Below are 144,179 nucleotides of genomic sequence, written 5' to 3'. Positions count from 1 at the left end.
CAGTTTCTTTATCCATTCATCAATTGAAGGGCATCTAGGTTGGTTCCACAATCTGGCTATTGTGAATTGAGCAGCAATGAACATTGATGTGGCTGCATCACTGTAGTATGCTGATTTTAAGTCCTTTGGGTATAGACCAAGGAGTGGGATAGCTGGGTCAAATGGTGGTTCCATTCCAAGTTTCCTAAGGAATCTCCACACTGCTTTCCAGAGTGGCTGCACTAATTTGCAACCCCACCAGCAATGTATGAGTGTACCTTTCTCCCCACATCCTCACCAACACCTATTGTTGCTTGTATTCTGATAATCGCCGTTCTAATTGGGGTTAGGTGAAATCTTAGGGTAGTTTTGATTTGCATTTCTCTTATTACTAGAGATGTTGAACATTTTTTCATATATCTGTTGATTGCTTATAGATCTTCTTCTGTGAAGTGTCTGCTCATTTCCTTAGCCCATTTGGTGATTGGGTTATTTGTATTCTTGGTGTAGAGTTTTTTGAGTTATTTATAAATTCTGGAGATTAGTGCTGTATCTGAAGTATGTGTGGCAAAGATTTTCTCCCACTCTTAGGCTCTCTCTTTACATTGCTGATAGTTTCCTTTGCTGAGAGAAAGCTATTTAGTTTTAATCTATACCAGTTATTGATTCTTGCTTTTATTTCTTGTGCTATGGGAGTCCTGTTAAGGAAGTCTGGTCCTAAGCTGACATGATGAAGATTTGGACCTACTTTTTCTTCTATAAGATGCAGAGTCTCTGTCTGATTCCAGGTCCTTGATCCATTTTGAGTTGAGTTTTGTGCAGGGTGAGAGATAGGGGTTTAATTTCATTCTGTTGCATATGGATTTCCAGTTTTCACAGCACCATTTGTTGAAGAGGCTACCTTTTCTCCGTTGTATGTTTTTGGCACCTTTGTCTAGTCTAAGAAAACTGTATTTATTCGGGTTTGTCTCTGTGTCTTCTATTCTGTACCATTGATCTACCTGTCTATTTTGGTGCTAATACCATGCCATTTTTGTTACTATTGCTCTGAAGTATAGTTTATGTTCTGGTATTGTGATACCCTCAGCTACACTCTTCCTGCTAAGGATTGCTTTAGCTATTCTGGGTTTCTTATTCTTCCAGATGAATTTCATAATTGCTTGCTCTATTTCTGTAAGGTACATCATTGGGATTTTAATTGGAATTGCATTGAGTCTGTATAGCACTTTAGGTAGTATGACCATTTTGACAATATTAATTCTGCCTATCCAAGAACATGGGAGATCTTTCCATCTTCTAAGGTTTTCTTTAATTTCTTTCTTTAGTGTTCTGTAGTTCTCATTGTAGAGGTCTTTCACCTCTTTTGTTAGATTGATTCCCAAGTATTATTTTTTTCGAGGCTATTGTGAATGGGGTAGTTTTCCTAAACTCTCTTTCAGAGGATTCATCACTTATGAATAAAAAAAAAAATAAGGAATGCTTCATGAATTTGCATGTCATCCTTGCACAGGGTCCATGCTGATTTTCTCTATATCATTCCAATTTCAGTATATGTGCTGCAGAAGCGAGTACCTTTTGAAATCTTTTAATGCACTTTACAAACAGGATGGAACCGTATTACTCTTCAGCATTACTGAGCCTGATGCTTTTCTTTTTTTTTTTGGAGGTGGGTGGCAGGGATTGAACTCAGGGGCACTTGGCCACTGAGCCACATCCCCAGCCCTATTTTTGCACTGTATTTGGAGACAGGGTCTCACTGAGTTTCTTAGCATCACACTTTGGCTGAGGCTGGCTTTGAACTTGTGATTCTCTTGCCTCAGCCTCCCGAGCCTCTGGGATTACAGGCGTGTGCCACGGCACCCAGCCTGATGCTTTTCCTAGATTGACAGTGATCTTCCATTCAAGAGTCTTTTCTTAAAAAGCTTCAGATAAATAGCATAGATCACTTTGGGTAGCTATGCCCAGTTTCCTTCTCCATCCTTTCTGCCTTGAACTGCATTGTTTGATGATGAACCTCACTGTTCCCCATAACTGCTGCTGCAGAAGAGACAGGTATTTGGTTTCCTAAGTAGAGGAGGTGAATAAATGGTGGGCGTGGCTTGAGAATCTGGCATGATTCCACCTCTGGGTGAGGCTCGGAGCTGAATAAATTGCTCAAACATTTATATGTGCTCAGAAAGGCCCCCAAATTCAGGAGCAAGCAGGTCCTGAGAGTCACCCGAGGTGACAAGCAAAAACTTTGACGAGCAGGTTAGAGGGACAGGTAAACCAGACTGCAAACACTTGGCATTGGCACGTCCAATCTAGGTTACTAGAGAAAATCTCAGCCTCAGTTTCCTCACTAATAAAATGGGGATTAATTTCATATACAGTACCTGTCACAGAGTAGGTGCTCTGTTAATGTTGGCTTCCAAGTATTAGGACAGAAAAATGGGGGGGGGGGCGCACTGGCTAAGAATTTAGGTCACTTGAGAGAATGGCTGTAGGATGGAGTATCAAAAAGAAAAATGATGTATTTCCCTTATCGATGTATTTTTTAATGAGAAGTTTGACATATTCGCTTTCAGTTTTAATAAAGAAAAGAAAGACAGATACTCAAACTGGCTGCCTGCATATTTAGCTCAGCTCAGTCCCTGAAAGACAGTACCATGCTCACTTAGAAATGTTGGAGATCTGTCTGTACAAGGAGCAGAGAAAGAATCACTGTACCATCCTAGGTGGGGTTTGGGGTAGTCTTGGAAGTCCTTGTTAGTGCTTTTTGCCAAGAGCTAGCTCTTTAGGTTTTTCCAGGGCACCCACCTTCCCGCTGTAATTTACCTTCCTTCACCCCACAAGCAATTATTAAAATTCCCAGGAAGCTCAGTGCTGGGTAGTATTAAATGATTTCCACAAAGAGAGCCAGGAATAGCCAAGAGCGTGTAAACTTGGACCTCTGCTGATCGTTGGGACATGCCTGCCCATCCGTTTTATACACCACAGCTAAAAGAACCATCCAGCAAAGCCCTGGAAGAGACATGCTTTGCACACTCTAGTACTGGATAGTTGATTGTGCAGAAGGTAACGCTGAAATTCATTCGATGTGTTTATGGCACCTGTTCTGTGTGATGATTTCAAAGCATGTGATGACCAAGCCCCACCAGGCTTCCTCAGAAATGCACTGTGGACCCAATAAACACATAAATAATTTGACATTTCTTTGACATTTATCAGCTTCCCAGAGGCTTATGGTATATGAAAGACAGGCCACTTGAATTTTAAACAGTACCTTACTGACATAGTTTGAGTTATTGTTTAAAAATAGTTTTATCTGCACACTATCCCCCTGCCCCCAATACAAGTGAAATGAAAGAAATGGCTATTGAGAAACTATACACATGAATTTTGGCAGGTGCTTGAGGGTAGATGGAGACAGACACCTATTGCTTCCCTGCAAGAAGGAGAAGCTTGGCTGCAGAGGGAATTCTTCCTTCAAGAGTATATCCATCTCGTAGGAAAGCCCCCACTGCTCTAAAAGTTTAATGGCAACCAGTTCATTCGGGGTGAATTTAACAAGCTGCCTCAGCTGGTCGATAAAGGCTGTCCTTTGACAGAGGTGATGACTGTGCTACGGATGACTCCCATCGGTTCAGGGCCCAGAGTCACATCAGGTCTTTCCATGGGAACCACCTGCACCAACAGCTAACACGAAGGCCTGAAGGAGAAGCCCAGGCTGAGGCACAGACCTGCTTCCTTTAAGCATCTTGCACCAATATGGACGAGCAATTGAGGAAGCTGTATCTCACTTCAAATGGCTGCACTTTCTACTGCAGCCCTTAAAAAAAATTGCTGTTTGTAATTGTAACCAGATTGTCCCCCCCGCCAAACACACCATAGAACCTGGTAATAAAGGTAATGTTCTTCCATAAAACAACAGTTTCATAAAATGATCAGAGCCCGGCCCGGTGTCCTAAACACTTACCTACCCCTTAAAGTGTTGAATTAGATTAAAGTGCCGTGGGGACATAACTGATGTCATGTTTCAAAATCATAAATGCAGGAGGAGGGTTTTTAAAGCTGGATAATGGAGAGAATGGAATAATGCAATAAGAGCTGGCGCAAATGCTGAGTCCGTGATGCTTGATTTATGGTTTTAATATAATGCTGTAAAGGCCGTGCTGGAACATGCAGCAGTGTTTTATTTATCTAATAGCCATGATCCTAACAACGGGTGTTTGACAATGGCTTTGGACCGAAGGTGGAGGCACACACATGTGAAGCTGCATTCAGGATCCACCCGAGAAAGGAAGAGAGCAAAAAGTGGAAGAGATCGTGAGACTGTTTCAGGGTACCTGAGAGCCCTCTGAAAATCTCATTTCTCACCTCTCTAGCGTGGCTCTGCAGTCTTCAGAACTGACCCCAGCCCTGTAACGGGCAGCAAACTGGGCACGGGTTGAAGGCCTTGGTGTATAATGAGTCTGAACCTGCAGCTCTGGACTTCTGAAGTTAGTGAGGCAGCTCATGCCAGCAGGGGAACACAGCCACAGGAAAGGGACAGGCCCCGCTCTGCCCTCTTGGGAGGCAATAGAGGCAATGCCAGGAGTCATGGGAGACCAAAGCTTCTCTTCCTGCTGAGGAGCTTTCCAGTTTGTCCTATATTCACAGATGGGGGATTAGGCTCGGTACATTGACCAACATTCTTGTTCCTTGAAAAATGAAAAAAAAAAAAAAAAAAAAGTAATCAGAACCCACCCACCCACGAGCCATCTCCACCAGTTCACCATCAGCCTATCCGATGGATCCTTTGTTGTTTCCGCGGCATGACATGGTAGCTAAGAGAAGCTCCAGGCTTCAACCTGTTCTACTCCTGACTAGTGTCCTAACTTCATGCTGATCAACAGAAACTCTTCAAGTCTTAGCTTCCTCGTTCCTACGACAGGATTAAGAATATCACCACCTCTTACAGGGTCAAATAAAGAACTACAGAACCAGTAACATTGGAGTGGTTCAGGGTTTCTAATCAAAACTCAATACTTCCCTTTAAAATGTCTTCCACGGGGGGAGCTCTGGCTTTGCCCTCAGCGGTGTCTGCCTGAAGCACAGCACCTGACACATGGTCTTCAGATAATAATACATCCTCCAATCACGTGTCAAATGAGTCTCAACCCAGAGATTGGAAAGTCCAGTTCCAGAAAATTTGACTTTACTTCAAATCTTCTTCCCTCCCCAAGACAGGATCCATTTCATAAAGAATATGATTCTTCTAGATGGTCCTCTTAGGCAGTCCCTTTAACATGGCCCCAGAACTAACAGTCCAACCACAGTGTGCATCTCTGGCCCACGTTCATGTACCCTCCCCTCCCTTGGTCTTGTCCCCCTCCCTTGGTCTTCTCCCCCTCCCTCCTTCTCACTTTCTCAACTTGGGCCAGTCTCAGTGTGCCCCCAAAATGCCAGAGCATGCAATCCACCCTCCAAGAGGTCCCACGAAGCTGTCCTTGGAGGAAAGAGAAAGAGAAATTTGGAAGCAGCTCTCTTCAAAGAAATCCTATTCTTTTTTTGTTTTTGTTTTAAATTTTTTTTTAGTTATAGGTGGACACCGTGCCTTTATTTTATTTATTTATTGTGGTGCTGAGGATTGAACCCAGTGCCTCACACAGGCTAGGCAAGTGCTCTACCACTGAGCCACAACTCCAGCCCAGAAATCCTATTCTTAATTTTATTCTTCATGTTCTTTTATGTCCCCCTGGTAGGTTTTCATGCCATGTAACCTTGTGAAAATCTGTATTTGGTCTGGTGTCTCCTTTGGAATTTCATACCTATCATAAATTTCTTCTCTTTGTTGAAATTTCCAGTTTAACTTCCTATCAAAGGTATATACAGGTGGTTAGTATATGCCTGGCATAAAGTAAATACTTTAGAAATGAATCTTTCCAGATCAGAAAGCACAGTAATGTTAAGTTTGAAACACCAACCAGGGCCCGTCTCCTGCTTGCTTAAAGTCCTCTAGTGGTCTCCCTCTGCACTTCAGATAAAAACTCCTTCTTTATCATTGTTATGGTTGGATATGAGGTGTATTTCAAAAGCTCCTGTGTTAATGCAGGAATAGTTAAAGGTAAAGGTGATTGGATTATGAGAGCTGTAACCCAATCAGTTCATCCTAGTTTGAACAGACTGACTAGGTGTAACCAGGTGGGTAGATGTGGCTAGAGGAGGTGGGTCCTTGGGAGCTGCCCTGGAAGGGTTCTTCTCCCCTGCAGCCCCTCCCCTCTCTCTACCTCCCAGTCAGGAACTGAGCGGTTTTCCTCTGTCATACCATTCTGCACCATACCTTGGGCCCAGAGAAAAGGACTCAGCCTACTACGGACTAAACTTCTGAAACTGTGAGCCTAAGATAAACTTTTCCTACTCTAACTTGTTCTTGGTAGATATTTTGATAAGAGCCAAGCAAAATTGACTAACAATTGTTGGGAGAAATCCTAGTTCTTGGCTGGCAGCAGTGAATGTCTCAAGTGTGTAAGGAAAACTTGCAGGGAAGAGCGTTTCACTTCTCCTACCTAGGAAAGTAAACAACTGCCCCAAGTTGACTCAGTTTTACCAAGGGAAGCCCTGTAGGAGCCTGGTGGTTTGATCCCCTGTGGCACATTGTGATTGGGCAAGAAACCTATAAAATGTATACCTGTTCCCACAATAAACGAGTTTGCAGGCTGCTCGCCACAAGCCTGCTTCCACCCAACTCCCAGAGTCTGGGGTCTTAACTCTGCGTCTTTACCTGCATTTGGGCTATCCTGGCACAATAGACAAACTACATTTTGGCGCCCATGTGCCTCATCTACTCACGCATCTCAGGATTGGTGAGTCCCCCCTGATTTGAACAATCATTCACACCCTAGCCCCTGTCCATTTTCCAAGCTTCAGCTCCTCCCCTCATCTCTTGGTACATGCTATGAAGACAAGTCCATTCCTACAAAACATTCTCTTCATAGAATTTAGCATAACACAAAACAATCCTCTTAATGTTTCTATTTACTAACATTATGGACCGAATGTATCTCCCTGGAATTAATATACTGAATTCCTAACTCCCCAGTTTGATGGTATTTGGAGGTAGAGCCTCTGGTAAGTAATTAGCTTTAGATGAGGTCATCAGAGTAAGGCCCTCAGCATGGGATTAGTGTTCTTGTAAGAAACACAATAACCCTATTAGGTAGGTACGACTTATTATGCCCATCTCGTCTGAGAATTTAAGACAAGAGTAGCTAAGTAAACTTGGCCAAAGTTAGATAACTAGAAGCTGTAGATTCAGAGTACGAACACAGACCACCAGGCCCCCAAACCAAATGTAGTGTACATCTTGAACTTTCCACCACCCACTGGGAACAGCCAAGGTTCTACCAGTGGAGAGGCCACTGTCCTTAATCACCTGGGCATGATCACTCCTGACCATTCACCCTCTCCCTTATTTTACAAATTCAGGGTAGAACTACAGATTTAAGATGGAATTTTTATATAAATGCACAGAATAACTGTAAATCTATAAACTTAAGACTCTAAGTTTTTTACCATTCAGATTCTTTTTAGTCTAATCATCATTTTATGATGTTTGTCTGAAATTTGTCAGCATCTGCTTGACACTGGCTTAAAGGCTGGACTACAAAATCCCATAATTGCTTGCATGTGGAGGCGCCCACACCCAGGATGTTCATCAGAGATGTGACCTCCATACCAAGTTCTAAAGAACTTCTCTTGCTTTCTTTATCTTTTCTTTCTGTCGCCGCCTGTGGCAACAATCCCGCGGATATTTGTCACCACCTGCAGCAACAATTGTGCGGGTATTTATTGGAGGTGGACTGGAAACTGGGCTTACTTCTATTATCTTTCTCTTTAGTGTGCTGCTTTCTTGCTTGTTCGTTAGTTTATAGAGGAAGAGAGGCTTATTTGCTTTTAGAGGAAGTTTTAGAGGAAGACAGGCTTTGCTTAGAGCTTAGAGGAAAAGAAACTTTGCTTATCAGGAAAAGAGACTTGCTACACTTTCAGAGAGGCTACTATTATCAGAGGAGCTATTTCTTAAAGGTCTGCTGCTTCTTCTTAGAGGTGCGTTCTGCATCCTGCGATCTTCATTCTGTGAGCTCCAACCTGCATTCTGCAATCTGCCATCATCAACCCGCAACCTAGAAGTGTCTGCTTAGTCCTCCGCCCAGCGATCTATCAGAGGTGCTGCTTATACTTGGTGCTTCCTATAGGTGTGCGTCTTATATACCTAAGGCAGCCAATCAGCTTAGAATTAGCACAATTGAAGCACGCCCCTCGGTACCAATCAAGAAAGAATGAGGAATATCTGTTGACCACTAGCGCAAAGGAGACATTAACTAAAGGCAAAAGTAGATCACACCATGTTAACATTAACTATGTGCCACCTCTCGGCTCAACGCCAGCCACCATCTTAGGGTTACCCAAACATGTCTTCTGCATCTTTCCTTCTTAGTTTTCTTTTCTTCTGAGAGAAACACAGGAGTGAAGAACAAAACTGAAGAATGTGGGTTTCCAAATATTTATTTCTGGATAACATTTAATAATAGTTGTTATTATTTATCTCTATAATGATAATAATAATTACCATGTGTAGGGAACATCTTGCAAAGATGCAGTATAGTATAGTGATTTTAAATGTGGACTTTGAAGCCTGATATACATTGAACATTCACTTGATACTTTGAGCAGGCTACTTCTCTCAACATCTCAGTTCCTTCATCTGCAAAATGGGGATGCATCCATAATAACACGATTTAAATATTAAATGAGTTAACATCTATAAAATGTTCAGGAACAGGGCTGCCATAAAAGTGCTATATAAATCTGAGCCACCTGCCAATTTAGAGCTAGAGTGCAAAAGAAGGGAAAAACAGAAGAATGGGAGAATCCCCACAGAGTGGGAGAAGGTCTCAATCAGCCTATGAATTAGTGAAAATTAATGAAACATAACCCCAAGAGACTGCATTTATAAATATAAGATTTGCCTAGTTGAAATGAAACATTTCAGTGCAGAGCAGAGAGACCAAGAGAAGTACTCTCATGCTAAGCCAAATAAGTCAAACCCAAAAAACCAAAGGCCAAATGTTTTCTCTGATATGCAGATGCTAATTCACAATAAGGGTTGGAGGGGAAAAAGCATGGGGGTAGAAATGATAGTAGAGGGTACACATATGACTGCATGACTGATGTGAACCTACAATATATATAATCAGAAAATTGAGAGATTATACTCCATTTATGTATGATCTATCAAAATGTATAAATGCATTCTACTGTCATGTACAAATAATTAGAACAAATAAAAAATATTTTTTTTTTAAAAAAAGAGAAGTACTCTCATTCTAGGGTGGCACAATTTTCCTATCATCTCCCACTCAAAATCAGATTCTTGTTGCTCACAGTTTCTTTCTAAAAAAGCTTCAAGTCAATACAGGAAGTACCCTCCACCACAACCCACGAGGCCTGGCCCTGACCTTTGCTTACTCTGTGCAAACAAAGGAAAGGATTCTATTTCCCAAAACAGATCATATGGTAGATTCAATGTCCTCCAAGAAGTCCACACCCTAATTCCCAGAACCTGTGACTGGGAATCTCATGCAGCAAAAGGGACTTTGTGGGTGTGATTAAAGTAAGAATTTTGAGAGGGGAATTATCTTGGATTATGCAGGTGGTCCTGAATGAAATCACAAGTGGCCCCATGAAAGGGAGAGAGAGAGAGACTCAACTACAGAACTAAGAGGAGTATTCTGGTGAAAGCAAAAAGTTGAAGAAATGGGAGGAAGGGTCACAAGCTAAGGAATGTGGACTCCAGAAGACGGCAAAGAAAGGATGGATTCACCCCTAGACCCTCCAGAAGGAACCAGCCCTGCCAACATCTTGAAATCAGTCAAGTAGGACCAATTTTAGGATTCTGGCCCTCTGGCACTCTAAGAGACTCAATCTGTATTGAGTCACTAAGTTTGTGGTAATGAGTTTCTTCAGCAAAAGGAAACTTATACAAACCAGAACACACTCGTGGTTACTGTTGACACAGTGGTTCTCCAAGTTTGCATCTAAGAAGTGCGCCTCATAAACCCAGGCAGTCAATAGCTGAAATTAGATAATGAATAGTTATAGGAAAAAATAGCTATGGGTTTTTGAAAAAAATATCACCATTAAGCTCTTCCATGTATAATTTCATTCAATTTAATCCTCATAATTCTCTCTTTATAGGTGAGCAAACAGGTTTAAAAAGGTTAAGTAATTTGTTCAAAGTCATAAAGCTAATGAAGCAGCCAAACGTGGATGCACACCCAACTTGAGTCAAAAAATAATTACATTGAATTTAACATATAAAAATATATCAAACTAAGTTTCCTCCCAGAGTTTTTCTTAGACAAGATCTACTACCGCGTCTGCCAGTGTGTGCTAGCAGAGAGCTTACATAAATGTACTAGAAAGAACCCATGTTAGCAGCAAAACTCAGAAGTGCCAATGCCTAAGATCAAATCCCTTCTCTAGAAAATCTAGGTATTTGAACTTGTAACTGGAACTGTATATTGTCTTATGGAATGTATGGTTTACTTGTATCCATATTTCTTAGCATAGTGAACTTTAAACAAATACTCAGTGCCTTTTGAGATTGCTTTTCTATATTTGTCTGTTGTTGTTATCATCAGGTGCCCAGTCATGACAACTAGCCCATAAGGCTGGTAATATTTAGTTTTGCATTGTGCAAATAGAAGAACTACAGTCCATAGAGTTTAAATTATTTGTCTAAGTCACCCAGCTTGTGAGTAGCCTGGCCAGGCTGCAAACAATGGCAGTCTCATCTACAGCCCACACTCTCTTCTGCACGCCACTAAGAGGAGAGAATAGCATCCAACTCCAATCTTGCCTCTCTAGAAAAGAGTGTCATCCAGAAGAGCATTCCACCCCATGTTCAACTCTCTGTGGCAGCAATGTAATGATTAGCTTTATGGACAGATGTAAAGGAAAGGCCACAGGCAGTAAGAGAACCATTTGCCAAATTTTGTCATGGCCTGCAATGTGCACAGTAGCTTCTAGGTATGAGACACCCTGAGCTAGAGAGCTGTCCATTTTAATGAGCACAAGAGTATTTGCATGCAGCCTCAACTCCCCTTGCCTGGCTCTGTCCTCAGGAGTCACAGAGAACAAGTTTTCTCTCCTTCCATCCAACAGTTCTTTCCTGGCTCCCTTGTTTGCTTCTGAACTAAACATTTCCTTTTCTTCATTCGCCCTTGATGTGACAAGGTTTCTGTTTTAGGATCTGCCAAAAACAGAGATGACTTCCTAATAGGCTGTGACCTTTATTTCAGTTTTGTTATTTCAGCAAGATGGAAGCCTCGGACATGGAGGGAGAGGAGGAGAGAGAGAGAAAGAGAAAGAGAGGGTTGGGGGGAGGGAGGGACAGACAGAGAGACCAGAGGTTTTGTTTTTATTTTTCTTTTAGTTGCTATCCAGACTGTGAAATGTAATATTCAGCTTTTTTCCAGTGACTGCTTCCAGCCCTTGGCCAAAGGAGTGACTACCTGAATGAAGGGAAGCAATGGCCTCTAAACTGGCACTACTTCTTCAGGGGTGCCAGTGAGGGCAGACCACCCCGTGGGCATGACCAGGAAACAGATTCAACATGAGGGGGAGAGTCTCCTTTCATTCCTTTCCTGGGGCAGAGACATTCCTAACTCATGTAAGGCATTAAGGGCACGTCCCCTCACATCCACATAAGCAAGCAGTATTTCTAGGTAAGGAGCTACCTGGCACAGGAATGTCACATGCATCCGATGGGAAAAGAAACCCAGAGCTCGTGGTGACAGTGCTGTGCACAGAGACGTAGCCACACTTGGTTAAGTCAATTTGTCTCTATGAAAAATGAAAGAGTTTCACTTCAGGTGAGCCTCAGTAGGGTCTGTAAGCCCCCACAGGGAATGTCTCCGACAACCTTCTGTGGCAGTTTTTATCTTCGCCATCTCAATTCTCCCTAAAAGTGGCCTGATCTCCAAAGCAATAAAATCAAGGTATTTGTTATAAAACAATAAACAGCCTATGGCATGCTCTTTTCCTAAGAAAAATAGTATAGCAGAAAGACTCTTCCCCAACTGAAGTCCCATTAATCATTTTTGTGCTAAAAGAAAGAGAATAGGCTTTGTGTGCTTCACCACAAAACCACCTGTGACAGTCAGTTTTCCATTGCTGTGACAAGATGTCTGAGATACATAAACTTAAAGCAATGAAAGGTTTGTTTTGTTTCATGTTTTCAGAGGTTTCAGTCTATGGTCACTTGGTCATATCACTTGGGGTCTGTGGTGGGGCAGAACATCATGTCAGGAGCACATAGTAGAAAAAGTGGCTTATCTCATGGCAGCTAGAAGCAAAAAGAAAGAGGAGGGCCAGAATCCCAATATCCCCTTCAAGGGAACACCTCCCAAAGTTTCCACCACCTCCATAACCCACAGGCCAGGACCAAGCCTTCCACACATGGCTTTTGGGGGACATTTCAGATCTAGGCAAAAACAACCTATTTCAATACATGTGGGTCCAGGAGCAATTCACAAGCTTCTGCAAGGCTCCTGACAAGAAATATGGAACTTTCTGAGAATGTGCTCTGGGTTCTGGGGCCCTCACATATTTTAGTTCCATTACAACTTCTGGCCATGCTACTGATGCTCTGTGTTTGGGTGGAGCAAGAAGAGTCAGGAATCTAAGGTTCAAGACTTGCTTCCACTGGCTTCAATCTGAGATTTTGCAAAGCCCTTTACCCTCCTGAGCCTGGATGACTTCATCTATGAAGAGGTCATTACTCCTCACAGTAACACCTAACCTTCTGGGCTTCTGTGAGAAATGGTGAGGCCATCGCTTCGACATGTCAGCGTTAACTCAAAGGTGACCAAGGAACCTTGTCAGGGCTCTCTGTCACAGACCTTTTCAGTTGGTTCCACAGGGCTGGCTTTTTCTTGTCCCCAGCTCAGACATAGGGCAATAAATAACCAAAGAAGACTGGGTTCAGTAATTCAAATCCCCTGTCCAAAGGAATAAATAGAACTGGTCTTCACTCTTACTACCTCTCCATAGACCTCCAGAGGAGGCTGGACATCTGCCCAGGAGAGAGTGCTGTCTGACTTCTTTCTTCCCCTTGCACAAACTTAATGACCATAGTTATGATCCTTCTGGATCAGAATGTGAGGGGAAAGAGAAGAAAAGAGGTCTTGTTTCACAGAGACCTACCACGTGGCCTCCTGGCTCTCTCTTTGGAGACTTCCCTGAATCTTTCACCCACCCCTCTCTTCTGGTTGACATGTGGAGCCTCCTCAGCCCCTGGAAATCCAGAACCCCACCCTCCCTGCAGTAGGTGCCTCCCCACCTGCTGCCAGCTATCTTGGTGAGGATCTAAGGTAGGCTTGATGTTTCTCTTGGGAGCATGGTCCCCAGATATCTGCTCCACAGGATGCACTTCTTCACCTAGAGAAACACTGGAGCGTGGCCCGCCCCAGCCAGCAGCAATCTCTCCTTCACTCCCTTCTCTCAGCAGCCATTGGCCTGGCTCTCACATTCTGGATCTGTGGAGGTGAGTCACGTACTGGTCTGTGACCTCCACCAAACAGCCAGAGTTAGATAGATAAGATAAATGGAAGGAAGGAAGGAAGGAAGGAAGGAAGGAAGGAAGGAAGGAAGGAAGGAAGGAAGGAAGGAAGGGGGAAATGAGGGAAGGAAGGAGGGAGGGAGGGAAGGAAAAAAGGAAGGGAGGGAGGGAGAGAGGGAGAGAAAGATCATGGATTCTGGGAAGATTCCTTACAACCGTCTCTACAGCTGAGGTGCTCCACCCTCCTCTATGCCTATGGGAGAGACTCACTATATGCCAGCAATTTCCTTCATTTCATCGTCTACTCTCAAGTCTGAAGATGCATGTCAAGGGGTGAGTCAGTACCCAAGTTTGTGCTCTCCAGCCTTGTAAGCCTTGCCTGTGGATCTATACTGCCAGGGTCCCGCCCTAGCAGCAATCAGGGGTCCTAGGTAGATGGGAGGCGTCAGCGCGGAGGAGAAACAGCACACAGAGACACCAAGTGTTCTGAGGCTGAGTCTGAATCTTTATTGTTCACAGAGTCTTTTTGTACGTTTTGTCTTTGGTATTGATTACATCATTTCATGGTTAATACAAGGAAATGTTAAGTAAAAAAATCTTCAAGAGTATAATTAATGATCTTATTCAAGAAACATGTTTACTGTATGATAGCTTAAATTAAAAAATTTAAAAAAAAAAAAACAGTTCCCAGCAAGGTAGAGGGTACCATGCTCCGATTAGTTTTAATTTCCCTAAAAGAATACATCATTAAATTTCTATAGAAGTTACCCCTTCCAAGAACTCTAATGTTAGTTATGAACAGTGGAATGTTTTTGTTATTACTAACAGAATAGAGGAATCAGCTTATAATTAATATTTATTTATTCTATTTCATGTTCTCAATGGCAGACTAAAACTAACTAGACATAGGAAGAATACAAATTGTACTTATGATTAACCTATTTATTTTTTATTAAGTGGGAAAAATATCCTTAAACTTAATCATAAACACTCAGAAAACAATGAAGACCAAACACCACATCAAAGCTCAGGGGCATAAACTCTCATATACCTATATATAACTTTCAGAGAATTTGTATACTAAAAGAAATCACGGGCTCCATATAAATTTGAGCAAATCATAATTGCGTATTTATAATTTCATCTAAGTATTAATATTAAACTTTATTGTATGTTATTTTGTGTCCCAGCACCATGTACTCTCCCCAGTATTCTCTATAATCTGAATCTAAGGATATATTGATTATTAGTATTAAAAGCAACTGCACATGGAGACATGCCACACCTATGGCCCCAAGAGGGAGGATGATCTTTCAACAGAACTGTGTGAAGTGTTGAATCCTCTGCTCCAACAGAACCATGTCAAGTATTGGAGTGGAAGGAAAAAGACACAGCACAATACCTTGCTTCTTTGAACTTGAATACACAGCTGGAATTGGGACTCAAACACCTTTGTTTTAGTATTTCTTTACAAGAATAGTAGCAATGGTAATACGGGCAACAATATTTCTGGGTCACTGAGAGGTGTCCAGTGCTACAGTGAGCGCTTTGTGGGCATTGAATCCAAACTACAACCCTTAAGGGAAATTGTGATATTGCCTCATTTAACACATGTGGAAACTGGGGATCAGGGAGGTTACTGACTTACCTTGGTTCATGGGGTTCAGAGGGACAATGGCAGAATTAGAACTCAGGTCAGTATGATTCCAATGCCAGTGTTAGAAGCTCTACACACTAGGATGCTTGTATAACCTTCAAATCAGTCATTTATTTGATAGTCTATGAGAAAGTCTTTTGGGAAACTATAAAGTATTCTTCAATTATTTATATTGTTATTGTAGTTATAAAAAAACAATAATTTTTATTATCTCATTCTATTGGTAAAGCTTTAGACTGCTCATATAAGATGCATTAAACACTCTGAAAAGATTTAAATTGAGACTGGGGATTGCAAGGTGATAGAGTAAGTGTTGCAGTAGCTATTAAAATGTCTTAAACATTAAGGTGCCTAAAAATGGAGTATTTAACTGTATGAAAACCTCCAAATTAAACTGGCTGTTTTCCCAAGCATGATTGCTAGTGAGAGCATTAGATCGAATATTGAAACAAATCAACCGAAACAGAGGCAATGCAAAGGACCTTCAAGCCACCCACCTCCCACGTGTCCAGTGGGCATGTGTGGTCCAACTGACCGCTCAGAAGGCAGCACATGTATGCTTTGCTTTGGGTTCATACAAACAGAAGAAATATTTGCATAGGTATCCTCACTACTTAAAAGAATTTCAGAAGAAACCTTTCCATTAAAACATGACATGTATGACACTGGTAATATTAACCCCTAACAGGAGTGAGCTATTGCTCTATACTAGGTGCTAGGCTGCGAGCTCTCCAAGAATGACTTCTTCTAAACTTCTTAACAGCACGATGAAGTAAAACCATATAGGTTCCTGATTCACCTCTCTAAAGGGGTTTAGGACAGTCACTAGTGTATGCAGAAAAATCCTCCCCACAGATGTCCATGTCCAAATCCCTGGAACCTGTTAATAAATTAACCTCTCTTGGCAAAAAGACTTTGCAGAATGTGATTAAGCTCAGGATTGACATGGGGAGATTTTACTGTATTAACCAGGTGAGTCCAATGTAATCACAGGGATCCTTAAAGGATGGAACAGTCAGGCAGAAGGTCAGAACTGAATTCAGAGAAAGCTCTGAAAATGTCACCCCACTGGCTCTGAAGGTGGAGAAAGGGGTCATGAGGCAAGGAATGCAGTTGGCCCCTGGAAGTGGGAAAAAGGAAGTCTCTCCCTTAGAATCTCGACAGGAGTACATCATTGCTGACACCTTGATTTCAGCCCATTGGATACAATTCAGACTCTGACCTCCAGAACTCTAAGATAATAAATTTGTGTTGTTTTAAGATACTAAATGCACCTCATTATAGCTGCAATAGGAAACTAAAACTTTGCATTAATAAACAGTCAGGCTGAATTTGAACTCTGGCTCCAAATTTAATCCTTAGGTTTGCCCACTGTGTGGGTGGAATTTTGCCACCCACCAGAATTGAAGTACTAATCCCCCAAATCTATAAAAATGATCTTATTTGGAAATAGGGTCTTTGCAGATGACCAAGTGGAGGCCATCATCTAGTATAAGTGGCATCTTTATCAAAGGGGGCAAATTGGAAGCTGACATGCATAGAGAGAAGACAATGTGAAGAGACACAAGGAGAAGCCAAGGAACACCTGAGCCTGCCAGAAGTCAGGGAAGAGATTGGGAACAGATGCTGGGCCTTCGGAGGGCGTGTGGCCCTACCAACACCTTGATTTGAAACTTTTGGTCTCTAGAACCAAGATAATAAAATTCACTTGTTCTAAAGCTCTCCACTTGTGCTCCTCTGTTACAGAAGCCCTAGAAATCTAACAGCCCACCCTCTGGAGCAGCCTCACAGCACTGGAGTCCACAGTCCTAGGTAGACACTCTCCATGGCCATCATTAAGGAGATGTCTTGGTCTGTGTCGCTACAATAAATATCAGAGACAGGCTAATTTGTAAGCAATAGATACTTACTTCTCGTGGTTCTGGAGGCTGGAAATCCAAGACCAGGGTGCAGGCAAACTCAGTGTCTGATGAAAGTCTGGTCTCTACTTCCAAGGTGGCTCTTTGAACACTGTGCACTCACATGGAAGAAGGCACAGAGGGGCCCAGAAGGTCCAAGCTCATTCCTGGCAACCCTTTCAAAAGACCCTAATTCACTCCGTGAGGGCTGAGCGCTCAACACTTGCCCAAAACAGGCCCCACCTCTTAAAACCACCAAGTAGGGATTATGGTTCAACATGAGTTTTGAAGAGCATACCATTATTCCAGGAAGCTGTTGGTATACTCTGAAAATAACATCACCTTACACTTGCACATGAGATTTTTACAGAATGATTTTCATAAATATTAACTGATCTGATTCACAGTGCAATCATTCAAGCAAACCAAGATTTCTCTCTCCAGGACGGTCTACATAAGTAATAGGTATGCAACATTTTCCTAGCCGTGGATGTCTGTGTCCAATTTCTACCCCTTTTAATGACTCAGGAAAGTTACCAACTTTCTATGTGCCTCCGTTTCTACCTCTGAGTAATAGGAATAATAGTAATACTAACATTTGCTGTATAAGGTTCTTGAAATGGTTAAGTTGTAACACATGTGAAGTTCTTAGCTTAGCACATTAGAAGGCTCCAGAAGACCCAATTTTACAGAGAGAAAAACTGAAGTTTGGAGAAGTTCAGTGATTTACATATGGCTTCTAAGCAAAACAAGGAACAAAATACAAACCTTGTAAATCCAATGGCAGAGTTATCTGTACTATAATCTCTTATTACCTTTCATTTCAGGACTCTTCCATGCATTGGGTTTAAATCAATCAGAACCATTTTGTCCTGTAAGCAATTATAAATTTAATTCCTCTTTCCATGCCCACCCCAGACATTCAATGAAGATTACAGTTTCTATAAACCAGAGTATTCTCACTCAAATTCTTTTATGAGAAGCTTTATCTCAAGAAGTAACTCATTTTATTACCCAACAGCAAAGCAGTTCTGTCAAGATAATGCTTTCACTAAACAAAACACCAAAGACGTAAAACGACAGAAGACACACAGCCCTTGTCACCAGCTACCCAAACACTGACTCCCTGGCACCTGCCATCTTTTGTTCCTGGGACATCTTTGGCTTCTGAGGCAGACCCTAAGAACTTAGGAGTTCTTACAGTGTTTGTAAATAAACTCAGCACCCTACAGATTGCAAAGCTCCTTTGGACCTTATGTACGCCTTATTTTTTTTTTTTTAATTTTCCATTTATCAAACCATCTCAGAAAGTGGTTCTCCTTAAAATCATGGGATGTAGAATGAAAAACCCATCAGGATTTAATGACTATATTTCAGCATCTTACTGCTTAAAAGGTACTTGGCTTTTTCAGCATGTTTGCAATTGTTCAAACTGGAAGGGAATCAAAAAGGTAGAGTGAGTTTTGAATTTTTTTTTAACTGCCACAAACCATCCATCAAAGTTAAACTATTAATAGAAGAGAAAAGGAATGAAGAGAGTGTGGAGGTTTGGAGAATATTAAAAAAGACAATCTCCCAGGCCAATAAAATACAATTAACTGAATTTCATCAAAACTTCTATAAAAAAAAATACACGAAGAATCAATATTAGGCAGCAAACCCAAAAGCAGGTTGTTATCTCTAAACCAGAAAAAACATTTCATTAGGCTGAGGGATTTTATACTCCCACTGGGAAAATGGCCTTTTCCTCACACCCCTCCTTTGCTCACTATAGAAACTCAATTGAAAAGTCAGTCATCAGAATCACTTAGCAAATGTCACAAGGTGCTGCGCTTTCTACATGCGTTTGCTTCTTAATGGGAAATTGGGGCCCTGGCGCCTTTGCTCCACCTTGACTCACATGTTCCCATCCTGCTGCTGTTTTTGCTCTTTTGCAGTTTTTCCTGTTTGTCTGGTTGCTTTTGTTGTCGTTGGAAACAGCGCATTGGCAGCTTTGCCCTTTAACATTTCAGTGTTCTAAAGCGGTCAGGGCACCATGAGAGGGTCGGTGTATAAATGAGCATCGCTCTCCAATCACGCTCATTGCAGCAAGAACCATCTTTTTCGGGTTGGTAGCATAAGGTGTAGCCTCTTGGCATTTCATCCTTGGAAATGCCTGTTGCTTCACGGACACTCTGCCCAGCAATGATGCTGGTTTGGTTTAAGATCCTGCCGGCCACAGATCCACACGGCACTTCCCTCCTCCCGCCGCTCACCAAAACACAAGTGGAGCAGAGACACACAGGTGGGAGTTTGAAGAAGTATCTGAAGACCTCGAGTCATAAACTAATGAACTGCAAAGAGCTTGGCGTAAGAGTACTATGTCGGGTTACCAGGGACAACAGTAGCCATAGTAACGCGGAAACTCACTGGGTACCTCCTGCGTGCCCTTGATACATGTTTTATCCTTCCACTCCTGCCTTCTCAGCTTACTGGACAGCTCTGTGAGTTGGGACTGGATGCTTCCTTTATTAAGCATAGGGTTGTGAAACTCACATGTGACATACTGAGCATGTTTTATCAACCATAAATGCTCTAAAGAGGAAAAAATTATTTTGCCAAATTTAGCAGTGACTTCTGCTATTAATTTGTGTGTGTGTGTGTGTGTGTGTGTGTGTGTGTGTAACTAACCAACTTAACCAGGCTGATTGTCAACATATTTCTAACTTACTCTGTCTTGGCTGCATGGATGTGTGCTAAACATGACAGATGGTGACAATAGCGGACATCTGCAGTGGGGCCCTGAATCCCACAAACACATCTGGCATAGATCTTCTAATAATCCTGAAACTGGGAATGTCACTACTGGTGCTCTTGGGTCCACACTTTTGGTTCTTTCCCCAATCACCTGTGTTTTCCAAAACAAAATAATCCATAAATTATCTTGATCTTAAAATAATTTGTTAAACCTAGAACCTGCTTCTAACTGAAGTATGTACTTTGAGCGATAGTGTGAATTCCACCACCGTGGAACCTCCATGAACATCTTGCTCTGTGTGGCTCACAGCACACATAAGACCTGGAAGTGAAAACGTAATTATTGAACATATCGCAGTCATGAAATGTCACAATTGGAGTCGTAGCTAATATAGTAGAAAAAGAAATCAGCCACATCTGACAACTAAGTAAAAATCATGATAGAGCAGTAATTAGTGGAATTACGGCTGTGTGGCTTGCTTTCCACCGTAGCCATTTAACAGGCAGTCCCTGCCTTTTGAAGAACAGAGCAAGCCAGGAAAGAGCAAAGATTGGCTGAACAAAGGTGGTGGCAGCCCAGAAAGGACTTTTAACCATAACATTAAACCTGCTTAAGTCACATATGATTTTTAAAATGGTAGTAAGAATTACAGATCCCTGTGTGCTACTCCACACAATAAGACTTCTCTGTTAGTTCTGTACCTCTCTCACTCTCTATATGTGTACACACACACACACACACACACACACACGCACAGACCTGACAGTTTAGAATACTTTAATAGTAGTTTCATATCCATAAAACCTTTTGAGTTCCAACTTATGTTCAATAAGATAAATTCCCTTTCCTGCAGCTGAGCCCATGATATTTTAACTGTGGTCATGCTGCCATCTAGTGGAGACCCTGTAATACTGAGGGTCTTCTCTCCAGAAATGTCTCACCTCTATTTTTCCTTAATTTAGGGGACTCATTTTTGAAACACCCTCTGTAGATTTTTTTTTAGCATAATTAAGAGTATTTTTCACACTAGTTGCCCCTCCTGTATTAGCCAAAAAGTATTTTCAAAAGTGTCAGTTACACTCAGCTAGAATAGAATTTTTGTTTTTCTGCTTTTGCATAAAAATGAGAAGATTCTCATAAGAGAGAATGTGTCCCCCTGGAAAGAGGTGCCACCACACCAGCCACAGCCTGCCCCCTTTTGTTTAGCTCCGTGGGGTGTCTTTGAGGAACTAGACCCTAACAGATGTTTAGCTCCGTGGGGTGTCTTTGAGGAACTAGACCCTAACAGAAGCACCAACAAATCACTTTCTTTTCTTTTTTCTTCTTCTTGTCCCTTGACAATCATGGACAATGAATGCTGTGTGACAAGCATGGTCTATTTGGAAAAGGACATTCCACTGTACCCCTCCACCTGCATTGGTGCAAAATCGAGGTTGCACCAAGCAGGGCAGAGACAGTGAAGGAGAGAGCAGAGTCTGCCTCCTTTCTCAGCTCGGGGGCTGCCTGGGCCATTTCTTATCTCTACGCCTCCATTTCTCCTCCTACTAAATGAGCACAGGCATCAGATGACACTTAGAATACCTTCTTCAGAAGCACATTAAGATATGCCTTGTGTTAGTTTGATCACCCTGTGAACAAGGAGAGTACTGTCAGGATGACAAACATAAAAGACTCTTGCATTTTACCCTCCACCATTGCTATCAGGCCTCTCTGCTATCTGGGCAGCCTTGGAAAGAAGGGTTGGAAAAAAGACGGGGAAGTTGACACATGGAGTTCACAATGTTTCTGAGCCTCTGCACACTATGGGGCATGGATCTTGGGGTGCACACTGAAATCATCACGAGAGGTTGGAAAATACCAAATCTGGAGAGCTGCTGGGACATTGGGGAGTGTCTTAAGCTGTCGAGGTGATTGTAATTTGCAATAAAGCTTGAGGACCACACTAGAGAAAATAAAATGCAAAGCCCTTGGATAATGAAATAGATCTTTCCAGAAAGGGCAGAAGAGCAAAGCACCTGTACCTAGTCACCTCATCCCTCACCATCTCTCACCTTGAGAACTGTGACCCTCTTCTAACTTCCTTTCGGCCCCTCTACTCCCACTTGGAAATTTCAAAAATGTCATTTGTTTCCTTAATGTGTGTGCATGTGCTACAATAACTCATTCTTTGCCAAAGGAGGAAAAATAAAAGCTAAAGGGAATATTAAATTCTCCTTGCTAAAGGCTTTTTAAGTATCATAGATGTTTTTAAAGAGAAAAGGGAATTTAGAGATCATCTATTCAGAGTCCTTGATTTGACAGGCAAAGACATAAACCAGGAAAGATCAATAGCTGGATATGGCTTATTACAGGCTCTATGTAAACAGGACTGCTTGCTACCACTTTTATATCATTATATCATTAACTTCACTATAACCTTACGAGGCAGTCATTTTACAACGATGTTGAGATTTCATTGGGTTAACTCAACATAGGTAACTTTGAACCTGAACTTGAACTTAGGCCCATGCTCCTCTATACCATGCACAGTCCTATTCCCAGAAACCACATGGCCAAGTCAGACCAGGAAATTAACAGTTCTTTCTTCACTATCTGTTGGTTGTCCTAGGTTATCCACTTGACCAACATGGACTGTAATTTGTAGAGCAATTCACCTGCCAGCTCTTGTTAGAAATCTACTATATTAGTCAGCTTTTTGTCACTCTAGTGAAAGAAACTAACATAGGCTACATATGAAGGAAACACAGGCTTATTTTTGCTTATGATTCTGAAGGTTCATGTCCAAGATTGAGCAGTCCCATTGGTTTGGTCTTCTGACACCACGGTGGGAGTGCCTGTTGGAGCAAATGCTCACCTCATGAGCCAGTAAGCAGAGAAAGACTGACAGACTGGGTCCCCCATCCCCTGTAAGGACATGTTCCAAAGACCCCAGGACCACCCACAAGGCCCCACCTCTTAAAGATTAATGGTACTTGCCAATATCACCACCCTGGGGACCCAGGCTTTACCTATTGTTTTAGTCAGAGTTCTCTAGAGGAACAGAATGAATGGGAAGTATGATTATAAAAAGGGGGTTTATTAGATTGGTTTACACCACCGGAAGCTAGATAGTCCAAAATGGCCGTCTGCAGCTGGAGAGCTAGAAGAATCAGCAGCTGCGCAGTCCAAGATGCAGAAGCCGCAGAACAAGAGGGGTCAACAGTGCTACCCTAGTCTGAGACCAAGGTTTCTGGAAACTACCTGGAGAATCACTGGCACTTTGGATAAGTGAAGAAGCTAGCATCCTATATCCTCAGAGGATCAAAGTAGCAATCCAGAATCCATTCAAGAAGAGTTGAGCTCATACCTGCATCTGCTTCCTTGTTCTTCCAGTTTTTATTCCATCCTTTTGGGCAGTGCTGCCCACGCTTAGGGCGGGGCTCCACTTCAGTTCACTATCCCACATTCCAACCATTCCTAGACACACCCTCAGTGACACTCCGAGAAGCCTCTTCATCATCGGCATCTCTTAATCCAATCAAGTTGACAGTTCAATTAACCATCACACCATGGACTTTTGGAGGATATTCAACATCTAAACTACAGCATCTAGTTCAGAAAACCCTTATCTTCTCCTCAAATTCCTACAGCACCTTATTTCCCAAGCCAAAATCAAACTACATAATCTGACAACAAGGCAGAATTTAGAAACTGGAATAATTTGGAGAAATCTAGATAGTGTGATTTTTCTCTAGTTGCTTCACATGCACAAATATTTTTCTATGTGTATTTGCCATTTTCATTGAAGAAACTGAATAAACTTTACATAAAGACTAAAAAAGACTGTAACCCCACAAATTAACCATCGTTTCCGTTTTTATATTTTGATGCATTTATTTCCAATGTTTTTATATTTTTATGTTTATTTTCTTCCTAAACATAATGCAAACACTAATTTACACGTTGCCTTAAAACCTTAGTATTATATTATGAGCATTTTCTGTTCTCATTAAATGTTCTTTGCAAGCATGATTTTTTTAAAAAGGATCAATTTCATGATATGGGTATGCATAATTTCTTTACATATCCCACGCTCATTAATATTTAATTTCTAATTTTTTACTAGTACAAAAAGCCCAGTAATGAATAGCTCATGCACATATGTGTACCCTTTTATAGTTTTAAATAGATAATAATAAATATAGGTGAACATATAACACACAAAAAAGTATAATTTTATATATTACCTGTTATATATAAATATTTTCATGTTTATGCATTTACCAAAGTGATAGGCCCCCAAATGCAGACTTCTCATTGCTTCAATTAACCTGTATGTTTTCATAACACTTCATACTAATTAGAACCACTCAGGTCCCAAACAGTTTTCATCAGAACAATCTGCTGGACTCAGTCATTGCTTGAGAACGGCTTCAAAGACAGAGTCCAGGAAACTGCTAAAAGTCCAGGTTTTTCAGGGTCCTGAAAGGTAGAACCATTTTATATGCACACTCTAGGCTGCTATGTTCTTAAAGGGGTCACACTTACTGGAAACACTGCTTGCAATAAAAGCAGCTTCACTGAGCCATGGGCACCCATCTTATCTGTTTCTCTGGGTACCCAGCAGAAAAGGCAGGCTTGGTTTTAACCTTAGTACAGACTACCCTTCCCTGACCCAAGACCAGCATGTCTCCCAGAGGCATCCAGATGAGCATCCCAGAAGGTTCCGCACCCCTCCACTGAGGAGAGTTCCAAGGAGCTGGTTGAGACCCCAGTGAGCTGTCAGCCATCGACCTGGGCCACTTTAAATAGGATGTGAATGACTTTATAGGGCTAATTGTACTTTATAGCATTAAATGAGCCCACAATTACAAAGTAGCAGAAGCACGGGTTGCAATCAAAAGTGTCTACTCCTCTTCTTCCCTTGCTAGGAGGGACTGCTGCCCACTTGTCCATATCTTTCCCTTCCCTGGGAACTAAGCAGGGCAATTCAGATGGGGACCTCAAAGTCCCCTCCACCTGACTGCATAAAGCCTGAGTCAGGTTTGTGTAGCTGTCTTGGCACCCTTTCCCTTGGAACCCCATCCACTGCTGTTGGTTCTTCAAGATACAAGCTCCAATCCTCCAACTCCAAACACCTCAGTTACAAAGCCCCACCCCAGCTCAAGGCAAAAGGAGCTCTCCAAATCTATAACCCCCTCACCCACTACAAAGATATTCACCTCTGCTAGAAGCCACCAAAATGTCTGAAAACAGAACTGTTAAACTGTGGTCCACAAACTCAACCAAATGTTAGATGCCCATCAGAAATTACAATTATGGAGACCATATAAAATTATTTACAGGGGCTGAGGATGTATTTTAGTGGTAGAGCATTTACCTAACGTGCAAGACCCTGTGTTCAATCCACAGTACCACACAAAAAAACTTAAAATAAGGTAAAATATCTATAGTACATTTTAGGAAAATGCAGAATATAGAATGATGCTATCTATGTACACAAATTACAGTGATATCAAAATGCACCTACATACTGGTCAAGGCCTGAAAGAGGAAAATAGAAGTTATAGTATTAGGTCATGAGGATTAGGATGAATTTATTTTTAAATTTCCTTTATGTTGTTACAATAGTTCTTATAACAAATAAAATCCAGCCTAACAAGCAGAAAGAGCATAACTTATCAATTCAAAATTTTTATCTTAAATGGTTAAAATAAAAGTAACTTTTGACCCTAAAAATAACAAATGCTGAGTTAAATCCTGCAAGCTTATAAATAACAGCTATCATTTACTGAGTACTTAGTACCTGCCAGAATTGAGCTAAGTACTTTGTATGCATTATCTTGTTTTACCTGAATAACAGTACTTATAGGATTAATTAACCTACATACTCTCACAAAAACTGGAGGTACCCACAGCCCAGGCAAGTTTAGCGATTTGTACAACATCAGAGAGCTAACAAGAGACAAAGCTGAGGGGGGTCTGTTTGGCCTTCAGTGCCCGTAGAAGAATTTTGACATAGACTATACAGCATGCATTCCTATCACAGTCAACCAGTAACATAAAAGTTTGGTACAATTCCAATCACAGTAGTACCAGTAACATAAAAGTTTGGTACAATTTTCTATATCATTTAATAGTGCAAACAGGCCCAAATACTTTATTTGGATGATTTATGTTAGTGGAAAAAAATTAAAACCAAATTCTGCTTTTCATTTTGCCTATCTAAAATGCATTTAATGGGCTACAGGTAAACTATGTGATATTTATTAAAATGGACTTTTACTGCATCCTAAATAGTTGTGACAGCTTCACTGTGAATTTTAAATTTACACTGCATTTATTTTACTCCAGAAATACAATTTATGTGACTCCTCCCTAATATATGTCTGATCCTATTAGTATTTGATGGCTCACCCTCAGCAGCAGACACATCCTAATGATGCTATCTTACCACAGTGGGCTAGGGAAGGGGCAGCAGGGGTGGGGTTGATTCCCCAAAGAGTATTTGGGGTGTTATAAGATTGATTCACTGCTCCAAAACCAGGAAGAACTAAGGAAAATGCTGTACTCATGTTTCGGACATTTTCCATTCAGAACTTTGCATGAAAATACAATTCATCTCATACAACTGGTATCCTAGCAGTTCTATGTAAAACAAGTTGTTTCATTGAATTTTTTCAATGTCCTGAGTGAAAAACCCATTGGAAGGGGCCAATATCCCAAGCCATTGCTGAAACTTACACTAACCTCACCTCTAACACATCTTTGCTAAAATTAAGCTAGACTGCCTTAAGGGGTGATGGAAAGTTGTCACATAGTGACAACCGGAGAGGAATATAAAGGTGAAGGAACAATCCAGATTATTTGCCTTGTTGAGAGGGGAGTCAGTTGTGGTTGGGTTATATTTATAGGCTTTGGGCATTTAAATTTTACCAAGAGTTAATTGAGCTTCCAGAAGTGTGGCTTCTATCACCATGTCCCTTACAAGGTAAGATTGGCTGTAACTCCCATTTCTCTCTCTCCCTCTCTCTTTTTTTTTCAACCAGGGGTAAGCCCAGGGGCACTTAACCCCCAATCCACATACCAGCCCTTTTTTTCATTTTTTGTTTTGAGACAGGGTCACACTAAGTTAAAAAGGGCCTCACTAAGTTGCTGAGGCTGGTCTTGAACTTGTGATCCTCCCACCTCAGGCTCCTGAGTCGCTGGGATTAAGGTGTGCGCCACCGTGTCCAGCTCCCATTTCTCTTCAGTCCTCCACAATATGTCTGTGGGCTCGCACGTTCCAGCACCTCTGATTCAGAATCCCGCTTCTGCTGAGTTTCCTGTTTCTGGATTACCTCATTGCAACCCTGTTTTGCACTGCGGCAACCCTCCTAAGGAGGAACTTGCTCAGGTTCTTCCACCTATGAGCCAGTCTCCATGTTTCTTTCTGTCTCTCTCTCTGTTTCTCTTTCTCACACACACCTTCACATGCCCATGCAAACACCCACACACGCATGTACTCGTACACACACACCACTTACAGGTGTGCATTTTTGTGCACAATACATTTGACTAAAGACTTTAGAAAACCAGAGCTACTTTAGTAAAATGCAGCCCCTTCAGATTGAGCATCTGTCCTCTCTGTGCCTGACATTCCTTTGACCTCCTTACCACCTACGGGGACACTGGCCACCACTCCAGCTCCTTTCTTTTCCTGTTCCTGAGCCTCCACGTCCTTTGCATAGCAATTTTGAAACTCCTTTGGTTGTCTTAACTCCTAAAAGTCCTCAGTGCTCCCTGCTCCACTCCCAAATGATTTGTTAAGGTACTTTCCTAAAATAGCTCCCTTCTTGGGAATGACTCTGGCAGCAGATGTTAAAATAATACCTTCTTCTACCACCTACTTCTTCGTGACTCGATACCTGGTAGCCAGGACAATAAAGTAATGCTGTATCCTGAATTTGATAAGTCCCAGGAACAAAAATAATCATTACATGATTTTAAGGCCATTCCATCTTTATGGGTTCCCCACTAGCATAAAGGACTTCGCTGGCCAGAGCTGTGTTAAACACAGGGGTCCTGTATATTCCTTGGCTTGAAACCCAAACCGTTGAGAGGCCCCATAGATTCTGTGGCTCTCAGTTCCATTCAGGGACAGCTGGTCGTCCACCAACCACAAGATCTGAAGCCTAGAGGACAGCTGTTCAAGAACACAAGAAGACTATTGGCAGGAGGTGCCAAGTGCATGATTCCGTGTCAAAACAGAGGCTTGCTGAAGACTCTGCTTAGCAGGAACTGAAGAAAGTCTTGCCAAGCAGGCTGGATTTCAGAATAATTCAGTAGGAGTGGGCACAGAGGGGACAGCTGGAGCGTCACTTTCAAACCTCAGGCTGCCATGCCAAATACCAAATTGAACAGAGTAGGAAAAAATAGAACAAAGTTGTCAGCTAAGCAAGCTCAGAATGCCAGGTGTCATCTTTACAGGGTCAAAACAGGGGAGAGGAAGAAGGGGACAAATTTCTTGGATCTATGACCTTAAACACTGGTTGATTCCGGTGTTTAAGATGATGCACAGGGAAGCCCTGCCATCGCCTGCTCTGGTCACTTTGCCTTGCCTCCACCCGCCCCCTGCTCACTCCACATTTGCCCACAAGCATATGCACTCGCTCACTCATGAAAGAGCAGCCCTCCCGCTTCTGTCTCCATGTGAAAGCCAGAATGCTTCCTGTAGCTCTCAGAGTAGCTGCACTTTTACCCCACAAGAGGGGAAATGCTAACTTGATGAGATTTTTCAAAACTCCATCCATCTTGCCCCAGGGAGCAGGAAAAAGGGGCAGTGGGTGGAGGAAGCCAGTGTGAAGGTCTATGATGTGCCTGTATTTTTATCAGGAGGTTTTCCTGTTGGTCCCAGAAATCATTCTCTGGCTCTGCTGGCTTCATTTTTACAGTACAAAGGGAGCAGCTTAGCCAAGGATCATGAGCAATTTGGAAGGTACCATTTCCCTGCCAAGTCATGAAGAAAATGTAACTTGTCTAGTGACTGCAGGATGTGGAAAGAGTGATGGCCTGGGAGATCTCTGACAGCAGCAGCAGGGAACAGCAGGGGAAGATGAAATGCACATTCCCAAAGGAAACTCTCAGGGCTCTCCCACTTAGCTCTCAGCCCCATCCGCTCATCACGGAAAGCCCAGAGTGCCGGGAGACGTAAGTATTCTCAGCCCTTGTCCTGGTCACCCCACCAGCAGCACTGGACACCACACACCCTCTGCCCTAACTGTTCTCTCTTGCCTGTGTCCAACAATGCTGGTCACTTGTCTCCATGGCTGCTGCCTCTTCTCATACCCTCCAAACACTGGAGCATCCCAGGGTTCGGTGCATGGAGTCAATTCTGACTCACTGGCTAATCTTGATGACTATCTATACCATACCTTGATGACTATCTATGCATCAATGACACTTGTATTTGTGGCACCAGATCTCTCACTTAATCTCAGATCAGTATATCCAATCACCTACTCATCATCTTCATCTGGATATCGGATTTCAAATTTAACAAGTCAAACAGAGCTCTTGGTCTTCTACCCTAAATCTGTTCCTCTCACTATTGATCATCTCAGTAGATGGGAAAGTCATTCCTCCAGCTGTAGCTAAAATCTGAGTCATCCTTGAACTCTGCTCTCTCTCATATGCCTGATATCTGGACCACCAGCTAAATTTGTTGGTTCTACCTTCTAAATCTACCTACAATGCAACCTCTTCTTCCTACCTCATGCATCACTACCACCCTGGCACTAGTCACCTTCCTTGATCGCTGCACCTCTGCAGTAACCTCCCAGCCTGTGAGTTATCATGTCTTCTGCTGTGTGCTCCACACTGCAGCCATGTCTTCTGTGGGTTGAATCAGATCATTTCTTTTTCTGACCTGCTAAGGATTCCTGTATCATTCAGCATAAATTCCTACACAATCTGGCCCTTGCTATTCATCATCCCTTTCTTTATTGTTCTAGGCTATCTACATAGTTCAAAATAGGAGATTTGCACAATGCAGCCCCCAGGCCAGCCACATGTTATAAAAATAAAGTTTTATTAGAACACACCCATCCCCATTAACAAAGACCCTCTGCTTTGCCAAACTTCACTCAGCCTCCTTTTCTCAACTGGGCCTCAACATTGGCCTGCCTCCTAGCCCGCTGATCCCAATTTTAGCAAGAATTCTGCTAAGCAGTTTAATAAGAATTCTCTCGCCTTTGATATCATTCAAATTTCCATCTCCATCCTTGATGTCTAAGTCTCTGACCTGCCTTTGGCAAGAATTCTGTTATGTTAGTTTAGCAAGAATCTCCCTTTCCTTGATGCCTAATTGAGTTCTGCTTAGTAATTGTTCCTTTCCTACACGCCTCGGGCTGCTCTATTCAGAGCAGTGGGTCTATGCTGAAGTCCCTCTTTCCTACATAAACAAGCGGGTTTTAACAAGTGTCCAATGCAAACTTTTTCTCTTACGCCATGCAGGTGCATAGGGTCCAAGGATGCTTCCACACTACAAGCACCCAGTGGAGTAGTTGCCACAGAGGCTGTATGGCCCACAAAGCCATTTACAGAGTTCACCAATCCCTTCCAGAATGTAAACTCCATGAAAACAGGAATTTTGCTTATGTCCAAAGGGGACACCTCATATCTAAACCATAACTGTGACCCGGTCTCCCAGCAGGCTTCCATGAGGATACAGCTCTGTGGACTGACGCACAGCCGTGGTCTCACTGGTGATGTAAACATAGACTGGTCTTATTTTCCTCAGTAACTCCACAGGGCCAAAGAATCTACTATGCACACTCTTCCCTGCTGGAGAGAAGGGTATTTCTGTAATATTACAGCCATTTCCATCATGTCTTGGTCACTTTCAATTATAAAAGTAGTGTCATTACAGTTCTTAAAGGCCTGTCTTCAGACCTTTAACTCTTCTTCATTTGAACTCTTCAGACAGTCATCAGTTTAAAGCTCTCCCTGTAAGGGAGATAAACGTGGACCCTGATACTCCTACATACCCTCCTTGCCTCTCTTTCTATTTCCTACTGCTGCCATATTGGGGCAGAAGGATAGAGAGAAGTGGTCCAGGTATCGACCTAGAAAGTTGCTGGTGGCCAAGCTTCCTGCCTTTTTCTACTGGTTGCCTGTTTCTCTGTCTGTCCTGCCTGGACATGAGTCCCCTCTATGTGATAGGGACTAAGAATGGATTCTTAGGAACACATTTGTGGATTCTTGTGACAGAGAGTGATCCTCAGAGACTCCAGATGCACAGTTTACATCACAGAAATTTTGCTTGGTTTGTCCGTTCTTACTTCCTCAGCACCCAGAGGAAACTTCAGGGATCCCTCTTCAAGAAGGCAACCCCAATTCCAGACAGTCACCCCTCCTGGGGAATCCACTAGAACCACAGGATGCTGTGTCCTTTCTAATCCCAGGGTGTAGTGCAGGCAGCCTCACTAGGGGGTCTTTGGTCTTCACCTTCTCTCTTTAGTTCCTGTCTCCATTCTTCAGAAGCAACAGAGCTCGGATAGAGGAGACAACAGATAACCAACTAGTTCCCAAACAGGTGGAGATGGGAATGATTCAGACACCCTTTATGGATTTGGGAACCTCCCCTTTCCCAATTGCTTCTCTCCATACCAGCCCTCTTCTATCCTTGGAGAGTTGAGTCAACAGAAACAGGGTGTGTCATGTAAAGCCATGCAGAGAGGGGTCAGGTCCCAAGTGCTAACAATTCTCTGAAATCAAGACACAGGGTGCTTTATACTTTGGGGTGTCAGATGTGGGACTTTGCCGGCAATTCTAGGATCAGATATCAGATGATCCCACTCCACCCCTCTTACACCTTTTTTTTTTTTTTTTTTTTTTTTTTTTTTTTTTTTTTTGTGGTGCTGGGGATCAAACCCAGGGCCTTGTGCTTGCAAGGCAAATACTCTACCGACTGAGCTATATCCCCAGCCCTTCTTACACCATTTTTTAACAGCTCAAAACTAAAATGGAAAAGTTCATCAAAATTTTAAGATTTTGCACTGAAAGGGTGGGTAAAGCCCACCCCAGTTCAGTGGCAATCTGCCTCTGGCTAAAGTTCTCAAAGTTCTGTGACATCTCAGTAAAAGAGGAGGACTACTTGGGTCTATCAATAGCTGAACTATAAACTCACTTCTGTGAACTAAATTCCCCTCACCCCAAAATTTCAGTGTCAAATCCCATGTGATAGCATTGGGAGGTGCATCCTCTGGGAAGGGCCCACATGGTGGAATTAGTGCTGTTTTAAGAGCAACACCAGACAGCTGGCTCTGTCCACCTTGTGAAGACATAACAAGAAGGTGGCAGTCCTGAGCCAGGAAGAGATCCCTCCCCAGACACAGGATCTGCGAGCACCTTGATCTTGGGCTTCCCACCTCCAGAACTGTGAGGTATAAATATCTGTTGTTTAAACTGCCTAGGCTATGGTAATTTGTGATAGCAACCCAAATTGACTAAGATACTAACAACCAACAAAGCAAGAAACTAATGTCATCTTAGACTGCACTAGCAGAGATACCAGACACAGGGGACCTTATCTTTCTGTCCTCTGTACCAGCCACGCCAGATATTCAATATTTATCAAGTCCCAAATTATAGCAGCATTTGGGATCAGGGATGGATAGCACCCTACGCCTCGTCACTAATGTGACTTAGTTTGAAGAGGAGATGGATCTGAAAACAAGCCTCACAGCACAGTGGAAGGAACAGCAACAGCAAGCAATTCTCAAGAGAACCAGGAAACTCAAAGCCTTAATACTTGCCCTGATTTTGAAGAGTAACTAGAGGGAGGTGAAAAGAAACTATATCAGTTTTTTAAACAACACTATCAAGCAGATAAGTATGATTTTTCTGGACACCCCAGCATCGAAGGTCATAAATCAGAGGTCATTTATCAGAGGTCATAAATAAGTGCCACTCCCAAAATGGTCCATGACAGTGGTTTTTATCTATTTGAAGGGCTTAGAAATAGTAAAAGGATTGGACGTTCTCAGAGTTTATTCTGATCTAGAACTAGACATAGCTGCTGAAGTTCATGAAAGGCAGATTTGTGCCAGGCATGTTGGTGCATGCCTGTGAGCCCAGTGACTTGGGAGGCTGAGGTGGGAAGATTACAAAAGTTCAAGGCCAGCCTAAGCAACCTAGTGAGACCCTTCCTCAAATTTTAAAAATTAAAAATAGGGCTAAGGATGCAGTTCAGTGGCAGAAGGCCTTTAGGTTCAATTCCCAGTATTGGAAAGGAAGAAAAAAAAAAATAAAGACAGATTCTTGGGCTTTGAAAAACGTCACTTCTAATTATCATAATTCTCCAACAGTGAAACATGTCTGTGTGGAAAGGGACACCTGTCCCTGGAGGAATCAGGTGGGAAATAAATCATCACCAGTGAGAGCTGCAAAAGTAGGGATCCCCCTTATCTAAGACCCAAAGCAGCTTCCTAATAACTCAAAGATGCACTAATTCTAATCTGAAGAAGGTACCACTCATTTGCATGCCTCATTCTTAAGGTGTTTAATAAACAATGATGTTGATAGAGTCCACAGATCATCAAAAGAAGATGTCTTTCAAAGAGGACCACTTCTGGAAAAAGTCAAATCAATGATTTGTTGTTTGAGTCTACAGTCAAAGGATTGGAATTCTTGCTCTGGAGCTTTGGTGATGGAGGAAAGAGGATTGCTTTCCAAAAAATTAGAATTAAAAGCTTCTTATTTTTTTTGTCGGAGAGAGAAGCATTTCTTCCTTCAGAACTCCTTACAATGTTCAGTTGTGGTTGCCATGGTGATCTAAGCTGGAGCCTGACTCCTGCTGGGAGCCCCAGCTCCCTGCTGATGCACAGCAAGTTTCCAAGCTTGGCTGACAGTCTCAGCTTTCCTTCAGAGACCTGGGAGCCAGTCTGCCAGTAGTGGGCTGAGGCTTACATTAGTCAGAATCATAAAAGGAGGGAACTTAAACCCTGCCCTTTTGTTTTTTAAGTAAATTTTCATTAGTTTTTTAAAACACTCCATGGAATAGTATAAACACACATTTATACATAAATATAGTATTTATACATATTGTATTTATACACAAACACAGTGCAAACAAAGTAAACACTCTGACAAACTGTTGTTCCCTTCACCATTGATGTATATAAGCTAAACAAGAGGTATTGTATTAATTTGTTTAACTAAAAAAAAAAAATTCCAGCCAAGTAAGTTATGTTATTATTCCTATTTTACTGTTTTATCTGTATTTTACAAATATCAAAAGGTACGCATTGAAAGATTAAGTCCCAAGATTTCACAGGAAGTGGTAGAATCAAGATTCAAATCTTGTTCCAAAGCCTGTCACTGCACTTGGTTCCACGTGATGCCGGTCTCTTTGAAAGGCAGCTGAAATGCCAGTCTTTCAAAGCTGGTATGGTGCTCTGTAGTATAAATGTACCCCCATTTATTTATTCAGTCCCTTTTTGATGGGCAGTTCAATTGCTTGCAATGCTTTGCAATTGCAAGCAACACTCTGATAGCCATGCTTGGAGATGCTACTCGTCAATCTCAAGAAGCTCTCCCCTTCCTTGCAGACACTCCTTGCAGTAGGATTGGTAAATCAGCCCTTTACAAAGGTTATCTGATTTCACACTGGTATGAAAGGGCCTCATCTCCCACATCCTTGACAATACCGCACTTGTTACTAGCAATTTCAGCTTTTCCCTTTTACAGACCTCTTGATTTTCTTCTTAGGAGTTGCTTTTTTTTCTTTGCCTGTTTTTTAAACTCAGGTGCTCATCCTTGGCTGGGTCACTCTTCACAGCTCTATGTACTTGACAATGTGCATCATTATGGGCCGTAGAATGGGCTTCTGTCAGCACCTGCCCTAACCTCTTCCTAATCTAAGAAAGTCAAACACCACATTTTCCAGACTCTCTTGCAGCTAAGTATCCAAATATGACTCTGTTCCACCACCTGGACATACTGGCAGGGAGCAGTGAAAAAGAATAGGAGTGATCCATGAAGCACAGGCACTGGTGTGGCTATGGAGTCAGTGGTCTCAGGAGGGCTCATGAGCCAACACTTCTGGTCACAGCTTCCTAATCCTTGGATTATAGCTGTGACCATGTGACACAATGGCCAACAAAGAGCAGCTTTCTCAGCAGCCTCCTGGACGAGAGTACCAGATACCTTGGCAGGCTAGCTCCAGAAGCTGGTCTCTTGACTCTTCCAACAATTTAGTAAGCACCTATATCTGTACATGAAATCCTTCCCTGATTCAAGAGCCAGAGTGGGTTCTACATCTGTAACTGAACTCTGGCCAGTACAGGTTAAACCATGCCAAGCACATTCTAGGAATACTTTTCCAAGTTTTGTCATTTGTCTTTCAATGCTGTTTTTGGTGTTCCCCTGACACTTTAATAAAATGTTATTTGTAGTTATATTTGAAAACTCTTTCTTTATAGTTCCTAGTTTATGGCATGCTTGAAAAAATGTATAAAAGCTATCTTTTGTCTTATGACTATTACTATTGCAATTTGTGTGTGTTGCAGATTAAGACAAGTGTCATCATCAGCCAATCCACTGATCTGTAAACGCCCTCTACGGCCTCTTGAATGTGGACTTTATTCTGTGCTAGGAATTGGCAAACTTTTTTTGAAAAGGACCAGAGTGTAAATATTTTTGGCTTTGCCAGCCAGATGGTCACGACTTTGACTATGGAGTTCTGCTGTGGTAGCATGAAAGAGGCCCCAGATAATACATAAATATTGCAGGTGGCTGTAATATTTGTCCTGCTCACCTAATTTTGCTGACCCCCTGCTCTATGCCCTCTGGTATGGTTTAGATATTAGGTGTCCCCCAAAAGCTCACGTGTGAGACAATGCAAGAAGGTTTAGAGGTGAAGTGATTGGGTTATGACAGCCTTAACCTAATCAAACAACAGAGGGTGGCAACTTTATTGAATAAGTATTACTACTCAGGCCAACCCCCTCCCAAAAATATTAGCACATATCGTTGGTTAAATTAACAGGTCATTTTTTTCTTCCATTTTTTTTTTTTTTTATAAGCCTAATTAACTTATCTTTTGTCCTGGACAGCTTGTCAACTAGTCAGGCTTTTAAAATTCCTCATACTTAATCCATGAGTAGTTTTATTCATTTCATATGATAATCAATGGCAAGTCCCCAACCCTCAGCTTCCCTAGTAACTCAGGAAGGAGTCAGGCAGACTAGTCCAGCTCTCGACACTCACTATTTGTATCTTTGGGCATGTTTTCAAATCTTACTTTCAAACATTATCTCATGGGGCTGTTACAAGGATGAAATTAGATAATTCATGACAAGTACTTAACACAATGTCTGCCACCTCATAAACACTACATTTACTCAACCAACAGCTATTTCTTTTTTGCATTATATATTAAGCATCGGGGGCTATGCTAAGCACTACAGATAGAGTGGTGCATGAAGTCAAATTTCATCCTGGCTTCCATGGAGCTTACAAACTAATTCTCAGTAAATGCTGCTGTTATTATTTCAAGATGCTAAGAATGGGAATGATTCATTTGTTGCTAAAAATAGTGTGAGGGATAGGCCAAGCGTTTGCGAAGTTTTACTTGACCATGCTGATTGCCAAGTGGCAGGTATTTGTACAGTTAAGTTTCAAGAAAAGAAGGCAGCACTGGAGAGCTAGACACACTTATCTGACTAAACTTGAAATAACAGGGTTATGGATGAGTAGAGAGCCTGAGCTGACCTCCCCAGCGCCTAGGAGGTCTTCCCAGTGCATCACCAAGAGCCATGCCCACCCTAACACTTCTGGGTAATTTTAAATATGATCTTGGTGGGTTTTGTTTAGGCTTGGGAGTGGGTGGGTTTTTGTTTTGTGTAGTGCTAGGGACTGAACACAGGGCCTTGTGCAAGCTAGTCAAGTCCTCTACCACAGAACTACATCCCCACCCCTAAATTTGTAATATTTGTTTATTTCCTAAAAACAATGATACTTCAGCTCAGCTTTAATTTAGTAGTATTTTTTAAAAAAAGAACTATGCAAAATGTCCTTCCACCAATTGAAATCTTAAATAATATTAACAAAAATAGGTACTCTGTGGCAAAGGTTGCAAGTCACCTACCCCAATGTCCATTTCCCCTTCCCACTTAGTAGCTGACCCCCAGGATGTCCCCTGGATGTCTATACATCAGCTGGAAGACTGGGTCCTAGCCTCCCCCATGACTTCCTGCCAAGAATTTTGCTATTTGTTGGTCAAATGACATAAAGTGGCCATTCCAGCCAGTTTACTTCAATGGGAAGGGTCAAGCCCTTTCTTCCCCTAATGCAAACCAATAAATGAAAGGAAGATATTGAAAGTAAAATGCTTTTGAAACATACCAAAGAATTTTAGAAAGCTAATATTTGTTTCATGATATTTTTTTGTTAAATATATATATATCACCATTACCCAAGGAGCCATAATATTTTAATGGTTCTTACACTTTTTAACCTTATAAGGAAAAAGTGCCATCATAGTTAGACTATAAGTAAGCTTTTCAGTGAACAAACATCTATGACCAGTGAAGATTTTCCATGTATCCTTCTATCTCATATAAAAAGTAATCAAAAATTCCTGTACTTTAAAAAAATTATATTTTATAAGAAAATGTAATGCAGTTCTCCAAATAGAAGATTTATCTACCTTCATCTAAGAATTCAAGATGCACTTCTTGGTTAAAGGGATATGTACTCATCAGGGTTATCCACACAGAAACAGAACCAATGGAGTATGTGTGTACAGGAAAGAGAGCGAGGGAGGGTGAATGAGGGGGGGGGAAGAGGCAGGAGAGGGTAAGAATAATTGATTTAATTTAAGGAATTGGCTTGGCAATTGTGGAGTCTTAGCAAGACCATGCTCTGCAGGGTAGGGCAACAGAAAGGGACTCCGTTGACCATCTGTTTTAGTCAGTTTCTTTGCCACTGTGACTAAAAGACCTAATAAGAACAGTTTTAGAGGAGGAAGCATTTATTTGGCACTCACAGTTTCAGAGGTCGCGGTCCAATGATGGCTCACTACATTGCTCTAAATCTGAGGTGAGGCAAAATATCAGGGTGGAAGGTCATGAAGGAAGAAAACAGCTCAGGACATAGCAATCAGGAAGCAGAGAGAAGTATTTACTCACCAGGGAAAAAATATAAACCTGAAAGTCACAACCCCAGTGACCTATCTCCTCCAACACACTCCACCTGCCTAGTTACCACCGAATCCATATCAGTGGATTAATGCACTGATTAGGTTAAGGCTCTCATAACCCAATCATTTCACCTCTGAACGTTCTTGCATTGTCTCACACAATGAGCTCTTGAGGATACCCCATATCTAAACCAAAGACTGGATGTAACATCATCCAAAGACTGAGAGCAGAATTCCTTTTTGCTTGGAGAGGTTGTTTTTTTCTATTAAAGTCTTCAACTGATTGGATGAGGCCAACCCTCATTTGCAAATATAATGTTAATCTCATCTTAAAAAAAAAAAAAAAAAAAAAAAACACCTTCAAAAGACATCTAGAATAATGTTGCGCCAGATATATGGGTAACATGACCTGGCCAAGTTGACATATAAAATTAACTATCACAGCCTCTTAGTTTTACTTGAAAACGTTAAGGTTTTGCAAAGATGATCACCATCTATACAAATTTGTCATAGAGTGAGTATAAAAAGATTTCTAGAAGGTGTGCGGCCTGGATCTAGAAGGAGGTTGGGTGGATGGCTACACCTGAGAAACGACCCTCAGCTCACTCAGTCTTGCAAAAATTCTCAAGATATTCTGGAATTGTTAGTAGTCACACCCAGGAAAGAGGTTTGCCTATAGATGGGAGTCTCCAGAGCAACTGGAAGGAGGCAGGATGGGACATATATCTGGAAGCTTCCCACTTGAAAGCTTCTGGCCATGTTCCCGCTCCCATCACACTGTAGCACAGGAAGCCCGTGAATCTACAGATCCAGAAACCATGCACCCCCACCTGGAAAATGGCCATGAGTGTCCCTCACTGAAGAGCTAACAATACACAGGTGAGTAATGGCACCATTTATATACAAAATAGGACTTACACTGTCTGCCTGTATCCAGGAGAGTCTCAGCTGAATGGCTGAAAGCCTGTTCAACAGAGTAGTAAATTCCCTGCAGCCAAGTAACTGATGCCAAAGTCCATGCTGATGCCCAAAGCACATGAGACCACATGCAGAATTTTTAACATGGCCTTAACACTACCCACATTGTGTTAAATACACACCACACAATTCAGAAGCATCAGTTAGTACAAACTGTTAAGCAGATGCAAAAAGGAATAAACTCTCTTCAATATAAATTTTCAAATCCTTAATTCTACAATGCCCACCCCACAGCAAAAGTGAACACTATAAATATCCCATTGAAAAAAATCACTTCAAATTTCTTGCCCGACAATCCTCCACAATCTCTCAAATTATTTGCATTTTCCTAAATGAATAGCAATTATCAATTCCAAGGACCATCAAGTTTGATTTTATTGAAGAAGGAAAAAAGGACAGAGGACAGAGGAGGAGGAAGAGAAGGAATAGGAGAAGGTAGAGATGATGGAGAAGGTGAAAAAGGAGGAGGAGTGGGGGAAGAGGGAGGAGGAGCGGGAAGGGGAGGGGGCAAAGCATTTTAGAACAATTTCAAATTATCCATGGACTTTAAATAGGCAGAAAAGCTGTTTTCAGAATAATGTGGTCAAATCAGACTACTTCTACCATACAATCAGGCTGTCTTTCAAGTGAATGCAAAATATTAACACAAGAAAAAAGAAAGCTTAAGTATTAGAAGAACCCACCTAGGATAAAAAACAAATCTATAGAACTCTATGATTTTTAATGCCTTCTTCCTCTTTTTTCTAAGTTTTAGTAAAACACATTTCACATCAAAACCTTCCATTTTAACCATTCTTAAGTATATAGGTTCAGTAGTGCTAAGTGTGTACTATCAACTCCAGAACATATTGGTCTTGGAAAACTGAACCTCTAGGTTCATTAAACACTAATTCCCCACTTCCACCTGAACCCAGTTCCTGACAACCTAGAAATAAGCCAAGTGTCCTTGGACAGATAAACGAAATGTTTAGCAGAATAATTCAGTCTAGGAAAGAAATTCTAACATGTTACAATACAAATGAAATCTTCTACCTTTTGATTCCAATCTACCCTATCCAATGCTTGGACTCCAAAATAGTTTAAAATATTACCAGTAGACCTTGGAGAGTGATAAAAGAGAGTTCTTATTAAGCAGGTTACATATCTAGAAGAATGGAATCTGCCATAGAGCATAACAATATTACCATAAAATGAAATAAAAATCATTTGCAAACTGATTTCATTTGCTGAAGTCATTGTGCCAGGATGGAGTAGTATAAGGCAATTTATGATCATCTGTTGGAAGGGGAAACAATAAGTGATAGACCTTACTGATTAAAAAAAGGTGAGGGGGTGAGGCTGGAGGCGTAGCTCAGTAGTAGAGCATTAGCCTAGCATGTGCAAGGCCCTGGGTTCATCATCAAGTACCCCCCCCCCAAAAAAAAATTAAATTTTAAAAAATTTCCTCTTCAGGTAAGCAACTCTGACCTAAAGATCTGGATGAAATGCAAGAAATGCAAATAAATGTCGCTGTATTTGCATATTGGCATTACCGAGTTAAGAGCTGGAAGGTATCTCAGTGATCATCCAGCATAGCTTCTTTGTTTTCTAGAAGGAGCAGCTTCATTCTGGAGCTTCAGTGATTCAACTGAACTCAGATAAATAAGTAGTAAGGCTGACATTCAATCCAGATCGTAGGACTCAAGTTCAAAATTTTCATCATAGTGTTTCTGCAGGTGTTAATGTCAGGTGATCCTCAAAAGAAGAGATATAGAAAAGGTGATCCCTTTCACCCTCAGTTTCAGTCTAGAGGAATTTATTAGATTCCAACACAGGAAGATGAAATTCAGAGTTTAAGGATATTATAGAACTGTGCAGATAAAAATCAGCATTCAAGAAGACTTCGGGCACTTGAAATTTGTAGTGCAAAGCACCTGAAAGCTATGCAGAAAAAGAGATCCAGAAATTTCCTCCTATTTGTATTTTGGGTTCTAAAGTAAGCTACTTATTCACAGTGTGAAACCCCATGGACCAAGCAAAGAATAACTAGGGAAAGAACAGGTAATGGGGACCTATTAGCTGAACTACCACATAAATTCTCACAGGGCTGAAAAGTGTTCAAGATCTAAAAAACTGTAGCAGAAAAAAACTCATTTAACTCCCAGGAAATTCCATGCCTTAAGAACAGGCTATAAAGCTAGACCAGCCCCCAAAGAATCAACCCATCAGACTAAAAGGAAAAATAGAAAACACACAATAGTTTTTGTAGACTTATATTTGTTTTGCTTTGTTTCTGTTTGTCTGTTGAGACAGGGTCTCACTAAGTTGCCCAGGCTGGCCTTGATCTTGAGAGCCTCCTGCCTCAGCCTCCCAAGTAGCTCAGATTATAGGTGTGTACTATAGGCCTGGCAACTTCAATAGCGTTTTATCAGTAATTGATAGAGCAAGTAGACAGAAAATCAGTAAGTACAGAGATGTGACCTACTTTCTATTTTAAAACTATAGCCAATCATGGAAGAAGGCTAACTATTTTAAAGGTATGATAACTAAGATAAATTGGGTCATTAAAGAGGTCTAACTACATGTAAAATAGCTTAAATGAAACAGCATATTCTCTGATCACAATAAAATTGACCTCTATAACAAAAAGATATCTGAAAAATCCTCAAATATTTGGAAATTCTCACTTCTACTTAACACAAAGTTCAAAAAATCATAAATTAGAAATCATTTTGAACTGAATAAAAATAAAACCTTAGTATAAAATATATAAGGTGGAACTAAATCAGTGCTTAGAAAAATTTTTGTTCAATGCTTATATTAAAAATTTTAAAAAGATCCAAAAATTGAAGGCCTAAGTTATATCTTAAGGAGCTAGAAGAAGAGTGAACTTAATCCAAAAGTAGAATAAGTGTAAAGGTATAAGCAACAATCAAAAATAGCAAACAAAGAAGCAACAGAAAAAAAAAATCTAAGAAATAAAAATCTGGTTCTTTGAAAGATGAATAAAATTGATAAAACACTAACTAGACCAATAACAATAAAAAGAAAGCAAGCACAAATTGGCTATATTAGGAATGTATTAGGTATTAAAATGACAATAAACAGCTTTAATACAATAAATCAAACAATTTAGATGAAATGGACAAACTCCTTGAAAGACACAAATTGTCAAAAGTAGCTTAACACTGACTTGAAAAAATGGAATCGCCCTGGTTTTAAGGATGCTCAACCACAATCCACTCTTTTTGACCTGCTTTCTGGTACTGGACCTGAGTCTAGAAACAGCACACTCGACCTCTGTCAATACAGGTCATGGGAGGGACATGCAGGAGAAGGCGCTGATCTTCCTTGCCCTTGTGTGCTTTTTCCTTCTTGCTCCTGTGGCCTAGTGTGGCTGCCAGCAGACATCCAGTGAGGCAGCCCTTCCAGGGTGAGCTGGGACAACCAGTGGCGCTTACCCACCAGGGGTCTTCGCCAACACTCTGCAGGAGTTTCCCAGAAACTTCCATCAGCACCTGAACAGTAGCTTCCTGGTGAGTTTCAACAATATCCCAGGAGATAACCTCTCAGTGTCTGGAACACACACCCCAGAAAGCAGTTTCCTGCTTGCCAGCCACAGCATGCAGCATCTCAGCGAACTTCTATGCCACCCCCGGGTCACGGATAACCCAGTGAAATGAACCTCAACCTTGACGTCTTCCAAATTTGTTCCTTTTTACTCCATCCCAACCAAGGAAGTAGCAGGTCTCTATAGGTACCATTCCTACCTTCTTTAGAGTTCTTTTTAATCCTCAGAAGTAAATCCCATTATTAATTCTTTATGTTGAGTCCTTCCTGGTGTGGTTTCTATCTCCTGACTAGATCCTTACTGATAAATGATGAAGTCCAAGATTTAAGAACCTCACAAATTCTTTCAAAAACTAAAGTAAGAAGGAATACTTCCAAACTGATTCCAGACAAAGACGTTACAAGAAAATATTCCACATGGGTGTAGACACAAACACTCTCAACCAAATATTGGCAAACAGAATTCAACCATCTGTAAAAGGAAACAAACCCCACTTGGTCAGGGACGTGAGGTTGCTTTAACATTTGAAAATCAAACAGTGTGACACAAAACATTAATAATAATATTAGAATAAAGGAGAAAAGTCATAATGATCTCATTAAATGTAGAAAAATGCTTTAACATATCCAATACCTATTCATAAAAAAAAAATCAGCAAACTAAAAACAGACAAAGAGATATCAAAACACAAAAAACTTAGAACATCACATTTAGTGGTGAAAGACAGGAACCAGGCAAGGACACAGACTCGCCCTTCTCGGCACTGTACAGACGTCCCAGCCAGTGCAAGAAGGAAACGACGTCAGAAACAGAGCAGCCATACCGGAAAGGAGAAGTAAAGCCGTCTGTGTTCACAGAAGATTTAATACCCTATGTGGAAAATCCCAAAGAATTTACAAAAAAATAAAAGCTAGAACTATTTGTAAACTTAGCAAGGCAGCAAGATTGTAGATCAATATATAAAAAATGGCTATATTTCTACAGATGAGCAAATAAAGGTCTGAAAAAGGAAATAAAAGCACACAATAGCATCAAAACCAAAATTTTAAAAAATAAATTTAATAAAATACATTTTAAGACCTGTACACTGGGAACTACCCAAACTGCTGAAGTTACAGAAGCCTTAATGCATGAAGAGATATAACTGCTCATGGATTACAAGGTGCATATTTTTTAGATATCCGCTTTCCCAAATTGATCAGTAATTTAAGTAGACTTAACAATCAAAGTTCTACCAGGCTCTTTGCAGAAATAGAGAAAATAATTTGCAATACATTGATTTTTAAAATTTGCATCTGGAATAAAGAAGAAGCTCTTAAATGAGAAAACTATTTAGACCAATGTTTTATTAAACAAAATATATGAATGGCCAATAAGCCTGTGAAGAGACACTCTAGACCTTTAGTCACCAGAATAATAAACCTACTATCCACCATTAAGTTTAATCAAGAAGATAGACAATGTGAAGCACTGAAGAGAATTATGGAATAATGAGAACTCTCCAACACTGAGAGGAATGCAAAACTGCACAATCATTTTGGAAAACAGTCTGATGGTTTCTTACAAAGTTAAGCATATTTAACATAAGACCTATCAATTTTACTCCTCAGTGTTCATCCAGAAGAAATAAAAAGATATCTCCACACAAAGGTTTGTATGTAAACACTGATGGAATTTTATCTTTAATACTGGAAAGTGGGAGGAGGACCAAATGGTAGTAATCCATACAACGGAATACCCTTCAGATGGAGTCGGTCACTGAAGTACCACACGGACAAGTCTCTAGATGCTGCCTGACCAATCACAAGAGCACACAGCACATGATTCCACTTTGAGGTTTGAGAGCAAAGAAATCTAATTAGCACTAATAGAAGTCATACCAATGGTTGTTTGAGATCAGGAGGGAGGGGAATTGAGAACATTCTGAGGTGCTGGCAATACTCAATAGCTTGGCTGGAGAGCTGGTTACGTGGGTGGCTCCATTTATCATGACTCATTGAACCAGACACTTAAAATGGGACCATTCTATTATGCATACATAAAGTACACCTATATATTAGGTTTTTATAATCTTAAGAAATCTGAACTAGAAGTCATTTAGACTTGGTTTTAATATTAAATTTTTCTCTAATCTGATTTATTCTAGTAATTAGTGTCTTATCTTCAAAAGTAATGCAAAATTTCATTATGGGTTGGCCTGTTAGACTATTAAAAATTCCTAAATAGTAGAATCAGTTCAATGAGTAATTCTTTTCTTAGAAAGAATTCCAGAACTTACTTTACCCTCATAATAACTCATTTGCTTCTAAGAGCTACACTAATGCTTAGATATAAATCATACTAATGAGAAACATGTTCAGCCATACCTAAATATAAACATATTGGGACTGTAAAAATAATAATAATAAGTGATAGCCATATACAACATTAGGAGATGACCCAATTCTGTGAGCCAGTAAAAGTCTCCTTCCACACAGAAGGAGATGAATCACTCAAGAGTTCTTCTGGTCTGTTCCCAGAGACTCACACGAGGGCAGACCACAAAAGGCACAATGAAATGACACAGGAAAACTGGGACCACTCGATCTCTAAGCCCTCTTACTCTAAGCCCAGAGCTGGCTACCTTGGGTCTTCTTTCTTCTTCCAGCCACCTGGGAAAGTGTTCACAGGGAGGCACAAAGGTTATAAGACTAGAAGTTAAAATCGGAAGAATGAAAGAAAGCAAACACCCCAATTAATCTAGTATTTATTACTGCAGAAATAGCTTTAGAGGTAGTTTATTAATGAGGCATTTTTCAAATCATCCTATTCATTACATCCTGCAATTCAGAAGCATCATTTTAAAAAAGAAGAAGGTAGAAAAAAGTACTTGTTAGAGTATAAGGATAACATGCTGAAGTGGTTTTCAAACAGCAGCTCTTCCACATTCTTAAACTTCCTCTTGCGGTAGCATCATTCACCATGAGGACATCAGCTCACTTAGACACACCACTGCACTCAAAAACACATCTCCGTGATGATCAATGCGTGGCCGTCTGCATCTTCACTTCCAAACAAGACACAGGCTTCGAGGTCTGAACCACCCTAACCACTCCTGAAGACAGGACCAACGGACAGTGTGAATTTTAAGAGACATGCCAGCTAATATTAAAGATTCATCTATATTCCCTCTGAGATTAGTTAGAAAATTTTTCACAGGATCAAGCAAAAAATATATCTTTCTTCCAGTTACTCTTCATTATCATCAGCCTCCAAAGGCTCTTATATTGGTCCATCAAAATAAGAATTGAGACTGAGCCGAAACCAAAATGAAAAAATCTAGGCAGAGTTCCATGATGTGCTGTGAGCTTCTATGAGCTTGTGGCTTCCACATGAAAGTTGTCAAACTGTGCAAATCCAAAGGAGTGAGTTCCAATTGCAGCCCAGCCATTCTTTGGGTAATTCACGCGGATGTTTGTCCACAGAGGCTTGCCATTCAACATGCCAGAGGAGAAAGAACCCTGAAGTGGAAAGAAATGCATCCCTTAAAAACATATAGAAATGATCCTCAGAACTTTGTTTCTTAATAAAGTATAGCCCACTTAGTGAAGCAAATGTTTTTCTCAAGACTTATCCACTGCAAAACACAATTCCTAGGGTCTGAACAAAAGTTTGACATATGGGAAAAAAATTCTGGAAGAATTAATAGGAACTACCTAAATAGTTACCAAGGCACAAGGAATATCCCAACATATCCTTGAGCTCCACCAAAGGGTAAAAACAAAAATGGAATACTTTTCATACCATTCTAATAAAGTTTTAGCCAAAACTTTTGTTATTTACAGTAGTTTCACACACAAGTGCCATGGTAAACAGGCCCCAGTTCTTCAGGTATGACTGTGCTGTACCCAAAACATCTGTCCCTACCTTATGTATTTAAGGACTTTGTTACAGACCCTTCACCCAACCAGAAGAGAATTAAATAATCTTAGTTTTACTGCTTTGTCCCCATGTTCAGCATATCACTAGAAGCCATAGGGAACTGGTACCCTTAAGGTAGAAAAACCATCAGTTAAACTGATTATGGGGTGGAGTGTGGGGTACAAGCAGGAAAGTGCCTGTAAGTGTGATTCACTGGTCACTGACAAAGAAAGAAAAAAACTGTGTCTTTCTTACGATGTTGCCTGTCCACTCAGTTCAGTGCTTGGAGCACCACAAACGATAAATATTATTAGGTTTCACCGTCATGACTGTAGCACGTTCTGAGCACACTTCACAACATACCAACTACAGTAAACATTTACAACGAGCTACTCTCAAAAGGTAATAAACTGAGTATCCAAAGAACTAGGCCCCAAACCAAAATAAATGCTTTTGTCTTTTTTTTTTTTTTCTTTTTCAGTGCTAAGAATTGAACCCAGGGCCTCACACAGACTTATTGGCAGAGCTGGGACTTGCATCCAAGTCATCCAACTCCGAATTCAGAGCCACAGTCCTATTACTACCTACCTGCAATAATCTTCAGCTCCAAAAGTGCTAACTAAACATCTTACTCCACTTACAGGGCAGTGAATACCGACACCCAGTCGAGGCACGCGCACACACACACACGTACAAAGACATTAGGCACAAAACCCGCCTAATGGTACCTTTCTCCTCCCCCAGCCACCCTGGCTTCCCAGCGGCTCCCTACACATGGCGGCCCTGCCTCCTTTTGCACCAGCTGTGCGGTCTGCCCGGATTCTTCTCCATAGTTCAAGCCCCACTCAGCATGGGAGCCCTGCTCTTCCGAGTTACAGAATCGGAGCAGGAGAGTTACTTTATCTCTCTATTTTTTTTTTCATTTTTTATTCATTTTTCTTCATAATTATTTATAAGTTTATTATCTTAGAATAAAGGTCAGCAAACAAAGTCCTCAGGTCAGTCATCTCTTTTTATACATAAAATTTCCCTGGAACCCAGGCATAACCACTCATTTATCTCCTGCTTTCTCACAACAGCAGAGCTCTGAGTAACTGTAACAGAGACCACTTGGCCCACAAAGGCTGAAATATTTACTATCTGGTCCTTTACAGAATGTCTGCCAACCCTTGTCCTAGAAGAAGATACAGGAAAGTAGGAGAGCCGGAATCTTGTCTGTCTTGTTCAAAGCCGAATCCCTAGCACTTAGAAAAGTGCACATAGTAGGTGCTTAATGAAAATGTGTTGGATAAAAGAATGAAACACATTTGACCCTCAAAACAACCTCACAGAAGTTATCTCCATTTTAAAGATACGGAAACAGAAATGCATAGAGGAACTCTCAGAAAGGAAGTTGGAATAACTGGTTCATCAGGAACACTATTTTTGTAAGGATATTAACTTCATTAGGTGCTTACCACATCAGATACTGAGCCAAACTTTCATTATATATAATCCCATTTAATCTTCATAAGAGGGATGTGTTGTTTTCCTAATGTCGTAGGTGGTAAAACTGAAGGTGACTGATACCAAATAGCTGGAAGCGAACCCAGCAGACTGCACAGTCTGTCATTCTACCTACCATGCAACAGTGCTGGGGGCAAAGCACCTGGCAGAAGCTGAGAAATCAACAGTCAAGATAAAAAGGATAAATTCCTCATGCTAGCAGAAATGTGGGATATGGACAATACAGATGATGTTTTGGTTTTATATTTATGCAGTGACTATTACATACCAAATACTATATAATGCATTGGGAATTTAGAAGGAACAGGAAAGACATGGTGCCTGCTTTCAAGGAGCTTATATTCTAGCAGTAGACACACAAATGCACATATGATAAAAAAGACATAAACACTAAGTAGCAAGAAAGCAATTGAAATAGGTTGATGTAAAGATGGGGGACTAAAAGGCTACCTTGGACTGGACAGCTGGAGAAAGACTCAGCATATGTGGCAAAAGTAAGGATTCAAGGGAGAAGCGGAATGTCCATGGTTGACAGACAAGAAATAATGGAGCTACAGTGTGTGCAAGCCAGCAAAATCCCTTCTACCCTAGTAAAAAGACAAGGGTTACTTTCTAAAAGTAGTAAATCAGAGGAAACAAGTGTACAGTTAGAAGTGTCTGTATCAGAGGTACAGAACACAGAACCCTACCTGTGTGATGTCACATGGGGATAAAAAGCCATGGGAAAATGCTGATTTGTTACAACAAAAAGTGGCCTTCAAAATATGTACAGAGGACAAGCTAAGTAATAAAAAAATGACAGCAATCCATTTGTTTAAAAAAAAAAAAAAAACGGCATATTGGACACCTCCCCTTATAACTCAAGAGTAAATTCCATGTGGACTAAATAATTAAACATTAAAATAAATCCTAAACTTTGGTTAGTTTGGGGAAAAAATGTTATTAGCCTTGAGAAAGGGAAAGGCTGCTTAAATAAAACACAAAACATAAAAAACATTTTAAAAGGTGAAATATTTGACAGTATCAAATTTTAAAACTTATATTCATCAAAAATACCATAAGCAAAATTCAAATACACATAACAAAAGAAAAGAAAATATCTGTGACCTACAGATAATAGGTTACTATCTAAAATTTATAATAAATTCATACAAATCCATCAAAAAAAAATCAAAATAAATGAGGAAAGGATATGGACAAACAACTTTAGAAAAAACGAAGCTACAATAGTAAACAAACATAATAAGATGTGCAACCTCCCTAATTATTGAAGAAATGCAGATGAGTTTGGAAAAATTTTTAAAGTCAATAATAATAAATATTATAATTGCTTCAAAATTGTAACTAGCAATATGGCAGTATCTATTAAAACTTAAAATTTAATTCTACTTCTATATATCTGCCTAAAAATACCACATGTGCACCCCAAGAAGCACATTTAGGATCCCCCCATAGAAGGTAAAAATTGAGAACAAAGTCATGCCCATCAAGCCATAAATAAATTATGCTGCATTCAAATCAGATATCCAACACATATTGTTAATGCTTGAAAAACTGTCATTTTCAGTGACTGGTGAGAAGAGAGAACAAATTTATTCAAAACTTATTTGAATCTCATAATTAATTTCTATCACAGTCTAAACAAAATTATGAGAGAACTACCTTGGGAGAGAATAGCATGTTATACAAAGGAATTTCTGTTCACCATTTCTCCTTGGAACACTGTCAGTCAGCAACTCATTATCAGCCAGTGATTTCTCTTTTTTTTTTTTAGCCAGTGATTTCTGATGACTATTTTTAGATTTCCTTTATACTACCATTACTCTGGAATCTTCTCTAACAAAAATATCCATGAAAACCAACTTCTACAAAACTGTGCTTATTATAGCTGAAAATCACATTCTAAACCATCAGAAATAAATTTATATGACTTTGCTTATACCTATAAGTTCCAATTCTAGTCTTGGTTCAAATAAACTGCAAAAATGATCCAGTTATTGACTAACAATTAGAAATTTAAGAGATAGAAACAAAATTAAAAAAAAAATAGTAGTCTGATAGAATCAATTGCTGGTTATTATATGGGTCACACTGACACACATTTTCATCCCAGAGATGAGTGATTTACTGGTTAAATGACTAATACTTAACATATTTTCTGCCACTTGTTTTATAACAGAAAATTCTAGAAAAGTATGAGGTCATTTTACCTACAGGCATTGAGGTCAACAATACTTACCTTAATTTTTAATGTGAGTGTATACCACATTTTTGCCGTAACTTCAACACTGCCTGCAGTATATGTGATCCATCCAGCTGTGACACAAAAAGATTATCTTAATTGATAGATTTTTAAAATCTACATCAGAATCATATAATTCAGTGGGGGCTCTCAGATGGCATCTATATGTACTAAAGTTAGCCTTAATAAAGAACTATGTCCCTTCATTTCTAGATCTAAAATAAAACATCTATCACTTTGCCATGTGTTCCATAAGCATGTATTGAGATCTGCTGCGGGCCATAAGCTACGTGTTTAAACTGCTCACAACCAAACCAGTGAGACAAACTTAGAAGCCAAAGCTTCTAGTTCAAGTGCACACTTATAACTGACTACTTTACCCTAAGATTCCTAGCTGGTGGAAGTGGTCACATGGTAACAGCATTCACTTAGAAAAGGACAAGCTAAGTTTGGGATTTATTGCATTTGAATGACTGAGAAAAAGCCAAGATGAGACATGAAGCAGAGAGTTTAAAGCACAGATCAGTGGGTACTGAAGATACAACTTTAAATTCCCAATTTCAGTTCTGCCACTATTTTTTGAGACTTCAGGAAAATCAGTTAAACTTTCTGGCTCTCTGTTCTAAAAAAATCAGTGAGATATTGTCTAGCTCACTCGTGTTGTGATTAAACAATCCTTACTGCACCCAGTCTGGGTTAAACACTGTGCTATGCAGGATAAGTGCTCTTAAAAAGAATGAGAAAAGCTGTTTCCAAGTATTAAGTAAATTAGGAAAGAGGATTTGTCCATTTGAAGCAGATCAATCCCCTTCCTTATAATTTCTACAAGCACAACAGCAACATTTCTATAGTCCTGCTTTTGGAGATGGGGGTGTCCTCAGCATTCTCTCCCTCCCCTCACTACCTCACCCCAGTCTACACAAATCCTACCCTCACAGCCCAGCTCACCCCACTATACCCTAAAAACCTTTGTATGCTTATTTTCTCATTTACTGAGCTGCTCATCTACCCCAATAAAATAATTCTCTACAGTTCTGAACTATTTGCTATTTTTATATGTGTGGTCGATCTCTTCCCAATCAGATATACAAGCACCTTGCAGTGGAACTCTTCATTGCTCCCACAAATAACAAGCAGATGCTCAAAGTAACATCACATAGCACATCATGTGCTATTAAAATAAATGCCACCTACCTAGATCACCAGTAACTCTATAAGATCCATTTGAAAAAATCCAAAAGAAAACTCCTCTGGCACTTCTAATCAAAATGCCACCTTTATTTATTCTTCCTGCAATGAAAACACCTCCCCTATCAAGGGTCTCTATGTAAACATCGCACTGTATCTTCATGTCACTCCTGAAAAATGAAAAAGTTGATTAGTCGGCTTAATCATGCCTTTCCTAATGCAGTACAAATACACTGTTTTTACAGCAAATGCTTCCAAACTTCTAACTGAAGCAAGAAAGTGATTTGCTAAGTCTGAGTTTATAATCTGGATGGGCTTCAAGAACCTTCACTGATCTTAGTTTTAGGTGTTATAAAAACTTAAGTCACTTCAATGCTTCTATTAATGGGTTAGTGGACAATAATATATATAATTCTTAAGTTCCTTAGGATCATATTTTTTATTATGTCATTTGCTTGTAAATGGATAGAACTGGAGAACACCATGCTGAGTGAAAAAAAGTCAGATTCGGAAAGTCAAGGGTCAAATGTTTTCTTTTATATGCAGAAGTTAGAGAGAAAGAAGGAAATATAAAAAGGGGTTGGGGGAATCTCATGAAAATGAAAGGGAAGATGGGAAGAAGGAGAAAGAACAGAAGGAACTGACCAGACTATGCCATGTGCAAGTACAAACGCATCCCCATGAATTCCACTTTTATGGGTAACTATACTGAGCAATTTAAAAATCAATTTAAAAGAACATATTTTTATCTATAATAAAACAACTTGCCATCCTTATAATATTGAAATAAGCTATGTTTTTCTATGAATACATAAAAAGTAACAGTTTCTACGCAAGTGAACAAAAGGTTTATTCAAATTTCCATCAGCAAAGAGAAATCATGAGAGCCAGGCTGGGAGCCTCTGGGAGAAGATGAGCTACTTTGAGGCCACTTTCTACATTCACACCTAAGAAGAATCAAAAGCTCCTGAAGAAAGGTCAGAAATTCTTTCTTTGAAAAGATGGAGTCAACTCTGTTGACTCTGTAGCAGGGCCTCTCAAACTTGGCAGTATTGGAAAACCTATTAAACTCGGCCCCTTGGCCATGGCATCTGATTCACTAAGTCTGAGGTAGGCCCTCTGAATATGCACGTCTAACTTCCCAGGTGAGGCTGATGTTGCTGTCCAGAAATCCCACTGCAATCCCACTACAATTTTTAACCCATACAGCCTCTGTTCATATAGAAGCAATTTTACCCTGATTCTAGGCTCCCTCATTACCAGGAGCATATCAAAGAAGGGGGAAGACACAGCCAACCAGGGACTACCTGAGTTTGACAACGAGCTCTCCTCCAGGTTTCTTTGTAAACACGTTCCTCAGGAACAACACAATGGCTCTAAACCAACAGAATCTCTGGAAACGATTACTTCCTACTCAATATCTAATTGCAAATGGGAAGGGAAAAAATTGCATACAACCAAGCACTAAAGGAACCATATGAAGTAAGACTAAGAACACCAAGAAATCCATTTTGGGAATGAGAGGGTGGATCTAGAATCATGTGGCTTTTATATTCCTCAGAGTTTCTGTTTAAGAGAATTTTACACTGTGAAGTTTTACTACATAAAGGAAAATATATTTAAAAATACATGCCTACAATGGGAACACAATCAGGAAGGCACACAGTTAATTATCTATCGGGAGCTGGACTGCTTTACAGAAAGACCTCTCGTGTATTCTGACATCAGAGGGAGCCCTTCTCACCACGGGCTGTCACCAGCACGAAACCTGAGGATGGGCACTCTGTGTACATCCCCAAATTCTTTCTTGACTCGTCAGAAGCTTGCAAGGGCAACAGATACTGCCAGTTTCATTCATTTATTCTATTTAGAGATCGAATGAGAGAAAATGAAACATTTTCCTTTTTTCTACCTCATATTCTAGGATGAGTGATTCTTGTATCAGAACTGGCCAGCCACTTTTGTAAAACAAAGTGAAATGGAACAAAGGTGCAGTTTACTCTTCCACTGCCACCATCTCTCAGTTGTGCTGAGGGGGGAAAGGCCAATATAGTAAGCAAATTTGATCAAAGGAATGAACAGTTTCCAAGAAAGGTCATTTTGCGATTATCTTCAGGTCCCAGTGACAGCTTACTCAAAAGACAGAACAGTGTTAAGTAGCTTTAGAAGAGCCTCCCCTTTGTCAAATTGTTGTGCTAGATTTAACAAAATCTGTGAGAAAGTTCTCCTGAAAAACACAATTTAAGAACTGTCAGCACTGAGCAGCCCTGAGAACTGAAACAGCAGTGCAGATAAGCAAGCTGAGGCTCCCTCCCGCTCTCAGGGAGAAGACACTGATTAAGGAGGCTGCGAGGTGCCAAACAGATTCCAGCCCAGGATCTGCCACTACAAGTCTGGGGTCCTGGTAAATCTCACTCCAACACCTCAGGTTCTCAGTTCATAAGGCGAGGAGGATGACACCTCTGCCGTAGTTGTGGGAAGTTCCCTAAAGTGCCTGGTATTTCAGTTTTCACTCCTTCCTTTCCTGAGTCAGCAGATACAGGACAGAAAGGGACACGGGACCAGTGTAGATCGCTAAGCACATCTGGCTGTCTCACACAGAGGCGGAGTATTGGGGAAAACAGAATAAATAGAAGAGACCAATCACACAGATCTGGGAAGTCAGGAGGAGAAGCGTGGAGCTGCTGGGAGAGCAGGAAGCGCCGCTGTGCGTTCCAAGCAGTGGAGCACCATGTCCAACAGTCCTTCCTCGACGCAGATAACCGCGATGCCCAGTTCTGTTCTCCCAGACTGTACGTTTCCCCATGGCCACTCTCCTCCACCTCTCTCTTCCCCACTGCTTTACCCACATAACAGATTACGGCAAAGACTGTTACCACTTAGTATTGAATCTTTAAAATGCTGTCTTTGGAGAGTGTAAACTCGTCTTTCTACCACAAGTGGCCTCTCAATTTCTCTGGAGTCTCATCCAGAAATAAGAGAGTTTGAGTTTAGAGAAAGCCCTCTATAGTGTTCAGGGGGCTGGGGGCAGGAATACAAAGAAAACTTAAAGGTTTCCTACAATGGCTTACTTCCAACCTGATGGTCAAAATAATGGGTCATGCCATGAACTCTTAAAACTCTTAAGAACCACCCAAAATGGGTATAATAATAAGTTAGAACATTGAAATTTCATAACTAAAGAGGAAGGGTAAGTTTGGATTAGGTAATTATATTTTAAGGGAAAAAGAAATATGACTTGTCCCTTCACCATGTATTTGAAGAAGAGAGTTGAATTCAATAGCCAAGTAAAGCTGATTTACTTTTCACTATCACCATATACTGACACCTGGTAATCAAAGTTTCACAAAGGCTAAGACAGTGTCATTCTACTATTGATCCAGCAGGTGGCAACACCAGATCAACAAATCAACTCTCCAGCAAAATAAAACCACAATCTACAAGTAAATATTCAATTACAACTGAGTCCAAAATTTTTCACTTTTTACATTAGGATCAATTTCTCCTGCAATAACTAGTACTAAATTGGGCCAATATTAAGGAAGAACATGGAGGCACTAAAGTAATTTGCTAAATAGTAGGTGCCATAGTACTAAAAAATGATGATGCATCTGTTGGGTTCTTGTACGAGGAGGACTACTGAACACTCTTTGACATCCTCAGTGTAGATCTGGCTGAAATGACCTTGTAACGCTGGGTATATTCTGAAGTGTCTTACGTACCACTGGTAATCTCCTATAATGCTGATCGTGTTGGAAGAATCAGCGGCCCACGTAATAGGTCGCTGATTGAGAACCTGGCGCAGCGTGTAGCGATGCTCTCCGGGGTCTTCAACATTCATATAGTACTCAAATACACCAGTCTGATCAGCAAAATTTGGAGCTTCACTAAAAAATGGGTAATCTGTTTAGAACACAATAGATTCTGTTTTAGTATCAAATCTTTACAGAATCTTATAGTATATTTTGAAACACTGTTGAAAATTTAAGTAAATAATACATATAACCAAAATTTAGGGTTTAGGTCTAATAAAGAGAGATTGATTTTTATATCATCCAACTTTTATCCATTTTTATATTATCCAAGTAGTTTAGCAGACTGCAATATAGTTCAAAGAGCTTTACGTCAATTGGCTAAAGATCATTTCCTGGGAAAGGACACAGACCCAGTAGCAGTGAGAGACAGTGGGTGGTAGAAGTCTTCAAATGGTGGAACAAGCAGACCTGAAGCCAAGAGGAAGTTCAAATCTCTTTAGCAATACTAATTCCCTCCCTCTTACTCTCCTACAGGTACAGAAATTTTGGAGCAGATTACAGAGCCACCTGACTGTCTATGAGGCCAATAATCCTACGCAACACCACTTATTAGTTAACAAATTTTGTTTCTTACTGAGTGATCTAGGAATATAATCACAATGACCATTTCTTCTCTTTTTCAAATGGTTCCCCTAAATTACCTACCATGCTAAACTTTTCTAATGGTTTTAAGGTGAATCTTTCTAAACACCAGCTATAATATACAACTCCCAGGCACAGCCAAAGGGTTTATGATGACGTGGATTACTCAAGAACAGTAATTCCCCCTCCGCCCCCCCACCCACAACACTCAGTTCACAAGCACCATGAAGACGGCATGAATATGGCTTAAATGCCACCCCAAGGAGAACTCCAGTAACAGTCGATGGGGCAGGGGCAGAGTTGTGAATGTTAAGACAGTAAAAACAACTGAGAATTATAACTTTCATTCTGAAAATGACCTCTATTTTTTCTGACTCTGAAAAATATTAGATTCCAAGATGGGATTTATCTTGCAGGAACACAAAACTTAGGTCTCCTTTCACCAAAGATTTGAGAGTTGGATTAATGTGCTTGTGACAGGCATTCCATCATGCAAGGAGTCTGACAGATAGAAACTGACCTACTCCTGCTAAAGATGGAGGCCAAGGGACTTTTTAGTGGAAGAGACTTACCGACATTGAAATCGTCCTTATAAGTGAGTGGGAAGGACTGGGATTTGGGAGGCAGCGGGTGGTTGCCTTTGCGGCCTGTGGTGAGAGTGGTGAGTGTAAACAGCTCGTCCTCTTGCAGGTCCAGGGTGAAACGGCCACCAGTGTCAAGGAGCTGAAAAAGATGTTGGAAGGTCAAAGCCAGGTGCTATTGTTCATCTCTGGGACAAAACAGCTTTTACAAAACCAAGCTTAATGAAGAGCCCAGTTCATTTCTGCTAGAACTTCCTAAACGTGTCAAAGACACATTAACTAATATACCAAGGCCCTTGGGATCCTTTTTTCTTAAGTATTTTAGAAGACTTTATAACATTAACTATAATTTATAGAAAAAAAATTTAAAGCATTTTGCTCCATGAAGGGAAGAAGGATTAGGATCCCCAAATCAGTTATAAAATACTTAGGAATTCTGAAGACTAAACCAGATAATTTGTATAAAGTGCTTAGCTTAATGTGTGACCAACAGCAAAAACTCCCTATGTCGTAGCTGTCTTGTGTTAGATGCAGACCTCTGAAGACACTAGAATCCCTTGCACAATTAATGTAAGCATTAAATTTATGCCCATTTTATGAGACTTTGTAAAGTTTTTTTTTTTTTTTTTCTATTTGGAATTAAAGAAGTTTACATATCTTTGCTTTAACCATAAATTGATAAACAGATCTATAAAATATCTGATGCCATATTGTGGTTCAGAAATAATATTCTTTATCCTCTGGGAAAAATCAGGTTTATTATGTTATTTCTAGCAATTTGTTACACAAAAAGTAGAAACCATCCTGATTTTGTTATGTAATGGGTGTTTAATCATTAATAATGACAAGTTAGTAAATAGAACATTAAGAATGATCAGAAAAAGGAGCAAGATTTGTGTTAATTAGGTGAAGTAATGTGCTTGCTGGGGCCGAAGATTTCATTGAGACCTTTTGGAGAAACCTCCATGCTGAGCACTATAGCAAGCCCCTCGGCTGAAGCAAGGCAGGGGCCCAGTTCTCACACACCCACTGTTATGGGGAAACAAACTGGTCAGCACACAAGCCAAACGGCTAGGCACTAAGACTGGAAGGGAAGGCTTCGAGGCAGTGACACTTGAGCTGAGTATTGAAAGATGACAAAAGATCCGATGAGAATCGTTCCAGGAGAATAAAAGAACGTGTGCAAAATGTGCAAGTAGGCAAATGGGCATGCCATGCTTTGAAAAATGCAAGAGGTCCAATCTGTGGAGAGAGGCCAGTTTAACAGGACATGCATCTAGAAAGCAGTCTTCCACCTCAAGAGAAGGTAACAAGGGTCATATGCTATATGCTAACGGATGTGAACTGACAGGGAGAGAAAATCGCTCGTGCATTCTGAACAGGGTACTGGCAGAACCAGATCTGCACTGCAGACAGCACTCTAGCGGCAGGTGATGCCTGGACGCAGTTTCTGAAATCCAGGAGAGTGATAATGAGGAACTGAAACAGGCAGCAGCAGCAGGGGTAGAAAATAAGAAATGAGTAGCAAAAGCACACAGATAGAAGAATGGTCCCAACTAATCACAGTGGAATACAGAGGGTGAATGGAAAAGACAGTCTCGAATGAGACTTGAATGTCCCCCATATGCAGCCAGATGGCAGTGGCACTGGCCACCAAATCAAACCAACATCTAAGAACAAAACATACCCATAAATATACAAACTTCTGTAATGCCTTAGAAGATTTCTATTTTAAAAACTGGAGCGCAAATATATCTCCATTATGCTTCAGCTATAAAATCAATGATCAATTAAAAAATCTTAATTCATCAATCAACTTTCTATTCCCTTTAACTGCTTTACTGTTACAATACCCAAAATACAGGAATTTATTTTAAAACTACCCATAGAGAATCCAGTTGTTTAAAAAGACGTCTCTCCAGTGGTTTTGCAAGTTTGGTATACCACACCTGTAGCTCTGGTATGTCACTCTGGGGAGAAAACACAAGAAAGCATGGTTCAGTGATCCATCACATGTGCTCTGAGAATTTCCAAAATCAGTACCAGCAAGAACAGAGCAAAGACAACGTACACCATTTCTCTTTATCAAAAGAACCATCTCAAATTTTGAACAATAATATTTTTTAAATAGGAAAACGTCATTTAAGCAAATACTTTATTTCCTTAAACACTAAAGAATTTGGGCCAATGTTTTAGAAGATTTTAGTGCCTTTGCTTAAAAAATGCTCATTTTTGTACCTATGTAAAAATTGTCAGACAGGGTAATGCATTGTCTCAATTCAAATCTAACAAGAGGTAGAAATAGCAATAATCTGGTGTCTTATCTTTTGTTTTTTATTTGTGTTTAGTACACTCAACACTTAAAAGTTTCTCAGACCACCCAGAACAATTTTCTTGTGAGTGACTTCTATAACTTCCTCAAAGACACAGGGAGCTTTACCTCCTACTAGCTTCTGTCCTATTTTATTAAAAGAAGTCAGGAAAAAGAAGATACCAGAGCAGTCATATATTCATATGCAAATTGTTAGTAGTTCATAATTAAGACTTAAGAACTGCTGGCCTGTGATAGAATATATAAATTCTGAAATCAAAATCAAAATAAGAGTCACATTTATGTACTTACAAAAGATCCCTTCAAAACAAAGGTAGCCAACTGGTGTGACACATTATAATATGGAAGAAATGGCCGAATACACGTAGAATGTTTATGACTCTGAAAGAAAAAAAAAAATCATGTAAGTTATCCAAATGATGAGCAAGCTATTTGGGGTGGAGTTATTTAATGACCCAAGATTAACAAAAAAGGCACGCATTAGATAACAAATATGAATTTATTTCATACTTTAAAATGTTTTCTACTATCAACTGAATGAATGTGCATTATATGGACACAGTCAAATTTCAATGAGATTTCAACTAAATCAAACTCTGAATGCATAGCTAAATGCTGAGACTCAAAATTATTTTTGTTATAAATGTTTTTCAAATAAAATACACCAAATAAAAATCAAAAGCTTGGATGTTTTTGCTAAAAAGGCATCACATATAAATACACAGTAAAATCAGCTAAACACATGTGACTAACAGTTCTCTGACTAAATAGTTACTACTATAAATTGGGATCAAAAATGTATGAGTCAGGACTGGGGAGATAGCTCAGTTGGTAAAGTGCTTGCCTTGCATGCACGAGGAACTGGGTTCGATTCCCCAGGACTGCAAAAAAAAAAAAAAAAAAAAGAAGCATGTATGATATATAATTCCTACTTTAGAGGACTCAACAATTAGAGAGCACTTACAGTAACAGAGTCTGTCCCAGCCTTTGCAGACAATAAAAAAAAAAAAAAATTACAACTATTGCAATCCCTACTCTCAGTAATTGATAATATAACCAGAGAGAAAATCAGTATGGCTACAGGAGAAATGAACAACACTTCAGGTAACTTCCTGATTGGCTTCTACAGACCTCTCCACACAGAACACTGACCAACGTATACCATGTCCCTATCTACAAAAGAAATCTCAATATATTTAAAAAGTTTAAGGTGTGCAAAGTACATTTTTTGACCACAGCAGAGTTAACTCAGAAAGAAATAGAAAAAGAAACCTCTGGAAAATTTCAAAATATGTAAAAACTAAATAACGAACTTCTACAAGGGCCAAACAAAAACTAAAAATAAACTGAAAACTTCCTAAATATGATTGAAAATGAGTTTACTTATCTAAGAAGTCCAACGAACTCCAAGGATAAATACAAAGAGATGCACACACAGACACATCTTAGGAAAAATGCCGAAAGTTAAAGAAAAAAACCTGGGAAGCAGCAAGAAAAAAATGACACTACTAACAAAGGAACCTCAATAAGATTGACCGTTATCATTGATACGGTGAAGGACAACATGTTCAACGTGCTCAAGGAAAAAAACTGCCATCCGAGAATCCTGCGTCCATCAAAGCTACATTCAAAAAAAAAAGTCATTTTCAAGTAAGCAGAAATTGATGGAATGTGATGGTAGCAGATGAAGCTTTTACAAAACACAACAGGAAACACTTCAAGCTGAAAGCAAGGGACTCCATACAGTATTTCAAATGCACAAACAAACGTACTGGTAATGACAATTATTTTAAAGACAGTAAAAACTCATACTATCCTTTCTTCTCATAACTGATTTTAAAATTGCTTTATGAGATAATATACATAATTTTTCTGGTGGGCTTGCAATGAACGGAAATGTTTAATTGCCAGGAACAGCACAAAGGAGCCAGGTGGACACAAAGCTATATCTGGAATAAGGAAATGACACCAGATGGCAACTCAAACACATAGAAACAGATGAAAAGAACCCAAATAACAAATTAAGAAATAAATGTAGCAAAAGCTATGAACACATACCTGCTCCCCTTTCTTCTCTTAGCTTGTTAAAAATATAAATTTACATATGAACTAAAATTTATAATGTCTTGCTAGGTGTAATACAGTAATATGGAGTAATGATACAATAAAAATCAAAGGAGAGGAATAAAACGACCAATGAATATTTCTTTATCTCACTGGAACTCAATTAGTTTAAATCTGAAGTGATTCTGATGAGATGTATATGGTAGGCTCTAGATCCATCACTAAATAAATAACGCAAAAATAGTGAAAAAGGTCATTAAAGGAATTAAAATGCTACATCCAAAAATATTCATCAATACAAAAAAAATAGTAAAGGAGGACTAGAGAAACCAAAATTGAGACATATAGAATGCAAACACTGAGAAGATAGCTATAAATCCACCTGTAACATTAGTAACATTAAATGTGACAGGTGACACAATCCAATGGAAAGGTCAGATGAGATTTAAAAAAAAGAGATATTCCAACATGTGCTGTTGACAGGAGAAAAGGTAGACTGAAAGTAAAAAGAGGGGAAGCTATATTAACAGAAACTACAAGAAAGCTAGAATGATAACAGCTAGAAGGATAACCCACAAAAGATTTTTTAAAAAATAAGAACTATAACTAGGGATAGAATATAATGACAGAAAGGTCAATACATTAGATAAAAAGAGTAAATATAAACATGTTTGCACCTAAGAAAAAAGTTTCAAAACAAGATGAAACAAATAACTGACAGAACAGGGGAAGGAAGATAGGGCAAAAACTGCAGTTGAAGATTTTAATTAGTAACTATTAATAACAGATCGAACAAGGAAAACAAGAATTAAACAATCCCATAAACTAACCAGACCTAAGAAACATCTGCACAGCATTCCACACAAGACAGAATGTATACTCTTCCCAAGTCCACATTCTTCAGGATACACCAAATGACAGGAATTAAAATAAGTATCTTTTCCAATCACAATAAAATAAAATGAAAAATCAATAACAAAAAATGTGAAATTCATGAAAGTGGAAATTAAAGAATACCTTCTTAAAGAACCAATGGGTTAAGGAAGAATATAAGGAAAATTAGAAAAACACTCTGAGATGAATAAAATGTAAATAGACCATAAAACTTTAGAAAACACTAGTATACTAAGAATATACTAGAGTACTAGAGTACTGCAACTAGAGAAAGTGATAGATACAAATGCCTATACTTAAAAAAAAAAAAAAAGAAAAGAAAACCTCAAAGCATTAACCTTCCTGCTAGCCCAAGAAACTAAAAAATTTTAACTCACTAGAACTCAGTTTAAATCTGAAGTGATGAAACAGTAGGTAATGGTTTAGACGTGAGGTGTCCCCCAAAAGCTCATGTGTGAGACAATGCAAAAAGGTTCAGGGAAGAAATGATTACCCCATAACCCAATCAGTGAACTGATCAACGGACGGGATTAACTGAGTGGTAACTGAAGGCAGGTGGGTGTGGCTGGAGGAGGTGGGCATTGGGGGCGTGGCTTTGGGGTATAATTGTATCTGGTAATGGAGTCACTCTGCTTTCTGATCATCATGTGAGCTGCTTCCCTCTGCCACGCTCTTCTGCCACACTGTTGTGCCTCACCTGAACCCTGAGGAAGGGAGCCTTCTGTCTGTGGATTGAATCCTCTGAAACCATGAGCCCCCAAATAAACTTTTCCTCCTCTACAGCTGTTCTGGTCGGATCCTTTCATCAGATCGACAAAAAAGCTGACTAAAGCCCAGTGATTCCTGTCGACAAACCAAATCCATAGGAAACTGAAGGGAAGAAATTAAAACACTAGAGTACAAATCACTGAAATAAAGAAAACAACAGAGAAAAATCAATAAAAGTAAAGGTTGTTTCTTCGAAAAGAAGAACAAAATTAAACCTTTAGGTACACTAAGCAAGAAGAGAGAGAGAAGACTCAGATTACTGAGACCAGGAGTGGAAGAGGGTCATTTTTACCAACCACACTAAATTTTAAAAAGGGAAAATTATGCACAATTACTTGCAAATAAATTAAATAACACAGGTTAAAAAGACAAATATACATAAAAACAAAATCTACTAAAGAAATAATGTAAGGTCTGGATAACAAGTAAACCATAACAAGTAAAAAGAGACTGAAATGATAAACCAAAGCTTTTTGAAGGAAAGTCGCAGGTCCACGTGGCATCACTAACTGTTCCTACCAAACACTTGAAGAATTAATAACAATCCTTCACAAATTCTTCAAAAAAGAACATTTCATTCTATGAGGTACTACCATGATACCAAAATCAAAGACATCATAAGGAAACTGAACCAATCTCACTTATGAATAGAGACACAAAGTCCTCATTAAATACTAGCAAACCAAACCCAGCAACAAATAAAAAAGGTTTATACATGATGACAAAATAGGATTTGTCTCAGGAATGCATGGGTGGAGCCATACAAAAGTCAGTCAGTATAACATACCACACTATGAGAACAAGGGCAAAAATGACATGATTGTACCAAAACCCCAGACCACATAACAAAGATGATTAGATGAGCCAAAGAAATAAAAGGCATATAGATTGGAAAGGAAAAAGTAAAACTATATTTATTTGCAGGCAGCATACTCATAAACAGAAAATCCTCTAGGAACCTACTTGAAAATTATTAGAACTAATAAATGAGTACAGCAAACTTGTGAGATACAAGACCAATATTTAAAAATCAAATACACTAGCAATGAAGAATCTGAAAATGAAACTGTAGTAGCATCAAAAAAAATACTCAGGAATAACAACTTAAAACAAAAAGAAACATAAGATGTATACACTGAAACTACAACACATCACAGAAATTAAATAAGACATAATGAATACACAGACATCACACCTTCGTGGACTAGCATGTTATGATGGCAATACTCCCCAAGTTAATCTACAGAGGAAGCAAATTCCCTAACAAAAGTCTAGGTGGCCTCGCTGCAGAAATCAACAAGCTGATCCTAAAATTCACTTTGAAATGCAAGGGACCTAAATAGCCAAACAAGCCTGAAAGAGAACAAAGCTGGAGAACTCATTCTTCCTGATTCTAAAACTTACCAGAGAATTACAGTAATTAAGAAGTATGGTGCCCACCAAGGACAGCTGTATAGGAAAATGAAATATCATTGAGATTCCAGAAATAAACTCTCAAATTTATAGCCAACTGGTTTTCAACAGGGTGCCAAAGAAAGACAACTCCAGTATGAAGAACAGTCTTTTTAATAAATGGTGCTAGGACAACTGGATATGCACAGGAAAAAGGAGGAGGTTAGATAAATATGTAAAATGCCACATTGTGAAATAAAATGGAACAAAGACCTAAATGTAAGATTTCAAAACTAAAATAGTCTTATAAGATACTATCGATGTAACTGTTACACATTCATGACCTTGGATTATGCACTGATTTCTTAGATATGCCACCAAAGGAGAAGAAACAGAAGGAAAAATTGGACTTTACTTAAATTTTAAACATTTTTACTTCAAAATTCAACATTAAGAAAGAGAAAGACAACTTACAGAATGGGAGAAAATATCTGTATATTATGGATCTGATAAGGGACTTTTATAAACTTTTATATACAACTAAAGAATAAAACCATAAATATTCAAATTAAAAATGGCAATGGGCTTAAAAGGACATTTCTCCAAAGATACACAAAAGTCAATAAGCACATCAAAACATCGAAAGATATTCAACATCTTTAGTCACAAGGAAAATGCAAATCAAACTGCAATAACATATTACTTCATACACACTAGGATGGCTATTACCAAAAGACAGACAATAACTATTCATGAAGACATAGAAAAATCCTACAGTTCATAAACCAGCTGGTGGCAATGTAAAATTGTGGGTCTACACTGGAAAATAATCTGGTAGTTCCTCAAAATGTTAAACATAAAGTTATCATTCAACCTAGCAATTTCACTCCTAGATATACACACAAAAGAGAACTAAAACACATTCACAGAACTTCTACACAAATGTTAATTGTAGCACTCTTCATAACAGGCACGACAGTTCAGGAAAAGTTATGCCACACTATTTCTTTTATTGGTGTGATATAATCACACACCATAGTGGGATTCGTTAGGACATATTCATACATGTATAAAACATAACTTGGTCAATTTCATTCCCCAAAACCTCCCTTTTCCCTCTTCTCCTCCCTTTCCCTGATACACTTCCTCTATTCTATGGTTTCCTTTCTATTTTCATCAGATTCACCCACCCCTTTTTTCTTCTTTAAAAATCTCTGAGATTTTTAAAGAGATTTCCAAATCTCTTGACTTTCTGAGTTTACTTATTTCACTTAACATAATATTCTCAAGTTTCATCTATTTTCTGTAAATGACAATTTCCTTCTCTTTATGGCTGAATAAAACTCCACTGTGCATATTATGCCCAATTTGCTGTATCCATTCATCTGTTCATAGATACCCAGGATGGTCCATGATTTGGCTTTTGTGAATCATGCTGCTATAAACCTGAGGATCAATATAGCATGCTGACTTTAATTCTTTGGAAATTTCAAGGAGTGGTAGAGCTGGGTCATATAGTGGCTCCATTTGCAGTCTTTTAAGGAACCTCCCTATCAATCTCCATTGAGGTTGGACTGATTTACAGTCCAATCAACAGTGTATAAGTGTTCCTTTTTCCCTCAAATAATCACTATTTATACTATTTATTATCATTTATTTTTTGGTTGGCTGGTTTGTTTTGTTTTGTTTGTTCGCTTGTTTTTGTTTTGGTACTGGGGATTGAACCCAGGGGTGCTTAACCACTGAGCCACATCCCCAGTCCTTTTTATTTCATATTTTCAGACAGGGTCTCACTAAGTTGTTCAGGGCCTTGCTAAGTTGATGAGGTTGCTTTGAATTTATGGTTCTCCTGCCTCAGCCTCCTGAGCTGCTGGGATTATAGGCATGCACCACTGTGACTAGCTATTATTTATATTCTAGATGATTGCCATTGTAACTGGAGTGAGATGAAACCCTCAGTGTAATTATGATTTGCACTTCCCTGGTTACTAAATATATTGATCATTTTTTCACATATTTGTTGGCCATCTGTATTTCTTTCATTTGAGAAGTGTCTGTTCCGTTTATTTGCCCATTTATTGATTATTATTTGGATTATTTGGATTATTTGGAGGGGGGTTTGTGGTGCATTCTGAGTTCTTTATATATTCCAGATATCAATCCCCTGTCAGAAAAGTAGCAAAGATTTTCTTCAATTCTGTTGGCTATTTCTTCATGCTCCGTAGTTCCCCTTTTTGTGCAAAGCTTTTTAATTTGATGCCATTCCACTTATTAATTATTGGTATTATTTCCTGAGCTTTAGGAATCCTATTGAGAAAGTCACTGCCTGCACCTGTATGTGGAGTGCTGCCCTGTTTTCTTCTAGTAGTTGCAAAGTCTATACTCTACCCAAGAACTTTTGATTCATTCTGAGTAGACTTTTATGCAGAGTGAGAGATACAGATCTAGTTTCATTCTTCTAAATATGGATATTGAATTTTCCCAGTACCACTAGTTTAAAGGCTATCTTTTCTCCATGGGACACTGTTGGTTCCCTTGTCAAAGATCAAATGACTGTATCTATGTGGATCTGTCTCTGTGTCCTCTAGTCCACTGGTCTATGTATCTGTTTTAATACCAGAACCATGCATTAAAAGAGTTTTGGTACTATACTTCTGTAGTATAATTAGAAATTAGGCATGGTGATGTCCTGAGTATTGCTCTTACTGCTCAAAATTGTATTACTTTTTCTGGCTTTACATTCGTCTTATGAATTTTAGGGCATTTTCATAGTTCCATGAATAATTAACTGGGTGTTTTGATGGGGTCTGTGTTGAATTTTTAGATCACTTTCAGCAATATGAGCCAAAATATTGAAAATATTGAATTAATATTGAAAATATTAATTCTCTCTATCCGTGAACATGGGAGGAATTTTCATTTTCTAGTGTCTGCTTCAATTTCTGACTTCAGTGTTCTGTAATTTTCATTGCAGAGGTCTTTTTCTTGGTTAGGTTTAGGTTTATTTCAAGGAATCTTTTTATTTTTCTGTTTTGAGAATGTTCTCAGTGGAACTGTTCCTCGATTTCTTTTACACCTGATTCTTTATTCTTGTATAGAAAAGCTGTTGAGTTTTGTATGTTGATTTTGTGTCCTGCTACTTTGCTGAACTGTTCACTAGCTCTCGAAGTCTTCTGGTGGACTTCTTTGGATGTTTTAAGTATAGGATCATATCATATATGACTTTTTCCTTTTCCATTTGTATCCTTTTTATTTCCTTCTTCTGAGTAATTGCCCTGGCTAAAATTTAAATTACCATACTGAGAGTGGACATCCTTTTCTTGTCATGATATTAGAGAAAATGCTTTCAGTTTTTCCCTATTCACTATGATGCTGGTTTGGGGTTTGTTACATGTAGCCTTTATAATGTTGAAGTAAGTTCCTTCTATCCCTAGTTTCTTCACTGTTTTTACCATGAATTTTGTTTAAGACTTTTCTGCATCTATGAATATACTTATGTGCATTTTGTCCCTATTCTATTTATGTGGTGAATTATATTTATTGACATGTCTAGGTTGAACCATCTTCACATCCCTGGAAGGAAACGCTATTGCCTATGATGTATAATCTTCTTAATGTTCAGGGTCTCTTTTAGGAAATCAGATGCTATTTTGATGGGTTTACGTATAAATGTGATCTTACATTTCTCTCCTGAGACTTTGAAAATTCTATGCTTAATCCAAATATTTGGCATTTTAATTATAATGTCATGTAAAAGATCTTTGTTATATAGTGTCATGTAAAAGATCTTTCTTGAACTTGTCTATTCCAGGTTCCAAATGTCTCCTTTTATCTATGTCCATCTCATTCCCAAGGATTAAAAATATTCTGTTGTTCATTGAAAATGTTATCCATGCCATTAGCCTGTATTTCTTTTCCATCCTTGATGCCCATGATTCTTAAGTCTGATCTCTTAATATTGTCCCAGAGTTCTTGTATATTCTGATCATAATTTCTTATTTTTAAATAATGTCTAAATATTCAAAGCTGGTCAATTTGTCTTCAAGTTCTAAGATTCTGTCTTCTACTTGGTCTACTCTACCAGAGAGACTTTCAACTGATTTTTTAATTTAATCTATTATGCATTTCATATCCAAGACTTTTGTGTGGTTTTCATTATCTACTTATTGAACTTTTTGTTCATATCCTATAATGACTTCCTTGAATTCATCTAGTTGTTTTTCTGTATTCTCCTGTAATTCAATGATTTTTTAATATAATCATTCTTCTGAATTCTTTATCTGGTATTCTATCACTTCAATATCTTTGAAGTCACTTGCCAGTGAATTATGAACCTTAGGAGGTATCAGGTTACTTTGTTTATTCATGCTTCTTACATTTCCATGTTGTGTGTATGCTTATGTTGGGATGAATTTCTCTTCCACTTTTATGTGAGGGTCTTTTCAGGGAACAGCCTTCTCTTGGTAAAGTATTCAAGGATGACTGCTGTCAATTACTGAATGTAACTCACAGCAACTTGGGGTCCTTCTAGTAAGTCATACAACTGTTTGCATACAGAAGGGCCCATGAGGTACACCCTCTGGGATTGCTCTTCTAAATTGACAACTCTGTATGTTCTCAATCTATATTTAGGCCCCTTCTCAGTATGGTGTCCTCAGTCTTTGTGTTACTTCTCTCTGCTGTTACTGCAGGACCACATGTCTATGAGTGAAACCTGAGGGACCCCCAGTCATTCCTACATAGGGAATGGTCATCGCTTTGGGTTTATCATCACCCCTACTCTTCTTAGTATAGTGTGGCTGAAGTTTGAGTGGGATTAGGTTTGTGTGGAGAAAGGTGTACTGACTCTTAGCTGGGTTGGGGTACAGCTCAGTAGCATAGAATCTACTAACACTATCTGTGATAGTATCACACTAGATTACCAGCACTTCAGACAAGGGGGAAACAAATGATAGCAAAATAGCAGCCAAAAACATATAGTATTAAACTAAATACCAAGTCCTGCTATGACATCTACAACACTAATAACCACAAAAATGGTAGTAGTCAGAAATTAATAACAGCAAAAACAACAATCAGCCATAAACTAGATATAGCACTGAAGTAAACATCAGATGTCAAGAACAATATCCACAATGCTAATAATGTCAACAACATGAATGGTGGGGGCAGAGATTACTAAATACTTTTAATAATGGTAAAAACGCAATTCATTAAGGGAAAAGAAAATGAGGTAGAATAGAAAAAATAAGGTTAAAATATTCAAAAGGTAAAAAGAGAGAAAACAGAACAGAGTTAATACATGAAGGCCAAAAAAAAAAGTGGAGGGACTAAATGGAGAAAGAGCAAAAGAGACAGAAATAAGAAAATTTGACTATTGGAGAAGAAAGAACAACAGAAAGATAATAAATGGAAAAAATGATTTAAAAGTAAAAATAGGTGTGTATCTATATGAGAACCAACAAAAAAAAAATTCCTAATGAAAAATGAAAGAACTGTCTCCACTGGTCAAAGCAATGGTAAAGCTCGGATATTTACTACCTGTGCTAGACTGCCGTTCTTTCTGTTTCTTCTTGGGCTAGTAACCCACAGAGGAAACACTGGGGTTATTAAACCCTTCCTTCTGTGCTGCCTGCCAATCTGCTGACTGGAGTGGCCTGGGCTTGGAGCTGGGTGAAATAACTCTCAACTTCCCTGTTCACCAGTACAAAGAAGGATGGAATGGGAAGTACCACGTATTGGAGTTTTGTCCAGAAACTAGATCGATGCATTCCTGGGGCAGAGATAATGTAGAGTTCTAAATAGGAAGTTCTCTTGACTGGGGCTAACTCTGATCAGAATTTTAGAACTTTGTCAGGTAGTATCTACTCTGAAGAGATTAGATCATTAGATTAAACCCTAGGGCCAGGGAGATGCTCATCTCTGCTAGTCATCTGTAACTCACAACCCTCCCATGAATTCTACTCATAAGACAGAATAACCAACCAGCTTAGGGGGAGGGGACATAGCAGGTCTCACACACTAAGCACCCATGACTGTAGCCTTCTAAGACAGAGTCCCTAAATGTACTCACAGTCACCTATTTGATTTCCCAACCCTCTTCAGCTGGTTGGAGCCACCAGACTCAAAAGGAAAGTAAATTATACTTCCCTCCATACCTATGACCTGAATCCGCCTAGATATAATCTTCTTCAGTCTTTTTCAGTCATGTTCTGCCAGGTGCACCCTAGGCCACATGGTAGATACTGACCTGGGCAGTGTAGCAATATTTGCTATAATATACCTACTTCCTGCAGTAGCTCCAGTGTGGCTTCACGAGATGCTCCCTGCATCAGCTCTCCCCTCACAAGCTGAGAAACCCGGAGCACTTTTTAATACTCCAGCCTGCTGTGCAGCCTCTGAATCAGATAAACTCTTAGTGCCCTTCTATAGGTGTTTCCATGCTAGATTTGCCACTGTTTCTCTATCTCTCCATTTGTGTTACCTCTTTCCTCTGCAGTGACCTAGCACCACTGTCACCACTGGCTTGGCTGCATGGACTCCTCATTGTCCTGTGTTTGAAATACCAGAATTTCTGGGTCTCTGAGTCTGATTATCCAATATTGAAATTTCAATAAATTCCCTCAGTCAGGCACCTAGGAATCAGTATTCCTGCTGCTTCAATTCCAAGCCATGAAGCAACAGGAACATGTAGTCTTATTGTGCTGTGCTATTTTTTTCAGTCCCAAAACATTTCAGGGGAAGGAATTTGAGAAAAGAACAGAAGCAAGAAGGTTACCCTCTAACTTCCCCCTGCTTTTCTACCCTGAAGCAGGTCATAAGAGCTTTGTTTGACAAATTCCCTTTCTACACCCAGAGGAAAAGAATATCCTTAGTTCTGAAGACGAAATTTCTGGTGAAAAGAATGACATGCCCACTGGTTCTGGAGACTACATAGGAGCTCCTGGGAAAACTGACAAAAACCTAGCAAAAAGGTAAGAATTTTTGCCAAGGCCTGCTTTCCCGGATTTCCTTATAGAGTACCAGGTTAAGAGGAAAGTTTAAAAAAAAAAAAAACCCTCCTTGTCCTCTCCTTTTCAAATTCAGTTTAGCAGGAGAAAAACAATTGTTTCATCTGTTATTCTTATAAAGTAAATTTGGTTTACTACTAGTTATGGATCCTTTTCCTCTCAGGGACAACTTAAATATTTTTTTCCTGTTTGTCTCAACTTATGCCCTAAGAACCTGGCCTGACTTTCTGCCTGTCCACGGCATCTGAGTTGTCAGTTTTGTTTGTACAAGCACCCAACTTCATGTTAGGAGCCCCTATTATATGGCTGGATCAAATATGGGTTGTACCTCAATTGCAGTTAGCATACTGACTGCTGCCAGCTCTGGTGGGGAGAATATCTGTGTTTGTCTTTCATTTGGCTCTCTGCGAATGACTCTGGATCTAGGGAGAGCTGCATCTCTGTAGGGAAGTCCTTTTTGTTCCATGGTAAGTGATGAAAGGCTTATTGGTTTTGATTCCAAAGCACTTGGTAGATTTGGTATAAAAAAAGATCAACAGTGACAGGAACATTTACTATTTGTCCTGGCTGAAACCTGATAATAAAATACTTGAAAGGATTTTTCTAATTTTTTTAAGAGTGCTGTGGTCAGAAGGTGGCTACATAGTAGGTTGAAATTCAGAACCTCATAGGAGATACGTCTATTTTTAAGGCCTCCCTCAATAGGATCCTGGTTCTTCCACAGGTCAACTGAAACCCTCTTTTCAACCCCCTGTTGACTACACACTACAGCAACTCTATCCATCTCCCTAAGTTTAAACTTCCAAATTGGCACTTGTAAGACCTCTGCTTTCCATGTGCCCCTGCTCCTCCTTCCTCCTTTTGCCACTTTCGGTCTTCCATCCAGTTCCCTGAGTCCTTGATTTGTCCCACTTCCAGTCGCTGCCCTCCCCATTCCTCTGTTTACCACTGCCAGACCTTCTTCCTTCCCACCACAGCCTCTCGGCCACTTGGACTTTAGGCCCCCTTCTCTCAACAGATTCAACATCCCCAAAAGCACCTGCCTGAGAGTGAAAATGGAAAAAGACACAACCTTCATGAGATTACAGATCAGGGCAAGGGAAAGTCTTGAAGGTCTCCTCCACAAATACTGGTGGATGGAGACCTTACACAACCCCACTGCCAGAAAGACAAGCACCAACTATCCTACACAGACCAGTGAGTTGCACTGCCATGTCTTACTAAAATTTTTAAATGAAAGCTCTAAGACCTTGGCATCTTTCTAAATGTTTATGTATATGCACGCATAAAACCAAAAACAAAGGGTGTTCAGTTTTGCATTATGCTATTTTTCCAATAGTAAACAAGTGAGTTAATCCAATATCAATAATGAAAAATTACCATAGTTTCAACGATGATGGTGAGGTTACCTAAGCCATCAGTCAGAGCTACATAGCTTCCTCCTTTCTCTAAATGTCCAACTGTCTTCAGGTAATACCAACCTGGTTGAGTAAACTGAGTTGTATGAGCTATAGAAAAGCAGAGAAAGGTACAAATGAGATAAAACGGTTATGATTGGGTTTCTTTCAAAAAGTCTGTCTACCAATTTGAGTCTGATTCTAACCAGCTATATTCTAAAGAAAAATACCTTCCAACCCCATATTTCATGTTTTAATTGATTAATTCAGTTAAATGATGTAATTGCAACAAGATTCGTGGAACAACTGGTAAAAATAAAAGAACCTGACAATCCAAGAATTTTAGTCTTTTCTTTCAAGAGTAAAATTAAGTCACTCCTACTAACCTTTGATCATCTCTATTTAACCTTTCCTAACTACAAAAGGAAGGGGACGGTGATTAAAAAAAAAAAAAAGTTAAGGCACTTCAAAAACTGCACAGTTTACAAATTTGTTTCCACAACATATATATTTATTGGTCACTTCTAAAACTGATTCTGAAAATAGGTTAAGCAATATTCCAAGTACACAGTCCCCCAAAATTAAAAAGAAAAGTCTCAAATTTCTAATACTGTATCAATCACCTAAATAAGTAGGTACAAGAATTTAAACATTTAAGGGGCTGACCAAACAAGACTCTAAGTCCAACTTAATTTTCCCATATTTTTGAAAAAACAACTTAAGGAGTTTAGAATAATGTCATTATAAGATGATGCATTTCCTAATTACAGATCTGTCTGAGGAGCACACATCAACTAAAAATGAAAATCACTGAAATACAGATTTAAAATTAAAACAATTTGAATTCATACTTTTCCTTTGAAAAGTATGCCTATGACTTTAAAACAAAATGGTCATAAATGTTTAATACTTTTACAAAAAAATTCAGTATAAATCAACAGACTTTTTATTTTGTTTGAATTACATTCATAATTAATATGGTATATCCCTTCATCAAAAAGTGAAACCATGTCATCCACTTGTCTGCATGATCTCAACTTCCCTTGTGACTAAGGAATGACACTGTAGAAAAAGCTTTGTTTCAATGAGAACAGATCAATCTACAGCTTGTCTTTGAGCTATACAAATCATGTCCTGTCTGGGACAGATTTAATTCATCTCCTGGTTTTGGGAAACTCAACTTGTCTCCATCTACAATTCATCTCAAATTCCTTTACTCCATAAAAATTTGTAATTATATTGACTCTTCCTTTAAACTGATTCTAACATCTGCCTGGTTCCTTTATCATTTGAGAAACATAAAATCTTCAGCATAAGCTCATTTTTTGTCTATGTGAGGAATCATGATTTTATCTTTTCTGAAAATGAGTTTTTAACAATACCCATGAGTAGAGTGAGGGAACAAACTAAAGCCATTATATTTCATATGTTTATATTTACTTACTCATTTCATGATTCAATAAATATAGCATTTGTTAATCAACTTATATTTGTTATTTATTACCTTCAATTTTGTTAGCATACTATTCTAATCAAAATAATTCATATAAAAAGACAAACTGTCTCCTAGACTAATTTTAAGACTTTTAGATGCTCTGAATTATAATAAATCTGTATGAACACATTTTATTAGCCATTATCATAACTTGTGATATTTAGGTGATTATTTCTGTCTCCACCACTAGACACTCCTTTACCTCTTCTCCTTCCCTCCCTTCTACTTCCTCCTCTCCTCCTCCTCCTCCTCTTCCTCTTTCTCTCTTTCTCCCTCCTCCACCCCTCCCTCTCTCTTCCTCTCTCTCTCTCTCTCTCTCTTTCATTCTTTCTCCTTTTCCGTCTCCCACTCTTTTTTCTAATGGTCTGGTTTTAGAATAATTATCTGTGGAATATAGAAAGTGATCTCATTACAAAAAATATTCTTGTAAAACACTGGCTAACCTCAATTAAAATAGAAACACACACTTAAGACATGAACATGCACACAGTTTGTATGATGTCCTCTAAGTGTTTAGAGAGTGAGAGAATCTGAACCATACCTGATACCCAGATAGGAGATTCTACCACATAGTGTCCACTCCAAGGCTCCTGGGCAGTCATCAATCCACATCGGCCATACGGCAACTGTTCATAGTAACTAGACACCAAATTCCAAGCGATTGTGCTAAAACATTTATTTGATAAAAAAGAAATACCAGAACAACTTGTGAGAAAATATAAATGTCTATGAACCGTGCGTAAAAAGTTCTTATCATAATTATATGTGTAACTGACCATAAAATGACTACCCCAAAACCTATAAGTTGCCTAAGTTCACTCACATTTTGAAAAATCCAGTGTTGTATGCATCTAAACATTTCTAATGGTGAATTACACATGATAAAAAACATACAGATGTATATGAGATATACAGGCTTTTTACTGGACAATGGAATAGTCACATAAGCTTTTTATTGCATTTTCTTTTTTTTTTCCTTTTCCACTGTGGGTTTGAATTCAGAGGCATTCTAGGACTAGGATACATTCCCAGCCCTTTTTATTTTCTATTTTAAGGTCTCGCAGAGTTGCTGAGGTTGGCCTTGGATTTGAGATCCTCCTGCCTCAGCTCTCCTACCTCAAAGGTCACTGAGATTATAGATGTGTACAAATATCATTTCAGCTTGTATAGTGCTACTAATTAAAACAGAAACTTCCATTTCTGGGAAAAGGGAAATAAAAGGGTATATTTTCTACATTGGTGTTTCCCAAATTTGCAGAATCACCTGCAATACTGAATAGAGAGAGTCCCAGAGTCCTCTTTGTAGATTCTGCTTTGGTTAAGTATGTGCAGCTGCCTAGCAGTCAGTAAAAACAAGTACCTTGGTGCTTAAGGCAATGCAAGTTTGGGAAATACTGCTTTATGTAACAGAATATACATAGGCATGCAAAATCAAGTAGAAATAAACTTAAATATCAAAGGAAATTCATAATGGAATGTTAAGTGAAAAGCACATCACCTAACAGATTATACAGTATGGTCTCAATTTTGTATTAAAAATATGTATGTGTAAATAAAATATAGAAGGATATATACCACTATTTTTAAGGATAATTATTTCTGGATGGTAAGATTATAGGTGATTTTTTTGTTTCACTCTTTTTGTATATATCTTCAGCATCTAAATTCTCAGATATAACATGCATTATCTTAATACCAAACAGGACATGAAAAAGCATTATTTTTTTCAAAAAGATATCCAAAAAATGCAAATGTATGTCAACTTGCATTAATGTCACAAAAATACATAAGTTGGTTTGCTCTTGTCCTATTTTTCAGGGTCTTAGAAGGCTAATTTGAATCTAATAATCTAATTGTAATTAAAGTATCATCAAAGAAATAAGCAATGCTTCCTTTAGAAATAAGTAAAGGTATGTTCTTCCGTAAGAACCTCTGTTTTGCAAATAAATGGTTACCCAAGTTAAGAGATCCCATGAGAAATCAGCAGGCCCGAGAAGTAGTTAGTCTTTTACAATATATGGCCTGTTTTTTTTTTTTTTTTTTTAATAAGATCACTATTTTAAAAAATGGTGAAGAAAACTACTGTAGATTAAAAAAGACTTGAGGGTCACAATTTTTAATGTGAAAAGCATGGTACTTAACTAGATAACTAGATCTTCCTTCAAGAAAACAAAAAGTGATAAATGACATTTTAGAGGACCATGAGGAAAACCTGAATGTAGACTGGGTATTAAAATATTTTCAAATGCTCAAATGCATGAAAATTACATTCTAATCATATAAAGAATATCCTTATGTTTTAGAGACACTAAAGTATTTAGGGGTATGGTGTCATGATATATAATTTATTTCATAACTGTTAATTTAAAATATATGTTGCTTGTCAAAAATAACAGAACTTCATGAATCATACTATCTATGTTATACCTCAATTAACACAACTTTACTTAATATAAGCTTCACTCAAATATAGAAAAACAGGTACAGATTAGATGTAAATTAGAAGTAGGTATAGGTTATGCATGAAGCCAACAACACAAATGTTAAAATCATTGACTCCATGTTATGAGAACATGGATGCCCATCATCCCTTTTTTCCACTTATTGTCTAAATTTGCTGTCACAGAAACCCCAAGAGGATTTCAATAACTTACGAAGTCATGTAACCATTGATATAATTTTGATTTAATATGCGACCCCAACAGCCAGCACCCACATCACTGTTTAAAGTGCTAAAATCTTCAGAGGACCAAAGCTTCTTCTCAGTCAGCTTTGCAATCTGTACTGTGTGGGTCCCAGGATAATGAGCCCTAGAAAAGAAAAGGGAAAAGGGAGTGGGTAAAGGTCAGAACGTGGCACTTACAAATATTTGCTGAGCGAATTACACACAAGTTTTCTCCAAGGTTTCCTATTTTTGAAAACTGGGCAGCTTCCAGACAGATGGCAGATTGAATGTAAGCATCTGCTTCCCACAGTTCTGTCCTGAGATACTCTTACAATGATAACCAAAAAAAGGAAGGAGATAAACCTATAGTCACACAAATGACATAAAATAGATGGAAGCATGTTGATGGTCGGAGATGGGAAAGGATACAGCCAACAGCACTCCAAGAGGAGCATGAGGTAGAGACGGGATTCAGACTTTCCAAGGGAAGCTAGAGAGCTTGGGGACCGTAGGCGGGAAGAGGCAAGGAGGAGGCCAATAACAGGACTAGTGAGTCTATTACATAAAGCAGCACCATCTCCCTTACTCCTGCTCCAAGTGTACAGAAAGGAGGACAGCCTGGCATTTATGGCCATGCAAAATACAAAAACAAAAAACAAAACCCTACAGTTGATTCTTTCTCAAGAAAAAAGAATAAACTATATTGTCAAATGTAGAAATTACTCTCTCAGAATGGTTGTAGTTCTCAACCTGGGTAATTTTGTCCCTGAAGTGAGTATTTGCCAAAATTTGGAGAAACTTTTTCTTCAACTGTCCCACCTGGGGTAGGGGAGATTTGACATACCAGCATCTAGTGAACTGAGGCCAAAAATGCTACCAAACATATAAAATGCACAGGACAGGCGTCCACAACAAGGAATATCCAGTGAAAATATCAATAGTGTTAGAAGATGAGAAATTGCCCCAGAAAATGAATCCCTCCCTCACTCCAGCATTTGAAGGGAGCCAATCTGGTGAAGTAAAAAGAATACTTAACTACTGCAGGAGTAAAATACTACCATAATGAGGACTACTGAAGCAACTGATTACATGAATAAAAATATCATGAAATAGTAAATGTAAAGCAGAAAACAGATTGCTAGTACAATAAGAAGAGTGCATGTGAGTTAAATAACTTTGGGAATAAGAGTGTATACTTTTTAGGTCAACAATTATTTATAAAAAAAAAAATTAACACCAATACAAGCAGAAAAGGGAGATTGGATGATATCAGAATTCCAATCTTTGTAGTTTGGTGTTAAGCAGTATTCATAACATCAAAAGAATGAGTGTGAAAACATTCTATTGTAGAATTTAATATCCTTGCACAATTACCTTAAACTTGGAAATCAAACTACTAATCTTTAAAGAGACAATAAAATGGTAAACTAGAGACTGTGGGCACATACCAGCTGCTTCTGAGAGTGAAACAAAGCAACAGGTATGTGGCTGCATGAGAAGGTGGGGAGCATGGGAAAGTGCTGCAGCGAAACTGGAGAGGTTCAGCAACAGAAGCACAGAAATAATGGTTTTTAGGATAATAAGAGAATGAATACAAGAAATGGACTGCACCAGAGATGGGTACATGGCAGCTCAGTGTGGGAGGGAAAGCTCCCTTCTGTGGGCTAAGAGGTTCCCAGTCATCTCAAGAAATGCAGAGTCCATTAATGAGCAACTACACTCTTGCGCAGACAGGACACCTGGACTCTGTACATCAAGTCAAAGCAGGAGGAGAGGTTCCCACAGTGCCAGACACACAGTGCCAGGAGAGGGAGCCACCTTAGAAAGACAGCACTTTCTAGGCTTTCTGTGGGAGCTCAGAACCTCCTGCATTTTATATATGTGTCTTCAAGACCCAACAGTCACTTTTTTTTCACTGGGTCAACAGGCACCCACCCTGACAGCAGGCTGGTCCCAAGTAAGAGGCTACCACACAGTCCACTGAGAACTCTGGATGGTGGGAGAAGTTTGCCAATCCTTTCCCATCACTTCATTCTAAGTGAAGGAAAGCAGAGTGTTTCCATTTAAAATTGGTGATTTGATCTTTGTGACAGAGAGACCAGCCCTGTGTGGATTCAGAAGTGGCTGGGACCAGAAGTACTGCAGCTGGGAAAAACCTGGTACCCACAGCTCCCAACCAAACACAGATCCTGCAGCCCAATTCCCTCTTGCCCATCAGAGTCGATCAGAGGGGTCCCCAAAGCAGCTCGGACACTCCCTACCCTCTAAGAGCACTGAGTAAGGCTCTCAGGACCTAGGATACAGAGCAGTTTAGAAAGGTCCACAGGCTCTGCGGACAAGACTGGGTTTGGCAGGCAGTTCCTACCATACTCATGACCCCAGACACACTTACAAAAAACAGGTAGTAAGGTCAATTTAGTTCTGTAGCAGCCAACTTCCCTCAGCAATCACTAGTGGGCAAAGAGGGGCAGAGCTCATGCTAGTCTCCCCTAAAAGGTTTGGTCAGTTTGGGTTGGCGCAGATAAGAAACAAGCTAACTACGGTTGTATCCTACAAGTCACCACGCACCCCACACTCCATAGCTGACAGATTTTAAAAATAAAAATCCCAGAAACAACTCTCTCCATTTAAATTGTCTCAGAATTAAATCTTTTATATGTATATAATTAGCATATATACATATACTAATTTTACTATCAGCCTGTTCTATTATTACTCTCCCTTTCTAATCTTTTGTTAGTAGAGTTAATTTTTAATAAGTTTTTATTGTATGTTGATGTTATGGTTTGGATGTGAGGTGTCCCCCAAAAGCTCAGGTGTGAGACAATGCAAGAAGGTTTGGAGGAGAAATGATTGGGTTGTGAGGGCCTTCACCCAATCACTGAATTAATCCCATGATAGGGATTAACTGAGTGGTAACTGAAGGCAGGTGGGGTGTGGCTGAAGGAGATGGGGCATTGGGGATATGGCTTGGGGGTATCTATTTGGATCAAGCAAGTGGAGATCTCTCTCTCTCTCTCTCTGCTTTCTTATCCTCATGTGAGCTGCTTCTCTCTGCCACATTCTTCCTCCATGTTACTCTGCCCCACCTGGAGACCTGAGGAATAAGGTCACCTATCTATGGAGTGAGACCTCTGAAACCATGAGCCCTCAAATAAACTTTTCCTCCTTTACAGTTGTTCTGGTTGGGTTCTTTTAGTCACGGCAGTGAAAAAGCTAACTAATACAGTCGATAGACACATTCTCTTCAGAAGTTAATGAAACTTCCCCCAAATAGACCACATCTTAGACCATAAATAAGCCTTAGCACGTACAAAAAACTGAAAAATTTCCTGTATCTTATCAGAGCATAATAGAATGAAATCATAAATCAACAGCAAGAGAAACTACAGAAACTGTACAAATATATGAAGATGGAACAATGCACTTTTCAATGACCACTGGGTCATAGGGGAAACCAGAGGGAAGTTTAAAAATGTCTGGAATCAAATGAAAATGAAAATACAACATTCTAGAATCTGTGGGATATAGCAAAGACGGTCAAGATAGAAGTTTATAGTTATAGGTGCCTACATTTAAAAATCTGAGTGATCTAAAATAAATAATCTACTGATGTACAAAGAACAACGAATGAAACCCAAAACCAGAAGGGAAGAAATAATAAAGATCGAGCTGAAATTAATGAAAAGAATAATAACATAGTTTGATGAACTGAAGAATTAGTTCTTTGGAAAGAAAAACAAAATTGATAAACCCTCAGCCAAACCAACCAAAAGACAGAAAAGATACCCATGAATAAAACGACATGACAAAGGAGATTTAACTACAGATATCACTGAATCCAGAGGATCATTAGGGACTATTTTGAAAACGTACATTCCAATGAATTGGAAAATCTATGAGAAATGGATACATTCCGAGACATACACAACCTACAAAAACTGGACCAACAGGATATTAAAAAAACAAAACAAAACTAAATAGACCAATAATAAGCAATGGGATTACATCCCTGCCACAAGAAAAGCCTCGGACCAGACAGACACCCAGCTGAATTTTACCAGATCTTTAAAGAACTAACACCAGTTCTCCTCAAACTATTTTATAACATAGAAAGGGAAGGAATGTTTCCAAACTCATTCTACAATGCCAATATCACCCTGATACCAAAACTTCATAAAGAAGTGACAAAGAAAATTGCAGACATACATCCTTGATGAACAAAAACACAAAAATCCTTAATACAGTACTTGAAAACTGAACTCAATAACACATTAAAAAGACCACACCACTATGATCAAGTTGATTTCATTTCACGAATGCTAGGCTGGTTCAACATATACAAATCAATAAACCCAATATATCACATATATCAAACCAAAAATAGAAATCACATGATCATCTCAATAGATGCAGAAAAAGCCTTCAACAAAATTCAATATCCTTTGATAAAAATCCCTGAAAGAAACTAAGTATAGAAAGATCTTATGTCACCATAATATTGGCCATCTAGGAAAAACCCAAATCCAACATCACACTGAATAGGAAAAACTGAAAGCAGTCCTCTAAAATCAGAAACAAGAATGTCCCTCTCACCATTCCTATTCAATAGAGCAGTTGAAATTTTAGTCAAAGCAACTGGGCAAGAGAAAGAAATAAATTGGTTTGCAAATAGGAAAAAAGAAAGTTACATTATCCCCATTTGCAAATGATATGATCTTATACTTAGGAGGTCTTAAAGGCTCTACCAGAAGACTTTCAGATCTGATAAACAAATTCAGCAGACCAGGGTAAATATATCAACACAATCAACAGTTTTTCCTATAGAAACATCAATAATGAATCAACCATTTGATAAAGAAATCAGGAAAATAATTCCTTTCACAATAGCTTCAAAAAATAAAATAAGCTGGGCATGGCACACACCTGTAATCCCAGCAGCTCAGGAGGCTGAGGCAGGAGGATGACAAGTTCAAAACCAGCCTCAGCAACAGTGAAGTGCTAAATAAATCAGTGAGACCCTGTCTCTAAATAAAACACAAAATAGAGGTCAGGATATGGTTCAGTGGTTGAGTACCCAGGAGTTCAATCCCTAGTACCCTGAAAAGATAATAATAAATAAAATAAAATCCCTAGGAATAAATCTAACCAAGAAAGTGAAAGACATAACACAAATTACAGAAGACTGAAGAAAGATATTGAAGAAGACATTAAAGATGGAACTTGATTGACGTTATTAATATTCTCAAATGGTCATATTTCTGAAAGAGAGCTTCAAATTCAATGCAATACCCATCAAAACACCAGAGGCACTCTTCACAGAGCTAGAAAAATCAATCCTAAAATTTCTAAAAAAAATAGCCACAGCAACACTGAACAAAAAGAGCAATGTTGGAAGTATCACAATATCTGATTTCAAAATACACTATAGAGCCACAGTAATAAAATCAACATGGTACAGGCATTAAAAATACACAAGTAAACCAATGGAATAGAATAGAAGACACATATTTAAACCCACAAAGCTACAGCCACCTGATTCTTGATAAAGGTGCGAAAAACATTTCTTAAGAGAAAAGACAGCCTCTTTAACTAATGGTGTTGGGAAAAATCAAATATCCTTAAATAGAAGAATGAAAATTAATCCCTATCACGCTGTACAAAAACCAATTCAAAATGGATCAAATACATAAGAAAAACACATGAAACTCTGAAACTGCTAGAAGGAAACAAGGAGAAACATGTTAAGATCAAGTCACAGGCAACAACTTCCTGAATAGGACTCCATTAGCTCAGGAAATAATATTAAGAACTGATGAATGTATGGCATCAAATTAAAAATCTTCTTCACAGTAAAGGAAACAAAGAAGTACAGACAACCTGCAGAATGGGAGAGGACCTCGGCCAGCATTCTTCCAACAGGGAATTAACACGCAGCATACATAACAAACTCAAAAAACTAAATACACAAATTCCAGTCAATAAATGCCCAAATGAACTAAATAGACACTTCTCAAAAGAAGTGCAAATGTCCACCAATAACTACACAAAAAAAGTTCAACATCTTTAGCCATTAGGAAAATGCAAATCAAAATGACACTGAGATTCCATTTCACCCTAGTCAGAAGGGCAATCATCAAAAATGCAAACAACAATAAATTCTGGTGAGGATGCAGGGCAAAAGGAACACTTACAGAAAATGTTGCTTGGTATGTAAATTAGTTCAGCCACTATGGAAATCAGTATGAAAGTTCCTCAAAAAACTAACACTAGAACTACCATAGGATATAGCTATATCACCCCTGGAATTAAAGTCAGCATGCTGGGCTGGGGTTGTGGCTCAGTGGTAGAGCACTTGCCTAGTATGTATGAGGCACTGGGTTCAATTCTCAGCACCGCATATAAATAAATGAAAAAAAGAATTCCTTCAAAAAAAAAATAAAGTCAGCATGCTATAGAGATACCTGTACACACAGTTTATCATGGTATAATTTATAATAGCTAAGTCATGGAATCACCCTAGGTGCCCAACAGATGAATGAATAAAGAAAATGTGGCACACATACAAATTGGAATATTATTTAGTCAAAAAGAAGAAAAAAATCATGTCCTTTGCAGAAAAGGGGATGGAATGTGTTAAATGAAATAAGCCAAACTCAAAAGTATCATACATTTTCTTTCATAATTTGGAGAAAGGGAGACAACATGAATGTAGAAGTGAGACTATCAGAGAAGAAGGGGATCAGAAGGAGGGGTGAAAGGGGTGGATGAATAATGAACAAGTAGCCATCATCAAAACATGTTATAGGTATGTACAATTTTGAGACAATGAAACCCACTATTCTGTATAATTAATATGCACTAATAAACTACTGCTCTTGCACTACTAATCTTTTTAAAGATATGATTTGAATAAATTTCCACACTTTTCATTTATTCTTTTATCCCAAAACTCATTCTACAATCATGATATTTTGCTTTGGCACCTCAGCCAAACACTTAGCTACTTGTCTTTGAGGAAAATACATGTCTGATGTAGCTGGTTAAAATATACTTGTATTTTTTTTAAATCATGAAAGTATCATGTTACCTATGATCAATAGATGTTAGGATTATGAGTGACTTCTAATTCTATATTTATAGTTTTCTACATTTTACAATTTGCTATAAAAAGCATGCACAGGAGCAGGTGACATATACTGCATTCATAAAATGATGAAATTGTTACTATGTACAAAACTGGGCCATTTATTAAATGATCTGAATGAATATAGACAAAATTGATACTAAAAGTTGAGCCTCTCCCAATGTCCAGATCTATCATTACTAGTAACACAGTCCAGTAAAATTTCCCTATCATTTGGCACCATGACTTTTTCAAACTTCAAATGATAAATATAAGATCACTGAAAATGAACTGACTTTATAGCAAAAAAAACAAAAACAGGAGGGTTTCAAGATGGCGGACTAGAGAGTGGCTGCATTTCATGTTGCTCCAAGACTCAGGATTCAAGAAGAGGAGATATTGAGAGACTTGGGATCAACTCAAAGCCGCCAGGTGAGTCTCTCCCGTTGGGGAGGCGTCCCAGACGGGGCTGTAATCCCGGAACACAGGGAACTTTGTGAAGTACAGCTGCCCAGTGAGACACCCCTCTCCCCCACTGGAGCAGTGAACTCGGACAACTGGGAGCATCGTAGAGGAAGCAGCTCAGCACAGCGCTTGGACTTGGAGCAACCACTGGGGCTCCGGGTGGCTGCCCAGAGGAGGAGCTGCGCGGCAAGCTGTTTGGATCTCAGAGCAACTGCTCCTGAACACTGGGGGTGCCCGGAGGAGGAGAGGGAGCGTGACGGGTTGCTTGGACTCGGAGTGACTGCATCAGGGCTATGGGCGGCTGCCCAGAGGAGGAGGTGAGCGGTGAATTGTTTGGACTCAGAGCGACTGCTCCTGAACACCTGGGGGTGCTGCCCGGAGGAGGAGGAGGAGTGCGGTGGGTCTCGGAGCGGCCGCACCAGAGCTCCGGGCAGCTGCCCGGAGGAGGAGGTGTGCAGCGGGTCACTTGGACTCAGAGTGACCGCTCCTGAACACCCGGTGGGGGGGGAGGGGGCTACCCAGAGTAGGAGGAAGACCGCGGCGGGTTACTTGGACTCAGAGTGACTGCACCAGGGCTACAGGCGGGTGTTGGGAGGAGGAGGCATGCAGTGAATTGCTTGGACTCCTAGTGACCGCACCAGAACACCAGGCGGCTGTCTGGAGGAAGAGGTGTGCGGCCAGTCTCTGGGACTCGGAGCGACGGTACGGGGCTCCAGGGGGCGGATCAGAGGAGGGGCCACATAGCCAGGCAATTAGGTGCAGAACAGGGTCCCAGGACCTAGGAGGCTTCTTGGTGGAAGAGCCGCACAGAGACACGCTTAGGGGCGGAGCGAAGATTCCAGGACTGCGGGCAGATTCTCTGAGGAGAGGCAGCCTAAGGAGACTCGTCTGCGAAGGGTGAGCCTCCCAGGCCCAGGGGGTAGGTCCAGACCCCTGGGAACGTTGCAAAGGAAGGCAGCCCAGCCCAGACGGTAGTTCTGGATTGAGGGGAACCTCTAGGAGGGGAAGTGACCAGCGAGATCTCCCCAATGGGTGAGTCTTCCCTGCTGGGTGAGGTTTTCCCACAAGGATGGTAAATCCAGAGACACAGGCCCAAACAGGCCTTGCCTCAGCCCGCAGCCTAGTTCCCCTTTGGATGACCATTGGTCAACAAGTGGAAGCACCTCTGCCCTCTAGCAGGGAATATACCCCACCTGAAGGCCACCACTCCTAGAGAGGCAGCTTCCTTGTGGAGCACCGCACTATCAACTTCCTCCAAGACTTTAGGCTACTGAAGGCTAAGAAGGGATATACTAGAAATCTCCAGGGACATTATAAGTCAATAGAAGAAATCTGCAATATCTTAGCATCCACTGATACCTGAACAATATGAAAAACAAGGGAAGAAAATGCTCCAAATTTAGATGTTACATCAATACAATCCAATGACAGCACGGCAGAAGAAATGACAGAAAGGGAGTTCAGAATGTATATAATTAAAATGATCAGGGAAGCAAACGATGAGATGAAAGAGCAAATGCAGGCATTGAATGATCGCACCAATTGACAGTTAAAAGAGCAAATATGGGAAGCAAAAGATCATTTCAATAAAGAGTTAGAGATATTGGAAAAAAAACAAACAGAAATCCTGGAAATGAAGGTAACAATAAACCAAATTAAGAACTCCATAGAAAGCACAACCAATAGGATAGAACACTTGGAAGACAGAACCTCAGATATTGAAGACAAAATATTTAACCTTAAAAACAAAGTTGATCAAACAGAGAAGATGGTAAGAAATCATGAACAGAATCTACAAGAACTATGGGATATCATGAAAAGGCCAAATTTAAGAATTATTGGGATTGAGGAAGGCTTAGAGAAACAAACCAAAGGAATGAACAATCTATTCAATGAAATAATATCAGAAAATTTCCCAAATCTGAAGTATGAAATGGAAAATCAAGTTCAAGAGGCTTATAGGACTCCAGATACACAAAATTACAACAGACCCACACCAAGGCACATTATAATGAAAATACCTAACATACAAAATAAAGACAGAATTTTAAAAGCTGTGAGAGAAAAGAACCAAATTACATTCAGGGGGAAACCAATACGGATATCAGCAGATTTTTCAATCCAGACCCTAAAAGCTAGAAGGGCCTGGAACAACATTTTTCAAGCCCTGAAAGAAAATGGATGCCAACCAAGAATCTTATACCCAGCAAAACTTACCTTCAAACTTGAAGATGAAATAAAATCCTTCCATGATAAACAAAAGCTAAAAGAATTTACAAAAAGAAAGCCAGCATTACAGAACATTCTCACCAAAATATTCCATGAGGAAGAGATGAAAAACAAAGAAGCAAATCAGCAAAGGCAGGAATTATCCTAAAGGAATTGTCAAATAAAGGAGGATCCAAGTTGTGTCAAAAAATAAATAAATAAATAAAATTTTAAAAAAGGAACCAAATGACCAGGAATGCAAATCATATCTCAATAATAACCAATCCTGAATGTTAATGGCCTGAACTCATCAATCAAAAGACATAGAATGGCAGATTGGATTAAAAAGAAAGATTCAACAATATATTGCCTGCAAGAGACTCACCTCATAGAAAGAGATACGCATAGACTAAAGGTGAAAGGATGGGAAAAAACATACCATGCACATGGACTCAGCAAAAAAGCTGGGGTATCCATCCTCATTTCAGATGATGTGGACTTCAAGCCAAAGTTAATCAGAAAGGATAAAGAAGGACATTTCATACTGCTTAAGGGAAGCATAAATCAGCAAGAGATAACAATCATAAACATCTATGCCCCAAACAGTGGCTCATCCATGTATGTCAAACAAATCCTTCTCAATTGCAGAAACCAAATAGACCATAACACAATAATACTAGGTGATTTTAACACGCCTCTCTCACCACTGGACAGATCTTCCAAACAAAAATTGAACAAAGAAACCATAGATCTCAATAACACAATCAATAATTTAGACTTAACGGACATTTATAGAATATACCATCCAACCAAGAGCGAATACACTTTCTTCTCAGCAGCACATGAATCCTTCTCTAAAATAGACCATATATTATGCCACAAAGCTAATGTTAGCAAACACAAGAAGATAGAGACACTACCTTGTATTCTATCAGATCATAATGGATTGAAATTAGAAATAAATGAAAGAGTAAAGAACAGAAACTACTCCAACACCTGGAGATTAAACAGTATGCTATTATATGATGAATGGATAACAGAAGATATTAGGAAGGAAATTAAAAAATTCTTAGAGGTAAATGAGAACAAAGAAACATCATATCAAAATCTCTGGGACTATGAAAGCAGTACTTAGAGGAAAATTTATTTCATGGAGCGCATTCAATAAAAGAAGTAAAACTCAACAAATAAACGACCTAACACTACAGCTCCAAGCCCTAGAAAAAGAAGAGCAGACCAACATCAAAAGTAGTAGAAGACAGGAAATAGTTAAACTCAGAGCTGAAATCAACAAAATTGAAACAAAAGAAACAATACAAAAAATTGACAAAATAAATAGTTGATTCTTTGAAATAATAAATAAAATTGAGAAACCTTTAGCCACTAACAAAGAGAAGACAAGAGAAAACCCAAATCACTAAAATTCGGAATGAACAAGGAAATACCACAACAGACACGAGTGAAATACAAAACATAATTAGAAGCTATTTTGAAAATTTATACTCCAACAAAATAGAAAATTTCAAAGACATCAACCGGTTTCTAGAGACATATGAATTGCCTAAACTGAACGAGGAGGATATACACAATTTAAATAGACCAATTTCGGTGGCCTTGTCCTGCGCCTTTTTCTTTTTTTGTGTGGACGCCGCCCCGCTCCCGTCAGCCCCCGGCCCGCCGTCTTCTGGAGACCAAACACCATGCCTTCAATTAAGTTGCAGAGTTCTGATGGGGAGATATTTGAAGTTGATGTAGAAATTGCCAAACAATCTGTGACAATCAAGACCATGTTGGAAGATTTGGGAATGGATGATGAAGGAGATGATGACCCACCTCCTCTACCAAATGTTAATGCAGCAATATTAAAAAAGGTCATTCAATGGTGCACACATCACAAGGATGACCCTCCTCCTCCTGAGGATGATGAGAACAAAGAAAAGCGAACAGATGATATCCCTGTTTGGGACCAAGAATTCCTGAAAGTTGACCAAGGAACACTTTTTGAACTTATTCTGGCTGCAAACTACTTGGACATCAAAGGTTTGCTTGATGTTACATGCAAGACTGTTGCCAATATGATCAAGGGGAAAACTCCTGAGGAGATTCGCAAAACCTTCAATATCAAAAATGACTTTGCTGAAGAGGAGGAAGCCCAGGTACGCAAAGAGAACCAGTGGTGTGAAGAAAAGTGAAATGTTGTACCTGACACTGTAACAGTATAAGGATTGTTCCAAATACTAGTTGCACTGCTCTGTTTATAATTGTTAATATTAGACAAACAGTAGACAAATGCAGCAGCAAATCAATTGTATTAGCGTCATATTGTCCTTATTGCATGTGTAGTTTGAGTAGAGACTCCAAACCTATGGCTGAATTTCTTCTAGTATGAGAGCAAGTTTCTTTTTTCTTTACTCTGAATAAAACTGAACTGTGGTTCTCTGTAGAAAGTGGCATTTTGGGCTTTCCCTCCTTTTGTAAAGCAATTTCTGCATAGTTTATTGTCCAGTTAACTTTAGTGAGCTTTTAAAAGTTGGCATTGTAAATAAAACAACTTGCAAAAAGTTTTCTGAAATAGAATTAACAAAATATTATCTTTATTCATGAGTTGGAAACTGGAAAAAGGCTACTTGAAGTAAACGTTTTCAGTTGTGAGTGTTAGGATGTCTTCCAGCCTCCCCGACTCAATCAGTACCACTGGGGTTGATTAGCCTGTATGTGACAGGGCTCCCTTAACTGGACTGAAGGACTTGGGTTTTTGGTTTTTTTGGGGATTTTTTTTTTTTTTTCTTAATCTCAGCTTTGAATATGTTGCCTAAAGACTCATTTATTACCCAGTTTGTGGATTTTGGGGGGAGAAATGTAACTAGACAGTTTGATAGCTTTTCAATTAAAAAGGACACTTAATTCATGTGGTATGTCATCTTTTTATAATCAGTGTTCCCATGTGGGGGAAGCTATTCCTACTACTTGCATGTAAAAAGTAATTTAACCTTTAACATTGAAATATGTGGCAAAACCCAGAAAACATTCATCATGAGTGCAAGATACTTTCAATAAAAAGTAAGTTGTGTAAAAAATAAATAAATAAATAAATAGACCAATTTCAAGTAATGAAATAGAAGTCATCAAAAGCCTACCAACAAAGAAAAGTCCAGGACCAGATGGGTTCTCAGCCGAGTTCTACAAAACCTTTAAAGAAGAGCTCATTCCAATACTTCTCAGAGTATTCCATGATATAGAACAGGAGGGAACCCTCCCAAACTCATTCTATGAAGCCAATATCACCCTGATACCTAAACCAGACAGAGACACATCAAGGAAGAAAATTTCAGACCAATAACCTTAATGAACATGCACGCAAAAATTCTCAACAAAATTTTAGCAAAACGCATACAAAAACATATTAAAAAGATAGTGCACCACAATCGAGTAGGTTTTATCCCAGGGATGCAAGGTTTGTTCAACATTAGGAAATCGATAAATGTAATTCACCATATCAATAGACTTAAAGTCAAGAATCACATGATTATTTCAATAGATGCAGAAAAAGCATTTGATAAAATACAGCACCCCTTCATGCTCAAAACACTAGAAAAAACAGGGATAGTGGGAACATTCCTTAACATTGTAAAGGCCATCTATGCTAAGCCCATAGCTAATATCATTCTAAATGGTGAAAAACTGAAAGCATTCCCCCTAAAAACTGGAACAAGACAGGGATGCCCTCTTTCACCACTTCTATTCAATTTCGTCCTTGAAACTCTAGCCAGAGCAATTAGACAGACCAAAGAAATTAAAGGGATACGAATAGGAAAAGAAGAACTCAAACTATCCTTATTTGCTGACAATATGATTATATACTTAGAGGAACCAGGAAATTCCACCAGAAAACTTTTAGAACTCATAAGTGAATTTAGTAAAGTAGCGGGATATAAGATCAATGCACATAAATCTAATGCATTTTTATACATAAGTGATGAATCGTTGGAAAGAATAATTAGGAAAACTACCCCATTCACAATAGCCTCAAAAAAAATAAAATACTTGGAAATCAATCTCACAAAAGAGGTGAAAGACCTCTACAATGAGAACTACAGAACACTAAAAAAAGAAATTAAAGAAAACCTTAGAAGATGGAAAGATCTCCCATGTTCTTGGATAGGCAGAATTAATATTGTCAAAATGGCCGGCTATACTACCAAAAGTGCTATACAGATTCAATGCAATTCCAATTAAAATCCCAATAATGTACCTTACAAAAATAGAGCAAGCAATTATGAAATTCATCTGGAAGAATAAGAAACCCAGAATAGCTAAAGCAATTCTTAGCAGAAAGAGCGAAGCAGGGGGTATCGCAATACCAGATCTTCAACTCTACTACAAAGCAATAGTAACAAAAACGGCATGGTATTGGTACCAAAATAGAAAGGTAGATCAATGGTACAGAATAGAGGACACGGACACAAATCCAAATAAATACAATTTTCTCATACTAGACAAAGGTGCCAAAAATATGCAATGGAGAAAAGATAGCCTCTTCAACAAATCGTGCTGAGAACTGGAAATCCATATGCAACAGAATGAAACTAAACCCCTATCTCTCTCCATGCACGAACCTAAACTCAAAATGGATTAAGGACCTCGGAATCAGACCAGAGACCCTGCAGATTATAGAAGAAAAAGTATGTCCAGATCTTCAACATGTCGGCTTAGGACCAGACTTCCTCAACAGGACTCCCATAGCACAAGAAATAAAAGCAAGAATCAATAACTGGGATAGATTCAAACTAAAAAGCTTTCTCTCGGCAAAGGAAACTATCGGCAATGTGAAGAAAGAGCCTACAGAGTGGGAGAGAATCTTTGCCAATCATACTTCAGATAGAGCACTAATCTCCAGAATCTATAAAGAACTCAAAAAACTCTACACCAAGAATGCAAATAATCCAATCGACAAATGGGCTACGGAAATGAACAGACACTTCACAGAAGAAGATCTACAAGCAATCAACAAACATATGGAAAAATGTTCAACATCTCTAGTAATAAGAAAAATGCAAATCAAACCACCCTAAGATTTCATCTCACCCCAATTAGAATGGCGATTATCAAGAATACAAGCAACAACAGGTGTTGGCAAGGATGTGGGGAGAAAGGTACACTCATACATTGCTGATGGGGCTGCAAATTGGTGCAGACACTCTGGAATGCAGTGTGGAGATTCCTTAGAAAGCTTGGAATGGAACCACCATTTGACCCAGCTATCCCACCCTTGGCCTATACTCAAAGGACTTAAAATCAGCATTCTACAGAGATACAGCCACATCAATGTTCATAGCTGCTCAATTCACAATAGCCAGATTGTGGAACCAACCTAGATGCCCCTCAATTGATAATTGATGAATGGATAAAGAAACTGTGGTGTGTATGTATGTATGTGTATATATATATATATATATATATATATATATATATATACACAATGGAATATTACTCAGCCATAAAGAATGATAAAATTATGGCATTTGCAGGCAAATGGATGAAATTGGAGAATATCGTGCTAAGTGAGATAAGCCAATCTCAAAAAACCAAAGGACGAATGATCTCGCTGATAAGTGGATGATGACACATAATGGGGGGTGGGAGAGGTTAGTGTTAGGGTTAGAGTTAGGGTTAGGGAGGGGGACAAGAATGGAGGAAGGAAGGACTGTATAGAGGGAAAAGAGGGGTAGGAGGGGTGGGGGGAAGGGAAAAAATAACAGAATGAATCAAACAACATTACCCTATGTAAATTTATGATTACACAAATGATATGCCTTTACTCCATGTACAAACAGAGAAACAACATGTATCCCATTTGTTTACAATTAAAAAAAAAAAAACAGAGCAATGTATCTACACTGAACTGAAAGAAAATCAGGACCTCTAGACAAGGCAGAACTTGATGGCAGCTCAGTTTCTAAAATTGCCTAGCACTCCTCCTGAAATCAAACAGATCAACCAGGTGACATTAATAAACAAGATATCCATAAAGACAAAACATTCGTGTGTATCTATACACCAAATAACAAAGCAGCAACTTTCATACAGTTCAAACTGCGTAAGATGGACAGGAGAAACAGAATCCTACTACTAAGAGGACTCACTCCTGGTAGCCCTGGACAGCTGAAGCGGAGGATGTAATTAAGACACAGAGTATCTAAACAGTACAATCAACTAGGCAGATGTTATGAGCTCAACATTGTATCCTGATAAGAGATTACACACTAAATTTGAGAAAAAAAATGTTTTAATTTAAGTAAATTATTTGACATTAAATGACCAGAGTGCTATAAAGTTAGGAATTAATAACAAAACAGACTATATGTGATAAAACTAAAGCTCAGAGAAAATTTTACTGCGTACAAATGTTCTGTGTCAATAAAAACAAAATAAATTAAACATCCAGTTTCTTCATAAGATACAGTGAAACTTATACTTTAAATATTTTTCCTACCCAAATATATTCCAGATCAACATAACTTTCTCAAGTCTTAAGCTATTTATGAAAGTTTTAACAATAAAGGCAAAATTTTCATTCTAATTTCAATGTATAAAATGTTTAAACATAAGTACATAAATACATTGCTTCTCTTGTCACCCTCCAAAATCAATCCTAAATCTAATATAATCATGTCTCTACCAATTTCCAATAAGAAACAGGTTATGGAAGCAGGTTAAATTAATCTACAGGGATGAAATCAATAAATTCTAGACAGAAACTTTACAAGACAAACAACATAGTTTCTTCAACAAATAAATTAAAAGAAAAAAAAACCTAGGGATTAAAAGAGTCTTAAATATCAATGAACCACAATGTATGAATCCTAAATGGATCCAGTTTCAACCAAATAAAATTGTAAAATAATAATAATAGGCATCTATAATATCAAGAAACTTACATTTTTGTGTAATATTTCTGTAAAAGAATTTACATCTTTAGAGATAAATGGTGAATTTTTATGCAAAAAATAATATAAAATGTCCAAGATTTGTTTCAAAAATATGTGAAGAGTAAGGAAAAAGGAGTGGGTAACTGTGGTGGAAAACTGATCAGCCGGTCTCAGTTTTTCAGGTTCAGTGACAGGAACATAAGTATTCACTATATTATTCTACCTACCTTTGTGTACTTTCAAAATTCTCCATAGGAGGGAGAAAAAAGTGTATGTAGAGATCAAATAGAGACTTCACATTAGAACAAGTTCCACACATATACATGTTCTATTTTTCAAATGTTTTAACACTCTAATGGCAGATAAAATAAAAATTCACTGGGGGATCTCAACCCTGACTTCTCAGGGCCCAGAGAGCTGAGGCAGAAATGGATTAAGGAATACGGTCAAAACTACACGACTAAGGACACATGACAAAAGTTAGTCAGTGAGGTGAGCACACCAAACCATTTACAAGGGTTCATGCAAAAACTCCCAGCCACAGTGTTATGGTTTAGATCTGGTGTCCCCCAAAATCTCACAATGCAAGACAATGCAAGGAGGTTTGGAGGGAAATGATTGGGCTGACCTTAACCTAATCAGCAGATTGATCTCTGATGGGATTGATTGAGTAGTAACTGGAGGCAGGTGGGATGTGCTGGAGGAGGTGATTCATTGGTTCATGGCTATGGGGTATATATTTTGCATCTGGCTGCTCCCTGATCACCATGTGAGCTGCTTCCCTCTGCCACACCCTCCCTCCATGATGTTCAGTCTTGCATCAAGCCCCAAGGAATGCAGCCGGCCTTCTATAGATTAAGACCTCTGAAAGCATGAGCCCTCAAATAAACTTCTCTATCATTGTGCTAGTCGGGTCATTTAGTCACAAACGCTGACTAAAACACACAGGAAACCTGACTTAGGAACTAATTTCACAACACTGCCTTTAAAATTTATAAAATTAAACACTACTCTGCCATTAATCTACATCAGGCCCCGTTTCATTACTCCAAAGAGCTACACCTACTTAAAACATTACCAAACATTTCTTTGTCACAGAAAGATCCCTGAGTACATACATTTCAAAGGGAAAGGTACGAACCATGAGTTAGACATGCTTTAAGCTTTAAGTGAATGCCTTATCTTCTGAGAAAGTAATCAAACATAATCAAACAGGGAAGAGAAGACAAAAACAAAGACACAGTCCATACCCAGAGCAAGAAGCCAGAAAATGCTAGTTTTCAAAGTAAAGTGTGCCTTACCCAATAACATCAACCACCTTCCAGAGTGCAGAGTCCAGCAGCACGGAAGTAGAAATAGGCTCCCAGAGATTATCACTCGCTATGATTTTGACTCTCTGTAGACCCTGAGAGTCCAGCATCCTTCTCAACACCTTTTGTGAGAGAAACAGAACACAGGAATTATTAATAGTTACAAATGAGTTTTTCACTATTGAATTATGATCAAAATAGCTAAAGTATCTTCAAAAATCAGCTTTCTGGATGATGATTTCAATATATATTATTTCTCAATAGAAATGTGCCACCTGGGATAAAAATGTTTTACAGAGTTTTCCCTCTGACTTTAAAATTATGTTTAACTAGAGAACTTGGAGGATAGAAGGTGAGTAATGTAAGTAAAAATAATCAGAAAAATAATATTACCCAGAAAAAAAAATCAATATTTTGGTATACTTTCTTACAGGAATTTTCCTATGTAGACATAATAATAACATTGGGATAATATCATACATACCATTCAGTAAAATGGCTTTAACCTCATTTTAAGTTTTTCTTAATGTCTGTAAATATTCTGCCATAACTAGAAATATTACAGTTCCTAATATTTTGTACCATATTAGAAGAACTAAGAAATACTCCATTCTTACTATCAAGTCTTTCACACTTATAAGCAGGACAGAAAATTTTAAAATCTACTTATAGGACTGCTCACCTACAAAATTTAAAAGAAAGAAGTAAAAAGTTCTAACAGGCAGTAAATGGACAAAGCACAAATTGAGAGCTTTCACTGGTACCTGGGACCATCTGTGGACCCATGAGGACTCTCAAGGCAGCACAAGATAGAGCGCTCACCCTCAGGTGTGAACACACTCACCAGGACACCAGAACTACCAGGGTGAACTAGAAAATCAGACCATGTACATAACAAAATGTATGGATTATCTATCGGTATGACAGGAGCAAAGAGGACACCATTTAACCCAGGATCAGAAGAATCTGATTTCACAGCAGAAGCAGCTCTTGATGAATGAATACAAATAAGCTCCCTGCTATCCATAAACCCAAGCACTTGGAACTGTCTGGCACATAGGAGCAGGTACTCAATAGTATCAGTTGAACCAATTAAGACAAGCAAGCATAAGCAATTTTGCAAGATTTCTTTTAACACTAACTTTCAGAACTAAGGAAATTTCCATTTAATGTGCTCCTTTAGGAGTCAAAAAATAAAAGCTCTAATTAAATTCACACTTTATAATGGATGGTTTCTTAAAACTAATGTATTGTGGTATTTCAGAAAATATGGTGATTGGAGTAACAATCTAAATTCATCTTTCAAACAAGGTCAGCTGAGTCTGAGGGAACCCTGAAATCAACACAAACAGATTCTTAGCAGTAGATAAAAGACCAACTTAAGATTCAGCATGAGGATCTCTATGCCTCTATTAGGAGAGCAGCCTTGAGTTTCATCACTATGAAACCTTCCTTATTGTTACAGAGAAAAGAGAGAGCAACTTAGTCAAATCTGCATTTGTCACTATGGATATACCTCGTATTTCTAGTCCTATTCCTAGATTATCACCAGTCAGATTGCTTACTTTTCTACACAGTACATTTGAATAACATTCAAAAACATACAAGTCTATAAGCTGTGATTTATAAATAATTTTCCATCCCAAAGTCAGTATGATTAGCAGCAATCTTCGAGCAAAATTTCACCTAACATATTTTCAAATGTTTTTGGTGTGAAATTTTCCTTTAAAAAAAAAATGCTTGGATGAAAGCCCTATTTATAAGATATATGAGAAGGATGAGTTCTGGAGGATCCAGAGACTGCAAATCCATTTTTTTCTACCACCCCCAGATCCTAGATAGAATCTTTCAGACACAATTTTAAAACACTAAGAACACCATGAAAACCAGACTAGATCATAAACAATTATGCAACAAAAAATAAATTTAAAATAAGTAGTGCCCTTACCATCTTTATATAAATCACTTGTATTACATTTATTTTTACTCTTAAAACCAAAACCTCATCCTTTTCAGTAGTCATCTTTATACTATATGGAATATATATTCATTAAGGTTATCATCAAACCAGAGCACCTACATTTGTCTTTATTATACTATAGATATCTCAACAGACTATAGATTCCAATAGAATCCTGCTACCAAAAAAATCCTGACAAAAACAAGCTAAAAGTTTCTATATCTTGAGACATTTTCCTTCAGGTAATATATTAAAAGAAAAAGGAATGAAGTCTAAACTGTTCAAAACACTGATAGTGAGTCTTAGATGAATAATTAGTCTCCCAAATCGGGTAAGTTCAATTGGCATAGAATGGCATCTAAATGGACTTAAAACAGTAAAAACTAATAATGATTATTATAGTTGTAATAAGTAAAGAAATAAATAAAATAGCCACTTCAGTTCCAAATCACTGATTTAAAAGAAAAACGTCAGATTCTAATACTTCTAATGCTTCTCACAAATGAAATAAAAACTAGAGAGACACGTATAATCACAAAATAAAACAAGCTTTGAAAAGTCAAATGTGGTTAGATGCAAAGCTCTGTACATTGCACTGCTGCAATCCTGTGGCAATGCTGTCCACCTGTTTGGGGGACACTATGCCGCACGTGAGATTGCAGCTTCTGCTCTGGGTTCTCGCTTTCATCAGCTCTGCTCTCACAGCAGTCAGGACATTCCATTAACAGGCCTTGAGCTTCGATGTCACAGCACCTCCACTGCCCCACCTCCCGCACCCAACCCACCTCTACTGTAATGCCTGTAGCCAGGAGATGACTGAGGAACCTGGCTCTGGTTGCAAGGGCAACTATCAAACCTAGTCTTCTCTGTGGCCCTCCATCTACAGATCAGTTAAAACGTGCCACCATTCCAGTGAATACATCAGTTGTACTCACTGGGCTCAGTGCCTGGCTTCTCCTCCTGATCTAATTCATCTTTCAAGACTTGCTCTTCCCCTGCAGTCCTCTCCATTCAGCCTTGGACTCCCTGCCAAGTGCACGCCCGCCCTTTGCCACTTGGGCAGTCCCTAAAAATCTTAAAAGATTCTAACTATACATCACCTCCTCCAACAGACTCCCCAGTCAACTCAGGGAAGGGTGCCTCCTGAGAATCCTGTATTGCACTCTTCTGTTAGAGAAATTAAAGCTGATATTTTAGTTGTCCATAACCGATTCTAGCCACAGCCCAGACTTCTTTTAGGCAGAATCAGTATTCTTTATCTTTGTGTTCCCTGCAGGTTTATGATGCCTGACGCTTTGGGTGTTAAGCAAATGTTTGCTGATTCAAGGGTTGAGTGATAAACAAAAGAAATACATTGAAATTATCTGCTTAAAAACATAAATACCCTATTTAAAGAAAAAATTTTAAAATTTAAAACAAAAATATTACCATGAAATTCTATTTCTTAGGGAAAAGTGACATAAGACAAGACAAATGAAGCTGAAATATAAGAATAACTCAACCTGAAAAGCAAAACTATGCTTAACAAACAGGAGTTATTATTATGACCAAGTTATTCTTGTTATGACAAGAGTTAATATTTTCAGTTTTCTCCTTTCCTGAAAAATAAAAATGATAGTATGCCTCACAGGAAGACTTATAAGAATCAAACTAAATAAATATTTATGAAAAAAGGCTCAAGAAATAACATAGTCTGCAAATGTGAGGTGCTACCTCTTTGCTAATCACAAATAGAAACATACTATAACACATTATAACATTACAGGAATTATAACACATTCTAATATTACAGGAATTCAAAGAAAACAAGAATGATAATATATACTATATATCATGTCATGACAATAAAAAGTTAAATTTCTTAAGTCCTTAAAGTCTAAAATGACATAATAATTATTTTAATAATGTTTATCATAAGTCTAAAACTAATGTATTTTTTCTTTTTTTGGTTTGTTTATTGATGCTTGAGATTGAATGCAGTTCCTTGTGCATATAAACACACTTTAGTTTCAGCTACATCTGGTCCCATAAAACTAATTAAATTTAAAATAGGAAAAGCCCACCCAAATCTTCAGATAAAGGCAATCAGAGCTTACAGAGAATTACATATGCTTTAATATCAAGACTGTACACTTCAGATTCTACTTCAATTTTATATCACAATTAGCAAAATAAATACCTGTGCTGAAATAAAATTACTACTTTAATTTTCCTACTAATTTTTGATGTAAGGAACCACTGGAATTATTCACAAATAATTAAAGATCACACAATATTAAAGTTGTGCATACCTTGATATAATGCTATCAAATGATCTTTCATTCCAAATCTGCAAAACAAAAAACCATTAAGTTTGAATTGAAAGTTCCTCAAATGTCAGAAAGTAGACAGTAAGGTGTCACTTCTCACACATCTTTCATTTTACCTGATTAGCCATTTTTCATACCTACAGAATCTGCTGCCATAGATTCATCATTTATAAGGCAACATAACTTCTTTAAATTCACATACTATTTTTAAAAACCTTAAACTATTTGGTGCATATTTTTTCAAAAATCCACTTGTTCCAGAGAGTGGAACATAGGACTAGGCATCATTCAATATTCAATAAATATTGATGGTACAATGTGTGCCAGGACTATCCTAGGCACTGGAGAACTAACAGATGTGAAGAGTGTTGTAATAATTCTGACAAGATCTCTACAGGCATACCTGAAAGTCACGCAGTAATAAGGATACTATACACAGGAAAAGATTTTAAGCCACAGAGAATCACAAGGTTGTGCTAGATCCCAAAAGAAAACCAGGAGGGACAAAAGCAATCACACACAAATCACTTAGTTAAGACTCATGAAGCCCGCGATTTCAATGTTGAAAGAGAACTTCTATGACTTTATTTTGCAATTGAGAAACTATCAACAACAGAGAGAAGCCTCCAATCCAGGTAATATACAGAGTTTCTTATCAAAGAAACTCCTCACCACAGCATGCTATTATCAAGTGTTTGTCACCCACTATTTACCAGAAAGATGGTATTTTCTAAAGATGAGTGTGACATAATAGAAAGCTACAGGTTCCAATCCTACATTCAGTCTCACTGTGGGTTAAAATGGCCTAACATTTAAGTTCTCAAATACAGACTAATTTTCAGCTGTAATTTGGAAAAGCCTAGAAAAACAAGTACATCTGCACTTCAGGTTTCCTACAGCCTTTGTTCATGCTGGTGCAGTTGTGTGTTCCAGGGTCTACCCTGTTCTCTGGACTAAAGAATTTAATCTTGGTATCCCTAGAATATTACACCTTTGCAACACAGCAGGAATTGGGCAAGTGCTTGCTGATAATCTAAATCCTAACTGCATAAAAACTTAAAAATCTTCTGGCAGATATTATATTAATAAGCAAATGTTTATGGAGATTTACGCTGTGTATGAGTGAGCCCCACAGGGTTACCATGCAACCTGAGACACGCCTCCATCTGCCAACAGTTTAGCTCTAGAGAAACACATCATGTTTAATAGTGTTTAAATCATTAAAAGATGTTAAATAAAGTTTAGGACAGGGAAAGGCAGATTTCAGTCAGCCTGCCAAATCTAGCTACCACCTGTACTTTTACAGTCTGAGAGCTAAAAATGGTTTTTAGTTTAAAATGGTTACATTTTAAATAGATATATAATTACCATAAAAATATCTTTAATACTGCATTTTGACCTATAAACCATGAAATATTTGTGCTCTGGCCCTTTTAAGAACCTTATCAATCCCTGGTTTAAGAAAACAAGAGAAGAAAAAATGTGAATAATTATGAAGCTAACGGGAAACATAGTATTGGGTAAGAACTAGAAAGACTAGGAAAGACTTTGAAGAAGGAAAAGCTGAGTTGTTAGTATAAAAAAAAAAAACTTTAAAAACAATTAAGAGAAGGTATACACTCAGTACAGTTTTTAAAACTGGGAAGAATTTGGATGGGGGAAAAAATGTAATAAAGATCCATATAGTTAATCTGTGTTATTATCAGACAACAAAAGAACAAATTAGTTTCATGACACAAAATGGTTAGTCAACAAAGTGCTGCAGAATCAAAGTACTTTTAAAAATTACAAATATTCAAAATGAATATTTTAAATATACTACTAACTCCAATATAATCAATGTCCAAATCATGATAACGCTTGGCACCCAAAATCCAGCTCACGATGTAGTAGGCAGTCAGCTCGAGATTTACGTAAGGCCAATTGAAACCATTTCCCAGCCATCCGGGAAGGACCACGGCAACCCTGTGGAGAGAGGGAGAGAGGTGAAGGTGGGGGTGAAGAGCTGGCATGGAGTGGGGACTGCTAAAAGCTGCTCTTGCTAAAAGCTCTGATGCTTCACTTGAGCCTGCAGACATGTCCTGTGGGGACACAAATGTGGCACGTCTGCCTTCACTTGGTCTGTCTCCTTCCTACCTTGTACTCTGCATGCAGACACGCTAATCATTTAGTGTTCATTTAAAGCTGGTAATCCTCCCCCGTCAAGCCTGAAGGTACCAAGACAAGAGTAACCAAGGGTCCTCATGATCAACAGACTGTCTGCTGTCCCGGTCCAAACCCCACGAATGGCACCTGAAAGTCTCCAGTCGCCGCCCTGAACCTGCAGGAACTAACTCCACCTTGCCTTTTTGACATGTCCTTGTGTCCTCAGTCTTTTTCTCCTGCACTTACCTTAGCTTCCAGAAACGGCGAGCCTGGCAGGCAGATCATCCCATGAGACTGCCCCCCTAAGCTTGGACCAATTACCCCATGATGAGGGTTCCCCCTGGAGCAGGTGCAGTCATCCCATGATGGAACCAAATGACCCCCACCAAGCCCAGAGCCAGCAGGACCCTACAGAACCAGACATGTGACAATGACCAACCAGACCACTGGCTAACCGAGACGGACCACCCTGACAGCTAAGCAGACACCAACCTTCGCCTTCATTCCCCTTTCTCTAAAGCCCCAAAGCTCTTGTCAATGCCTCAAGACAGATACTAGGTCACCTGACCTCTGTTCTTCCTGGTGTGGCCGCTGAATAAAGCTCTCCTGCCTTGACCACTGCTCATCTCTTCAACTGGCTTTTGGGACGAGCGGCCACACTCTGGTACCAGCACTACTGAAAACAGTAAGAACACTCAGCTAAGCCACAGAGAGATAGGGAGTTAGGATAAGAAGAGAGAAATATGGAATATTAAGGGAAACACCCTCAAGCCACTGAGATGGGGAAAACACAGTCCTAAGCCTTGGCCCATGCCCTTGAAAAATGAGGGAAATACGCAAGGGCAGGAAAACTGGCACAAAATTGTGGTGCTCCACCCTGGATCCAGCTCCAGTACAGCCCCTGATACAGCCCTCCTATAAATATTGGACCCTCTTGAGACAGCCCGCATTCTCCCTTAAACGTGTCTTCCTTCCTAAATAAACCTGTCTATGCCTTTGTCTGGCTCATGCTGAAATTCTTCCTGTCTCATATGTCAAGAGACCCCTCTGTCCTGAGTTGAGCTGCCCCCTCCTCTGGGAACTCCTTACACCCTTCTCCAGAGACATCTCTTCTCCCATGATATCTGTCAGTGCCCAAATATGGGGCTTCAGAGGCATCGACTTTGGTAAGTGTTATCAAATATTTTGTCTTGACTATGACTATTCCATTAGTTCTGTAGCTATAAACCTCTCCCTCTCCTCTCCCTCTCCCTCTCCCTCCCCCTTTCCCTTTCCCTCTCCTTCTTCCACTTTCAACACCAGAGAGCCTAATCTTACTCCACCTCATTTGCCATGACTCCCCTTCCTAGGTGGCTGGGAAATGCCCCCAGGCCACGTAGATTTAAGTGGCAGTAAGGTGGCAGCTGACACAGTTAGTTCTAAGATCTAATAAGAGTCTTTGAACTCAAACCAGGGAGCTCAGGGGTCCTTTTTAAAGCTCTTTCTCTTATGCTGCACAGTGGAAAACAACAGGTTTTTCAACCTCTATGGGACTTAAATGGTGATATTCTTACTTTTCCTCTTACTAAACCAAAAAACGCTTTTTCCCTTAAGAAGATGAGTGCTTGTTTATAAAAGCACAGAAGACAAGAGAGTCCCTTAGGCCAACATACCCAGTTCCTGAGATAAGCGGGGGAGCTCAACTCAGGACAAGAGGGAACGTAAATTGCTCATTTGGAAGATGCATATGAAGGATTGGTCTCCCAGTCTTGAGCACCCCTTCATTTTGCCAAATGTGGGGTTCACCCAAGACATATTCTTGGAGGGACCTGGCCTTGACAGGACAAAGCAGCTACCTCCATTATCACCATGTTAGACCCTCAGTGGCCAATCTAACTCTAAGCTTCTGCTATAAATCTCCCAGCCTAAGTTTTAGCTCTGACTTTTAAGTTCTGAGGGACACCTCGTGGCCAGGCCTCCCTCGCTCCCTTTCCAAACTCTCTTTGCACAGTCTCACTTACCTGCCCCAGCTAAACTGTTCTATCCTAGAGGTTACAGTTCTCACTGCCAGGGAAACAGGGGACTTGTAAAAAGGTGATGCAAGGCTGTGCCCTGTCAGGAGTCGAGGTTTATGTGTGCCCCTGAGAGACAACGGTTTCTCAGGCCTGTGGGAACCACCCTAAACTCTAGATCCCTTCATTCACATGGTCAGTGAGCCAGACAAATAACTCAGTGCAGGGTGGGAAATTGTCAATCTCACTTCCCCCTTAATTAGGGAGGGGAAGAAAAAAGAAAAAATGTCAGTTTTAAAATAAGTGGCAGCAGCCACAGCACCTCCCTGGGTGGGCTCGACCACCGACCTTTCAGTTAACAGGCGAACGCGCTAACGGGTTGGCAGGACAGTGAGGGTCATGTTCAAATCACAGCGTAGACCCCTGCTGCTTGAACAAATTTCTAATTAAAATTCACCTGACTTTGTCCTATTCCAAAGTGCCTCTAAGCTCTCTACGAGGTTTTTGTGCCCTCGCTATTTAAAATAAGAAGAAATTGTAAATTTTTGGGTGCACCTAGATTACTTGAGATCTCAGGAACCTTTTTTTTTTTTTTTTTTTTTGCGGTGCCAGGGATTGAACCCAGGGCCTTGTGCTTGCAAGGCAAGCACTCTACTGACTGAGCTATCTCCCCGGCCCAGGAACCTTTTTTTTAAGGATTTTTTTCTTATTTATTTTCTCAAGGTCTAGGTAGGGGCTATCAAGCACCCTGAAAACTGCTTAATGTGGACAAGGATGCTCGTACCACAGATCATTTGGGACAGACTTAAAGGTTCAATCCCAGCTGGGGACTTAATGAGTACCCCAGAGACTACATTGTTGGACAGACTGGGAGGTCTGATCCTGATGGGGACACATAGAATATATCCCAAAGATACTGTAAGGGGCAGACTTTTAAAATAGTCTGATCCTGGTTGGGGACTCCAAGAGTACCCTGAGGCTGGCTTTTTTTGGTTTTGTTTTTTTTTGTTTTTGTTTTTTCTTTTCTTTTTCTTTTCAGAAACCTACATTAGAGATTATGGGTAATTTAATCTATATCCCTGAGAACTCACCCCTTGGGTACATATTAAATAATTAAAGTTAAGTTTAAGACAGAGGACTTAAATCAGTTCCCTTTTTATTTCTGTAACATGACTGGGTCCCAATATAAATTAGAGAATGGAGACTTGGTCTGTAAATGGGAAAAATGGGCAGAGATTTGATTATTTGGGCCTCCCACTTTCCTCAAACTGTCTTTAAAAATGACTAATTGTTCAAAGGTTGTAATCTTAAGTGACTACTCGGGGCTAACTCTCGAACTCACTTGAGACTAAAGAAAAGAGAAAGATCTTCCCCTTAAAAAGGTTCTTAAAAAGTGAGAATAAACAGTGGTGATGGCTGACATGGATTTATCTCATGGACAAACAAGTGGCCACCTGAACCATTGATTCGGTGTCCAGACGTGATTGACAGACCTCGCCCCAGCCATTCCCAGCTGTGCAGATCTCCCTTTCACCCAGGTGTTGGGAATGTCAGTCCTGACTTGCTTCAGTGTCCTGTGAGAGGAAGATGGTGCATGGGACAGAGGAAGGCCTGAGACAACTAAAGGCAGCTGACCGGGGCCACACCCCAGTGCTGCATGAAGGTCTCATGTACAAGTCTGACACCAACAGCCCTCAGGGTTACCAAATATTAACCACTGTCTTTTCTTTCTGATCTACTCTGCCTGATGGTGGAGGGTGCCAGTGACTCTTGGATCCTGAGATGAAGTATTAGTCTGATCTGAGGCCTTTGGGAAGGAGGTGGCCCATTAATCCCCAGAGCCCAGAGCATGAGCGGAGCAGTCCCTCCCTCTTCTGAAATGCTTCTACCCCAAGTCTGTCCCTGGTATCTACCTCTTAGGGATCCTCTGTGAGAGACCGCCATGATAGAGCTCCTCTAGCTTTGAAATGAGACTGCCTCTAGGCTCTCACAAGACACCTTTTCTTCTGCACTCCCCTCACGTGGCAGGAAAAAAAGACCAGAAGTTCTGTCTCATTCGTTTAGAGTAAATTTCGCCCTTGTCTCTCCTAGTTCAGGAGTCAAACTCTTTATTTATTTTCTCTATTGGGGATATCATCCAGAGCACTGACAGGCTTGCCTCCCACTTCAAATTGAGGAGCATGATTTAAAATCATGGTCCTGTGAGTATGAGGACCCAAAAGGACAAAGAGAACATGTAAGACAAATTGTAAAGGCACAGTTAACTGGCAAATGTCCTCCCTTACATTAAATAGTTATCAGTGAAACGGCTAGTGCGCTCCCTTCTCAGTGAGGCCAATTCTCCCCATCACCGCTATCAAGTTCATTAATGACAGGCTTAAGGCAGACAGACCAGGAGTTATTACAAGAAAGGCGTCTAAGGGTTTCATGGTCTCCCAGGATAATAAGTCACATGGTCGGGTGGATAGTCCAGAGGCTTGCACCTTTTTCATGGCCACCCATGAAGGAGAACAGAAGTTAGGACCACACTGGTAAGGCAGCAGGTAAGTCCAGAGGTCATGGAAGGAGGGGTGGGAACTGCTGACCACGAGAGGCTCCAGGGTCGGGGAGACATCTCCTAGCTAAAGACAGTGTCGTTGGCATAGGTGCCCGTGGTCTGTTCACTTTCATTTGTGTTTTGTTTTGTTTTGTTTTGTTCAGAGGAGAGCCTTAGCCTCAAAAATAACACCAGGGGACAATCCATTTACAGTTGAAAACAAGGAACTGCCTGATAATTTTCTACATCAAACCTGGTATGACTACCAGCTGAGAGAATAACATAATGGTCTCAAAGGGAAACACAAACACCTTAAGAGACTGGTTTTACAAAATGAAGAGGGGAGGGAAATGGTCAAGTGCCCTACGTGTGAGATTTTCTTTTTTTTTTTTTAATAGGTCATTTGTTTTTGTGGTGAATTTGCACTTGATCCTGCATGCCCAAATTAATATATATTGTTCTGATTAGTCTTGTTTTGTCTACAGAGGGTTTCTGTTTGTTTTTTTGCCCTCTATCTGTTCTTCCTGCTGTCTTTATTAAAAAGTCAATTATTCAAAGGAAAGCTCAAAAATCTTTGTTTCAGTTTGTTTTTTATGTATATTTGTGCATACCTGTGTGTTATATGTGTGTCTATATATGTATCTTTGTATATCATTTACATGGTACCAAAATTAGCATATAGATAAATGACCACTCATAAGTTAAACTTTTTAAATAAAGAATGGACCCAAATACATTTTAGTTCACATGACTTAGACCTTTAAGGAAAAAGTCCCATTTACATCAGTTAAACAGATAAGAGCAAAGATGTTTTTTAAATTATTAACCCACACTTTTTTCTAAGTAGTCAGGTAATCAATAGAATATTGACTTCTAAAAACTGTCTGAAGTATAATGTCCATTGCTTCTAGGATTTTTCTTCAGCAGGGAAAAGAAGGCTTACACTGTTAACTACACCTGACACTGTTAACTACACCTGACTGATATCCTGGTTTTCATGGGTAACTTAAAGTTAACAGTTAAAAATTGATTAGATTTAACATCAGTGGAATTAATCTTCATAAATGTGTTTGTTAGAGGAGACACCTGATTAATTTTGCAAAGTCAAAATACTAAAACATCAACTACTAAATATAGATTCAAGTACTCTTGATTTCTTCTATAAGGGAATATATACGTGTACATATATATGCATACATATATATTTGAGTCTATTAAATGTGTTTTTATAAATTGGTAAATAAGAAGAGTTTAAGATTATTTTGTTTCTGAGTCTTCACTGAAAGCAAGAATATTAAGAGTTAAAATTCTAACAGGAGTAATTCTATATACAAAGAGTACAAAAAGTTCCAGCTGTGTTTCAAATGAAGTACTGTAAATAACACAAAGCATTTCATCTTATTAAGAGGAATAATTGGGGGTAAAAATCAGAAATTTCATAAGGTTGTTTCAGAATGTAAATTTAAGAAAGGGTCAGCAACTAGGAAAGAGATGTAAAGAAGTTGTAGGTATGGAACTAAATATGTTTGTCCAAGCTTTGTCTAAGTGCTATGTTAACATTTGTATTATAGAAATAAGATGCATTTATACATCAGATAATATATTTATTTCTGATTATCAACAGTGTTTCCTAAACATACAAGAAATTTAAAGTTATATTTTGATTTGTGTCAGGGTTGCTAACCTATGCAGACCTGTGATTATAGTTAGCCTACACTATGGGTTCTAAATTCTTCTTTAAAAGGACACCTGAGTTAATTTGAGATGATAACCCATCACCTATAGGACAGAATAGGATATAAGGTTAACTTCCAGTACTAATACTAACCCCAATTAAATGGAAGGGATAAACTATGAAATTAAGGACATCAAAGTAAACAGACCTGCTGGATATTTTAAAACCCAAAATTTGGGAACCAAAGGAAAGGAAGTAAAAGGGCCAGGAAAGCAATAGCCAGTATTTTGGTTCTTGCCCTCTAATGCAGCTAGGACCCAGGGGACCAATGGGACTGCTCTAAGTGTCCTGTAACTCTGGGTGAATCACTTGACCTCCCAATTGAGGGGATCAAAAGGACCCTAGAGAACAGGAAGCAAACCAGTGCACATTCTGAAAAGAGGAAGGCCATTAGGGAGGGAAATGTCCCTGTTGCTTCCAAGGGAAGCCACACATGGTCAGCAAGACCCTGACCTATCCTGGCAGATAGCACAACTGGTAGAGGAAGGCCAAAAGAGCCATGAGGTTTCCCACAAGCTCCCAAAAGTGACACATCTCAGCTGACCCCAACAGTAGATAGGAACAAGGCCAAATTTTGACCAACTTGGTCTTAAACACCTGGCAGGAAAGTATAACTAAAGAATGATCACAAATGGACATTAAAAAAGAATTATCCTTTATTTTATTTTTTTATTTTATTTTATTTTACTTTTAATTTTTTAGTTGTAGGTGGACACAATACCTTTATTTTTATGAGGTGCTGAGGATCGAACCCAGGGCCCCACACATGCTAGGCGAGTGAGAGCACCACCACTGAGCCACATCCCCAGCCCAAAGGTAACCTGATGTACAGTTGCAGCAGCCTTACCAAAAGTAAGCAAAGGATATAGAAAAAGAAGTCATTAATGAGTGTCTGATAACAATCAGAAGACTGCTAAAATGATGTTTTCCCTAAGTTAATTTTTCTGATCTAACAGACAAGCTTAAAAAAAAACCCAGATCCTGAGATACATACAGGCAAATAAAGCTATTAACTCTTACCTACCTAACTTCACTTGGTTTTTTCTACAGTTCGGATCTCTGGTAACTACACTTCTGTTCCTATTGTTCAGTCTGGGTCTTTTTAATCGAATAAAGCTTGTATCTTCCAGATTACAATTCCATGTTAAGAGGATGGCAACACAAGAATAGCAACACATCCCTGCAATTAAAACCAACATCTATCTCTAACAAAATAGTCAGGATGAGACTTTGATCCCTGACTAGGCAGGGTCATCACTCCTTACCAGTCTGAAGCAGCCATAGAAGACAGATCTTCACCCCTCGTCAACCCTTAAGATTAAGGGATCAAAGTCTCAGTGGGGGGAATGAGATAGAAATTTAGGATGAGGAGAAAAAAATATGGAATCAAGGGAAATACCCTCAAGCCATTGAGAAGCAGAAAACACAGTTGTAAACTCTGGCCCATGCCCTTGTAAAATGAGGGAAAATCACAAGTGTAGGAAAATATTGTGTAACTCCACCCTGGATCCACCTCCAGTCTGGTCCCTGATACAGTCCTATAAATATTGGATCCCAAGCCCAAGTCAGGGCCGCTTCTCACTACCTGCATTCTCTCTTGAATGTGTATCTGCTTTCCTAAATAAACCTCTGTCTGCCTTTGTCTGGCTAGTGCTGAAATTCTTTTCCATCACATTTATCAAGAACCACACTGGTCCTGAATTGAGTGCCCCCCATCCTCTGGGAACTCCTTGGACCCTTATCTGAAGAAATCTCTTCTCCAGTGACTAAAGGACATTACTCATCTGACCAAAAGGAAAGGTTATATACCAAAAACAAACTCTTAAAATTTCTTCCAATCTGTGGACACTAATTTCTTAGGACTCCTACAGTCAGATCCCATAATTCCAAAAATTCTTTCCAGAAAATGAAGTAAAAACAAATAATAAATGCCTTCTCTCAAAGACACTCACTAATAGACATGTACAACATTTTAACTTAACATTTCCACTCTACATTAGGATATTCAATGTTAAATTTCTGTTCTCTGAGGTCAGATCTACAAGTTCTAAGAAGTTATACTAAACGACCCCTATCAGGTAAGTGTAATACACATGTCACATTCACAAGCACATACTTTTACAATTTAAGGCTATTTAAAATATTAACAGATCAGGCAATCAAATTTAGAAAACTAATTTGTCCTGGTATCAATGTAAATGCCATTGACTCAATAGGAAAATACATCTTTGTTAAATGATATATATCAAGTAAGTCCATATTCTTGCAATAATTTTATTCATTAAGTTAAAAACTAAGAATAGGGGGCTGGGGAGATGATGGCTCAGTTGGTAAAGTGCTTGCCTTGCAGGCACAGGGCCCTGAGTTCAATCCCCAGCACCACCAAAAAAAACAAAAAACAAAAAAACTCAGAATAGTAGAAAAGCCCTGATTTCAGCTGTAAATCCTAACTTGGTTACTAACATGTTAAAATAAGCTTAACAGTTAAGATCCTTAGCTGTTAAATATATTACCAATCTAGTTCACCACTTAGAGGGGAAAAAATGAAATCAAAATGACAAAATGCTACTTTTCTAAACTAAGTACATTACATAAAAAGTGTGACATTAAAATAATGGAACATTTAAAACAATGAAATGCTAAATATAAACTGAAATCCCATGGTGTGTGAGTTTTTGTTGGGACATAGTTGACATGCCAGATTTTCTACATTCAAATGAGGTTTGACCTTGGAAACAGCCCAGTGGGAAGATATGTGTTCAATTCAATGCTGCTTTTATTGCTCAAAACATCTCTGGAATTTCTCACAAAAGTCCATTTGAAGGAACACATTCACTCCTCGCTTATTTTGTTTAGAAAATAACATTCTTTTCCTTGAATTTGTGGAGAAAAATTTTTTTTAAATAACTTGAAATCTAGTCATTAAAACAGATCTTTTCACTTAACTTGATTGGAACATAAACTCCTTTCAAAATAATGAATCAAAATGCAGTCTGAAAAAATTTTTTTAAAATACCAAATTCATTTCAAATAATGAAAAGATGCCACCACTCTGGATGTCTGAGACACTTCAGAGGTTCTGCATGCATTGCCACAGAACTGTGAAATGAACACACTCCCACTGAGCAATTACCCAACCACCTGACACTAAGAACCTGCGTCCACATGGGCGATAATTGGGGTTTGGATTACTCAGTATCCTTGGTCCCTGAAAGAGCGATCTGCATAGCCCTGGGGTTTAAAACAAACAAAAATGTTCTTATATGTACCTCTTCAAAAAAATGGGATCTATTACTGCACTTAATATATAATTTTTTAAAAAATATTGCCCTTTTACAAATTTTAATGAGAAATTTTGTCAAGTTAAGTTTAGCAACCCAGATTTCCGGTTCCGGTGTCAGTTCGAGGCGCCGCCGCCGCAGCCTCCGGAGCCGCAATGCCTAAAGGAGGGAGAAAGGGAGGCCACAAAGGCCGGGCAAGACAGTATACGAGCCCAGAGGAGATCGATGCCCAGCTCCAGGCTGAAAAGCAGAAGGCCAGGGAAGAAGAGGAACAAGAAGAAGGTGGTGATGGGGCTGCAGGTGACCCCAAAAAGGAGAAGAAATCTCTAGACTCAGATGAGAGTGAGGATGAAGATGATGACTACCAGCAAAAGCGCAAAGGCGTAGAAGGGCTCATCGACATTGAGAACCCCAACCGGGTGGCACAGACAACCAAAAAGGTCACGCAGCTGGATCTGGATGGGCCAAAAGAGCTGTCAAGGAGAGAACGAGAAGAAATAGAGAAGCAGAAAGCAAAAGAGCGCTACATGAAAATGCATTTAGCTGGGAAGACAGAGCAGGCCAAGGCTGACCTTGCCCGGCTGGCCATCATCCGGAAACAGCGGGAAGAGGCGGCAAGGAAGAAAGAAGAGGAGAGGAAAGCAAAAGACGATGCGACTTTGTCAGGAAAACGGATGCAGTCGCTCTCACTGAATAAGTAAGCACGGCCATGGAGGAGAGGCCAGGGGCTGGGCCGTGCCGCCAGGACCCCTGCTGTGCCACCTGCCCTGCGCCCTGGTGCCACTGCAGCAGCCCCTCGCGGCCAGGAGCCCCCCACGGCCTGGGGCCTCCTCTTCATCTTGGCACAGAAATCGTTTGGGGGGATGTGGGGGGCTCGGGGGGAGGGGGCAGCTGCTATCTTTGAGACAGAAAGATGCAGGACAGCATTTCATATGTAACCATTTGAATGTTTTTGCTGTTTTTAGAATTCAGAACCCTGGTTGGGGGACGGGGGGCGCCTGGGAGGTGGGGTAAGAAGAGCTTCCGTTTGTCCGGTAGAGTGCACGTTAGTCGGTGGTCGTGCCAGGGCAAGCTGCTGATAAGTTTGTGACAACCAGCCCCAGTCTGTGTTGCCTGGGTGCTCACTCAGAGAGGCTGTTATCTGGGAGCCTGTGCTCCTGGGTCCCTGAGGGTCATGGCTCATCCCTGGCCAGTCCCCTCTGACGCCTCTCTTCTGCCCTTCCCCGCCTCATTCCCACCCATCTGGCCAAGGGCTAGTGCCCATTTTTAACCCTACCCATCGATCATTTCAACGAAAACCTCTGTTTACTGTGCAGCACCCAGGCAAAACATGCTCCACAAATTCAACTTGTATATTTGGCAGATTAAACTTGACATTATCGTTAAAAAAAAAAAAAAAAGTTTAGCAACCCAGAAAAGAAATGGAATTAAGTTCTAAACCTGACCTTGCCATTAAGTATCTATGACCTTGGGTCAGTGGCATGATCTAAATGCCCACTGCTTCTTCTATAAAATGAGAAAAGTAACAACTTATTCCAGAGGCATTACAAAAACCTGACATAACATACAAGGGCAGATAAAAATAATTTGCTATTAATAGCATACTGGTAAATTAACTTTATTAGTATTTCAATATTAGCATACTGTATCAACATGGTTTATAATTAAAAGTGAAAGGAGAAGAAACAGCAGAAGCACTGCACTTCTTACCTATAAGTATAATATTAGGGTTCCTCTTCTTAGCTTCCTCCATTAACCACCACTCGTATCCTCGGAAATAATTCTCATCTAGTGTATAATGCATGTGGGAGGGTTCAGTACCATCTGAATAGGAGAGCAAAAGAAAAGGGAAATGCATCACGAATTGCGTTTCTTGGGCCATTTACACATATACACTTCACAAAAGTAGTACTCCAGTTCCAATCTGGAAGCTGGGCAAATAAGAAAAATTTTACTTAACTTGAAGATGGAGGCTACTATGGTTTGGATCTGCAATGTCCCCCAAAGCCTCCTATGTTGAAAGCTTAGTCCCCAATGCAGCAATGTTCAGAGGTGGGCTTTGGGGAAATAACTGGGCCATGAGGGCTCTGACCTTGTCAATGAATCGATCCACTTATGGGTTCATCATTGAATAAACTACTTGAGGCGATAAAAACTGTAGAAAGCAGGGCCTAGTTGAACACAGTAGGTCACTGGAGGTGTCCCCTGAATAGGTATATCTTGTTCCTGGCCTCTTTTTCTATTTCCTGGCTATCATGAGCTGAGCAGCTTCCCCATGCCAAGCCCTTCAACCATAATGATCGGTCTCATACCAGGCCCAAAACAATGTCAGTCAGCCATGGACTAAACTGTGAAACCCTGGGCCAAAATAAATATTCCCTCTTTTAAGTTTTTTTTCCCTTGGGTATTTTGTCACAATAACACAATGACCAAAGCACATTATTTCATCCTGTTTCACTATTCTAAACACTAAGGGCATTATTATAAAACTACAACTTTCTATGAAGAACAGCAATAAGAGAAATGTCATTACTTTGTATAACTGAAAAGTCCTAGGACTATATTCTGCTAAGCTTTTGATTTCTCTAAGGTTTTCAAATCCCCATGTCCAACTTCAAGTTCACATTACCTCAACTTCCAGCCTCTCAATTGTGGATGTGAATCCCTATGCTCCTGAGACCCAGATCTTATACTCCACATCACGAGTAAGAATTTCAAGAAAAGAGAAAGGAGGAGTCCATGTCCCCATTATAACAATAACAAAATTCTATACTAACATTCATAGTTAGTTGAGGTAATTTTAAGCACAGAGGTAGGTAACGTTCATCAAAGTCCTCATATGTCCCCATGCTTCAGATGTACCTTGTCAGGTAGGGCCTTACGAGTAGGACACAGGCCCATTAAAGGCAAACACCATAATTCACAAAAACTGCTTGCATATATTTTTCTACCTCTAATTTAGCTTCAGCAAATGAAGTTAGCCAGTCATTATCAGTTCTGCCTAGAAGGTTTTGACGATCAAATACACATTCTCTTACAATCTCTTGGGAAAACTTTCTGTTATGGGAATTTTCTTTTGATTTTGATTTCCAGTTTTCCCTTTAAACATAAATACTAACACCACCACACAGAGATATCTGTTTTAAAAAATGACTTCCAAATCACTAGCAGAAAGAGTTAAATATAATCAGACCCATAAAGAGTAAGGTATATCTAATCATTGAGAGAATAATTTTTCCTTCTTCCTGAAAACCAGAGTCCTATAAACTTCTGATTGACCACAGGTATTCCACAAAGCCAATCAAAATAGTGACTATGAAGACTGAAGACTTAGTGGTTAAACACAGTTTTGTTTTTAAAAGGAAAAAGGCTATACCTCTAAAATACAGATAGCTTATAATTTTAAGGCATATTTTTAAAGTTAATAACATCTTACATCTTACACGTCCTATACAAAAATTAAAATCTTTCTTTATTAAATTCTCCATAAAATTTTAAACTGCCCTGTTTCCCACTAATGTATATAGTTTTTAGAAAACTATGGATTTGTTTACTACTGATTACTTTGACTAAATAAGCAATTTAAATTCTGAATACTATTTTGAAAAATTCCCATTTCTATATTTTTTAATAATTACAGATAAAAAAAAAGGAAAAATAAGAAACAATCTACTAAGCAATAATCAACCTCAAAAAATCTGGTATTTATATTTTGAAATCACCGTCCACAAGGTTAAGTATAAATTAAAATGTCGGGGGGTGGGGGATCCTATTTCCCAAATACTCCTACCTGTTGTTTGCCCATCACCACCTATTTCAACTTTTAGAATATGCAAAGAGGCACCAAAATTTGGCTGTGGAAAGAAATAACAGTATTAACACTGCTTCATCATGTGAAACCTCAAGACAATTACTAGTAACTACCTTTCATTTTATAGATGAGAAAACAAAAGCATAGCTTCAAATGGAAGCTCATTCTAAAAGGAACTTGCCATATATTTTTTCAAAACCTAGAACTGTGAAACTGATACAGTTTTATGGCTGAAATCCACCATACACTTTCTAAAACATCACAGGTCCATTAAATAATTATTTTTTCATTACCTTAAAGAGATAATCCAATATTTCAGAACGATAGGGCTCTGGGTAATTTACTAGAAGTCGGGAGGTTGCCTGAAAAAAAAAAATAGCCAAAAATGTGAAAAAAAATAAATCCAACCATGAATTCTCGTCTATAATGCACATGTAAGCCCCCCTGGCATGCTCCTGCTTAGCCAGCTCATGGGAAAGATGGAGGTGTGGAAAGTCATTCCCAGGTCGCTTGCTTGATCTGGCTTTGCCTGGTCTAGCTTTGCCAGTCATTGGACAAGCAGGGCTGTCATTTTCCCAACAGCCAAAAGGTTCTCTTCTGCTGGGACACAAGGATTGGCTGGGAAGTAGCTTACTAAGGCTACTGGTGAAATCATGACTGTAAACTTATCTTGAAACTTGGACTTTGTATCTTAAGACCATTTGTCAACAATATGGCCAGGCTAAGATGAGCAGGATGAATCTCAGATAGCTTCACCCTCAAGGTCCTGCAGGAAATTATTATAGGCAGCAATGCTGAAAGAAAGCACTACTTTACTCATCCTTTCTAAGTTCATCTGCTTCTCTTACAAATGACTACACAAGGATTCCCCAAGCCATGCAGATTAAGGAATCCTCACAAAAGATTGGCATCGGAAAGAATGGAAAGACATATACAGAAAGTGCAGGGGCTATACATGGCCACACCTAGACCATGGCAGAAGACTGCTTGAAAAAAGAAAGCACAAAAACACTATCTGACCCAAAATCTATTCTTTAGGAGGCAATATAAGCAAGAGAAATAAAAGAGGTAGATTTTCAGCATGAAACAGTAACATGTCCCTTGGCTTAGAAGCTGGACAGACCTAGGTTCAAAATGCTGATACCTTGCCAGGTCTCTAACAGCGACAAGACACTTGACTTTTATGGGGTTCAGCCTTCCATTCTACCTTCTCACAAATGCTACCACTGACATTCAGTAGTGCCCGTATTTATTCTCTTCACATCCAGAACCTCCCCAGTCCCTGCCACTGAACTGAAGATCCATCTCATAGCTCCGTACATCCAGACCAAACACAGCACTTGTCCTAGATCTGCCCCTCCTCCTACATTTCCTTTCTTACTGCAGAACATCTTCCTATACCAAAAACCTAGGATCAACCATTCATCAAACCTCCCATCCATCTGCAGTCACCAAGATGTCCTTAATGTCTCTTAAATCTATCTCCTACTCTTCCTGCCGCCACCCCCACATCTAACCTAGGCCCTCCTCACTTATTAGGATAGTGTAAATGATCTCTAGCTTCCCATCTTCTCCCTGTATTCTACCCTCCACACTACTTATGCTCCCCAAATCATGAATCTACTCTGTTTAAACCTGCTAACAACACCCCCTTCCCACTAGCTTTTAGGATAAAGTTCAGAACTGTTCAGTTTTACACCCAAATCTCTTCGTTATTTGGACTTTAATTCTAACATTTTGCCCTGATCACTCTCACATGTTCTATCCAGACATATCAAACTACTTTTTTGTTTCTTACTGCCCAGAATACACCCTGTTCCCTCACTGGGGAAACTCCAAATTCATCCTTTGGCTTTCAGCTCACCTTCTGTATCTCCCCACTGACTTGGTGTAAGTACCTCTCCTGCAAGCACCCTTGGCACAAGGTTTGTATCTCTACCATAATTCTAACTCTGCACCTAATCGCTGCTTTACTTTGCTGTCTCACCTCTAAATTCCTTGAGGACACAGACTGTCTTACCCAAGTTGGTATCCTCATCCTGTGCTATTCAATTAACATTTCCTTACTAGCTTTTTTGTTGTTGTTGCACTGGTACAGGCAACATAATGGAGCAGGCTCTGAGTCAAACAAAGTTTGCACCCTGACCCTATCATTTACAAGCCATATGATTGTAAGCAAATCATTATAATTATTCATCAGCTGTTGTAAGACTAAAATAAGATGTCCATAAAAAAATTAGCAAAGTTACCAGGAGATAGAAGCTCTCAAAAAATGGCAGGCATTGTATATACAAATTTCTTTTAAAATATATTGCTTTCAAAGAGTTCACAGCATAGCAGAGGCTCAAATGCTAAAGCTGGTACTCTTTACATGAATGAACACCGTAAGAGCACACTAACTTATTCTTGACCCTAGTAAACAAACCTTCACACCTTGTATTATGCCAGTAGAACTGTGAATTTTGCTGTTTGGGGTTATTTTGGTCTGTATATATTCTTTCCATTAACACAAAAAGTATCAGCCTTAGAAAAACACACCATATTATTATGCTATTGCAACACAAAAGCATTAGTCAAAGGCAACATAACCAAATGATGAAATGCACTAACCATCAAGCAATAATATATTTCCAAATTGCTGATCACACTGCTTGAAAAAGGCCTGAAGCTTTTCACAAGACCAGGAAGAAGCCTTGAGATAAACATTTCTACATTCAAAGACTTGAAATAATTTCCTCCATCCTAATCCCTAAAACTTGATATTAACCAAAATTAACCATGTGCCAGACTGTCATCCTAAACACATATTATCTGTCCTCACAATGCTCATACCAGACAGGTATCACTGTAGCCCCAGAAAAGAAAATGAAGCAGAGACGTTAAGTAACCTGCCAAGGCCACAGCGTGAGTGGCAGATTCCAGCACATATCCCAAAACCCTCTCAAGCCCACATTCTTAACAACTGCAGCAAAATGCCTTCCCTATGATCTGAAGATTCAATGAGAGCATTCTAAACATGCCCACAAACCATGCCAGGTACCAAGGATTCCACAAAAAAAAAAAAAAAAAAAAAAAAAAAAAAAAGCTTGAACTGGTATGTACACATAGTAGTGTGACCATTCACGTTCATTATTTATTGATCTTTTAAGATGAGAAATGTACTATATACTTAGAGACACTAATAACATGAATACTTTATCAGATTATCAGAGTTTCTTATTCTGGGTTATGAAATGATTCTCATTTTAATGATTTTAAGATGAGATAAACATAATAGAATCAAACACTTCCATTTTTCAATAAGGTTATACAATAGATTTAATAACAGAAATAAAGGTATCAGAAGGAAAGATCAAGGCCTTGTTATAAAATATTGGCTATTTCAGGTGTGGACCAGAAAAATAAAAAAGGAGAATGACAACAGTGAAGAACAATTAGTTCATGAACCCACAGGTTCCCCCAGAAATATGCATCAGGACCCACTGAAAAGTGCAAAAATCAAGAGGGAGCGGTAGAATTAAGAAAATGATTTTTCCCCAAGCTGAAGGTAAGATTTCTGATCATTCTACAGTCTGGGTCCCCCATACAGCAAGCAAGCATCCAAGCTTGTTCTGGGTTGAATTTAAAGATGGAAGTTCCCATCTGACTCAACCCAACAAAACCAGAAGTTTAAGAGCTCAGTCTCAACATTTGCAAATAAAATGAGCCCTAGATGTGATCAAGGGTATAAGAAAAAACAAAACAAAAACACCTATCTCATCCAAAGGTCTGGCAGCATTCAAAGGTCTTGAATGCCTGGTTCCCAAGAGCCCAAAAGTTACAATGGCAGGAGGCAAAACAGAAGCAAAAGTTACAAAGAGTATGTGATGAGATAAGTAAATATTATTAGGCACCAAGAACAATCATGCCACTGAAGAAAGCTCCTAGGCTTAGAAGCCACCTTGTTGGCATGTCCAGAGAACTCAGAAATGACCAGCTGTGCCCATTCACAATTACACCCAAAGCTACAATTACCTTCCTGTTTCCTTTCAAATAAATCCCATGGAATGCCCTCATAAAAATAACTCATCCCACTGCCTTCACCAAGAGAAGACCAAAAATACAAACCAACGAATGAAATTCTGGGACAGAAAAAGGGCATTTGGTGAAAATTAAGGAAATCTGAAAGAAGGAAAATTTATCAATATTGGTTATGACAAAAGTAACCCTTCTAACATGGGATGTTAATAAGGGATACTGGCTACTAGTATATAAGAACCCTATATTGTCTTCATAATTTTCTGTAAATCTAAAACTACTGTGAAATTTTAAATCATTATTTATTAGTGTTTTAATTACACAGGATAATGGGTATCACTGTGGCATTTTCATACATAACATAACATACTTTGATTAAAACTACCCTCCAGTACCCTCACTTACTCTTCAAATCCCCTTCCTCTTCTCTAACAGTCTCCCTACAACTTTGACGTCACGTGTTTTGTCGTCGTTGTTTGTGGGCGTAGTTTGTTTATCCTCCTAGATTTCACACGAGGTTAGAAATATGAGACACTTGTCTTTCTGGTCTGGCTTATTTTGCTAAACATTATGATCTTCAGTTCCATCCATTTTCCTACAAATGACATGATTTTGTTCTTCCTTATGACTAAATAATACTCCATTGTGTCTATATACCACACTCTCTTTATCCATTCTTCTGTTGACAGGCACTGAGGCTGACTCCAGGATTTGGTTATTGTGAATTGTGCCACCACAAACATGAGTATGCAGACACCTCTACAGTAAGGTGACTTTAATCCCTTCGGGTTATACCCAGGAGCAGTATGGATGGATCATATGGTAGTTCCATTTTTATCTTTTAAGGACCCTCCACATTGATGTCCATGGTGGCTTACTAACTTACATTCCCACCAACAGTGTATAAGGATTCCTTTTACCCCATATCCTCTCCAGAGTTTCAATTTTTAAAATTAATTTTTAAAAATCTCCTGAGATGTGTGAATTAGGATCATTGTCTCCCAACACCTATTCTGATAATTAACTGGTGAACTGGTTAAAATGAAGAGTCTCCCGTTGCTCCAGAACAACAAGGTCAGACTGCGGAAGGCAATCTAGGTTTTAACAGCACGCCCGGCGATTCTTATGCGCCCCGAGAGTGAAGCGCCAACATCTCCCTCCTCCCCGCTCACAGAAATAACCATGGGCAAGACACAGAGACCCCGGCTTCGGGGATGGTCCACCCTGGTGCCAAGCCCTCCGGGGGTGGACGGGGCGACCGTAACAACCCTAGACCACGGTGGGCTCGCGGCCTCCCACCAAAGCAAACGAAAAAGGTCCCAGCTAGTTCTGCCTCGCATCTTCCTAGAGATAAACAGAGGTGCCTCCAAATAAAAACCCTCAGAAAGGGGTCGCCATAGCCCGCACTACGGAGCGGGGCTTCCGCCTCCCGGTCCACCGACTCCCCCAAAGGAGCAGCGGGCGCCGGCGCACCCCGCTGGGGTACTCCCTTTGGCGCCAGGCGGCCCCGGCCCTTCCCGGGGCGACCGAGAGCGGCGAGGACAGACCTGTCACACCCCCTGGACCTCCGCGGACTTGATTCCTCAACCTAAGTGCCCCTGAGGTTCATCCTAAAGGAGCCCCGCTCCGCACCGGCCGCCCGGGTCCGCAGCCAGGCCGCGGGGAGCGGAGCCTGCGAACCGGCTTCCCGGTGCGGGGCGGCGCCGCAGGGCTCGTGGGCTGGGGCAAGTCCCGGCGGTCGCCGGCGTCCCCCGCGCTTCCCGCCACCTGCCGCTCACCCCGCCGCCGCTGACAGCGCCGATGCCGTCGAACTCCCGGCCCAGCCCGTCGGAGTCGTCGAGCACGTACGCGGCACTGGGCGCCAGCAGTGCGCACAGTATCAGGGGCACCGCGACAGGGCCCGCCGAACCCGCGGCGGCCGTCATGACTTTGGCTCGGCGTTGCCGGGAAGCCTGGTGCGGGCTCCCAGCCATTGTGTGGGTCACATGACACGGGTGCCCAGGGAGGCGGGTCCGACCGCCGCCATGATGGAAAAGGGCAGAAGGCTGCTGACGCAGCTCCTGCCATCTTGAGTGAGGGCCGCGGGCTGCCCGCGCAGCCGCAATAGTGTTGAGAGAAGGCAAAAGGAGCCCTTTTCTTGCGAGACACCCACCTTCTAGTGCTGTTGTTCCGCGGCTACTCTTTTGGCTTCACCTCATGGAGCATGTTAGTGAAAGGAAGGCCCGCCAAAGGCAGAGAGCAAGGAGTGGGCTTAGCACGAACCTACCCAGCAACTTAGGGCGCACCTACCACGTACCGGTCTGTAACTGAACAAAAAGAGGACCAAGGGGTTTGCACCCCAACCAAGTCCCTGTTCTCCTGTCACCATGGTCCAGTCACTTAGCTTTCAGAGCGTGAGCTCTATATAGGATGGGATGAGAAGAGCCGCAGCATGAGGGAAGGCATGATTAAATGAAGGCGGTGAGGGCGGGGGCTGTGGCTCAGCGGCAGAGCGCATGCCTTGCACGCGTGAGGCACTGGGTTCAATTCTCAGCGCTGCATACAGTAAGTAAAGGTTCGTCAGCAGTTAATGTTTTTTTTTTTTTTTTTTTTTTTTTATTTTTTTTTTTATTGTAAACAAATGGGATACATGTTGTTTCTCTGTTTGTACATGGCGTAAAGGCATACCATTTGTGTAATCATAAATTTACATAGAGCAATGTTGTTTGATTCATTCTGTTATTTTTTTCCCTTCCCCCCACCCCTCCCACCCCTCTTTACCCTCTATACAGTAGTTCCTTCCTCCATACTTGCCCCCCTCCCTAACCCTAACTCTAACCCTTCCCTCCCCCCCATTATGTGTCAACCTCCACTTATTAGCGATATCATTCGTCCTTTGGCTTTTTGAGATTGGCTTATCTCACTTAGCATGATATTCTCCAATTTCATCCATTTGCCTGCAAATGTCATAATTTTATCATTCTTTATGGCTGAGTAATATTCCATAGTATATATATACCACAGTTTCTTTATCCACTCATCAATTGAAGGGCATCTAGGTTGGTTCCACAGTCTGGCTATTGTGAATTGAGCAGCTATGAACATTGATGTGGCTGTATTTCTGTAGTATGCAGATTTTAAGTCCTTTGGGTATAGGCCAAGGAGTGGGATAGCTGGGTCAAATGGTGGTTCCATTCCAAGTTTTCTAAGGAATCTCCACACTGCTTTCCATAGCGGCTGCACTAATTTGCAGCCCCACCAGCAGTGTATGAGTGTACCTTTCTCCCCACATCCTCGCCAACACCTGTTGTTGCTCGTATTCTTGATAATCGCCATTCTAATTGGGGTGAGATGGAACCTTAGGGTGGTTTTGATTTGCATTTCTCTTATTACTAGAGATGTTGAACATTTTTCCATGTTTGTTGATTGCTTGTAGATCTTCTTCTGTGAAGTGTCTATTCATTTCCTTAGCCCATTTGTTGACTGGACTGTTTGAATTCTTGGAGTAGAGTTTTTTGAGTTCTTTATAGATTCTGGAGATTAGTGCTCTATCTGAAGTATGATTGGCAAAGATATTCTCCCACTCTGTAGGCTCTTTCTTCGCGTTGCTGATAGTTTCCTTTGCTGAGAGAAAGCTTTTTAGTTTGAATCTATCCCAGTGGTTGATTCGAGCTTTTATTTCTTGTGCTATGGGAGTCCTGTTAAGGAAGTCTGGTCCTAGACCAACAAGATGAAGATTTGGACCTACTTTTTCTTCTATAATCTGCAGGGTCTCTGGTCTGATTCCGAGGTCCTTAATCCATTTTGAGTTTAGTTTCGTGCATGGTGAGAGATATGGGTTTAGTTTCATTCTGTTGCATATGGATTTCCAATTCTCCCAGCACCATTTGTTGAAGAGGCTATCTTTTCTCCATTGCATATTTTTGGCCCCTTTGTCTAGTATGAGAAAATTGTATTTATTGGGTTTGTGTCCGTGTCCTCTATTCTGTACCATTGATCTACCTTTCTATTTTGGTACCAATACCATGCCATTTTTGTTACTATTGCTTTGTAGTAGAGTTGAAGATCTGGTATTGCAATACCCCCTGTTTCACTCTTCCTGCTAAGAATTGCTTTAGCTATTCTGGGTTTCTTATTCTTCCAGATGAATTTCATAATTGCCTGCTCTATTTCTGTAAGGTACGTCATTGGGATTTTAATTGGAATTGCATTGAATTTGTATAGCACTTTAGGTAGTATGGCCATTTTGACAATATTAATTCTTCCTATCCAAGAACATGGAAGATCTTTCCATCTTCTAAGGTGTTCTTTAATTTCTTTCTTTAGTGTTGTATAGTTCTCATTGTAGAGGTCTTTCACCTCTTTTGTGAGATTGATTCCCAAGTATTTTATTTTTTTCGAGGCTATTGTGAATGGGGTAGTTTTCCTAATTTCTCTTTCTGAAGATTCATCACTTATGTATAAAAATGCGTTGGATTTATGGGCATTGATCTTGTAACCTGCTACTTTACTGAAATCACTTATGAGTTCTAAGAGTTTTCTGGTGGAATTTCCAGGTTCCTCTAAATATATAATCATGTCATCAGCGAACAGGGATAGTTTGAGTTCTTCTTTTCCAATTCGTATCCCTTTAATTTCTTTGGTTTGTCTAATTGCTCTGGCCAGAGTCTCAAGAACGATGTTGAATAGAAGTGGTGAAAGAGGGCATCCCTGCCTTGTTCCAGTTTTTAGGGGGAATGCTTTCAGTTTTTCACCATTTAGAATGATATTAGCCATGGGCTTAGCATAAATGGCCTTTACAATATTAAGGAATGTTCCCACTATCCCTATTTTTTCTAGTGTTTTGAGCATGAAGGGGTGCTGTATTTTATCAAATGCTTTTTCTGCATCTATTGAAATAATCATGTGATTCTTGACTTTAAGTCTATTAATATGGTGAATTACGTTTATTGATTTCCTGATGTTGAACCAACCTTGCATCCCTGGGATGAAACCCACTTGATCATGGTGCACTATCTTTTTAATATGTTTTTGTATGCGATTTGCTAAAATTTTGTTGAGAATTTTTGCGTCGATGTTCATTAAGGATATTGGTCTGAAATTTTCTTTCCTTGATGAGTCTCTGTCTGGTTTAGGTATCAGTGTGATATTGGCTTCATAGAATGAGTTTGGGAGGGTTCCCTCCTCTTCTATTTTATGGAATACTTTGAGAAGTATTGGAATGAGCTCTTCCTTAAAGGTTTTGTAGAACTCGGCTGAGAACCCATCTGGTCCCGGACTTTTCTTTGTTGGTAGGCTTTTGATGACTTCTTCTATTTCAGTACTTGAAATTGGTCTATTTAAATTGTTTATGTCCTCCTCATTCAGTTTAGGCAATTCATATGTCTCTAGAAACCTGTTGATGTCTTCGAAATTTTCTATTTTGTTGGAGTATAGATTTTCAAAATAGCTTCTAATTATGTTTTGTATTTCCATCCTGTCTGTAGTGATATTTCCTTGTTCATTCCGAATTTTAGTGATTTGGGTTTTCTCTCGTCTTCTCTTTGTTAGTGTGGCTAAAGGTTTATCAATTTTGTTTATTTTTTCGAAGAACCAACTATTTATTTTGTCAATTTTTTGTATTGTTTCTTTTGTTTCAATTTCATTGATTTCAGCTCTGAGTTTAACAATTTCCTGTCTTCTACTACTTTTGGTGCTGTTCTGTTCTTCTTTTTCTAAGGCTTTGAGCTGTAGTGTTAGGTTGTTTATTTGTTGAGTTTTACTTCTTTTATTAAATGCGCTCCATGAAATAAATTTCCCTCTAAGTACTGCTTTCATAGTGTCCCAGAGGTTTTGATATGATGTTTCTTTGTTCTCATTTACCTCTAAGAATTTTTTAATTTCCTTCCTAATATCTTCTGTTATCCATTCATCATATAATAGCATATTGTTTAATCTCCAGATGTTGGAATAGTTTCTGTGTTTTACTCTTTCATTTATTTCTAACTTCAATCCATTATGATCTGATAGAATACATGCTAGTGTCTCTATCTTCTTGTATTTGCTAACATTAGCTTTGTGGCATAATATATGGTCTATTTTAGAGAAGGATCCATGTGCTGCTGAGAAGAAAGTGTATTCACTCTTGGTTGGATGGAATATTCTATAAATGTCCGTTAAGTCTAAATTATTGATTGTGTTGTTGAGATCTATGGTTTCTTTGCTCAATTTTTGTCTGGAAGATCTGTCCAGTGGTGAGAGAGGCGTGTTAAAATCACCTAGTATTATTGTGTTGTGGTCTATTTGGTTTCTGAAATTGAGAAGGATTTGTTTGACATACATAGATGAGCCACTGTTTGGGGCATAGATGTTTATGATTGTTATATCTTGCTGATTTATGCTTCCCTTAAGCAGTATGAAATGACCTTCTTTATCCCTTCTGACTAACTTTGGCTTGAAGTCCACATTATCGGAAATGAGGATGGATACTCCAGCTTTTTGCTGAGTCCATGTGCATGGTATGTTTTTCCCCATCCTTTCACCTTTAATCTATGGGTATCTTTTTCTATGAGGTGAGTCTCTTGCAGGCAACATATTGTTGGATCTTTCTTTTTAATCCAGTCTGCCAGTCTATGTCTTTTGATTGATGAATTCAGGCCATTAACGTTCAGGGTTATTATAGAGAAATGATTTGGTTTCCCGGTCATTTGGTTCATTTTTAAAATTTTGTTTATTTATTTGTTTGACAGAACTTGTTTCCTCCTTTATTTGACAATTCCTTTAGGATAGTTCCTCCCTTTGCTGATTTGCTTCTTTGTTTTTCATCTCTTCCTCATGGAATATTTTGTTGAGAATGTTCTGTAATGCTGGCTTTCTTTTTGTAAATTCTTTTAGCTTTTGTTTATCATGGAAGGATTTTATTTCATCGTCAAATTTGAAGGTAAGTTTTGCTGGGTATAAGATTCTTGGTTGGCATCCATTTTCTTTCAGGGCTTGAAAAATGTTGTTCCAGGACCTTCTAGCTTTTAGGGTCTGGATTGAAAAATCTGCTGATATGCGTATTGGTTTCCCCCTGAATGTAATTTGGTTCTTTTCTCTCACAGCCTTTAAAATTCTGTCTTTATTTTGTATGTTAGGTATTTTCATTATAATGTGCCTTGGTGTGGGTCTGTTGTAATTTTGTGTATTTGGAGTCCTGTAAGCCTCTTGAACTTGATTTTCCATTTCATTCTTCAGATTTGGGAAATTTTCTGATATTATTTCATTGAATAGGTTGTTCATTCCTTTGGCTTGTTTCTCTAGGCCTTCCTCAATCCCAATAATTCTTAAATTTGGCCTTTTCATGATATCCCATAGTTCTTGTAGATTCTGCTCATGATTTCTTACCATCTTCTCTGTTTGTTCAGCTTTGTTTTCAAGGTTAAATATATTGTCTCAATGTCTGAGGTTCTGTCTTCCAGGTGTTCTATCCTATTGGATATGCTTTCTATGGAGTTCTTAATTTGGTTTATTGTTTCCTTCATGTCAAGGATTTCTGTTTGGTTTTTTTTCAATATCTCTAACTCTTTATTGAAATGATCTTTTGCTTCCTGTATTTGCTCTTTTAACTGTCGATTGGTGCGATCAATCAATGCTTGCATTTGCTCTTTCATCTCATCATTCAATGCTTGCATTTGCTCTTTCATCTCCTCGTTTGCTTCTCTGATCATTTTAATTATGTACATTCTGAACTCCTTTTCTGTCATTTCTTCTGCCATGCTGTCATTGGGTTTTATTGATGTAACATCTAGATTTGTTTGCAGCATTTTCTTTCCTTGTTTTCTCATGTTGTTCAGATATCAGTGGACCGCTGAGATATTGCAGATTTCCTCTGTTGATTTACAATGACCCTGAAGATTTCTATATATATATCCCCTCTTAGCCTTCAGTAGGCTGAAGTCTTGGAGGAAGTTGATAATGCGGTGCTCCACAAGGAAGCTGCCTCTCTAGGAGTGGTGGCCTTCAGGTGGGGTATATTCCCTGCTAGTGGGCAGAGGTGCCTCCACTTGTTGACCTATGGTCATCCAAAGGGGACCTAGGCTGTGGGCTGAGGCAAGGCCTGTTTGGGCCTGAGCCTCTGGTTTTACCGTCCTTGTGGGAAACCTCACCCAGCAGGGAAGACTCACCCGGTGGGGAGGTCTCGCTGGTCAGTTTCCTCCTAGAGGTTCCCCTCAATTTACAGCTACTGCCTGGGCTGGGCTGCCTTCCTCTGCAAAGTTTCCAGGGGCCCGGCCCTACCTCCTGGGCCTGGGAGCCTCACCCTTCGCAGATGAATCTCCTTAGGCTGCCCCTCCTCAGAGAATTTGCCCATAGGCCTGGAACCTTCGCTCCGCCCTAAGCCTGTCTCTGTGCGGCTCTTCCACCCAGAAGCCTCCTAGATCCTGGGACCCTGTTCTGCACCTAATCGCCTGGCTGCGTGGCCCCTCCTCTGAGCAGCCACCTGTGGCCCCGAACAATCGCTCTGAGTCCCAGAGACCCGCCACAGGTCTCTTCCTCCAGACAGCCGCCCAGTATGCCGGTGCGGTCACTAGGAGTCCAAGAAACTCACTTCGTGCCTCCTCCTCCCACCAACCACCCGTAGCCCGGGGCAATCAATCACTCCGAGTCGAAGTGACCCTCCCCGTTCCTCCTCCTTCTCCAGATAACCCCCCGGGTGTTCAGGAGCAGTCCCTCTGAGTGGCTCTGAATCCACGTGACCCGCTGCACGGGTCCTCTGGGCAACCGCCCGGAGCTCTGGTGTGGTCCCTCAAGACCAAGCGTCCCACCACGCTTCTCCTCCAGGCAGCCCCCCTGTGTTCAGGAGCTGTCACTTTAAGACCAAACAACTCACCACTCGCCTTCTCCTCTGAGCAGCCGCCTGGAGCGCTAATGCTGCCACTGCGAGTCCAAAGGACCCGCCGCGCTCCTTCTCCTCCTTCTCCTACTCCTCCGGGCAGGCCCCGGGGTTCAGAAGTGGTCAGGGTCCAAACAGCTCGCCACGCAGCCCCTTCTCTGGCAACCGCCTGTAGTTCCCGTATAGTCACCCGAATCCAAGCGGCTGCTCCTCTTCCTCCTCGTCCTCAGGGCAGGCCCCGGGGTTCAGAAGCGTCGTTCTGAGTCCAAACAGCTCGCCGCGCGGCTTCTCCTCTGGCAACCGCCTGCAGCTCTGGTGCAGTCTCTCCGAATCCAAGTGGCCACGCTCCTCTCCTCCTCCTCAGGGCAGGCCCCGGTGTCCTGAGTCCACACAGTTCTCCCCGCCACTCCTCCCCCGGGCAGCCGCCGGAGCCCCAGTGGCTGCTCCGAGTCCCAGCGCTGTGCCGAGCGGCCTCCTCTACGGCGCTCCAGCGGGGGGAGGGGCGTCTCGCCGGCAGTTCTACTTCACAAAGTTTCCTGCGTTCTGGGACCCCCGTCCCATCCGGGATGCCCCCCCAGGGGGTGAGAGTCACCCGGCTACTTTGAGTTGGTCCCAAGCGTCTCAATATCTCCTCTCTTGAATCCTGAGTTCTGGAGCAACACGTAATGCAGCCACCCTCTAGGCCGCCATCTTGAAAACCCAGTTAATGTTTAAAAAAAAAAAAAAAAAGATCAGTTTTGTTTTGTTTTTTTTTTAAATGAGGTCAGTTAATAGACCCTCGATAAACCTTCCTGGAATGCACCAAACTTTGACTGAGAAGGTTCTCTATTCTGGTAACTACCAAGGTATAACAGGCCTTTTAACCTTGAAGGAGAAGATGCCACCCCAAAATATGCTGCTCTGGCATATTGACTATTTGTAATTAAAAGCAAATGAAAGAAAACAGGAGGTGCAAGATCACTCTGACCTTCATTTGTTTTAAACAGGAGATGAAATTCCCACACGTAAGATGTCACCTTTATAAAATAATATCATGGACAGGAAGTTGAAACCCAATAGCAATCTTTGCAAACAGTTAACGTTTCTCTTCCTAATCAGTCCTCTGCCCAGTTAAATACTGTAGCCCAAGCCCCTTTGCTTTTAGCACATTACACAACTTAACTGGTTTTTAGTCCAATTCAGTATATAAGTGATTGACTAACCTGCTTCTTTGAGTCATTTCCTTTTGCAGTCTCCTGTGCCACATAAATTTAAATAAACCTGTATGTGTCTTTCCTGTATATCTGTCTTATGAAACTTTGTCTAAACCACAACATAGAGTTTTAAGTTTTCTTTCAGTACTTTTTAAAGATTTTATATTTATCGTTGATTCATTTTTAATTTTATGTGTAGTATGAGGTTATGTGTCAAGTTTCACTTAGTCTATGCAGTGTTATATTTGGCCTCCATGTATGAAACACAAGACATTGGATCTTCCATATAAATAAATAAGTGAAAGGAAAAAAATCTGTCTTACATCAATTTTATTCTTGGGCCCAACCAGAACCCTAAAGGATGGAAATGGAATTATGCCTCACTTAAAGTATAATAAACCATTTTCCCACTGTTAGTTGAAATGACTCCAAATCGATTGTTAGCAAAGTTGCCCTGGGATCTCTGAGACCCTTGTTATTGGATCAAATTAAAGATATTCTGAAAGACTGTGGAGGAAGTTATTCTCATCTCTGAATCCCTCTTGGCAAAAGCAAGGAATTGGTTATTAGTACCCATACAAGCCCCTAAGATACCAAAATTCAAGAAGAGACACAAGCTTTAAGGACACAGTCTCTGTTTGGAATCTAGTTGTATTGCCATTTACCCACAAACCAGATTTTAAGTGTCAGTGTTATGGGGTGCAACTTAAGAACAGACTGATCACCACTGAGAAGTCCAAATTTGAGAGTCTCTATTAAGCTGGCCAGCTGACTGTCTCACACAGGCCCCAAAAATGGCTATTGGAAGAACAGCCCCCATCACAGGGTCGTAGGGGTTCTTATACCAAAAATCACATTAATCATAAGTGTCTGTTGCTATGATTCGAAATTACACATTAACAACATGAGATCATCGACAGAGGGGGAAGTGGGTCAAAATGACCCTTACCTAGGTACAAACTAAAGACTGGTTCCTAACACCCACACAATCACTGTTCACATGGTACATTGTTTAGGAGCAATAGGGATCAAAAGAGAGCAATGTTTCTTTACATAGGAGTTGTCATTCTGTATTGTTAAACATGTCGCACTAAGTAACTGATGATGGGCACAGAGGCGGGGTGTTCCCATGGGAGAAGCTTATTTCCTACATAACGTGGAGTCTCAGCGCAAAATGAAGTCTGTTTAGTCATTTCCCTTAGAGTCTGGCCTCTAACATTCTCTTGGACCAGATCTGTTAGCCCATCACAGTCAGAACCACAATTAATTATGTGAGGAAGGCAAATCTCCATCTGGGTAATCCCATAAACAACCTCATCAGACCCTCTGATATCCCTAGGTTCTTACTGAACAATAGTTATGTTCATTCTTTCTCTCGTTAAATTATTCTAGGTCTCTTCTGATTTACTAATGACAGCCTCAGCTTGTGTCTGTACTCCCAACGTAACTACTAGCAATGCCCCTTTCACCCTCAAAAGTGTTCTGGTTTGAGTAAGTTATGTGGCCCCCCATGTGTGAGCCACTTATTTTCTTTAGTTTCTCCTCTTCCCAGTACAACACACATCTGAACACTCTGCATGTGCACCACCACCACCACCATTGTCTGATGTGTAACTCTCCACTTGTGTAAATTTAGCTTTGCAGAACTTACTCTGATCCATGTGTTCTACCACAAAATTTTAAGCATGAGTTGGAGCAACCTGAAAGCACATGAAAGAGAATACAAAAAAGAAAAATTAATTGGAGGGAGAGCTCAGGACTGGTGATGCTTTATTCAGCACAAGGAGGGACACATCTTCCAGTGGGTCTGGGTTTTATAGGGTCTTAGCAGAGCCAGGTCATGGGAAGAGAGTTGGTAGCCAGCTCATTTAGGGCAGGGTAGGGCAGGTAGGGGAACAGTGAGGGAAGTTCCAAGGGGCCTATTTTCTATATCCTTCACATTCATGGTTGCAAGTCACGGATGATAAAAAAAGTAAATGTCACTCTTCCACTAACCCAGAAGTTTCATATCTGTAATATGCATATAGCACACAAGGACCACATGATAAATTGAGTAGATTAGAAATACCAAGGTGATAACAGGAAAATACCACGCACGTGAAATTAGAAGTACCCAGAAAGTGTTATCCTGTAGCACATCATTGCACCTTGTACTTAGAAGACAAGCCACAAATATTTGTGCAGTATTTAAAATCTGCAGAAGAGGATGCAACATCTAACAGAAAAGGTACCCCTATCTGCCACAGGAAATATCACTGCTTCCTAGTACTTCCTATGCTGAAAAACAGCTTGCCAGAGAGAACATCGCTTGTTTCTGATTTCTAATCTATACGCAGGAGACCATTTGTGAGGAAAAACCTGAATAAACTTTCTGGTTTTACTTGATCTTAGTTGACTTAAAAATTATTAATTTTGGAGTTTACACAGCCATTCATTACTTGTAGTCCATGCTTTGTCTCCCACTAGCTTTGTTGTAGATAATGCCTCTGCCATGAGGGTTAACAGTTGCTTAGCTCGCTTTTCAGGGACTTGTAGGCCACTTTTGTTAAAAACACTGACTCTTCATTTGGACCTGCAGGATGTCTGATAGGGGATCTGGAACAAGATAAAAAGGCTTGACATCTCTGTCTTCATATTGTTTCTGTCTTCTTTGTGGCCTTCACCTTTGGGCTAAAGACACCTACCAACCACCAACACCAGATGATAAAAGGAGCAAAAAGAGGTGTCACCTGAGTTCCTGGAAGAGCTCTGCCTGTTCCCAGAAAGTGAAACCAAAATTATAGCAATTGGGTTGAATGGAGGAATGAAGGCCATCTGAGTCTGGGAAGTTGGAGAACACCCCTGGGAGACTGGAATGTCAGTGTCTCCAGAGCCCTTTTGATCACCAGGGTTACTTGCCTATACTACCTGTAAGCTCCGACAGGCTGGGCAGGCTCAGGCTCAACGGCGGGACCAAATGTGAACTTGGCGGGCTTGGCGGGCACAGTTAGCAGCCAAATAAAATGGGACAGAAAGGGGCCGAAGCAAGCTTTATTGGAATTTGGTTCTCGGGCGAAATTCCCGGACCCAGAGGTATAGGGACCCAGAGAAAATCGCACCCAGGGTTTTTATAGACTGGGATGGGGGGGGGGGGGGGGTCCTGTTGAGTGACAGGTGGGTGTGAAGGGTCAGTGGAACTTTCCATCCACCTTGCTGTGAACATTCTGGTCACCTTTGGTGGGCTGGTCTTTGTTCTGGCTGCTCAGCTGTGCCCCCTACAGTCGCCTAGGCCTAATTTCCGACCTAACACTACCCCATCCAAAAGGCTGCAGACAGGGAATTGCTAATTAATGCCCCCTGTGCCTGACCTGGCTGAATCACTCCATTTGGCCCTTCCCCCTGCCCATCTGCTTCTCGCCTTTTTGCCATCTCACCTGCATCTCCTGGGCCTACTCACTAGGCAAAAGGGAAAGAGAAAGGCGGGGAGAGAGCAGCAGATAATCTATAAAAAGGACAGGGCACTCTCACTTCTTGGGATACCAGAACATCAGCCATGGCCCCCTTCTCCCTCCCAGCAGACGTCTTTGTTACTACCTTGAAGTAAAACCTGCTTCCTATGCTTGCCTTATTGGGGTTCAATATCAACCAATCCCCAGAAAGTCAAAGTGCACACACGGCAATGCAAATCACACAACGAGGTTTTATTGCAAGCTGGAGCCTGGACCGCAACCAGCCTCTCAGACCACTACCATGGCTGAGTGGGGAGCGGCCCTGAGGGATGAAAAAGTGCTCTACTTAAGAAATTTCCAATCATTCACATACAAAGACCTGTACATTATTGATTAATATTGGAACAGCTAAACATTTGTTCTCTTTTGGTTGGGTCCTGCCAATTTATTTAAATCTCATTGGGTCCCACCAAAACTGAATGGTCCTGGAGGAAGAAGGGAGGAGGGAGGGGGTGAACTATGCAGGAGATGAGTCAGGGCTAGGCCCCCTCCCCTGTCCTTGATAGATAAGGTTTCTGGGCAGCTGCCCATTTCTCAGACAGATATCTCTTAACAGCCTTGATAAACCCCAGGGGCCCAGTACGTCCTGTTTGTCCTGTATTGGCTCTTGAGGGTAGTACCTGTGGGCCATTTCCTGGGGGGAGATTTTATGGGCCAGTTCCCAAAATGGCTTGTTCATACAACATGGCTGCACAGATGTCACCTTGTTCTTAACAGCCTCAGCCTGCTTCTCTGGTGTTATACTTCAACATCAGAAGCAGAATTTTCACTGATAAATGCTAGTATCAAAAAGATATGAATATTCCTTCCCTTTACTAACTTATCTCCCTCCTTCATTATTCCTATCCTTTATCTATGAACTCTCAGCTCCCTAGAGTTGAAAATTTTGTTTTGTAAAGCTCTTTCTTCTCCTGTACTCTGTCTCTTGAGTCGTCAGCCTTGACAGGAGGCTGCAGAATGCAACCTTTTCTGTTGCAAAACCACTAAGCAAAAAAAAAAAAAAAAAGGGAAAGGAAAGGAAAAAAAAAAAAAAAAAAAACCTAATGAGAAGCAATAAATACAAGCTGGAAAACAATTTGCTTAAGATGTTCAATAAAGATAAAGAGAATAACATGCAATGGTTCCCATTGCATCTCTGGTTTCAGGATCAGTGAGTTAAGCAAGACATTAAGAGAGGAGGATCCCATTTATCCCATTTCAAATGAGTTTAAAAAATAATGACATAACCAAGGAAAATCCTAAATAAACACTCCAGCCTCCCTTGCTTTTAGTTGACTTTAAAAATCACTCTTTTTGGAAGTCACACTGCTGAACCATTTATTATTAGTCTCCCACTAACTTGGCTGTAGATGACACTTCTGAGTGTCCCCTACCAGGAGAAAACGGCTGTCTTTCACTGTCTTCCCCCATTCTCCAGTTAAAGGTTGCCTTTTGATGCCTTTCGTATCTCAGTGATCAACTTTAAGTTTAGCTAGTCCTGAGAAATGGGACTGAAGAGGCACAAGTTGTTAAAGTTACCAAACAGTAACTTTTTTCTAGATTTACAGAACCCCAAGACATCTAATGGTCTTCAGATAACCTCAAAGCATGAGCAGAGGATTCGTTTATTTTGTTCTTTAATTTTAAAAAAAATAATGTGACCAGTTGAAATGGCTCATGCCTATAATCCCAGCAATTTGAGAGGTGGAGACAGGAGAATTGGAAGTTCAAGATCACCCTCAGCACCCTCTTGCCAAAAAACTTGGCAAGACCCTCTGCAAGGCAGTGAGACTCTGTTTCAAAATAAAAATGTTTAAAAAAAAATTTTTTTTAAAGGCTGAGAATGTGGCTCAGAGGTAAAACGACCCTGGGTTCAATTCCAAGACAAAATAAAAAGAAAGAATGTTTAATTTGCAGGGAAATAATGTGTTTATCTAAAAGGCACACTTTTACATTACTGGTGGAGTTGCAAATTGGCGCAGCCACTCTGGAAAGCGGTGTGGAGAATCCTCAGAAAACTTGGAATGGACCCACCTTTTGACCCAGTTATCCCACTCCTCAGTTTATACCCAAAGGACTTAAAATTAGCATACTACAGTAACGCAGCCACATCAATGTTTATAGCAGTTCAAGTCACAATAGCTAGATTGTGAAACCCACATAGATGCCCTTCAACAGATGAATGGATAAAGAAACTATGTTATATATACACAATGGAATATTATTCAGTCATAAAGAAGAATGATATTATGGCATTTGCAGATAAATGGATGGAATTGGAGACTATCATGCTAAGTGAAATAAGCCAATCCCAAAAAACCAAAGACTGAATGTTTTCCCTGATAAGTGGGTGATAATATATACTGGGATGGGGGTTGGGGGGGATGAGAGAAGAATGGAGGAACTTTAGATTATGTAGAGGGAAATGAGAGGGAAGGGTGGGTATGAAAGATGGTGGAATGAGGCAGACATCATTACTCTATGTACATGTGTGATTACATGAATGGTGTGAATCTACATCATGCACAGCCATAGAAACAAAAAGATGTACCCCATTTGTGTACAATGAATCAAAATGCAGTATGTAAAAATAAAAAAATAATTTAAAAAATTATAGGGAATAGCCTAGGAGATGAAAGTCAATTTTTACCTCAAAAATATTCTGGAAGAGGGGAAAAAAAAAAAAAAAAAAAAACAGACTGTAGAGGATAAATACCCTGGTCAGCAGGTTCATCCCCCCTCTTCCTTTTCCTCCTTATGAAACCTTTGTACCCCAATTCCTTAACATTGTCTCTGTTGGTTTTAGGCTCCCTTCTTTGGTTTGCTGACTTTCCAAGGACACCTTTTCCCTTGCATCAGCAACTGGTCCTTGAGGATGCTTGAGGAGCAAGCAAAACAGACATGGGCCTGGTGAACCACAGCCTCTCTCCCTTAAACCAGAAGTCTTTCTGAGTATCACGAGTGTACATTAGTCACGGCAAAGATCTAGTATTTCTAAAGCAAAAAATATGAAAAAAAAGTCACATGATCTCTAATGAGGAGAGATCTTGCCTTTTAACAAAAACGCATTGACAGTCTGATAGTGGTCTGGTTGTCCTGTCACGTGAGCGAATGGCTTTGCTTGTAAAAATCTCAAGTAGGTTGTCAGAAATTCAAGAACAGAGGCCAAGTTTTTTTTTCTCTTTGTACTTCCTAAGTACAAAATGTCTAATGACAACATACAACGTGTAATACATACTCAGTAAATGCTACTTGAACTTTAAAAAAAATATCCCTGATTGGTCACATAACAAGATAAGATGAAAGATTATTTACAAAAGACATTGAAAACACTCCTTAAAGGAGTCCCTGGCCATAAAATGGTATGAATTATTTTCTTTTCATGAACCATCCTGTGGCATCTCCTGTGGATCTGGTTTTTCAGTTCTGGACCTAAGTCTCTTGATCTCAGCTGTTAATGTGGTCACCCTGTTCAGCAGCTTCTCTCTAAAATATGTGAAGGGTTCTGTTAACTCAGAACTTTATATAATGGCAATAAAAGTGTTTCAGAGAACATAATCCACCTTATGAAATAAATTAGATGTTGCTTATTGAATGTTTTCTTAAGAGTCCAGAGAAATAAAAGTCATTATGGTAAAGTGTAGTGCTCAGAACATTGGTCCTGAATTTCTAGGCTGCTTGACTTCAAATCTCTGTCCTACAACTTACTAACTACTTATAGCTAAGTTGTTACCTTCTTTAGGTTTCCGTTTACCCATCTATAAAGCAGAGATAATGATTGCAATGCATTGACATGAAGTTCAGTCAAGTTTACAGTCACATAGCACTTAGGAGAGTGACCAACCCATATCATGTGCTCTTTAAATGACATACTAATTTAACAATAGTATAACTCTCATGTTTACTTCTCTTCCCACATTAAGACAATCCCAGAAAAATAGATTATTTCTCTCTTTGTATTGGTCTGGATATTTTATTTACGGGGGAAAGTCTGCATGCATTTGTTTTCTTATTTGTATGATTCATTTTGTTCTGTTCTATTGGCCCATGATTACCCAAATCCACATTCAATGTGACTTATTCCCTATGATGAGGGTCTTGGCAGGAGGCAGAATTCTGCCTCTTTGAGAAGCAAAGGCTCCAGATCCTTCCTCTTGCTGCTCTCAGCAACACAGGCTCTGATAGTGACCAAGCTCCCTCAGTGGGTTCCTTGAACCCTTGACTTTGACCTTGGAAGGGTGACCAGATATGCACACATGTGTCATTCTTAAAGAAAGGGAGGGCAGTGAGGCCCCATCTTCCTGAAACGCCCCTCTCTGGTCCCAAGAGTCTAGCCAAGTTAAGGGAACAATGAGAGCAGGTCTGGAACAGAATGTGCACATAAACACCATTTTCTGACTCTCTTTATCACATATATTGCAAATAGGTCAAACTAGTGTCCTCTGTAGGAACTGCTTTCTTGCACTCACCCCAGGACAGCTGCTCCTTGGAATGCTGGTCATTCAAGGCACAAAGCAAACTAAGGAAACTAATGATGTCACTGTTTCTGTAGACGAACATGAAGCCCCTCTCCCTGGGTAACTGGCGTGGAATTGAGGACACTGTGAAGTTAAGTACCAGCTTTCCAGCCAACCACCACTAGACAAGGCATCATGAGAAATGGAAACAGTATTTGTCCCATGAGGGACAGAGGTGCTCTCTGGCCAGCCTGTCACCACTGTGCCTTCCCCATAAACATTCTCCAATAAACCTTGTGTCTCCTGTGCCTGCCCCCCAACCCCGGGGGTTTTCTTTGGTCTTTCAGCAACCTATCCCACCGCCCTAGCACAACTGGACTATACTCCTCACAGCACAGTTGGAATCGCCCTGGAGCCATGCCAGAGTCTAGAGGAGGCAGTGACGCAGAGGGTTCATCAAGGTGGCTGCCAGAGCCCAGCACAGTGGGGTCAGCAGTGCCATCCTAGTCTGAGCACTTAGGCAGGAACCTGGCTGTCTTTTGGCCTTTGGTTCTCACCTGATTTACAAGCCTGTTTCCAAAGCCCTTGCGTCAGTCTTCTGATTGCTGCTCAGTCACTCCTTTCCCGCTCCATGTAACCACGGATGGTTTCTGTTTTCTGCAATGAATAGGCCAGGTTGCAATGGAGGACTAACGTGATCAGGGCAGAGAATTCTCAGTCTCTGTCTCTGCATCTTCCCCACTTTAAAACTGCCTTCATTGGTTGTGGTTCTTCTGTTGGAGGCTGTAACTGCCTAGATCTTCTCAGATAAGGGACCCCAGGAAAGTTTGCCATCTCCACGCTGCACCTGAGATGTGTTCGGTCTCCTCTGGGTTCTGAATACCCATCTCATTTTTGTACTTCTGCCAGGGGGAAGAATTTTAGAGTCCACTTGGGTCGAGAGCCTAGGCAGGAAGAAGAGGACAGTCAATACAATACCGTCCAACAGAAATGTAATGCAATGTACGTAGATAATAAGAGATTTTTCTAGCAGCCACATTAAAAGTAGAAAACAGATGCAATTCACTTTGATGATATATTTTATTTGACTCTAGATACCCAAATTATTATCATCACAACATGCAGTGGTATACATATTTATGTTCTTCTTTTCATGTTAAAATTTCAAAAGACCTAGAGTGCATTTTATGCATATACACATCTGAGTTTGGATTAGTGACATTTCAAGTACATAATAATCACTCCTCTCTGAACTGACCTGTGATAGCCATATCTGCAGGGCTGTTCCCTCCTTAGCCTATAGACAGCCACCTTCTCATTATGTCCTCACGTGGTCCTTCCCCTGGGCACAGGCCACCTGGTGCCTTTTTGTAAGTTCGAATTTCTTCTTTTATAAAATTAATGCATTTTCAAAGGACAAAACCTACACACATATTGATCATGTACAACATCCTAAATACTGGCTAAATTGGATCAATTAACATATGTTTCACCTCATATACCATTTTTCTTGTTTTTGTGGTGAGAAGACATGAACTCTACTCCCTTAGCTCTTTTCAAGAATACGACCCACCGAATCCCTGCTGTACAATCCATAGTCTCCCTGCTGTATGATAATTCTCTTGAACTCAATCCCCTGATATATCTAAAATTTTCTACCAGTTGATCAACATCTCCCCAAACCACCCCAGCTCCCAGGTCCTGGTGACAGCCATTCGACTCTCTACTTTTATGAGTTTAAACACTGTTTTTAGATTCTTCACATAAATGAGATCTTGAAGTACGTGTCTTTCTGCGCCTGGCTTATTTCTCTTAACATAATGTCTGCCAGGTTCTTCCAGGTTGTCACAAAGGACAGGGTTTTCTCCTCTTTTAAGGCTTCCCACTATTCCATTTTCTTTATCCATTCGTCCATCCGTGGACACTTAGATGGATTCCGCGTCTTGGCTAGTATGGCAGCAATGAAGATGGAAGCACAAATAACTCTTCACCACTGATTCCATTTTCTTTGGATATATTTCCAGGAACGAGATTACTGGGTCATATGGCTGTTCTATTTTTAAGTTTTCTGAGAAACCTCCATGTGGTTTTGCATGATTCCATATGAATTTACTTTCCCACCAACAGTGTGCATAGGTTCTCTTTTCCCCACATCTTTGCCACCCTTTGTTTTGTTTCCTTTTCTGATAACTACCAGTCTAACAGGTGCGAGGAGATATTTCAATGTGGTTTGAATTTTTACTTTCCTAGCAATTAGTGATGTTGAGTTTCATTTTTGTGGGGGTAGGGGGGGTTGGGGTACCAGAGATTGAACTCAGGGGCACCTGACAACTGAGCCACATCCCCACCCCTTTTTTGTATTTTATTTAGAGTCAGGGTCTCAGTGAGTTGCTTAGTGCTTTGCTTTTGCTGAGGCTGGCTTTGAACTCGTGATCCTCCTGCCTCAGCCTCCTGATCCACTGGGATTATAGGCCTGCACCACTGTACCTAGCTTGAGTTTGGTTTTCTGTATAACTCTTGTCCATTTTATGTCTTCCTTTAAGAAATATATATTTTTAGGTCTGTTGTCCATGTTTTCATTGGGTTGTTTATTTTTTGGCAATTGAATTTAATTCCTTACATATTTTAGATATTAATTTCTTAGATGTAAGATTTGCAAATACTTTCTCCATTTTATAGGTTTTATCTTCACTCTACTGTTTCCTTGGATGTGCAGATGCTTTTCAGTTTAAGCAATCTTATTTGCCTGTTTTCACTGTTGTTGCCTATGCTTTGGAGGTGATACCCCCCCAAATTTTACCTATTCCAATGTCATGGGAGACTTTCCTGTATGTTTTCTTCTAGTAGTTTAGATCTGTCAATGATGTCTTGTTCCATTTTGTTGGAATATATATATAGTGTGTGAGAAAAGGATATAATTTTGTTCTTCATGTAAAGATTCAGCTGTCCTAATATTAGTTAATGAAGAAATTATTATCAAAAGCTCAGTCCTTCTCCCTGATGCCAATGTGATAATGAGGACATGGTTTTGAGAAAAAGGAAAAAAGAGGTTTACTGCTTTGCTAGCAAAGGAGAAACAGGGAACTCTTGTCCCAAAGGCTGTGATTCTGCTCATCAGCAGGAATGGGGGGGCTTTTAAAGAGGTGATTCAAAGGCTTCATTCCAAGTGTTCTCTTGCCTAGAGTTGTAATTCACTTGTTACTTTGGGAGACAGTCATTTCTGAGATCTTCTGTACCATCCCCCAATTCTGAATTACTTAGTTCCTATGGTGGGTGTGTACTCAGGGACAGATAAATCTGCCTAAGATGGAAAAGTAAGGTAATCCTATTTCCCCTGAGATTAGGGAGTGGGGAGATTAGGGAGGAGCAGAAAGAGAGAGGAAGAGAAAGAACCAGGTCCATTCAAAAAATAAGTTGCATTGGCAGAGCAGCAAGGGCTGTCTTCAAAGCTTAAAGTGGACCAGGGTTACAAAAATCCCATTCCCCATTATGTGTCCTTTGCATCTCTGTCAAAAATAAATTGAGTGTAATGCATAGATTTATTTCTGGGATCTCTGGTCTGCTCCACTGGTCTGTGTGTCTGTATTTACATCAGTTTCATGCTGTTTTGATTACTTTAGGTTTGTTACAGATTTTGAAGTCAGGTAGTGTGATACCACCAGCTTTGTTCTTTTTACTCAAGATCGCTTTCGCTATTCGAGGAGTTTGTGATTCTATACAATTTTTTTTTTTTTTTAATATCTTTGGAACTTTTGTCCACCTTATGTCTACCGTGGTCCACTTTATGTTTTGAAGACAGCCCTCGCTGCTCTGCCAATGCAGCTTATTTTTTGAATGGACATTTTTGTTTCTCCTCCTCTCTCTTTCTGCCCCTCCCTAATCTCCCCAGTCCCCAATCTCAGGGGAAACAGGATTATCTTACTTTTCCATTTTAGGCAGATTTATCTGTCCTTCAGTACACCCACCATAGGAACTAAGTAATTCAGACTTTGTGGATGGTACCAGAAAATCTCAGAAATGAGTCTCCCAAATTAGCAAGTGAGTTACAACTCTAGACAAGAGAACACTTGGAATGCAGCCTTTGAGTCACCCCTTTAAAAGTCCCCTGTTCCTGCTGATGGGCAGAATCACAGCCTTTGGGACAGGAGTCCTCTGTGTTTTTCCTTTGCTAGCAAAGCAATAAACCTTCTTTTTCCTTTTTCTCAAAAGTGTCCTCATTATCACATTGGCATCTGGGACAAGGACTGCGCTTTCAGCAACATTTTGATAAGAATCGCATTGTATCTGTAGATTGCTTTGGGTAGTACAGGCATTTGAACAATATTTTTTCAACTCAATTACCTCAATAGGTTTGGTTTTTATCTTTCATTCTGTTAATGTGACACATCTCACTTATAAATTTGTATCTGTCAAGCCATCTTTGCATTCCTGAGTAAGTTCCACTTGATCATGGTGAAATTCTGATCCTTTTAACATGTTGTTGAATTTGACTGCTGTTTTTTTTTGGATTTTTACATCTATATTCTTCAGGGACATTGGCCTATAATTTTCTCTTCTTAGTGTCCTGTCTGGCTAATTAAGGTAATTAATTAAGGTAATTAAGGTAATTCTAACTTCATGAAATGAATTTGGAATTTGCCCTCTTTAACTTTTTGGAAGAGTTTGAAAAGGATTAGTATTATTTCTTCTTAACTGTTTGGTAGAATTCAGTAGTGAAGCCATTGGCACCTGGGCTTATCTTTGATGGGAGACTTTTTTTTTTAATTCAGTTTTCTTAGGTTATCATGCAAGCGCTTGCTGCCCTACAAGCTTAGCTGTTTCTATGACAACAGGACTTTACAAAAAGAAAAAGTTTTTTTGAAAGCTGCTTGTTGGTTGAATGACAAGAAGGGGCATGCATATCTTTTGGGGCGTGGGGAGATTACGTTCTGCATAGATGATTTTGAACTTATGACATCATTGACCAGAGCACCTGACTCTGCTCATGCCCATTCTGAAAAAACTGGTTCCAAACCACAGAATTATTTCTGAGAAGCCTGGAGGCTTTTCCCGGAAGACAACTTAAGTTGTGGAGTTTGCGTCTGGGTGTGTCCAGATCTGAGTCCATTTCGCTTACTTGTTATCCGTCTGTCCAGGCTTCCTATTTCTTCATGATTCTGTCTTGGTAGGTTGTGTGTGTCTAGGAAGTATTGTTAGGGTCCAATATTGACTGGTCCTCGATATCAACTGATCCCCAGAGAGTCAAAGTGCACACATGGTAATGCAAGACACACAACAAGGTTTTATTGCAAGCTCAAGCCCGGACCGAAACCAGCCTCTCAGACCATCGCAATGGCTGAGTGGGGAGCAGCCCCCGAGGGGTGAGAAAGCCCTCTATTTAAGAGATTTCCAAGCATTCACACCAAAGACCTGTACGTTATTGGTTAACATTTGAACAGCTAAACATTAGTCCCCCTCTGGTTGGGTCCTGCCAATCTATTTGATTCTCATTGGGTCCCACCAGAACTGAACGGTCCTAGAGGAAGAAGGGAGGAGGGAAGGGGTGAACTATGCAGGAGATGAGTCGGGGCTAGGCCCCCCTTTCCTTGATAGATAAGGTTTCCAGGCAGCTGCACGTTCCTCAGACAAATATCTCTTAACAACCTCGATAAGCATGGGGGCCCAGCAGTCCTGTTTGCTCTGTATTGGCTCTTGAGGGTGCAGTCGCAAATGCCTGCATCCTGGTGGTTAAGACAGTTAGCTGCACAGAGATCACCCTGTTCTCAACAGTATCCATCTCTTCTTGAAAGTTGAAAGGTTATCAACTTCCCATTCTTATAAGAACACCAGTCAGGCTAGATGAGGGCGCATCTTTAGGGCATTATTTTAGCTTAATCACCTCTTTAAAGGCCCAATCTTCAAATATATTTTGAGGTACTAAGGGTTAGAGCCTCAACATATGACTTTTCAGAGGGACATAATCCACTCCATAACATCATTTAGGGTCCAGGGGATTCGCATGTCGCCAAGGCTTGAGAGCAGCTTGAACCCCGATTCTCAGGGCTGTTCTCTCTAATAATTCTGGCGTCTCCTTAAACACCCTCTTTTCTTCTACAGCTTTCTCATGTAGGAATCACCTGAGTTGTTCTTCACCAGGGGCTGCCAGGCTGCTTCTGTGTCACCACGCTGGGCTACTAGGAATTCCAGGAGGTGGCTAAGGCCTTCCACAAATTATTCTAGTCCACCTGTTGCTGTGGTGGTAGGGCTGCCCCAGGCCCCTCGAGAACCTACCCTGAGTCAAACCACCCACCTGGACTTCATCTTGGAAGGAGCCAGAGGTCCACTGTCCTCCCCAGATTACACAATTTATCTTACACCTTCCCCCATCCGGAGGGCGTTGCTGGAGGTGGGGAAGGGTAGCTAGTCAGGATGTAGGGCCCCTTTCTCAGGTTCTCACCACATCTAAGCTCTCCCTGCTTCCTCTCTTACAACCCTGAGCCCCACCCACACCACACAGGAAAATCTGTTTGTGTTCCTGGGGTCTGGAAGGTTTCCTTCACCTCAGCAGGAATTCCCCCAAGCATATTGTCTCTGCCTCAGCCCTTTCTATTTCTCTGAGTTGCTTCCATCTTTTGTAACCTTAAAACTCACATTTCCCCCCCTTTCTTCCTGTTCTTTCTGACAAGAATCTCTTCTCTTGAGACGATGAACATAAAATGGCTAATGGAGTGTGTAAGAGGAGGCCCGAGGTAAAAAGAAATAAGACTGAGAAAATAGAACAGTATTTCAAAATCTTACCCTGCCATGTGTAATTGTTGTTTTCGTTAGTGAGATTGCACCAGACAAATTATGTGGCCTCACAAAGGACCCCTTATCAGCAGAATCAAATCCTGTGCTGTCTGCCTCATGGAGAAGTTGGAACCAGGCAGATCCACATTCAATTCCTTTTTCTCCATTGGGTAGCCCAAGTGTTCTGACTGGCCAGTGCTGGGTGCCCAGCTTGTGACCTCAGAAGGTAGACACCTGAACACAAATGCTAACCTCCCTAAGACAGTGCGCTTAGTAAAGCTAATTGGTTCTGTCTGACCTTTAGGTTGTTAAAATGTCACAGTGACTCAGTATCTAGCATTTCTGACTACTCATTAGAGACCCCCGTGGTTGAAAATACACCAGTGCTATGTTTTTTAGACTAAATAAGAAGGAAGTGTCTTCTTATTTAGTACAAATGTTGGTAAACTTACTGTGTGAACTGGGCAGGGTTTTAGCACAGGTTAGCTACAATTTTTCTCCTATTGAATCAGGAGAAGTGAAAGTTTAATTGTATTTCTCATGTTCTCTAACTACGTTCTTTTTTTTTTGTTTTTAGTTTTGAAGAGCAAACTGCATAGATATTTGATGTGGACATGAAATACTCTTTCCCTAAAAGCAGAAGTATCGTCTATTTAGTTAATGTAAGCGATTGTTAGAGTCATGAAATACCGATGTTTAGAAACCACAGAGAAGCAGACGTGCCAAACCAAGCAAAAAAAAAAAAAAGGAGAATTTGGGATTGTAGTCACGAGTAAACTGAAATCATTACTTTCATTTGTTTTTTTAAAAAATTAATTTTCCTTTCATCTCTCATCATGTTAGTAACAATATATTCTGAATTTTGAAGTTATAGTATGCTCACTTATTTGTGAATTCTTCTGTACTTTATTAATGTATTACTTTTACTGTTCTTAATCAAAAACCTACAAAGAAAGTATCAAAGATTTGTACATTCCTGATATACCCTACTTAAGGCCAAGATGAATAATTGTGGTTACAGACTCAGCGTGTGCTGATTCATTAAGTCAAAACTTTCCATCCCAAATGACGTCTGTCAGTACAATGTGATTTTCTCTCCCATTTCTAATAAAGGTTTGTGAGGACAAGTTTCAAAGATGACATCTAACATTTTTTATATCTCAAAAGTAGGAAGTTCTAGGAGATAATTTCACTTCATATTAAATAATTTTATAAATTTAGCAGTAACTTTTAATGCATTACAGTACTGCATGAATTTTATCA

The 144,179-nt window shown here is 39.8% G+C and overlaps 3 protein-coding genes across 3 annotated transcripts; 2 read left to right on the top strand and 1 right to left on the bottom strand.

Moving 5' to 3' along the window:
• Positions 1 to 45,276: 45,276 nt before the first annotated feature.
• GALC (galactosylceramidase) lies at positions 45,277 to 120,196 on the bottom strand. Its single transcript, XM_079128983.1, is given in 19 exon segments — positions 45,277 to 46,047; positions 50,193 to 50,269; positions 51,390 to 51,553; positions 55,106 to 55,286; positions 56,353 to 56,503; positions 58,245 to 58,331; positions 58,985 to 59,074; positions 72,202 to 72,329; positions 74,255 to 74,379; positions 76,368 to 76,523; positions 94,408 to 94,538; positions 98,668 to 98,681; positions 98,684 to 98,705; positions 100,512 to 100,636; positions 100,639 to 100,650; positions 112,084 to 112,197; positions 114,164 to 114,227; positions 114,478 to 114,546; positions 119,980 to 120,196. Coding segments are annotated over 19 exon segments (2,055 nt in total). The 5' UTR covers positions 120,175 to 120,196; the 3' UTR covers positions 45,277 to 45,897.
• On the top strand, positions 87,792 to 89,081 carry LOC306654930 (S-phase kinase-associated protein 1-like). Its single transcript, XM_079128982.1, has one exon. It carries the CDS (start codon positions 87,878 to 87,880, stop codon positions 88,367 to 88,369), a length of 492 nt encoding a protein of 163 aa, XP_078985108.1. The 5' UTR covers positions 87,792 to 87,877; the 3' UTR covers positions 88,370 to 89,081.
• On the top strand, positions 110,480 to 111,249 carry LOC306654928 (28 kDa heat- and acid-stable phosphoprotein). The gene has a single exon (XM_079128979.1). The coding sequence runs from the start codon at positions 110,529 to 110,531 to the stop codon at positions 111,072 to 111,074; it is 546 nt and encodes a 181-aa protein (XP_078985105.1). The 5' UTR covers positions 110,480 to 110,528; the 3' UTR covers positions 111,075 to 111,249.
• Positions 120,197 to 144,179: the final 23,983 nt, after the last annotated feature.

Source organism: Sciurus vulgaris, assembly GCF_902686455.1.
Source record: "Sciurus vulgaris genome assembly, chromosome: 2".
NCBI lineage: Eukaryota > Metazoa > Chordata > Mammalia > Rodentia > Sciuridae > Sciurus > Sciurus vulgaris.
This window is presented reverse-complemented; position numbering and strand designations above follow the sequence as displayed.

What these genes read in the sequence shown, in the direction of transcription:
- LOC306654928 (XM_079128979.1), top strand. Translation starts at nt 110,529, where the DNA reads ATGCCTAAAGGAGGGAGAAAGGGAGGCCACAAAGGCCGGGCAAGACAG.
- LOC306654930 (XM_079128982.1), top strand. Translation starts at nt 87,878, where the DNA reads ATGCCTTCAATTAAGTTGCAGAGTTCTGATGGGGAGATATTTGAAGTT.